General features: G+C 40.6%; 1 protein-coding gene and 1 long non-coding RNA gene across 2 annotated transcripts; one reads left to right on the top strand and one right to left on the bottom strand.

The window, feature by feature from the left end:
* Window positions 1-3789: 3789 nt before the first annotated feature.
* Window positions 3790-62012, bottom strand: LOC124789106 (putative sodium-coupled neutral amino acid transporter 10). Its single transcript, XM_047256394.1, has 11 exons — window positions 61708-62012; window positions 61508-61625; window positions 59695-59868; window positions 50286-50392; window positions 39801-39922; window positions 37076-37224; window positions 36318-36454; window positions 35114-35344; window positions 26808-26973; window positions 13395-13738; window positions 3790-4140 (listed from the first exon to the last, which is right to left on the bottom strand). The coding sequence occupies exons 1-11, from the start codon at window positions 61792-61794 to the stop codon at window positions 3790-3792; spliced, it is 1986 nt and encodes a 661-aa protein (XP_047112350.1). The 5' UTR covers window positions 61795-62012.
* A 375-nt stretch (window positions 62013-62387) lies between these two features.
* Window positions 62388-71379, top strand: LOC124789778. The gene is made up of 2 exons (XR_007016166.1): window positions 62388-62569; window positions 70844-71379. It is a non-coding gene; the product is annotated as an uncharacterized LOC124789778 (long non-coding RNA).
* Window positions 71380-124050: the final 52671 nt, after the last annotated feature.

The following is a 124050-nucleotide window of genomic DNA, read 5'->3' as shown; positions in this document are numbered from 1 at the left end:
AATTTATAAAAGGAATTCCTAATGAGGTAAGTTTTTTATTTCCTTCTGAATCAGTAGGGGTTAACAATTTCTTGTTCTGTGTTAGACAAGAACCTAATTAGTGCCTTTGCACTAGAGTAGAGAAGTCCACTCAGAAAATTAAACAATCACAAGTCTGGTTTTATTATCAATACAAAAATCCATCAACAAGCAATATTTAGGAAACACAACATCTTTAAAGAAGTTTCTGCATGATTTTCAGTTAGCTAATTTACAAAACATTCTTAATATTTGCTTCTACTGAATTGGCACTTTGTTTTAGATACACTGCCCCAAAAGATAATTTCATCAGGGAACAGGGAGCCTATACCTTCATATTTGGGTCAACTTCTAACAGCAAAACAGCCTGAAATGAACTTCTTGATTAGTTTATTTGTGTTGATTCTATTTTAACTTCTTCTCCAGCTGGGCTGCAGGTATTTGTAGGCACAGTGGCTCATTTAGTCTATGATCATTAACATTTACTTCCCAAGCTCGCACAACGTTTTTGCTGCTTTGAAATTGCTCGTCTTTGTGAGATTTAGACTTAAAGTGTTTCCTGTGATGCAATTATAAGCTTATTTAGCTATCCCCTGAGATGTGTCTGGTGAGGGCGAGTTTGGAACCTTGATTAGTATGCTTGTGTCATCAGTTTTTGAACTGTCATTTAAAGTCACTGGAAGATCATTTGTAAGTTAAGAACAAGACTGGACCCAATACTGATACCTGAGAGACCCTAAATGCTACACACCACCATTCTTAGAATGATAATTACATTCCTGTGATACAAATACTATCTATCAAGGTGGTTTTCAATATGAAGGTAAGACCCAATTCATGCATGAGCATGTAATTTATGCCATAAAACTTTAGTCTGACAAGTAGAATTTTGTGATCCAAACAATCAAAGTCTTTGCCAAGGACAGAGAATATTTCAACAGGACTTTTTTTTTCTCATTTAGTTCTACCACAACTTTATTTGTGGGGTCTCGTATGACCTTCTCTGCAAAGAAACTCCGTGTTCACTTATCGCCATCTCCATCATTTTCGCATCCCTGTAGGGATAAAAAATGGGACTGAAATACAGTGCAACAATACCGGAACACAGATTTCAGAATTTCAGGCATCATCATATTATGAATCTTGTACAATCAATGAGTGACTCAACACACAATTTCAACCTGTTAACTGATATTGCTTGTGATCAAATGAATAAAAAAAATTCTTCTTTCAAACTCACCGAATGATGATTACATAGTCAGCTTTAGATTGAAATTTCCTGGCAGATTAAAACAGTGCGCAGCACTTGGATTCATACCCATACCTTGTCTTTTTCAAATAATGCTGAGCTATCAATCAGCAGCATAATATCCCACACTCAAACTTTAAATATGCCTATTTCTCTCTCCTATTTCCCAAGCTTCTCAGAAATTCTTCTGTATAGCTAATGGAACTAGCACTCCTGGAAGAAATGAGAGCACAGAGAAACAGTTTAACTACAGCCTAAGGGGTTATTTCTAGAACGAATCTTTATCCTGCAATTGACTCTATGAGGAAAATTCAAATCTGTGCACTCAGAGCTGGGTCAAAAGTTTGTTCTGAATGCCTTTAGGTTAATTCTGATTAACACCTCCAATGTAGCACCTAGGGTTTGTGACATCAATATGAGATGTGCCAACAAAGTTATGAGACAGTGCAGCTCCTACTGCACACTCATAGAATGAAGTTGGAATTGGAATGCAGTTCACCTTGATACCACCAGAACTGCATCGCACTCTAGCATTGTCATCTTGGCTGACTTAAAAGTCAAGCAGGACATTGTAACCTCAAATCCCTTGAGCAATTAAGAAATAACAACTAACAATTTTTTTTAATGTTAATAAAGGTGCTTTTTAACAGTAGAAACAGAATGAGAGTTTCACTCTGCAGTGGAGTGCGCGCTGATATGAAACTTCCTGGCAGATTAAAACTGTGTGCCAGACCGAGACTCGAACTCGGGACCTTTGCCTTTTGTGGGCAAGTTCTCTGCCACCTGAGCTACCCAAGCATGACTCGCGCCCTGTCCTCACAGCTTTACTTCCCCCAGTACCTCGTCTCCTACTTTCCAAACTTCACAGAAGCTTTCCTGCGAACATTTCTGGAAACATCCCCCAGGCTGTGACTAAGCCATGTCTCTGCAATATCCTTTTTCTAGGAGTGCTAGTTCTGCAAGGTTCTCAGGTGAGCTTCTGTGAAGTTTGGAAAGTAGGGGACAAGGTACTGGCGGAAATTAAGCTGTGAGCATGGGTCATGAGTCATGCTTGGGTAGCTCAGGCTTGCATGTGAAAGGCAAAGGTCCCGAGTTCGAGTCTCGGTCCGGCGCACAGTTTTAATCTTCCAGGAAGTTTCATATCAGCGCACACTCTGCTGCAGAGTGAAAATCTCATTCTGCATATGAGGTGTGATCAAAAAGTAGAGGTAATTTTTAATTTTGTAGGCTTTATACAACTGATTTTCATTTTTTTTGTTTATGATGGTACACATGTTCCTGATTTAAGTTTGCATTTTCAGCTGTTTTGAATATTTAGTTTATTGTTAACAGTAGAAAGGGTTATACATGTTTTCAACTACTCAGCAAATTTTTACTTTCAAAAAAGGACCAAAGAATTTGCATTAAATTTCGCTTGAAAAAATGGAATAACGTGCAGAATAGCATTCGAAATAGACTGTGGCTTTTGGCAAATCTACTATGAGTAAGACAAGAGTTTATGAGTGGTATTAATGTTTTAAGGAGGGTTACAATGACACTGAAGATGATGACCACCCTGAACACCCTAGCACATCAATTACTGATGACAATGTGGAAAAAGTAAAGAAAATAGCTCTGGAAAATGACTGAATGAACATCAGAGAGGTTTCTGACTATGTCAGGATATCCTCTGGCTCATGCCAAGCAATTTGTTTCGCATGAAACATGTAGCATCAAAGTTTGATCTGAAAATGTTGAATTTTGACCAAAAACGACATGGAACAGACATCATTCAGGAATTTCTAAATGAAGATGACAAAATCAAGAACTCCTTTAGAAGGTTATAAGAGGTTACAAAACATGGTTATACAGGTATAACATTGAAACCAAGGCCCAATCATCCAAATGAAAACTGCTGAAGAGCCAAGATTGAAAAAAATAAAAAATTGACAAGTTAGATCACATGTGAAGGTTCTTCCCACTGTTTTCTTCAATTATAAAGGGATAGTGCATCATGAATCCCTGCCTTATGGTCATACAGCCAATAAGTAATAGTACCTGAAAGTTATGTGCCGTTTGCATGAAGCAGTCACAAGAAAACTACTAAAATTGTGTCAAAACAACTCATTGAAATTTCATCACTGGACATGCCACCCCCCCCCCCCCCCCCCCCCCCCCCGTGACTTCTTTCTATTCCCAAAACAAGACAACCATGAAAGGACATCGTTTTGCCACCACTGATGAGATAAATACAGAATCGCTGAAGGAGCTGAACACCTTAATGAAAAGTGAGTTCCACAAGTGCTTCCAAGATTAGAAAAAGTTCTGGCAGAAGTGTATTATAACTGAGGGGTTTATTTTGAAGGGGAGAAAACTGGTGTGATGCATAAATAAAGATTATTTAAGAGAAAAAAAAATTCCCCTTGCTTTCTCATCACACTTCACATGCAATAGTGTACAGATAGGAAAGAGAATATGTTGAAGGGGAAAAGAGTTAATTGTTACTTTGCTGGCAATAAATCACGCATCTGACACCAGTGTTACTACTTGATCGGCATGCCCCACACACAGCAGACACCACTGGTACGCACCGCGGCTTGCAGCTTCTCATGCTGCTGCTTCATCTCGTGCAGGATGTGCTTCTGCTCACGCAGCAGCTGCTCTTGTTCCTGCTTGTGGCGAGCCAATGTCTCCAGCAGCTCCGCCTCCTTCCGCTCCTTCTCCGAGTCAGCCTGCCTCTGCGCCTCCGCCAGCTCGCTGTCCTCCTTGCGGATGGCGTCCTCCGCCACTCGCTGCCGTTGTGGACTTTCCTCATGTTTATCCTGCACCTTGACTGCAGCTTCTGCCCGCACCTGCCCCTGTCCTGGGTCTCCAGCTACCGCTACTGCTTCTGCCTATAAATTGAAATTTGTTAACAAAAATGATTTACAATGAGAATCAAATACCAGCTCTTCAGAGCTAAGAAATGCCAAGACTTTACTACCTAGACTTTATGTTAATTTTTAAATGAAGACCACTATGGAGAAATGGGCATAAGTCCATGCAAATAAATTTTTCACTAGGTCTATTTCCGATAAATTTTGTCACAGAAATTAATACATCAATAACCTACTTTTAGTTTCGATAGTACACAGATATGTGAGTAATTGTACATCCTTTAGTTGTTATCTGAGCATTTTTATAATAAATATGAATCATGGTGGAAACTAGCTGAAATGATCCTATTCAGGAGCCAAAGAGGTAAAATCAAACTACATGAACAAAAACACATCTTCTTCATGATAGGGTATTAAATATTTATAAAAATATGAAAATAATTAATTTTCTTGCTTACCACAAATCGCTTAAAATTATTTAGTATTTTGAAAGTCTAGATGAGCTAAGTGTAGAGATGGTGAGGGCAGCAGGAAAGGTGGGGATACAATGGCTGTATCGAGTAATGAAAATTGTGTGGAGAGAGAAGATGATCGCACGAGACTGGAAGAAGGGAATAATTGTCCTGATCTTCAAGAAGGGAAATAGAAAAGAGTGAAAGAACTATCGGGGGATAACATTGATGAGTCATTGTGCAAAGATTTTTGAGAAAATTTTGGAAGCACGAATTCGGACAAAATTAGGAGGGATGAGAGAAGTGCAACATGGCTTCAGAACAGGAAGGTCCAAGGCAGATCTAATTTTTGCTGTAAGACAACTGCACGAACAGCCCTATGAATATGGAATAGATCCACTAATGAACTTCCTCGACATCGAAAAAGCATATGATAGTGTAGGTAGGATCAAAGTGTGGAGAGCCCTGGAGAACAGAGGAGTAGCAAAATAGATTATTTGGAGGATAAGGAAATGTACTATAGAAGTGTGAGCCATGTGAAAGTGGGAGGACAGAGATCAGCTTAGATTGAACAGAAGAATGGTTGCAGCAGGGAAGTGCATTTTCACCATTACTCTTCATTGTAGTGATGGATGATATAATGAGTACAGTAGCACAAGTAACTGGTGAAAGGAAGATGAAAGCTATGGTGTTTGCAGATGATCTGATGATTTGGGGGAATAAGGAGGAGGAAGTACAAGAGCAGTTGGACGTATAGGAATGAACAGTACAAGAATAACGGATGCAACAAGAACGAAGGAGAGAGGAACAACTGGAATAACAATTGGTGGGGAACGTTTGAGGAGAGTGGAGAGTTTCAAGTACTTAGGAAGCCTGATACAGGAGGATGGAAGAAACGACAGAGAAATAAATGAGCAGGTGAGAAAAGCAGAAGCATTTCGAAAGAGTGTCAGAAGCCTGATATGGAGCAAGGATGTACCCCAAATCAGTAAAACGGTATATACCGGTCATACTATGTCCCGATCCTGACGTATGCACCTGAAACCTGGGTTATGAAAGGAAGAAAGAAAAGCAAAGTACAAGCTAGTGAGATGAAATTCTTGAGGAACAGTATTGGATTGACAAAGATAGACAGGTTAAGAAATGAGAGGATCAGAGCGTTAATGAAGGTGGAACCATTACAGGAGGAGATAGAGAAATCTAGGCTGATACGGTATGGACATGTTAAGCAAATGGAGGAGGATACACAAGATGAAACTGGAAGGAAAGAGGCCAAAAGGAAGACCGAGAGACAGATGGCCGAAAGGAGTGGAGGAATGCGTCTAGAAGAAAAGAAAAGACTGGACTAAGATGAAGATGGAGAGATGGCGGCAAGACAGAAGACAATGGAAAGGCCTATGTTCCAAACAGACCTGGCCAGAGGCTGGAAATTGTCCAAGATGTTGAGTATTTTGAAAGTCACAATACATCATCATATAGTACTGAAGAGAATACATCATTTACATGGTGGTGGCACATAGTAGTTATGGGCTTTGGAGGGGCAAATCTGTAAGTCAATGAGCTTATCTTGAGAATCTGAATAATAAGCACTCTCTGTTGAGCCTAATAAAATGGCGGTAGCAATCAGAAAACACTGGAAGTGTATGATTCTTACTTTGGTATGCATTCTGAGGAAGTAACATTCTACTTTTTAGATTATTTCATCAGTTTATTCCTGAGACTTCTGATTTTTTGTTGTTATTAGAGAAGCTATCTGTGGTCCAAAACAAAATAACAAACACAAAGTAACTGAGCATATCATTTAAGATTACACAATGGAAACTCCAGGTTGGAATATCAACTATATCAGGAAAAGGGAAGATTGCTAGTCACCATAAGGATGACCCATTGAGTTCCAGACAGGCACAACGAAAAGACTGTTACACATTATAGCTTTCTTGGACACATGAGATGTGCTTGCTCATGTGAATGTGTGTGTGTGTGTGTGTGTGTGTGTGTGTGTGTGTGTGTGTGTGTGTTTTTTCTTTGTCAGGAAAGCATTGGCCAAAAGCTATACAGTGTAATAGTCTTTTTCACAGTGCCTCTATTGTGGCTAGCAACCTTATCCTTTTCCTACAATTGGGACAGAAATGAGAGTGAAACAGTTGCCTGTCTAACTATGTTCAGTTTGGCCAACTCAAATTAAAAAAGATTCCGCTGTTGGTATGATGCTCTGTCACAGTTATGAACGTATGTCTTTATTCTTCCGTTTTGCCAGCACACATGTATTAAAACAGTCATATTATCTGTTAGTTGACACTTTCATCGCTGAAGCATTTGTGCACTGTAATACACAGAACTTAAGCTCCACAAATGTAGCATAAAAAGAGTCTGACATATAAGTAGCCTCACCACCTTTTTCTCTCCTGGTCTTCACACAGCCTTCTCACTACTTAAAATTTTGTATATTCTTGTCTTTTTCTGTGATGTTAACATAGTTATGTTTCATATTATAACAGAGTGCACATGTGGAGAAGAGAAAAACATTCCCGGATTCTTCCGGGTTAAAAATATACTATATGCTGTGTGAAAGTACGTTTTTTTCCATGTTAAGTGACAATGTACTTTCCCTTGTAGCTGTAATACTTATCAATGCTAAAGGTTTGATACACCAGCACAGAACTTCTTGACACTTTAGGAAATTAAACCCATCAAAACCCAATGCAAACCCAGCAAAACCCAATGCATTTTGGAAAGATCATTGTTGTGCAGCAACATGTACACCACATATTTTTGTATCATGAAAGTCTACATACGAATTCCACCAAATACAGCATGGTAGCTTCAGAAGCACTGAAATCGAAATTGCACTGTGTGATGCACTTTTGTCAGCCAATTGTAGCTCAAGTCATGTGATCTTCCCAACCAATGACAGCACATATTCAGAATATAGGATGGTGCAGTCAGCCAACAGCAACATCACTGTTAAGTAGCGCGAACACACAAATAGGAAAAGTTAATGGTTTAAATGGTTTAAATTAATATACAAACAGTATAGCTACAAGAAAAGCTAAGCTTTTACATATAATATTGTTTTTTTTTTTTTTTTAGCATGTGTTACCCTTTAAGATATATCAAAAACAAATGTGCCTGTATAATAATGTGCACAATAGGGTCACTTGGCTATCTGGTGGGCTAACGGGCACCATGCCACATGGGCTGGCTTTGGAACAGCCTACTGTACATTATCTTCTTCATACACTTTCCTCGAACTATTCAAACAAACTGAAGTCCACAATTTACATTTTCTGCAATTCACTTGGTGTGTTCATTCGCAACATTACACACAGATAGTTACCTAATGTGACTGACTCATGCAGTATGTGATAAATATTATATTTGAACAATAAGGAATGTTTCTCCTACCCCATGATGAAAAGGAAAAAAGACAATGGCCATAAATATCAAGCTTACCTGGAAAGTAAAGATAAAAAGCACAGAAAATATTTCTGATGGATCATAGTTCCGCATTTATTTCATTTACGTGGTCAACTTAAAAAGCACTCAATCAGCACAGATGTCCATACATCCTGTAAGATTTTTTATGCCAACACCTTAAATGTGTCCTACTTGACTTCTCAACCAATTTTACAATCTTACCTCATGACCACCACCACCACCGTACGCAAAAGTTTTCCATCAACATCCTTCCTCAACATAAGAAAAGATGCAATCTATTTGGTGTGTTATTTGGATATCAGAATGGATGCACAAAATGTCCCACCCATACCATTGCAATTGATCCTAGGTGGCACTATGGAGACAAAGTAAATAAAATCACGGTGCACAATTCCAGTTGCCACAATCTGTCAGCAAAATGTCGCATTTTGGATTTTTTTGTGTAGAGCTCAAAGAACACTGTGGTCATTTTTCCTGTTGTTCAAAAATGCTCCTGCAATATTACTAAAAACATCGCCACATTCAATTCCATTTTTATGGATCCATATCTCAACTGGTAAAAACAGAACCCTTACAGGATCACTTTAAAAATCTATCCGCCTGCCCCCTTTACTGCCCCTTTTACTCAGGAACAGGTAGAGGTATCATTTGAAATTTATGTCGAATACCAAGGTCTAGGGTCATTTAGGGCGTAAAAAATTATGCTTCTATGTCAATGCAATTAAAAGATACGGCCATTTATGTCAATTATCTTGATACTAGCAAACCTACTCATAAAACAACTATACTTAAACTATCTAATACATAATTTAGTTTTTACGAAACCCCGAGTGAGTGTCCTACTTACACTTGTTCATTTCTATCTTTTCTTTTCTTTTTTCCAAAACATGTCATGATTACAGCTTTGAGGAAGTGTAGTTATTTCAAAGGATCACGACTCTTCCCTTTGTTTTATGTGTGTGAGATATACTCTAAGACAAAAGAGAATGACACACCATCAACGAATTATCCCAATGAGATGCAAACTGGTAGGACGTGATGTACATGCAGAAAGGCAAATTAATACAATTTCAGGAAAGTTTGACGATTTGAGCAAGTCAATAACACTTTAGTCTACCTCTGGCCCTTACGCAAGCAGTTATCGACCTGAGATTGATTGACATCATTTTTGGATGTCCTCCTGAGAGACATCGTGCCAAATTGTTCGACTGGTTCATTAGATCATCAAAATCATGAGCTGGTGGGAAGGTCATGCCCATAATGCTGCAAACGTTTTCAACTGAGGAGAGATCCAGTGGCCTTACTGGCCAAGGTAGGGTTTGGCAGGTACGTAGAGAAGCAGCAGAAACTCTCCCCATGTGCAGCCGGGTGTTATTTGCTGAAATGTAAGCCCAGGATGGCTTGTTATGAAGGGCAACAAAACAGGACACAGAATATTGTCAACATTCTGCTGTGCAGTAAGGGTGGCGTGGATGTCAGCCAAATTGGTCCTGCTATGAAAAGAAATGACACCCCCAGACCAACACTCCTGGCTGTCGGGCTGGCATCCCTCTGCTGTCCAAGATATCTCCAGACACACTTTCAGCCTGGAATCTCACCTGACTGGAGTACAATTGTGTTCAGTGATGAGCCCTGTTTAGACCTGAGCCCCAATGGCCAGCAAATACATTGCTCCATGTTCTGCCAATATAACACTGTCTTCAGTTCAACTTCAACACAACATTTTCTATATGATCGGTTCCATTTCTAATTGTACCTAACTGTAATCCCCAGACAGAATGTAAATAATTTAAGAGTACTTGTGCTTTTCTGAGCTACGCAAATGGGATATATCCTTGCTTCAACTTCTTGCTCACACTATGCTTGTTTGCCCTCTTCTATGACTGTTGCTGTGTAGTTCAAGTTCATTACCAGGTAGTACTGACAGAGGACATTCAAAAAGCTCAACAATGAGCAGTTCATTACACGCTATTAGTACAAAAGGGAGAGTGTGTCACGGATATGATAAGCATGTTGAGATGGTGTGACCTTTCTTTCTGCGTGCACCACTCGACTATAGCGTTGCACATGACGCATCATCATGTGTTGGGATAGTTGGGATCAGTGTAGGTTGCAGATGGGATGGTGTGCATATCACAAGATATGCTTACCCAAACACAGAGTTTACGTGTAAATTCTGGGACCACTTGACCTTTTGCCACCTCGAACACACGATATTTTAAAGATATGTGAGAGAGAAAGCCTATTTACCTGCACAAAACATGTCAGTGTGTGCAGGATTACCGTTTATCACGGGAAGGCAGGAGCTGCGTCAGACGAGCAGCACCGACAAGTGTTTGCCAGTCGCACCTTGGAAGTTGTATTAAAAGGACAAGAAGTGTCTGTGCATTATTCTGTGGTTTTTAGTACTGTGATTATTGTAAAAAAAGACAAACGAACAATTAACTGCTCAATGGAGTATGGCAGATGCCTAAAGTCATGTTCCCCTAATTCTTTTGAGCAATGTGTTGTAAAATTAGCACATCACCAAACCACAGGTTATCCATTTTCTTCCTTCTTCAGTTTACTGCAATTTAATAATTTCAGAAAGTCAACATTTTATTTTAGTGTCCAACTTGATTCCTTGAATCAGGTGTCCATTTTGCAGTGTATAATATACATTTTGTAATATTTTTTTTTTGTATTTAATTTAATTTTGATAGTATAGTCATGAGTTAAAAAGTTGTTTAGCAATTTATTTATTTATTTATTTATTTTCATGATTATTTTTGCAATGAATGTTTTTACTGATTTTTTTAAAAGTAATCATCAATAAGATGAGTAAGAATAGTTGTTTTTCACAGAGTCTTACGAAAGTCTGTTAAACTGAGTAGTTGTTCCGCACTAAGTTGTTTCTATAACAACTTCTACTTTTTTTTCAACTTTTTCCCATTTCTATAACAACCTTCCTGTCTTTTTTAAAAGTATTATTAACATCTTTAAATGAGGTAGGTTATGCATGAGTGGGATGAAGACAACACTTGCACAAAAGTTGCCCAGCGCAAATCCAATGTTTACTTCATCACTCATCACAACAAAACTACTGAATGCAAGCATAGCTGCGCGTGACAGCTAGTCTGTAATAAAACCACTTTGCAGTAATAAGTGGATATCACATTTTAAAAGAGATTAGTCACAAAAGTTTACAAAGATATAGCAATTCAAAATTATAGCAGAACTGATCTTCGAGTCAGTTGTGCTGGGACCACTGTAAGCATCAGACACAATAGAGTTGAAGGGTAGCCTACTTCAGAGTTGGATCAAATAACTGAAATGTTTAACTTCAGACAGTTCGGTCTTTAATACGTGTGCAAGTCCAGTGTAGGATCTTGTATGGATTTTGAGCACTGCAATGATGATGACGATTCTGGGTATTTTGTGATTTACCATGGATCAGTACAGGATGCAATGCAGAATAAAAATATTGTGCACACAAAAGTAATATATTATGCACTGTAAAAAAACTGCTTATCAGTCAAAGACATACATGAAAGTCATTGAGAACAACAACATGTCCCAGAACAACAAAACAGATGTCACACAGTAAGTGGCAAGAATAGGGTAACATGGCAGTTTCAGCAGAAAGTGTTAAGAAGTACATGCAATAACTGTGGTAGGTACCAGGAACATTAGATACGGCATACATTCTCCTCGAGGATCACACACGCGCAGTGATACCTGAACGCCGAGGTATTATAACGAGTGTACAGACCTCCAATTAGTCAGTCTGCATCAGTCTGCAGTAGTCTGTACCAGTCTGCAGTCAAGTTTCAGTCTGCGCCTAATAAGATTATCATATTCCTGTACATAGTCATGAAGATAAATGAATAGTCACTTTGTCAAGTATCAGAGATCTGTGAGAATAAGATTAACGTACCAAGACCAAAGGAACTTCAGACTGTCAATTGCAAACAGCATCCAGAACCAAGTTAATTTATTTCTATGCTTTTTATTATTTTAATAAATGTGTGTGAAAATTAATCAAGTTCTGCTTAAAGTTGGTCACCGTCAATCTGCTACTCTAAGCGTGCATGTGGCATTTCTATCGTCTGACCTAACGGCAGAAGATAAACACGCCACAATAAGACCACGAGACATATTACTGACACTCGCCTATTTCGCTAGAGCGACAACTCAAATAATCTGATGGTGTGTGTACTGAAGGTCTTACAGTACACACACTACACTATCGAAGACAGCTAGTTTTCACTGTGGTGAAACAATTGCATGAAATTCCAAGCCACAATTTTCTCCTCCCAGTATCAAAATACTTTGTTTCCTTCCATTTACAGATGGGGAAATGATAATCATGATAAAATAAGACAGATCAGTATTCACACAGAATGATTTGAGTTGTTCTTATTCCTACACATTATTCAAAAGTGGAACGGTAAAGATATAGTTTAAAAGCGGCTTTGTACATCCTCTGCCAAGCATTTAAGTGCTAACTGCAAACAAACATGCATACTAATAAGGAATGATGAAAATTAGCCAAGTCCTTCTCACAGGAACCAATCTGGCATTAGCCTAATGCAATTTAGGGAAACCACGGAAAACCTTACTGGATAACTAATGTCTTATGCCTGTGTCTTATGCCTGCCCAATAAAGCAAGAGCATTATTGGGAGGCATCAAAGATTACCTTGGTTTGCGCAAGGCAGACCTATATCAGGTTATTTGTCAATGTGAAAAGACACATTGGAGAAACAGTGTACACCATCGAAGACCTTTGTTGAGAACACCAGAGGCACACATGACTTACATATCTCCTGCCCAGACTTCCAAATACTGGGACAACGCCATTAGAGAGGCCACAGAAATTCCCACCAGGGTTGACCTCATCAACTGAAATTGCAGCTATAATCTTAGCAAGGCTTGGGATCCAGCAATGAGTTTAATTAAGAAGACTGCCGACAAACAAAATGATCTGGCGACTACGGCTGACAGAGCACCTGCATCAAAGCTACCACAGACACCAACACTACTGTGTCTGTGACTGCCGACACACAACTGTGGGCATGGACTGCAGTGAGAACGGTTCACGAGAGGGGGGGGGGGGGGGGGGGGGAGATATAAGTCGGTCGGTGCCCTCAGGAGCTCAAGGAGCTCAGTTCATCAGTGCACCTGACAATGGCGACAGTCTGATCCCCAAAATATTGTGCCTGTCGGACCCTGTGAATTGCCAGTACACCAGTGGACTGTTCGATCAGCAAATATGCAGGGAGAAACTGAAGAATCACATTTAAAATTTTGTTCTCTGAAATGTAAACTCAGTGTTTTACAACTGCATAACCTCACTCAGTGTAAATTTAAGGCATTTGGCTTATCCGACAGCACGCAATACCTTTGGCGGTTCCTCAACTGCTGCTGCTGGTGCCACATCCATGTGGACAGCTGCCACTGGCGCGGCTTCCTCTTTTGGCGCTCCAGCTGTCACTGCCTTCAGAGGCGCGGCAACCGGCACCTCTGCCGGTGCAGCAGGTGGCTCAACAGGCACCGGAGGCTCCTGGCGGGCTCCGGGCACTGGCGGCTCCCGGCGCACTTCAGCCGCTGGAGGTCCCACCTCGACAGCCGGCTGCTTCGCATCTGGAACCACCAGCTCCTCGGGAGGTTTCTTATTGTTGACAGCAGCTGCCGGATCCACAGCAGCCTGTGCCTTTGCCAGTGTGTCTGCCACCTCACCTGCAACTGATCAGAGTCATTGAAAATAACAAATATGTAACAGCCAATAGTACACAATTTTGTTAACCCTATACAGGAATCTATATTAAGTATTGATCAATTTGTTAGTGCTCCACTGCAAATTAACTTTGTGGTGATGGATTTCATACATTGCAGAGCTTTAGGAAGTAATAAAATTTAATTGCGAGTAGCGGTTAGTTTTCTTTCTTAGTTACCAAGCTCAGCATTAAATTTATGCTGTTTCTCTCTCTCTCTCTTTCTCAATGCAATGTCAGAAGACAGTGTTAATGATTGATGGTCACACATAATGCTATGATCTTGTCTTATTTACTGGCTATTAGAGTATGCTTGGAAGGAAAGTTTGTGGCTAAGTATTACATTTCTGGTTCAATCTGTCCTATAATTGTGCCTGTCTGCAACCTGACATGTCTTTTTTACTGTAAGTAGCAATCCTACATTGCAGACAGAGAAGTTTGTTATAGGTAATACAGACCACAAAGTTATTGCACGAGCTCTTCGAATGGCACTTCCATTGTATTATTAAACTGACTTGGAGACAAAAACACATCACGGGTGCCCATCCGGCCTGTCCCTTAAGTACAAGGGGGCTTGTGGGACCTCCCAGAACATCCCCATCTGTTGACTTTAACTGGCTGCCTGCCTGTCTGTCTGTCTTTCTGTCTTTGCTGGTGACCAAGGGCCCTCTTTTATATACACAATACAGGCCCTTAAATTGAAATGTATTACACATCATCAATTATTTTGCACCTTCCAAATCTGTGATATGTATAACACATACTTCATTATTTCTTGTATTCTTTCCAAACATGAGATGGCTTGCAAATTAATGAAATAATTTTCTGGAGTAGAGCAGACAAATATGACACTGAAATTTACAAAATTTCAAGCTTACAGAATAGAACATTTCTTCCTCTAGAGCTATGAGGCGAGATGAGAGGGATAATGTGTAAAATGTTGGAGAAAGATGCGAGAGACACAAAATTTGTGCAGAACTCTTATGTATTAGAGACATAAGTACAGTTTACAATGAAATGAAATCTGCCAATATCTCCCTCCACCGCCCCCTCCCCCTTTCCTCTTCTATTACCTATTAGTATATTGTCAGTAACAATGAGAATGGAAGATTGGTGTCCCATCAATGAGGATGTCATTTACAGACTGGGCAAAACACTAGACTGGGGAATGATGTGGAGGGCAACCAGTAGTGTATCTTTCAAAGGAACCATCCTGGCATTTGCTATATTCCGTTAATAGAAACCATGGAGAGCCAATATCTGGATGGCTGGGCAAGCCCTTGAAACACACTCGTCCCAACAAGAGTCCCACATCTTAACCATTGTGCCTCGTAACTTGGGCACCATCAGTTTATCGCAGTCTAATATTTGTATAAAATATTTCAGAGGCTAGACATGTTGAAATGCATCAGTCACTAAGAAAACGTGTATTACAAGAACACATACACTCTAATTATGCTGATAAATAATTTGCTAAACTACAGTAATCTTTTACTCATTGTGCAATTTCTTCTTTTGTAAAGTGGATTTCCTATCAAAAAATTTGGGTGTTTTTGGGTGTTTTATGTCGCTAATTATGTAGCTTAGTATTTTGTATCTGCTAGAGGATTTCCTTTCCATACCTCATAATTATCTGATCTCATCACATCATCTTTTCAATAGTTTTCGAAATGACTGAACATCGAAATTAATAATACACAGTTCAGAAATCAATTTTTATATAATCTTGTACTAGTCCTTATTCACAGTCTAGGAACATGTCCATGTACTTTAATCAGTGTAACTTGTTTTTACACCAAATATTGAAACAATTTTTTGTTAATTTTTTTTTCAGTGTTATTGAAAATGACTGATACATCAAAATTAGTTATGTCAGTGAATTATTTTATGCAAGCATTTGATTCCAATAAATCTTATTGTTAACCATGATATACAATCTTGTGTGTCCGCACTGTGCTTGAATCTGATCACTAACTTAATTTTCCTAATCCACATGCCTCTGGTCCCCCTATGCCTTAAGTTCACACATTCTGGCAAGAATGCTGCATCCCACGTTGTAGTTCTGTTCTCACACCTAAGGGGATGCTAAAAGATGCATTACACTTCTATAAGGACTTGCACAGCAAAATGGCAACAAATGCTTGCAGAAGATAAGAAAATATGAAAGGACCAGGACTGTTTAGCGATTAAGTGAGAAAGACATTAATTATACTGACACAGGTGATACAGCAGACTAATGGGTAAAGGGGGGGGGGGGGGGGGGATTTCCCTTTCATCCTCATTCACTGGTCCCACTTTTTCTCTTTTAACTTCACTCTCTGGATAACTTCCCAGCTTAAACCAACATGAGTCCCATTTCGAGAAAACTTCTTTTTCTTCTTCCATATGAAGGAACACTTGCTCCATAGTTTAATTTGAACTTAGTCACATCTGCTTAAGGTTGTCTACATTTTATTATGTGTGATTGTAATGTTGACAGTATGACATTTTCAAGTACAATCAATTTGTGCTGTTGCACAGTGTAACTTTATGAGTTACCGGTGGTACAAACTATAGCTTATTACATTATATTTTACAAAACAAGAAAAACTACTAATATTACAGATATAATAGTTCCACACATTGTTGCTTGCATGCTCTCTGCTGGTAAGTTGATGCATTTCCAGCATTACTTTAATTGTTGCTTTATTTTGGAGTTTCTTTACAGACATTAATCCAAATTATGACACCCATTATTAGTCATGATCATCAAGTGCACAGGATAGATTTCTGAGCAGTCCACCGCACATAGTAACAACTTCAGAGGAGTATTGTAGAAAAACAGCATAGATCAAGAAATGCTGAAAGCCTACAAAACAGGTGAGATGTTTATTAATCTGAAACCAACAATCACATCTCACTGAAACTCTTCAGGTGCATACTATTTGACATATGCAATCTAATCGTGGTGCACTGAAAGTAAACAAGCATGAGAGACACTAACAAAACCATAAGGTTTTAGACTGAAACGTCCCAGAGGGCTATGCGCTGATGACGCATCTATCCAGGCACGACTCACTAACTGCCCTCATAAATTCACTTCCATCAGTACATCTCTGCTACTTTCTAAACTTCACGGAAGCTCTCCTGCATTCCTTGCTGGACTAGCATTCCTGCAAGAAATGGCATTTTGGAGAAATACGTTGAGGGCCATCAGATCGCTGACTGGGGCAGACGCACGTTGTCAGCTACCTGCAAAGGGGTATTATTTTACTGCATAAAGCCTCATTCTGTAGCATGCACACAGCCTTTCTCACTGATAATGGCACATCATTAAACCTACATCTTTAGCATTGTTCCGCAATTTACATCTAAGTGGTTGGCAGAATGTTTAGAGAACCACTTTCAGACTATTTCTCGACCATTCCACTCTCAAACAATACGCGGAGAAAATGAACATCTGAATCTTTCTGTGAAAATTCCAATTTCTCTTATTTTATTACAATGGGCATTTCTGCCTACAACAAAATCTTTTCCCATTCACATTGTAGGACTGTCGGTATTTTTAAAAATATCAAGAATCCGATAAATCAATATGTAAAAAAATATTATTATCGTCAACCGATGTATCGAAAAAGGTATCAATATACTGACGGAAAAAATATCAACCTAATTGCCTACAGAAGTATAACCTGCACATCTAAATATACTGCTGGTTTTAGAGCTGTATATTTAATTACTGATTTATAATCAGATATTCTGTACATCAACAAGCTAGCAGCCTGTGTCTCCCTCTCAGGGCAAGAATTGAAAGGAAAACAATGCATGCCTACACTTGGCAATAACCACTTAGCCAACAATGGTAACTCCATGTACGTGGCACAGTAAAAGATGGGTCTGTCGTTAGGTTTTGTCACATATCGAAATTGTCCGGAACACTTCATGTCGACTTCCTTGTTTTTACATTTCTGCCATTGCCAATGACCTAGCTGTTGTAGCGTCAAAATTGTGTACTTAAGCTAAATGTTGCAGTTTCTGTTGGTAGTGGCGAGTGCCGATTACGTCAGCATTTTGCCTCACTCATCTCCACCCACCGTAAAGACCAGTCTTGTCATTTAGATTTGTGTCCATCTTTTCAGTAGCTGTTTTTGAAAAATGTTAATGTGAAGAAACATTAAAAGCAGCCTTTTTTTTTTTTAACTCACATGCCATCCCCCCCCTCCCCTCCCCTCCCCCCTGCCCCCCGCCAAGTGCAATTAGACTTACTACTTTTGTGCCACATATACTGCACAGTCAAAAAAGAAAGATTGGGTGTGATGGAAGCTCGAAAAATAGTACAAATTCTTTACACAGTAAAGTAAAATTATCTTCTATTTCAGCTTCAAATATTTATCACAAATTGTGAAAAAATATAATATAAAATAAAAATATCAGCACTCGATTTTTATCTAATTCTCAAGGTAAAGTTGGTGATTTTCATTTTGTGAAAAGATCTCATTGTAGTGAAAAATGCCTTCGTTTTAATAATTGTCACTTCAACTAGCATATCACATCTGTGACATTCTCTTCCCTACTTCAGAATAACAGAAAACAGGCTGCTCTTCTTTGAACTTTTCCAGTGTTCTTGGTCAGTTGTATACAGCAACGATCCCATACCATGCAGCAATACGCTAGCAGAGGAAGGGCAAGCAGTCTCTTTAGTAGATCTGTTGCAACTTCTAAGTGCACTGCAAACAAAAAAAAAAAGTCTTTGGTTCACTTTTCCCCACAACATTTTCTATTTGATGGTTGCAACTGAATTATTCGTAATTATAATCCCTGGGTATTTTGTTGAATCGACTACCTTTAAATTTGTATTATTTATTGTGTAACCAAAATTTAATAGGTTCTTTTTAGTACTCATATGGAGGACCTCAAACCTTTTATTGGTCAGTATCGATTGCCAGTTTTCACACCATGCAGATATCTAGTCTACATCATTTTGTAATTCGTACTGATCTTCTGATGCGTTTGCTACGCAGTAATGCACAGCAACATCTGAACACAATCTAAGAAGGCTGTTTACATTGTCTTTCAAATCATTTATAAAAATTAGAAACAGCAGACAGCCTATAAAGCTTTCTTAAAGAATGCCAGATATCACCTCTGTTTCACTTGATAACTTCCCATCAATTACTATGAATGGTGTCCTTTCTGATGGGAAACCATGATTCCAGTCACACAATACTCCACAGACACACAATTGGACAATAATTTAAAAATGACAGATCATGGGAAGAATCTACTGATTACTGCTGTAAGCAACAACACTGATGCATTCAAGACGAAATTACATCTATCTGAAAGGCAGCTTGGTACAGGAAACACATTCTTTCCCGAATGACCTTCATCTCTAGACATTCTGTGTCATTTATCAACAAAACATAGCAACTTTGCCAGAGTCTGAGACAGGTCAAGAACTGTGGTCTAGAAAACAAAATGAAATTATTGAGCACTATATTTTCAGTTAACCAGATGCTATATACAGTATTTGGAAAAGCAATTAGGAAGTGACAGATTTACAACACGTCACTCTGCTTAAGGACAGGTATTATGGCAGCACAAATCTGTTACAATGGTACTGTGATCTGCACTTAGAAGACTTTCCTAAGCTACACAAAAAAGTTGTTGATATGACGTCCATGTCTGTGTCAACATTTTGTTATGGGCAATGTTTCTTGATCAGGGAAAAAAACTGCAGGGAGGCCCCATCGTCACAACCCAATACTGGAGAGTATTCAGGATCTTGCAGCAATGTCAGTTGTAAATAGCAATAATTGTTTTATAATTGTATATTTACCCTTTTCTGTGCTCATAGGCAGCACACCGCGCCTGGTACACGTGGCGCTCGGGGCCACAGCACAGCTACGACACCTGAGGATGGGCTTGTAACAGTCCGAAACCGGTCGCATGAAAATAAAGTAATTTACAACTGAAGCGGTATTTTCAACCTCTGCTATAATGCTCAGTTGCAGATGTTCTGCCAACAGGATTGTTTGCAACGTTAACTCATTAGCCACTATAGCCATGTCAGAAGTGTGCCCAAAGGCACCCAACTGAGGCTTATAAACCTGCAGGCTTTGGTCCAACTGCCTCACCACCTAAGTATGACCTGTCTGCCCATCCCTGCCCACCTCTATCCAAATGCACTAGAGGCCTAGGGGCTTGTTAGCAGAATCAGTCTTTGACCTGGCAGTGGAGTGTACATAGTTACACGACATTAAGGATGTGTCCTACATGAGCAACAGTCCTACGTGAGCGACAGAAGCGAGAAAGCTTCAGGCAACAAAACACAACCGCAGATGTAGTTAAGGAAGTGTCCTACGTGAACGACATCTGTATCGCTGCCTGTTTCCAGCTGCAACTGACAACGTTTGAATTCAAATGTGTTTGAATCTTGCCGCTGCAGCATGTGCGACAGGAAGCGACAGCCACATGTCTTCTCGGCAAAGCAGTGGAGTGGATGCAACGGCAACTATGAATTACTTAACATCCGATTTTAAGAAAACTATTAGGTAAACAAATTTGATTCTTCCTCAACCTATAGCTTGATATCTTTAAAAGAAAATGGTCTGAATTTATTTTTGTTATTCGTCATAGTTACTGTGCTGTGTGAAGTTGAGTACATGGCTACACAAAATTTTTAAGAATTTGCAGAGGTAAAATCACACTGTGTAGACTTTCCATATACACTCCTGGAAATGGAAAAAAGAACACATTGACACCGGTGTGTCAGACCCACCATACTTGCTCCGGACACTGCGAGAGGGCTGTACAAGCAATGATCACACGCACGGCACAGCGGACACACCAGGAACCGCGGTGTTGGCCGTCGAATGGCGCTAGCTGCGCAGCATTTGTGCACCGCCACCGTCAGTGTCAGCCAGTTTGCCGTGGCATACGGAGCTCCATCGCAGTCTTTAACACTGGTAGCATGCCGCGACAGCGTGGACGTGAACCGTATGTGCAGTTGACGGACTTTGAGTGAGGGCGTATAGTGGGCACGCGGGAGGCCGGGTGGACGTACCGCCGAATTGCTCAACACGTGGGGGGTGAGGTCTCCACAGTACATCGATGTTGTCGCCAGTGGTCGGCGGAAGGTGCACGTGCCCGTCGACCTGGCACCGGACCGCAGCGATGCACGGATGCACGCCAAGACCGTAGGATCCCACGCAGTGCCGTAGGGGACCGCACCGCCACTTCCCAGCAAATTAGGGACACTGTTGCCCCTGGGGTATCGGCGAGGACCATTCGCAACCGTCTCCATGAAGCTGGGCTACGGTCCCGCACACCGTTAGGCCGTCTTCCGCTCACGCCCCAACATCGTGCAGCCCGCCTCCAGTGGTGTCGCGACAGGCGTGAATGGAGGGACGAATGGAGACGTGTCGTCTTCAGCAATGAGAGTCGCTTCTGCCTTGGTGCCAATGATGGTCGTATGCGTGTTTGGCGCCGTGCAGGTGAGCGCCACAATCAGGACTGCATACGACCGAGGCACACAGGGCCAACACCCGGCATCATGGTGTGGGGAGCGATCTCCTACACTGGCCGTACACCACTGGTGATCGTCGAGGGGACACTGAATAGTGCACGGTACATCCAAACCGTCATCGAACCCATCGTTCTACCATTCCTAGACCGGCAACTGGACAATGCACGTCCGCATGTATCCCGTGCCACCCAACGTGCTCTAGAAGGTGTAAGTCAACTACCCTGGCCAGCAAGATCTCCAGATCTGTCCCCCATTGAGCATGTTTGGGACTGGATGAAGTGTCGTCTCACGGGGTCTGCACGTCCAGCACGAACGCTGGTCCAACTGAGGCGCCAGGTGGAAATGGCATGGCAAGCCGTTCCACAGGACTACATCCAACATCTCTACGATCGTCTCCATGGGAGAATAGCAGCCTGCATTGCTGCGAAAGGTGGATATACACTGTACTAGTGCTGACATTGTGCATGCTCTGTGGCCTGTGTCTATGTGCCTGTGGTTCTGTCAGTGTGATCATGTGATGTATCTGACCCCAGGAATGTGTCAATAAAGTTTCCCCTTCCTGGGACAATGAATTCACGGTGTTCTTATTTCAATTTCCAGGAGTGTAGTTCATTTAAGGCCATACGTTATTGCATATGAAATGTAACCAATATATCTAAATTGTATTTAAAGTTTGAGACTGGAATGATATCTCTTTTAATTCTTGAGGTATTGGTTGTTATATCCGCGGATGGGTTGCTTGCGGTGCATCCAAACCTTTCCTGCGCTTCGGGAATCAAGGGTCGTAAAAATTGTCGTATCTCATGAAAGGTTCAAGATATCAAAACGATGAATTTTGGAAATGACAGCACGCAGAAAGGACTATTTTATCATATGATTAACACTTGATGTTGTTGTTGTTGTTGTGGTCTTCAGTCCTGAGACTGGTTTGATGCAGCTCTCCATGCTGCTCTATCCTGTGCAAGCTTCTTCATCTCCCAGTACGTACTGCAACCTACATCCTTCTGAATCTGCTTAGTGTATTCATCTCTTGGTCTCCCTCTATGATTTTTACCCTCCACGCTGCCCTCCAATACTAAATTGGTGATCCCTTGATGCCTCAGAACATGACCTACCAACCGATCCCTTCTTCTGGTCAAGTTGTGCCACAAACTTCTCTCCTCCCCAATCCTATTCAATACCTCCTCATTAGTTATGTGATCTACCCATCTAATCTCCAGCATTCTTCTGTAGCACCACATTTCGAAAGCTTCTATTCTCTTCTTGTCCAAACTATTTATCGTCCATGTTTCACTTCCATACATGGCTACACTCCATACGAATACTTTCAGAAATGACTTCCTGACACTTAAATCAATACTGGATGTTAAGAAATTTCTCTTCTTCAGAAACGCTTTCCTTGCCATTGCCAGCCTACATTTTATATCCTCTCTACTTCGACCATTATCAGTTATTTTGTTCCCCAAATAGCAAAACTCCTTTACTACTTTAAGTGCCTCATTTCCTAACCTAATTTACTCAGCATCACCCGACTTAATTAGACTACATTCCATTATCCTTGTTTTGCTTTTGTTGATGTTCATCTTATATCCTCCTTTCAAGACACTGTCCATTCCATTCAACTGCTCTTCCAAGTCCTTTGCTGTCTCTGACAGAATTACAATGTCATCGGCGAACCTCAAAGTTTTTATTTCTTCTCCATGAATTTTAATACCTACCCCGAATTTTTCTTTTGTTTCCTTTACTGCTTGCTCAATATACAGATTGAACAACATCGGGGAGAGGCTACAACCCTGTCTTACTCCCTTCCCAACCACTGCTTCCCTTTCTTGTCCCTCGACTCTTATAACTGCCATCTGGTTTCTGTACAAATTGTAAATAGCCTTTCGCTCCCTGTATTTTACCCCTGCCACCTTTAGAATTTGAAAGAGAGTATTCCAGTCAACATTGTCAAAAGCTTTCTCTAAGTCTACAAATGCTAGAAACGTAGGTTTGCCTTTCCTTAATCTTTCTTCTAAGATAAGTCGTAAGGTCAGTATTGCCTCACGTGTTCCAGTGTTTCTACGGAATCCAAACTGATCTTCCCCAAGGTTGGCTTCTACTAGTTTTTCCATTCGTCTGTAAAGAATTCGTGTTAGTATTTTGCAGCTGTGACTTATTAAGCTGATAGTTCGGTAATTTTCACATCTGTCAACACCTGCTTTCCTTGGGATTGGAATTATTATATTCTTCTTGAAGTCTGAGGGTATTTCGCCTGTTTCATACATCTTGCTCACCAGATGCTCTCCCTGAATCTCTGTACAACCTCTGGTTCTTTTAGTTTATCCAGGTCCCATACACTTGATACATTTTTGTAAACGCGTGAGCAGAGCGAAACAAGACTCCCTATAACTTACACCGTGAGGTTTTGTCCAAATTTTCATAGTCAAACAAAGGGAGAGAAACAGGTAAACGGGGTATCAAAGCGACCAGCTTGAGGTCTAGTTTGGCATGAAAATATTTAACTGCTTGAAAGTAATCAGGGTAATTAATGAAAACTTAATTAATAAGCTGAGGAAAAACTGAAATATTTCACGAAAAGCTGCTGCCAAGCTATGTAAATGAAGTGTCAAAAATTTCATCTGTTCAAGACCTACCTATTTTGCACATAAAAAGATACATTGGTGCGGTATTTAAATGTCAACAAGGCTTCCTTCAAATCAAGTACGTTAGGAAGGCAAACGAGGAGTCAGTAAGATCATGCTTTCTGAATAAAACTTGAAATTAAAAAATGAAAGAAGTCAGTCAAATATTTTATGAAATGATTTGTGTAAAAGAACTAAGTAGATCGGAGAAATGTTCTACATGCCTTTGAATGATGCTCAAAACATGAACAAAAAATGAGTTGCACCAAACTTACAGACTATTTAGAGTAATTGAAACGCTTAGCCTCAACACTGACTGCTGATGAATTACGTTCGCAACATCAAATATCTGTAAAATTTCATGGTTCATTGTAATTTATTAAGAATTAAATGTGTGTGATATACTGGGATTGGTGTGAAGATCAAGTTCTTTGGCAAGACCTTAAAAATTTACTTAGTGATGCAGCGTAAACAGTATACATAAAACTTAGTATACAGAATTGTAACTGAGTCAGTAAAAAAGTAAGAATGACCCGGAATCGAACCCAGATGCTTTTCCCAACACTTCTCATGAACTGCATACATTACCCCTACACAACAGCTAGCTTTTGTTCATTGGTAACAATCTGTGTACCTATATTTGTATTTAGCATAGTTAGCCATGTAGTAGTCATTCCTCCGCATTTATTGGCTGTTAAAAGTTCTTGCTCATGTAAAAAAAAAAAAAATTTGTATTTAATGTATTGATGAGATAGTCGAATGCTCCTCTGTTCATCCACGTGTATTCGAAGATTCTTCCCTTTGTAAATTTCATGCACAGCATTCCTTTTCACTTTATTTTCTTAAGTAAACCTAATTCTGTAGCCTTACTCTCCAGCTACAGTATTCTACAGGTTAGGGACGCTAATTTATAGTAACAGCTGGTTTGCTCTAAGCAGCCATCTTGTAGCACGACACGGTCACTCACACGCAGTACGCCCAAGCTTTTCACCCGATGCTGCTGCTTGTCGCTGGAGTGTCATGTGTCCAGAAGTTGCTCACTTCTGTTGCTCACGTAGGACACAGCCTAAGACTCTGCCTCAACCAGCGATTTCTAGTAGTGGTGACAGAAAAATCTGTTGCAGAAAATCTGGAAGCTAAACCCACAGTGATAAATAAGTCATTAAATTAAATGAATTTCCCAACAGATATCATTGAAACTTCTTGTGTGATCACTCTTTTGCTTTGAGTGAGAAGTAAACAACACAATCATCATTATTGGGTTCATCCAACAAAAAATCAAAGATTGTTGAAAATGCAGACCTACTCTAAAAGAAACTCATTCATGAAACAATGTGTGTGCAACCACAGAATAAGTCATGCTCAAAGGCTGCTGGAATGTACTTTTGACATTTTGGCCAATAACTGGCACACCTTTCACCATCCAAACAAAGTTAGCAGACGACACTACAAAATCATGTTGTGTAGTTCATAACTTTGTCAGAAGAAAAGATGTGAGTGTCTGCTGGAAGGAGTCTCTTGTCTTGGTTACGGGCTGACTTTTCAGGTACTGAAGTGAGAGACTATTTTGCAAATTACTTCAGTTCACCTACGGCTTGGCACTACAACAGCCTCTAACCAGTGGGACATGAATTCATTCATTAGTTAACAAATATAAAATAACAATGCTCTTAATATCAACATATGAATTATTGTAACTATACATGTCTTCTTTATTTTGGGTTGCAATATTTTTTATAACAACAAATTTGTTTATTTATTTAAACTTACCCTTAGTTTTCTTATCTTTTGTTGTCAGTTCATTTCTGTTTTGAATCATTTGTGTACAACCTTCAGCCCACAGTTCATTCTTGAAATTAGTATCATTAAATTATTTAATTGTTTGTTGTAAAGATCTGGTCTCTTCTTAGCTTTAATAAGTAACTCCGTAGCAGTCACTGTTAATATACGTTCATCACATCCAGTAGATTCCTTGTCAGACATTTTAAAAAAGCAAAAATAGCGGAAAAATCAGGAAAGATGATGAACAAAACAGTACAAGCCAGCTTCAAGACACGACTAAATTATCACAAGTGGGTGATTGTCTGTGCCTGATCATGCGACTCATTCAGCAAAGTGATAGTCACATTGCAGCTAAAACAGGACATGTTGTAACTTTTTAATCACTAAGATTGCTTAGCTGCAAGTGTGTGCACTTGCACTGGAAACAAAGACTTACATTATTATGACTGAAAAATTACACAACTAGAAATTGCTAGTGGAGAGCAAACCTAATTCTTGAAAAGATATGTGAAAAATTGATGTTTCTGATCGTAATACAAGTTTCTAACAAAGTAGAGTACTTATTTCCACAGACCTGTAACCACTTTCAACCTGCACTGCATAACTGATATAATCAAAGACAACATGCAGGTCCCAGTTCCAGAAGAAACTTGACAAAAGGAAGGGATCAGTTGATAGGACACATTCAGGGACATCAAAAACTTGTCAATTTAATAATGTAGGGGGGGGGAGGGAGGGAGGGAGGGAGGGAGGGAGGGAGGGAGGGAGGGAGAGTAGTAGTAGTAGTAGTAGTAGTAGTAGTAGTAGTAGTAGTAGGGGGGGGGGGGGGACAGGAAGACAAACTGTACAGAGATATCAAGGTACAAATACAGTAAAGAGGTTCAAATGGATGCAGGATACGTAAGTTATTCAAAGGTGAGAGATTTGCACATAGTGTAGTAGTGAGGAGAGCTATATCAAACCAGTCTTTAGACTGAACATCTCAGCAGCAGCAGCAGCAGCAGCAGCAGCAAGGTTAGCAGCAGCCATTATTAGTAAAAATCTTAGTGAGTTTCAGGAAAGATTAAAAATATAAATAAGTCATGTAAATTAGTATTAAAATAATAAAAACACAGAAATAAACTCACTATTTTTGTCAAGAAGCTTATTTTTGATAACTCCAGATTGTCCTTTATGAAGAAGTTTCCCTGACTCCAGTGGCACATCCAACTTGGTCGAAGCTGCCTCTGATGCTGAATACAATGTAGCATAGGTACCAAGGAAGAGAATAAGCACCCCTGTAAACAGTACTGCCTGAAAACCACAGCATTCACAATTAAAATCTGTAAAAGGCAAATCAGTCAAACATGTACCATCATCAAGTAATCTGCTCTCCCTTTACAATACGAAATCCAACAAAAGCTGAAATTGTTCAAGTAGGCATAGTTTTAGGATTCTGTTAAAATTTTTACAACTACTCAAGCGACCTTATTCGTGGAAACAGTGAGAGCAATGCTAACTAGCTGCTGTTATAGAAAGGGTGAATAACAGAATCACATTTGATCATTAAGGATTCAGTCAAAACCCTATGACTGGTGTTTACTGATAACCAGAATTTCCAGTAATGATATTTTTGCTTTTATTTAAGGAGACCACCACTTTTAATATGAGAAAAATGCCATTCATTCGAAGTAACAGTAGCCAGTTACCACTGTTCTCACAATAAGATGACACGCTTGTTGTAAATTATTTAATTGTTTCCCATACATCACACTGCATTCCCACCTTCCTCCCCTTTGTCTCCATCCCTTATTCCTGGTCACTTTATGCACTTTTTTTCACTTTTATATTAATGTATTTTTAATCTTTAAATACAATTTAATATAAAAAACTTTAACTAATATCTGATTATATTGTGTAGCACAATATGTTTAGGTCAGTCAAACAGTGGGATTAAGGAGTTATACCCATGTGTTTACAGTCTAAAACATTCAGTATATCATTACATACCATTTCTTCTTTTCTAACCATACAACATTGAAGTATCACAATTATGTGTTCCTCTTATGAATAAATAATCTTCAAATCATCCTATACCTTTGCAAATAATAGCCATCGTGCAACTACAGGCTCTCATTGGTGTGTGGACTGTCTAGTCAGTCTTAAGTTGTCTGATAATGTCCAAGAAAGCTGAAATATACCTCACAATAAAATATAAATAGCTATTGTGGAACATCAATATCATGCATTTCAGTTTTTAATATAGCTAAGTAATAATGGCATATTCTATTTGGAAACCAAAGTTAGTCTCCCTGAAATTGGCATGCAGATTCTTTTCTCTTATACTCAGTAATTCAAAATTGATACCTCCATTTATGAAGATGATTATGTCATAACATATACTCAATGGCTGCTTTTACTGTAGTTCAAGCATTGCTGTTTTATATATTTAGATTTTCTTTTTCTGTTTTATGAATGACACATAAACATGGTGGCATTACAAATGTAAGTTAAATTACAGCTGTGATGCAGCTTTAGTAGTCACCAGTAACAGTACAGCTATAAGAGAAAGGACACGTGGGAGACACATGACACTACACGCAAAAACAAGCGAGAAACTACACAAGAATCAAATGTGGTCAGTTGCTCAATACAAACAGAGAAATGTCCAAATTGACGGCCTCACAAAAAGCATAAACACTACTGCTTGTTTTTTGTTTGTAATAAACATAAGGAAGTTCCTGTGGTGAATGTTGAGCACCAAATATAATGAATGCTAAGTAGCAGTATAAATACCTTAGGCTTCACTCAATGTTGCTACACAAAGAGGCTAAGCAGCTGACAGGTCTGTGACAACATGCAAAAGTACGTACAATTTCACATTTCGGCACAATGGGCTGGAAAAAGTGCCAGCTGTGCGAATAAGAGTTCATTACAGAAGAGAGTCTGGCAGCTGTGTATCATCCTTCATCTTGTGGGCTCTTATCGATGCTCCTAGAAGCTTCTCTAAGATTAAGGAACACATGTGAAAGTGAGACTGCCTTCAAATAGCAACTGAGTTTGTTTTCAACTAGGGAGGAGGAAATGGAATATAAAATAAGTGCTTTCATGCATAGTACCAATAAGGATACCAGAACAAGAGTAGTAGCAACAGCTAGTCGTCAGCAGTGAACAACAGTCATCATCAGAAGCCATTGCCACCATCGCAAAATGAAGTTTTGATTGCTAACAAGTAACAACAGATTAAGTTCAGTCCATAGTGCTTGATAATGCTTGATATCCATCTATCCACAAGAGGAGGTGGAGATTCCCACTTGCCTCTAAATATTATTTAGAATTACAAGGCTGAGTACATGGGTGCAAACATTATCTATAACATCACCATTTGATTAAAATAAGTGGAAAAGTTAACCTCATGACACTTGTTTCCAGAGAAGTCACAGAACTGTAAATCAGTTGCAAAAACAATAAATAGATTGCAGTTCTTAGCTGAACCGTGACTTGTGCATTCTATGAGCAATCAACCAGAGAAGAGTATACGTAAGGCAGAACAGAGCACTCAACAATATGCATTCAGGAATCATGGCAGGCAAGGGAACAGATAGCAACTCCCTTCTGATTAATTATGAAATTGCTTTTGTTACCCAACATTTTCATTCTTAAGTCTTTCTTAACCTTGTCATCAACAGTAGATGAGAAAACTTTCTCCTTCTCATTCATTACACTCTGCTTTGGTAGTTAAATCAGCCTAAAGCTGCTCAATCTTGACCTATATCAAGATGCAGTTATGGATGATCACTACACCCCATAGGCAATACCAGTTGTTATGAATGTTTCTCTACTACAACAACTAATAATAATGAAATGAAATGAGCGTATGGCATTGTTGACCAGGAGGCCCCATGCGGAGGAGTTCGGCTGCCGTATTGCAAGTCCTTGTTTTAGTTGATGCCACTTTGGCAACTTGCGGGTCAATGACGATGAAATGATGATGAAGGACAAACAACACCCAGTCCCTTGCCGGGAATCAAACCCAGGCCCCTGTGTGGACACTAATAATAATGATTTGGTGTGGCTCTACGGCCTGGAGCAAATCTTTCTATTGGACACCACTTCGGTGTCTTGCATGTCCTTAATCTATTCCGGTTATCCAACCAGGAAAAGAGGATCTACAGTTCAACATGGAATTCGAACCATATGTCATTTCTGGAGACTCTTCACATCATGGAGAGATGAAGGTTACGTTAAAACACAGACCAAAAAAATCTGTTGTCTGATCAGGATTCAATCCCATGACCTCTCGGTTTGCAAACAAGCACCTCATCACTAGATTACCAGGTCAGACATTTCACTTGCTGTTCTGCACACCGAACAGTGAACAAGACGAATTAGTTATCACAGAGAACTGTCATCAAGGGACTGTGACATAGAACGGAGGTCACTGAATCCATGCTAGGAGGAGACTATAATGTTATGGTCAGATAGGAATGTCTTCCAGACTCTTTAGACTGTCAACTGTTTATAATTGTCATTAATAGACAAATAGTGTATTTACAATTGAGAAAAATAAGCCTCATATCTGTCCGAGTGTGTGGTTTGGTATTTGAGATGTTTGTTTCCTAGATCTGTATATTCCATGTTAGAAAATTAATGTTGAGAATTACATGCCTATGGCAGAAACACTGAATTCAGCCTATTGGCAGCAAACAAGACAATATGTATGTGGACTTCACACACAATGCTGCATTACCCCATTTAGCCTAACTGAGCACCTGAAATAAGTCAAGACAGCCCTGCAAGAAGGTTTTTTTTTTAGGCCCACTGGATTTTTCCCTTTCAGAATACCTTTTGCAAAAATAATACTCCACAAAACATCATTTGAATCCACTGGCATCCAAGATTATGAAGGATTGATAGCAAGTCTTCGAATGAAGCACTTGTGAAACTGAATTCTCAACATCCAGTGACATATGGCACTGTACAACACTATCATTTATTTTGAGAGATGCATATGGGGCCTGAAGATGGCGTAGTGGAATGCCGAAACTGGTAGTTGACAAAATTAAATAAAACAACATCTCAGTTACACGGCTATTGCAGAATTTCACTGATATTGACAATTAATCGTAGCTCGTGTCATGAGGTCTCCCCAGCCAGTGACAGCAGATATCACTGTTAAGTAGTGCGAACACACAAATAGGAAAAGTTAATGGTTTAAATTAATATGCAAATAGTATGGCTACAAGCAAAGCTAAGATTTCACAAATAATATTGGTCCTTTTTACATGTGTTACCCTTTAGGATATATCAAACACAAATATGCTAGTAAAATTTTACATAATGACAGAAATGGCTGGTCTCCTGGGCCCAAAATTTTTCTAAGTGGTTGAGCCTCAAAGTGTTAAGTTTTGAATGCGAGGCAAACAATCTGCTATTTAAGAAAGTCATCGGACCTTCTCACACATAATGTAATTCACCTTGTGTAAAAGGAAATTTACTTTGAAAGTAACACTTCTCAAACCATCATTTGCAATACTTCCCAACGACCTGTTAGAAACAAGTCCATTTGAACAGTTATCAGGGTGACAGAAAACAGGTGTTACTGTGCAAGCATAACTACGGTAATGTAGGAAGCCCGTGCTTGGTGTTTTCTCCGTTCATATGCCTTTCGTCGCATTTTCGTTCGGAACTTTGTGTGTAGTGAGGCATCACGTGACCATGTGCAGCACTGCAGCATGTTGTTTGGAGGGGATTTACAGAGTTAGTGCACTTAGGGCAATTATTTTATCATATCCTATATGGATAAAGAGTGCAGTCCTTAAATAATATTCATTTTGAAAATAGACTATACACCTCAAGGTACCTTAATATTTTCCCTTGTGGTGGCTTTAATATAGATCTTTTTTCATTCATGCTCTGCAGTACTGTTTTCTAACATTTCCTATCAGGTTTACATCCACACAGCACTGCAAAAAGCTAGTAAGCACGAATACAAATTTCTTACAAAAAAAAAAAATAAAACTGTTGTTTGTATATGCCAGAACTAAGGGAATTAAAAATATAAGTTTTTCGCGACTTTTTCAAATGGTATAAAAAATCAACAAGGTTTCTGTGAAGCCAAGAAACTGTATAACTGGCAGTTTATATTCTAATCCAGGGTAAATATAAAGCCTTGTGGGGAGTTACAATGATACAACACAGTGTGCCGCCAGTCTGTAATTTAACGAAGAATGACACATTGTAAATTTAAGACTAAACAACACAAATTCAGAAATAACGTCAAGCCTACAGGAGATAGCAGAGAAGTTTTGAATTATGTCTTGTGATAAAAAAACATTGTGTTTCATGAAAGGTAGATTCGTAATACCAGAACTGTATTATCTCAGGCTTAGTTTCCTATTATGGCAGTATGCCATACATGCCACAAGATGAAAATGTGCACTTGAAATTCTACCAACAATTGAAACATGCCAGTAGGTGGAATGAAACACTTCGTTTCAAATAAATTGACTGTCTGTGCAGAAAGGATTAATAAAAACCACGTTTCTTCAGCAAGCCAACAAAACTAACTTCATTGTTCTGCACGATGATTAGCTTCAGTGCCAAAAATTTGGAAATAAAATAAAATCGTAAGACTGAAACTAACAACATATTTTAGTCCTCTGTAGTTAACAGCCACATTTCAAGTAGCCAGAAGTGGGAGAAGGCACTGCTCTCACGTGACTTCAGCTCTGCACTTTCTGTGAGCCCACTGACAACTGATCAAACAAAACTAATGTAAACACCTATGATATCACGCTGATCAAAAGCAGTTTGTTGTTACGAAGCACTGCATAGTTTTCGTCCTAAAGCCTCTGACACATTTTGCTGTAGGCAGATGCTCGAGTGTGCACTGTGTTTTGTTGTTGTAAATGACACACTTTCTTTGCAATTTAAGTTTTATTTTGGTGTTTTTCTCTTGTTTATGTTTTATTGTGACAATATTATTCTGGAGTAGTGGGCTTCTATAAAATTCTTTGTTAAAATATCAGTTTTTACCAGTCAACATTAAAAAAATTTAACTGTAAACTGAAACAATGAAAAATTCTCCTGGATGAAAAAGTTCCCAGGTTTTCTCCCAGATTTCCCGAAGCATACACACCTGTCAATCCAGTCACAAATTTCACTTGGATACACGATATGATTGTATAAGGGCCGTTCAAAACGAGCCAGAGGCATAATTACAGAAACCAGTACCTGTACGTTAGAAGTGTTGACACTGGCTGTTGAGACAACTGTCCCACTGTGACACAAGGTGGTGAATGGTTGTCTCATAAAATTCCCAGGGCTGCGATGTTAACCAGTTCCGCATGCACAGCTGGACGTAGTCATCCGAGGTGAATCATTTACCCCTCAAAGCCTTTTTAAGGGAACCAAAAATGACATAATCACAGGGAGAGAGGTCTGGACTGTACAGAGGGTGGCTGAGAACCACCCATTTGAATTTCTGCAGGAGCGCCACGACTGTGTTGGCCGTACGAGGCTTTGCATTGTCATGGAGCAGAATGACCCCACAGGTGAGATTGCCCAGTCGTTTTGATTTGATCGCTTGGTGAAGGGTGGTCAAGGTTTGCATGTAACGCTGGGCATTCACTGTTGTCCTGAGCTGCAGTAAGAGAATCACAAGGGGGCCAACTTGGTCAAAGAAGAACATCAGCATAACCTTTCCTGCAGTCGTGTGGATGGCCTTGGCTTTTGTTGGTGGTGGTGACCCTGGATGCTTCCACTGGAGACTTTGTCGATTTTATTCTGGTTCGAAGTGATGACACCATGACTCATCTCCAGCCAGCCCTTCTTGAGCTTTGTCTTTAAATATGTCTGCTTGTGTCTGTATATGTGTGGATGGATATGTGTGTGTGTGTGTGCGCGAGTGTATACCTGTCCTTTTTTCCCCCTAAGGTAAGTCTTTCCGCTCCCGGGATTGGAATGACTCCTTACCCTCTCCCTTAAAACCCACATCCTTTCGTCTTTCCCTCTCCTTCCCTCTTTCCTGATGAGGCAACAGTTTGTTGCGAAAGCTTGAATTTTGTGTGTATGTTTGTGTTTGTTTGTGTGTCTATCGACCTGCCAGCGCTTTCGTTTGGTAAGTCACATCATCTTTGTTTTTAGATATATTTTTCCCACGTGGAATGTTTCCCTCAATTATATTAAAATTATTAGTTTGGTTAGTCAATCATGATAAATGATATATCTAAAAAAAAAGATTAATCATCAACATTAAAGAGCAACACAAATGAAGAAAAGAAGAAGAATAACACAAGAAAAAATAAATGTGTGCCCCCTAGTGAAATGTACTCACAATTAGAGAATTAAAATTTTACATCTGTACCACTGATCAGTCTCAGTGTGGTTTCCATACAGATCTTCACAACTATTTATAGAAATATTTCCTATTCACAAAGTTACACATAGAAGCACAATATCTCCCCTTGCCATACAGCTAATTACTACAGATTAATCCACTTGTACATGCAACATAGGATTGAGTTTTGGAGTGGAGCATCTGCAGTTTAGGCTGATACAATATACAGGCTCCAGAAGAGGGAAGTTAAGAGTAAATGCCACTGTATGTGAATATCAATTCTGTAGGGACTATTTTACTGGTTATAATTCACTAACTGTGAACACTGTGCATGTTTGTAAAATAATTATGTTCATAAAAGAGAAAATAGCATAATGCACCATATAGCGGAGACACTGAGTTGCAGATACGCATAACAAAATGACTGTCACAAATACAGCTTTCAGGTCTTCGTCAAAAATAGACCACACACACACACACACGCACGCACGCACGCACACACGCACACACACACACACACGCACGCACGCACACACGCACACACGCACACACACACAAGACTGCCACACTGTGGCAGTGCGGCTTCAGTTGCATGACTGCAGTCACGTGAGTGTGGGTTGTGTATGCGTGAGTGTTTGCATGTGTGCACACACGCACTTGCGTGTGTGTGTGTCTTCTGTTTTTGATGAAGGCCTTATAGGCTGAAAGCTTTATTTATGACAGTCTTTTTGTTGTGCCTATCTGCGACTCAGCATCTCCGCTAGATGGTGAGTGGCAACTTTCCTTTTCATAATATTGTTTGAAAATAGCATAACAGACATATTCATCATTATGAGACATAAAGCAGTGATAATTATCACATGAGGGAAAAAAAGAAATAAGAAACTTTTTAGTGGAAGTAGGTTACTACAGGTTTCCGAATACTGTAAAGCGCTATATGGAAATATTTTTTTGGCTTTCATGGGCAAATGTTTTAACATCTGAGCCATTCAGGCATGGCTCACAACCCACCCTTACAGCTTCACTTCTGCCATTATTATTCTGAAGACAAGTGGTAATATGTAAGTAATAGCATTTTGTGTGCATAATCAAATTTTGTTGGTATTAACATACCTGTGCTGCAAGTCTTTCACTGGAAGCCTTTGGTGAAACTCTGATGAAGGCAGCAGCAGGAAAGATCACACAGATGAGAACACCTATTGTTGATCCAACAAGTCCCAACACAAGTTCTATGTTAGGGATAAGAAGTCCAACACCAAGTGACGCACCGACTAGAAAAATTGTGATCCATTTGAATCGATTTTCTGGAATATGACTGCTAGCACCCTCATGGTATACTATGGCCTACAAAATAGTGAAATTACAAGAGTGTTACACAATATGAAAGAGCATAATTAAGTGAAAATAACATTACTTTGTTTCCTCCACACTTAAAATAGCCAATATCAACAATTAATAGTGATATAACAGTAACTATACACTTGCCCCATAGTTTCCATAAGTTTCATAATACTATAAACAACACATACAAGAACAGAAGAGGAATGAACAAATATCTTGTAAAACATGAGAAGAAAAACTTTAAAGAAATGTTGTATACCTGTGGTGAGTTGCAAACAGATATACGAATGTCAAAGGGAGGAATGTTAAGAGCTCACCCTCCTATTGATATCATGGCTTTTACAGATGACTGCACTAGCAAAGTGGAATAAAGATAGGAAAGGAAATCAGCTATAAATCATTTAAGGGAACCAATCCCACATTCCTATGAGGTGATTAAGAGAAATCATGAAAAACATAAATCTGAATGCATTGTGCAAATATTAAAAGTTTCCTTCAACGTGTATCAATACTTTAAATCCTAATCAAAGACAATGTCTGGCACATTTTAAAGTGTAATTTCAATCAGTAGCAATAGCTGGCTATTTTATAGATATATTCTACACCATACCTCCTAAATATATATGCAAACTATCAATTCTTGTTTAAGATGTACATTAATTTAAGTGTGATGCTTATTACATATTCAAAATATGCTGATGATTTCATTAAACATACCCTTTCATTCAGTAACATGTAGATGGTATACATTACACAGGAGGTTTCTCAAAACAATTCAATATTTAGAATTTGAAAAAAGGACTACAGAGTGGTGGAAAGAGGAGAGGGAGGAAAAGGGAGGGAGGAAGGAAGAAAGAGGGGTAGGGGGAAGGCTATATGGTTATCACATATTGCAGATTACGAGAAGCTACTGTAATGTTACTGCACAGTATTGAAAAACATCTGATTTTCATTCATTAATTATACAAATACTAACCCTGCGAAACAGTAAAGAGTAGAGGCTGGCACGGCAAGGGAAGATGACAAGTGGGAAGCTTACAGCCACTGACAGGACAAATCCCAATTTGAAAATCTCACTTGAAGTCGTAGGCGCAAAACTCATAAGTATGTTACCTGTAAGAAAAGGATAAAAAAATCTTAAATGTACGTATCTTATGAAAAATAACATTAAAGCTAGGACCTTCATTCAGTTAAAATGCGCATTTTAAATGTTTTAAGGTTTTGAAATTAAGTGCACATGAGTAGAAAACATTACAAACAGAATTCCTTTGTAAACAGTCTTTTGGTTCTAAATATTTATAATATGGATAGAGAAAAACCTATTCATGAACTGATAGCAGATTAAAACACGTAGAGAGGCATAAAACTCTAGCTTTTGCGATCAGCAGCTCCTTTATCTGGCCAAAGAGACGAAAAATGTTTCTCTCCTATCCTCTGTGGTAATCCTCCTCCGACTCGGGGTCATGGGTGACTAAATCCTGTGACATTTCTTATATCCTTAAGCCTCACCAGTCTTTCTTCCTCTAAATCCTTCTTCTCTATTGCTAAAATAATAGTTTCCTGATTCCAAAAGATAGCAACTTCATGCCTTTCTGTAAGTTTCAAACTGCTGCCACTTGGTGAGTAGCTTTGTCTCTTTCCACATCATAAACATTCACAATGTCTTTAATACTCAGCAGAACCACAAATTTACAAATGGTCAAAAAAATAAAAAAAATAATCTCACACACTCACCTGTAAAATTCTGGGTACAAAATGCAACATATCCAAAGAAGCCAACACAAATGTAAACTCCGGTGCACATATTGATGGCAGCCTTTATAACATCATTCATGCGGTCCAGTGAAGCATTATAAAGAGATTCATAAATTTCAAATAGTTGCCTGCAAGTGAAAGGCAAATATTTCTTTAGTGAGTAGTTGAGTGATGTATAACAAAATAAACAAACAACTCTGAGGTAAACTTAAGTTATTTTGCAGAAACCACGTGAAAATGTTATTTAAGGCTTTTAAAATGTTTCATCTATGTTAAGTAGGGGAATTACGCATCCTTATTGATAGTTTGAAACACTACGAGTGCATCCTATATACTATCTCCACATCAGATTTATGATACAAATACTGCCTTGTCTGCTATTTTTATTGTTGTTTCACTTATTTAATCAATACTTGACTGCATGAAAGAGGACAACTTAGAAAGAAATACATATAACATTAAAAACAAACTTCCAAAAACCATGCTACAAGTATGAAACACTGGACTTTAAAGCAGGAACATGAAGTAGCTTTTGGTTCATGGTAAGAACTTGTATAAAAGTCAGATAAAGGAATGAAGCAAGAGTCATTAAAGTAGTTAGAAAGTAATTCCTAAAAATTAGCTGACTAACCAGACAGGAATAGAAATAAAGGAAGGAGTAATGGTAACCATTCATCATATGGTTGAGGCAACGAGCTGTCGACATGCCCACAACCATGATTTAAATTGTCACTAAGTTTTCAGACAGTGTCGTCCTTTAGAGCTAACAAACTAACAAAAATACAGCTACACGGTCTCAGCACTGCAGAAGGTGCTCATCAGACTCTAGTGACAGATGCTATGAGGTTGGTGTTGTGCATCAGGGAGAGATTTATTGTTAAAAGTTGAAGAATGTACACACCAAAAAGATCAAGCAACATGCTACTTTCCCCTACAGACACATAATGGTCATGATGGTACAATCAGAGATGCCTGAGTTCACATGGATTTTTATCTGACGATTAATCTTCATGCAGACCATTTGTGAACATAAGACGAGAGGAAGTAAATGACAGTATACAGTAAGTAGTATCTGTCACATATCATAAGGCAAAACTACGTAACAGAGATGTAAAGGTAGATCCTATTTTCTCAATCATGTCAGCTGGGAACTCCCCATTTGCACCCCCCTCAGATTTAGTGGTAAGATGGCCCTGTGCACTTAAGAAGTGCAATATCGACAGAAATTGAACATCAGTTGTGCCTTGGTTAAGTGGTTATGATGTTGGACTGTAAACTGGACGAGTTGTTTTCAAAACTCGCTCGTGGTTTTTATTCATTAATTTTTTTTTTAATTTTTTTTTTTTTTTCCTCATAACATTACGAACTGTCTGTCCGGTCCCTGAAACATTTGTTCCCTTTCTGTAGCCTTGGCAGTGTTATACTGTACACTGATATATGAGCCATATGGTAAGAATAGGTTACCATAACAAGTAAATGTGAAAAATAGGGAGAGCAGGTGAGATACCACCTAGACATGTCACAGAAATGAAAAACACAAATACATGGGTGTGAACTCCATTACAACAAAGGAAATCAAGAGTCAAAACTTCCAAAATGGAATGCACCTTCAAAAACGTTAAAAACATATGTTTTGACACAGAAACTGTGTGACTGTGAAACTGTTGCATTCATTTGTTCCAGCTTATGTGGGTGTGATCACATTCATACAAACACCTAAATTGGGCAAGAAGTCATATCTCACTCACTTACCAGTCATACAAATTAGATGCAGTGATACGAGATTCCTATCATACGACTCACAGACTGTCACTAATGCCATGTATGACACACCAGATGCGTTTTCCAGAGAAGGGTTTGGTTGGCTTGTCGCCTAGCGTCATCAAATGTTTGTGGTTCCCATTTGAAAGCCACTTCCTTTCGGCTGTGATAGGGTAGTTGTGCAGAATCAACTGTCATTATAGGTTCCTATCTTACACCTCACTGTTGCAAACTGATGTTGCACTATGACACAGACACCAATTTCAATACAGCAAAAAAATGGCACGAGGGAGATCTGAACACAGCTAATCAAAAATCTGAAAACAGAAAACAGTGGAGAAAAAAGAAGAAAGAACTGGCAAGAGGGAGGTTTGAACATGGCTCGCCGCTTCGCAGTCCAACGCCGTGACCACTTAACCAAGACGCCATTGCTGTTTCAGGCTGCTCTACAGTGCACTTGTAGTTCTTGGATAGTTCACTGTTTCTATTTTGCTTTTTTGTTCACAGTCCAGTACACCTTCTTCCTGTATCCATGCTTGATCTGAGTTCAGTTTTTGGCAGGCTGTCCACTGGGCTCTCTTGGCACTAAATCCCACAGAGGTCAACAGGGAGTTTCCCTTGTGAGAATAGACTGCAGATGTGGCTGTTACACTGGTAGGCACATTATATTAATAGGAATCCCAGAAGATGGTCCAGAGCTGAGGTATAAACTTAACTGTACACAACCTCCCCACTCCATCCTTTCAACAAAAGAACACTTAAGATAATATTAATTGAGGAATTTCAAATTTAATTCAGGACTTCAAGAATTCTACAAGTTTTTCATAAAATATTTTTGAAGCTTTTATAAGAACACAATATGCGTAGCTGTTTGACTGCAAATGATCTAAGAAATAGAACACAGCAAGATTTTTAAATATGGATACAAAGTGAACTCACTCACGTTTGGCAAGACAGTGCCATGGAGAATATAGGAATGCACTGCATGATCCCAGATGGCCGCCAGAGATGGACTTTCTCCATCCAGTCCCCAGCCAACAATTGAGGCAGTGCTTCAACAACAACCTATAGTAACAATTAAGTGGTTAAGTAATAGGTAACTACAGGTAGTAAAAACTGAGCATAAGTTACAGTAATTGCATACATAATATAATGGAAGGGCAAATTTGACAGACCCATAGGAAAATATGGTTCTCTGAAAGACTCAGCAAGGATTCATTTCACACCACTTCTTCCACATATCCTATCTAGCAAACAACAGGCTTAGGTGTACACCTTTATTCAGTCCTTGAGGGAATTCCGAAAGGCATCTCACACAATACCATACTGTTGGCTGATAAAAAAGACGTGAACATCTAAAGTAACACAGTAGATACATAAATAGCTTGAAAACCTCAAGACTAACTGAATGCAGTAGTTTCTGCTACACTGCCTGACAGAGAAAGTGAAGCAACAAGAAGACATCATCTGATGTCACTGTAACTTCATACACATATGCACCATCGGTCGGTGAGTAAATGATTTGCAGTCCACCAGGACTGGCAGACAAGCACAAGAATTCATTAGTGTTTTTTGTGTCTAATGTTGTTACCAGGCCTGGAGGGGTTTATAAGTGGCACGAACAGCGTCAGATATTCAGTGATCACTGTGAAGGACACGGAAATGCCACATACTCGTGTGAGACAGCACTTCTTAGCAACTGACACAAGTTTGAAAGAGGCCTCATTGTGGGTCTCCATTTGGCTGGCTTGTTGAATCATGCAATATTCAATATTCAGATTTGGAAAGTGTTTGGATGTAACAGTGGCTAATGGCAACATGAGGGCAGGCACACTTCTCATCTACGTTCCGGTCAACCACGTCTGACCACCATAAGGGAGGATAGCCACACTGTGCACCGAGCACATTGTAACCACTTCACATCTGCACCTGCTATTGGATTCCTTGATACAATCTGTGTCATTCTGCACCATTGGTTGGACACAAGAAACAGTCAGACTAAGAAATTACTGAAACTTCCTGGCAGATTAAAACTGTGTGCCCGACCGAGACTCGAACTCGGAACCTTTGCCTTCCGCTGCAGAGTGAAAATCTCATTCTAAGAAATTACTGTCCCATGCATAGGCTGCCATTAACACTGCAACACACCAGCTGCATTTGGAGCAGTGCTGTGACCAGGAAGCACAGACTGCTTATTAATAGCGTCACACTGTTTTCAATTAATTGCAGTTCTGTACTATCCTGGATGACCATCGTCAGCAGGTGTGGCAGCAACCTGGGGAGATGTCTCACTCTTCCAACATTTAGGAGGGACACCACAATTTTACTCCTGGTGTCATGGTATGGGGAGTCACTGGGTTTAACTTCATAGCGGGTAGTGTCACAGGGAACTCTGATAGTACAATGGCAAGTAATGGACATCCTAATATGCTGTCTTTCATGGTGCCATTTTTTGAATTGTCTTCATGATGTTGAGGTGATCCCATGGCTAGCACAATCCCCATATCTGTCCCCAACAGAATATGCGTGGGACCAGCTTGTGTATAACTCTGCTGCAGCGTCAGTATCCAGGATGTCAACAACCGGTTACAGTTGTGGTCAAGCTTGCCTCCGAAGAGGAAACAACAGCTTTATGAGATGCTTCCTAAACAAATCAGTTGATGCATCCAGGCCAGAGGGGGTGCAACATCATACTAGTAAGTGGGCCAAGTTCTTTGTTGATTTGACCCGATTTTGTAATCACTGAAATAATGTCACATACTCTCTTAAACTGTGAAATTCCTTTTGTTTTCTCCTCCCCTTCTGGGTGCTTCACTTTTTTGTCAGGCAGTGTAGATGGCCAACAATCAAAGGGACTAAAAATAGAATTAAAAAGCAAGGATGGAGTTTAACATCGTGTTGACAATGAGGTTTTTTGAGTACAAGCTCGGATTAGGAAAGGAAACTGACCATGCACTTTTAACGGGACCATTCGATATTTGCCTTAAGCAATCTAGGGAAACTGGAGAATACCAAACCAGAGTGGCTGGATGGGGATTTTAACTGCCATCCTCTCAAATACATGTCCTATATCTTCTCACTGCATCATCTCCAGCAGTAACCTAAGTGAGCACTACTTAAGTGTAAAAAGTCCAGTAATGCACTGAATCTCAACACATGGTTTATAAGACAGTGGCAGTTGTACTCACAGATTTTTCAGTAATGATGCTGCTTTCTACTGCAGAGTGTCATCACTGGATGACTATACAGAACAACATAAACAGCTTTTTTACTTCATATTAAACAGCAGCTGTTTTTAATGTGGAAAAATGCAAGTTATGGTCCATAAACAATAGAACAAACTTGATAGTAACCAACTGCTAAATTAGTGGTAAATTTCGGAAATCTATCACATTGTTTAAACATTTTGAAATGATTAAATGAAGTGGTACGAAGCAGAAAGAACATGTAAAATCAGTAGTAGGTAAAGCAAACAGAAGACATAGATTTGAAGGAGGCCTCCTGGGAAAACAAGCCACATCTGTAAACAAAACTTCATACATGACATTAGTGCGGAAAATTACAGAGCACTGCTCTAGCCTTTCTAGTCCGCAGCAAACAGGTATGACAGCATATGAACAAATGCAAGATCAAACACATCAGCAATATAGAGGTGTAACAGAGATGGTCAGAGAACTTAAACAGAAATTTTTAAACACTTCCACACAAACCAAATGAGTAAATTTACAAAACAGTGACAGTGATACAAGATAAACAGTGCAACAAATTTTCTATTTGCATAAAATGTCACACAAAGGAACCTTCTTACTACGTAATCATTACCTGAATGCAGTATATAGATATTTTTCCCTTGCTAAAACTACATACAGGACAGAGCAGAGAGTGGCTACTCTTGGTATGATGTACCTTCCTCCATGTACAGCACAGCAGTTAGCTACATAAATCCTCAGCAAGTCATTGTACAGTTCATACTGGAAGCATGAGAAAACTTTGTTACAAAGCATCATGTTGTAGCTGTTCTGTTTCAATGTACATGTCAACACATTCACTTCTGTGTGACACCACTCTTTGTTTGCAGCCCCCTCCAGGTAGTTTGGTGAGATTTACAATGAATGTGAGCCCCTGAATCATTCACATACAGACAGGAATGTGATTCATCTTAGCAGATAACACTTGGGGTGCCCTTCATGGGCTGCTGTTGGTGGCTTTTCATCCTCTGCAAACTTTCTGTGGGAAGGAGGAAACACGGATCTCTCCATCGCATATGAAACAAATTCCTCCACAGTATTCATTGAGAAATAGGATGGGAGGCATCAGTGCTGAAGCCTACAGGCATTTTTAACTCAAAGGGACAACAGTTTTCAGTGCTCTCTCAAATTCTGTATCATATCTTCCATATCATCTTCACCCACTTCCTCTCCCATTCTACACTCCTGGAAATTGAAATAAGAACACCGTGAATTCATTGTCCCAGGAAGGGGAAACTTTATTGACACATTCCTGGGGTCAGATACATCACATGATCACACTGACAGAACCACAGGCACATAGACACAGGCCACAGAGCATGCACAATGTCAGCACTAGTACAGTGTATATCCACCTTTCGCAGCAATGCAGGCTGCTATTCTCCCATGGAGACGATCGTAGAGATGCCGGATGTAGTCCTGTGGAACGGCTTGCCATGCCATTTCCACCTGGCGCCTCAGTTGGACCAGCGTTCGTGCTGGACGTGCAGACCGCGTGAGACGACGCTTCATCCAGTCCCAAACATGCTCAATGGGGGACATATCCGGAGATCTTGCTGGCCAGGGTAGTTGACTTACACCTTCTAGAGCACGTTGGGTGGCACGGGATACATGCGGACGTGAATTGTCCTGTTGGAACAGCAAGTTCCCTTGCCGGTCTAGGAATGGTAGAACGATGGGTTCGATGACGGTTTGGATGTACCGTGCACTATTCAGTGTCCCCTCGACGATCACCAGTGGTGTACGGCCAGTGTAGGAGATCGCTCCCCACACCATGATGCCGGGTGTTGGCCCTGTGTGCCTCGGTCGTATGCAGTCCTGATTGTGGCGCTCACCTGCACGGCGCCAAACACGCATACGACCATCATTGGCACCAAGACAGAAGCGACTCTCATCGCTGAAGACGACACGTCTTCATTCGTCCCTCCATTCACGCCTGTCGCGACACCACTGGAGGCGGGCTGGACGATGTTGGGGCGTGAGCGGAAGACGGCCTAACGGTGTGCGGGACCGTAGCCCAGCTTCATGGAGACGGTTGCGAATGGTCCTCGCCGATACCCCAGGAGCAACAGTGTCCCTAATTTGCTGGGAAGTGGCGGTGCGGTCCCCTACGGCACTGCGTAGGATCCTACGGTCTTGGCGTGCATCCGTGCGTCGCTGCGGTCCGGTCCCAGGTTGACGGGCACGTGCACCTTCCGCCGACCACTGGCGACAACTTCGATGTACTGTGGAGACCTCACGCCCCACGTATTGAGCAATTCGGCGGTTCGTCCACCCGGCCTCCCGCATGCCCACTATACGCCCTCGCTCAAAGTTCGTCAACTGCACATATGGTTCACGTCCACGCTGTCGCGGCATGCTACCAGTGTTAAAGACTGCGATGGAGCTCCGTATGCCACGGCAAACTGGCTGACACTGACGGCGGCGGTGCACAAATGCTGCGCAGCTAGCGCCATTCGACGGCCAACACCGCGGTTCCTGGTGTGTCCGCTGTGCCGTGCGTGTGATCATTGCTTGTACAGCCCTCTCGCAGTGTCCGGAGCAAGTATGGTGGGTCTGACACACCGGTGTCAATGTGTTCTTTTTTCCATTTCCAGGAGTGTATAATACTGCCTTCAACTTCATTTCCCTTATATTGCCCTTCTATAAATTCCTTCCACATTTCAGCTTTCCCTTCTTTGCTCAGTACTGGTTTGCCATCTGAGCTCTTGATATTACTTAAGCTGCTGCTCTTTTCTCCACAGGCTTCTCCAGTGTTCCTATAGGCGTTGTCTACCTTTACTCTAGTTATGAATACTTTTACAGCCTTGGATTCTCCTCTAGCGATTCCCGTTTAGCATTTTTGCTCTTTCATCAATCTCGTTTTTTAGACATCTGTATTCCCTTTCACCTGCTTCACTTGCTACATTTTCATACTATCTCCTTTCATCAAATACATTCATTATCTCCTGTATTATGCGACGATTTCTACTATGTCTTGTGTGGTTACGCATTTGTTCCACTGCTGCCTTCATATATGATTTCTCAACTTTACCCATTCATATTCTGCTAGATTTTCTTCTGTTTCAGTCAAATGTCGCCTAGTGCTCCCTCTGAAACTCTCAATAACCTCTGTTCTTTTAACTTATCCAGGTCTGATTTCATTTATTTCCTACCTTTCTGCAATTTCTTAAGTTTTAACTTATATTTCAAAACCAATAATTTATGGTCAGAGTCCGCGTCTGTTCCTGGAAATGTCTTACAGTTTAAAATCTGGTTTCAAAATCTCTGCCTTACCACTGTAAAATCAATCTGAAACCTTCCAATGTCTTTATATCTCTTCCGCATGTGCGACCTTCTTACATGATTCTTGAACCCAGTGTTATCAATGATTAAATTATGTTCTGTGCAAAATTCTAACCCATGGGTTCCACTTTCATTCCTTTCCCCTGTCCATATTCACCTAAAGCTTTCCTTCTCTTCCTTTTCCTACTATCAAATTCCAGTCCCCCATCATGATTACATTTTCGTCTCCCTTAACTATCTGTATAATTTCCTTCATCTCGTCACACATTCTTTCAATTTCTTGATCACCCACACATATAGTTGGCATATAAACTTGCACTACTGTGGTTGGTGTTGGCTTCATGTCTATCTTGGCTACAATAAAGTGTTCACTATGCTGTTCAGAGTAGCTTATTCGCACTCCTTTTTTCTAATTCATTATCAGACCTGCTACTGTGTTACCCCTGCACCAGAAGCCCGGTCCCCATGCCACCACTATTCTCACTATACCTAACTTCCACTTATCCACTTCCCTTATTATTGAGTCTTCTAGCTAGTCTACCCAATTAAGAAATCTACCATTACACGCAGGAGGCTACTTTTGTTTTTCCTGATGACAACTGCGAATGCCATCAATGTCATCATCTTTTAAACATGCAGTACAGCAGTATGTCCTCAGGAAAAAACAATATCTGCAGTTTCCCCTTGCTTTCAGACCTTCACAATACCAACATAGCAAGGCCTTGTTAGCTGATGTTACAAGACCACATCAGTCAGTCATCTAGTCTGTTGCCTCTGTAGCTGCTGAACAGGCCGCTGACCCTCTACAAGAACAATGGATTAGCCAGGCATCTCCACAAGTACTCCTTTGTTGTGGATGCACCTACGATATGGTTATCTGTACAGATGAGGCACATAAGTCCCACCCCTCAGCAATGTCCATGGTTCATGGAGGATACAGCAATACAACATCCAAAATCCATTACTTAATTCACTAGAAGAGCTTCAGTATAATGGAAGTAATAGTTCTATTTTGTCACACTATTAGTTTACACTGCCAAAAAGCATACAATACAGGGAATGGACAATGGTCTAGACTTCCTGTACAGTTGCCTCTCTCCACCCCATTCCAGGCAAAAAAACAAGAACAAGAAGTTCAGCTTTGAAAAGCCAAGCAATTATGTTTTTTCTTCACACAGCTGAAATCCTCTGCAGCAATATTGTAAACAGTGCTGTAATTCAAAAGCTCACCAAGACTCACCTCAGCACTTAAGGGTCTTCTTGAAGTCACATGCCAAGTCATTTTCAATACAAACCTGCTTTCCTCTCCACCTACCAACACATAAAGCTGCTCTGCACACAGCATGGTTGGTTGAAGCATAGGATTACTGCCTACATCTTATTAGAACATTCTATGGATAACTGCCCCAACCCTCACTCCATGAACTATGGACCTTGGCATTGGTGGGGAAGCTTGCGTGCCCCAGCGATATAGATAGCCATACCGTAGGTACAACCACAACTGAGGGGTATCTGTTGAGAGGCCAGACAAACGTGTGGTTCCTGAAGATAGGTAGCAGTTTTTTCAGTAGTTGCAGGGGCAACGGTCTGTACGACTAATTGAACTGGCCTTGTAACATCAACCAAAACAGCACTACTGTGCTGGTACTGCAAATGGCTCAAAGCAAGGGGAAACTACAGCTGTAATTTCTCCTGAGGGCATGCAGCTTTACTGTATGGTTAAATGATGATAGTGTCCTCTTGAGTAAAATATTCCCAAGGTAAAATAGTCCCCCAATCAGATCTCCAGCCAGGGGCTGCTCAGCAGGGCATCAGGAGAAACAAACTGGTGTTCTACAGATTGGAGTGTGGAATGTCAGATTCCTTAATCAAGCAGGTAGATTAGAAAATTTAAAAAGGGAAATGGATAGGTGAAAGCTAGATATAGTGGGAATTAGTGAAGTTTGGTGGCAGGAGGAACAAGACTTCCAGTCAGATGAATACAGGGTTATAAACACAAAATCAAATAAGGGTAATTCAGGAGTAGGTTTAATAATGAATAAAAAAAATAGGAACACAGATAAGCTACTGCAAACAGAATGGTGAACGCATTACTGTAGCCAAAACAGACACAAAGCTGATGCCTACCACAGTAGTACAAGTTTATATTCCAATTAGCTCTGCAGATGATGAAGAGACCGAAGAAATGTATGGTGAGATAAAAGAAATTATTCTGATAGTTAAGGCACACAAAAATTTAACAGTAATGGGGACTGGAATTCGATTGCAGGAAAAGGAAGAGAAGGAAAAGTAGTAGGTGAATATGGACTGGGGGTAATGAATGAAAGAGGAAGCCACCTGGTAGAATTTTGCACAGAGCATAACTTCATCATAGCTAACACTTGGTTTAAGAATCGTGAAGGAAGGCTGTATACATGGAAGAGACCTGGAGACACCGGAAGGTTTCAGACTGGTTATATACTGGTAAGACAGAGATTTAGGAACCAGGTTTTAAATTGTAAGACATTTCCAGGGCCAGAAGTGGACTCTGACCTCAATTTATTGGTTATGAACTGTAGATTAAAACTGAAGAAACTGCAAAAAGATAGGAAGGAATTTAAGGAGATGGAACCTGGATAAACTGAAAGAACCAGAGGTTGTAGAGAGTTTCAGAGGGAGCATTAGGGAACAATTGACAAGAAAACGGAAAAGGAATACAGTAGAAGAAGAACAGGTAGCTTTGAGAGATGAAACAGTAAAGACAGCATAGGATCAAGTAGGTAAAAGGATGAGGGCTAGTGGAAATCCCTGGGCAACACAAAAGATATTGAATTTTATTGATGAACAGAGAAAATATAAAAATGTAGTAAATGAAGCAGGTGAAAAGGAATACAAATGTCTCAAAAATGAGTTCGACAGGAAGTGCAAAATGGCTACGGTAAGCTGGAATGGCTAGAGGAAAAATGTAAGGATGTAGAATCATATATCACAAGGGGTAAGACAGATGCTGCCTATAGTATAATTAAAGAGACCTTTGGAGAAAAGATAATCACCTGAATGAATATCAAGAGCTCAGATGGAAAACCAGCCCTAAGCAAAGATGGGAAAGGTCAAAAATGGAAAGGGTCTACAGAAGGGCAAGGTACTTGAGGGCAATATTATCCAAATGGAAGAGGTTGTAGATGAAGATGAAATAGGAGATATGACATTGCATGAAGAATTTGACAGAGCACTGAAAGACCTAAGTCGAAACAAGGCCCCAGGAGTAGACAACATTCCATTAGAACTACTGATAGCCTAAAACTCTTCAATCTTGTGAACAAGATTTATGAGACGGACAAAACAACCTTAGACTTCAAGAAGAATGTAATAATTCCAAAGAAAGCAGGTGCTGACAAGTGTGAAAATTACAGAACTATCAGTTTCATAATTAATGGTTGAAAAATACTAACATAAATTCTTTACAGACGAATGGAAAAACTGGTAGAAGCCGACTTTAGGGAAGATCAGTTTGTATTCCGTAGAAATATAGGAACACGTGAGGCAATACTGACGTATGACTTATTGTAGAAGATAGGTTAAGGGAAGGTTTATATATATATATATATATATATATATATATATATATATATATATATATATATATATATATATATATATATATATATATGTTTCTAGCATTTGTAGACTTAGAGAAGTCTTTTGACAACGTTGACAGGAATACTTTCTTTCATATTCTGAAGGTGGCAGGTGCGAAACACTGAAAGTGCAGGCTTATTTACAATTTATACAGAAATCAGATGGCTGTTATAAAAGTCGATGGACACAAAAGGGAAGTAGTAGTTGAGGAGGGATTGAGACAGGGTTGAAGCCTATCCCCATTGTTATTCGATTTGTATAATGAGCAAGCAGTGAAGGTAATAAAATAAACTTTGGAGTAGTGATTAAAATCCAGGGAGAAGAAATAAAAACATTGAGGTTTGCTGATAACACTGTCAGAGACAGCAAAGGACTTGGAAGAGCAGCTGAACAGAATGGGCAGTGTCTTGAAAGAAGGATATAAGATGAACACCAATAAAAGCAAAACAAGGACAATGGAATGTATTTGAATTAAATCAGGTGGTGCTGAGGACATCTGACTAGGAAACGAGACACTTAACGTAGTATATGAGTTTTGCTATTTGGGCAGCACAATAACTGGTGTTGCAAAAAGTAGAGATAATATAAACTGTAGATTGACAATGGCAAGATGGGTGTTTCCTTAGAAAAGAAATTTATTAACAACAAGTATAGATTTAATTGTTAGGAAGTTTTTTCTGAAGGTATTTGTCTGAAGTGTAGCAGTCTGAAATATGGACGATAAAGTGTTTAGACAAGAAGAGAACAGAAGTTTTTGAAGTGTGGTGCTACAGAAGAATGCTGAAGATTAGATCGGTAGATCATGCAATGAATGAGGAGGTACTGAAGAGAGCTGTGGAGAAAAGAAATTTATGGCACAACTGGACTGAAAGATGGGTGATAGGACGCATCAAGGGATCACCAACTTGATATTGGAGGGAAGTGTAGGGGGTAAAAACTGCAGAGGGCGAGCAAGAGATGAATACAGTAAGCAGATTCAGAAGGATGGAAGTTGCAGTAGTTACTTGGAGACAAAGAGGCTTGCACAGGATAGAGTAGCGTGGAGAACTGCATCAAACCAGTGCTTGGACTGAAGGCCACCAACACAACAACAACAACAACAACCTGGATAACTGAATTAAGCATAGTAAAAGGAGGATGTACCTTACTGTTTATTCAATGAGGCTATTCAGTTAACACATTAAGATAAATTACTTGGATGAAATTTCAAGACGGTAAAACATATGTGATTTGATCATTACTTAACATTAACATACCTTATTGTGCATGTCACTCACCTTCAAAACCAAACATACATAAAACCCAATTGTTGCCATGGAAATAGCTGAAAGACTGTCAACGTTTCTTAGCAGTCCAAGAGGCAGTACCACAAAGAGAGCCAGACCTGGGCACAGAAGCATAAAGATACAAACTGTTTTCAGTAGATTGAGCTGATGACAGCTTGCTTGACTGTAAAGTGGAGTACCTGAATCATAAATATGATAACATGCACCAACATACTATATATTACTAACTAACTAATAATGTATGGAAAGTTCTGGTTGAGAATTATGAATTATTGAATAATAAAGGAGACAACTCACCGAAAGGCAGAAGCACTGTGTCGCTGATAGGTACACAAACAAAAGGTACAGAGCTTTTCTACATTTTGGAATGACCTTCCTTTTTCAAGCTTGTAGGGAAAACACACACACACGTCTCCCTACATTGAGCTCAGTCAGCTGCCAGCTCTTTCCTAGCCCATGAGGAGTGTACTGGCATGAGGTGGGGGTGCAGGGTGGGGTGGGGTGTGGGATGGAGAGAGGCAGGGAGGGGGTAAGGGGGGGGGGGAGGAGTACCTAGCAGCTTGGGGGAATTGGGGAGCTGTCTGTGGGCTAGCTAGGGATGCAGGTAGAGGGGGTAGATAGCAAGTTACCTTAGGTTTAGGCCAGGGAGGTTACGGCAGCGAAAGATATGGTGTGATGATAGCTCCCATCTGCGCAGACCAGAAAAGCTGGTGGTGGTCGGGAGGATCAAGATGGCATGGGTTGTGAAGCAGCCATTGAAATCTCACATGTTGTGCTCTGCTGCATGTTGGGCCACCAGATGATCCACCTAGTTCTTGGCAACAGTTTAGCAGTGGCCATTCATTCTAGTTGACAGCTGGTTGGTTGTCATACCAATGTAAAACAATGTCCAGTAGTTGCAGCAGAGCTGGTATATAACATGGCTGCTTTCACAGGTGGCCTGGGGTCTGGTGGGGCAGGATAAGGTTGTGACATAACTGGAGTAGATGGTACTGGGTGGGTGGATTGGACAGGTCTTGCATCTGGATCTTCCAGAAGGCTATGATCGCTGTGGCATGGGACTTGGAGTGGGAATGGCAAAGGGGTGGATTAGGGTGTTGTGGGGTTTGTGTGGGTGGCAGAACACCACTCTGCACGGGGCTAGAAGTAACTTGGGTAGGATGTCTATCATTTCAGGGCATGGTGATAGATAGTCAAAGCCCTGATGAAGGATGTGGTTCAGTCTTTCCACTCCCAGGTTGTATTGGGTGACAAGGGGGAGGCACTTCTTTGTGGTTGGTTCTTGGGATGGATGTGAAGATCAGGTGTGTGGGGATATGGCATGGGAAATATGTTTGTATATTAGGTCTGGAGGGTATTGCCTGTCTGCAAAGGCCTTTGTGAGGCTTTCAGCATACTGGCCGAGGGAGCTCTCATCACTGCAGATGTGTCTTCCACAGGTGGCCAGACTGTACAGGAGGGGGTTGAAGCGGTGGCAGTTATCAAAGTGCAGGTACTGTTGGTGATTGGTGGGTTTGATGTGGACCGAAATGTGGATGGAGCCATGTGAGAGTAGATCGACACCTAGGAAGGTGGCACGATAGGTGGATGAGGACCAGGTGAAATGAATGGGAGAGAAAGTGTTGAGATTGTGGAGGAATCAGGATAAGATGTTCTGGCCTTGGGTCCAGATTATGAAGATGTCATCAATAAACCTGAACCAGACCAGGGGTTTGGAGTTTTGGGAAGCTAGGAATGTTTTCTTCACGTGGCCCATGAAGAGGTTGGCGTAGGAGGGTGCCATGTGGGCGGCCATGGCTGTGTCACGAGCTTGTTTGTATACCTTCGCTTCAGAGTTGAAGTAGTTATGGGTTAGGATGTAGTTGGTTAGGTGCATGAGGAATGAAGTGGTGCGTTTGGAATCTGCAGGGCGTTGGGAGAGGTAGTGTTCAATCACAGCAAGGTCATGGGCATGAGGGATGTTGGTGTATAAGGAGGTTGCATGAAGAGTGATGTGTAGGAACCGAGGAGGTAAGGTTGTGGCGATGTTGGGGAGCCAGTGCAGGTGGTTGGTATCTTTAATGGCGGAGGCAAGGTTTGGACAATTGATTGCAGATGTTGGTCAACAAGGAACGAAATTCTTTCAATGCGGGCACAGTAACCAGCCACGATGGGGCATCCAGGATCGTTAGGTTTGTGGATTTTGGGGAGTATGTAGAAAATGGGTGTGTGGGCTGTTGTTGGGGTGAGTAGGGAGGCTCTGGGAAGGACCTAACGATTTCAGCAGGTATTGGAGGTTATGTTGGACTCCTGGGAGGGGGTCACTTTGGCAGAGGTGTCGAACAACCCCTCAGCCGGGTAATCCCTCCAGTTCATTACAACAGTGGTGGAACCTTTGTCTGCCGGGAGGATATTAAGGTCAGGATCCATTTTTACGTTGCGTAAGGCAGTCCTTTCTTCTGCTGAAAGGTTGTTGTTGTTGGGGAGAGACCTGGGGAAGGATGGTGAGGCCAGGTTGGAAATCAGGAATTCCTGGAAGGTGAGCAGGGGATGGTTCTGAAGAAGCATGGGAGGGTCACAGTTGGATGGTAGTAAGAGTTCGGACAGGAAGAGTTCAGTGTTAGGATTAGATAGGCTTTAGTTGGAGGGGTTTGTGGTAAAGAGTTGTAGATCTTTCATTAAGTCCAGCATGGTTAAATCTGCGAGTAGGGCTAAATGTGCAGCCTTTGGATAGAAATGAAACTGTCGTGGGGCTGAAGATTTTGGTGGAGAGGTTAACAGCAATGTTCTGGGATTGTTTGGGTTCTGGATTTTGCGGAGTGTTGGTAGATGGCTTTGGAGGATGTGGTAAGTTGAAAAGGTCAGCTAGGCACGGTCTCGGTGCTGTGAGGGGTTGATGAGGAGGAACACCTGGGGTTGGATGATGGTGTCCCAAGGTGGGAGTAGGATTTCAACAGAGTGAATAACATGTGGAGGTGGTGTTTAGAATGTTCTTCTAGATGTTGGAGTGTCAGGATTTCAATTTGGGTGATGAAGTATAGGCAGTGGGGATTGCATGGTAACAATATTTTGCGGATGGAGTGGAGGTGGTTCAGGGATGGCTGTGCTATGGAGATGTGTTTTTGTAGAATCAGGTTTTTGAGGGAATGGGACTGGCGGAACCTAAAAAGCTGAAGGTCATAGTGGAAGGAGAGGTGCAATCCAGAATTAGGGATTTTTATGGTTAGGCAATTACCGGGGGGGGATTGCATGACTCAGGCAGCAATTGGCTCTGAGCACTATGGGACTTAACATCTATGGTCATCAGTCCCCTAGAACTTAGAACTACTTAAACCTAACTAACCTAAGGACAGCACACAACACCCAGTCATCACGAGGCAGAGAAACAGGCAGCATTTAAGGAACAGGATATTGGACAGGGTTTTGGCTAGGGGTAGGGAAACTTTTCTGAACTGATGCAGATAAATAGAGCAGGGGTCCACTGCATTGGGGGAGAGGAGAGGGGGGGGGGGATGGCACTGGGGAAGGAAATGGTGCTGAAGTGGTGGGTAAAGGTTTCAAGCCATTGCAGGGGGAGCTGAATAACGTTGACAGGTGTAAGGAGTGAAAGAAATTGTGTTGGGGGCACAGGTCAGTATTGTGACAGGTATATCTGGCCACACATGATATATTGTCATGTGCGCAAAATAAATTCAATAGCACATGATTTATCGTCACGCATAAGAGATAAAAAGAAAACAAGAACAGGCAGATTGGGAGCGATATGTGAGAGAGGGAAGGATTTTGTGTTGCTAGAACTGTGTGATGCTGTTATCGGGAGTCACATGGCACGTGGAGTTGTGTGCGTGGCTGTCGTAATGGGTTGTGTGCATGGCTGTCATAATGGACGCAACCGTAACTGCAGGGTGTAACGAAAGTCATGTGCAACCACTTGTATTGTGGCAGTTACAGAGTGTGTCATAATGACAAGAGCAAAGAAATGTAAGAGAAAGAAATGGACAGACAATAGAAGGCACCGAAATAAAGGAGACAGTAACGAAGGATGGACAACATGAGATTTGGATGGAAGTGAGCCACTAGGTGGTATAATAATGCACAGAAAGTGCTGGTTGAGAATTATGAATTATTTAAAAATAAAAGAGACGACTCACAGAAAGACACTAGTGTTGCATTGCCGGTATGTAGACAAACAAAAAGTACTGAGCATTGCTAACTTTCAGAATGAAACACACTTAGATGCACATACTTGTTTCCCCACATTGTGCTCAGTCAACTGCTAGCTCTTTCTTGGCCCACCATCAGTTTTTCTGAGCTGCACAGATGGGACCTATCCTTACAGCACAGCCTTCACTCCCATAACCTCCCTGACCTAAACCTATGATAACACGCTGCTTCTCCCCCCCCCCCCCCCCAAATACAGAGTGTGTGTGTGTGTGTGTGTGGGGGGGGGGGGGGGGGGTGGGCCCGTCCTCTGCCCCAGTATCCCTGCCCAATTCATGTCAGCTGTGTGCTGCTACCTTAGTCTGTGAAATCGCATGCCCAGCTGTCTGCCACCTGCCCCCTCTACCTGCAGCTCTAGCTAGCCCACAGACAGCTCCCCACTCTCCCTGGAGCTGCTAGACACTTCCCCCCCCCCCTACCCCTTCCTTGCCTCCTGCCTCTCTCCATCCATCGCCCCACCCCAGCCTGCACCCCCACTACACTCACTGTGGGCCAGGAAAGAGCTGGCAGTTGACTGAGCACAATACAGGGAGACGTGTGTGTGTGGGGGGGGGGGGGGGGGGGGGCGCGTGCGTGCGTGCTTTTCCTACAAGTTTGAAAACAGGAAGTTCATTCCGAAAGCCTCCTTTATTCTTAAATAATTCCTAACTAACTAACTAACACATTAATGCCCAAATAATCTTCCATCAACAACATGGATAACTACTTGACGAAACATTACGTCTAGAATTTTCAATAAATAAACTGTAGATTTTAAGAACATATAGTAAAATTAGTCACTGCTGTTAGTTTGGTAGTATCATTTCAGGACTCTGTTTCTGGTTTGTTTTCTTGCTAATTTGTCTTCTTGCATCTTTTCAACAACCGCTTGCCTCGATTCATCTCACCATCATCAAGGCTGCTTCGAGGCATGATGAAGATACTACAAACACTCTAGAATTCACAAAGTGACAAGCTGTAGGTAATCTACAGTTATCTCCCACAAATAGTTTCCCAGTGACTTGGATTACAATAGCATACCATAATTATTTGTGAGTTTCATGAACAACAACTCTGACCTCTGGCTATGATGCGGAACATGTCATTTAATTTACAAATGTAATGCACTTTCTCGGTGAAAAACATGGCAACATGTTGATCACCCAATGTTTCTCAGAGTGTTCCAAACATTTGGAAACAGCTCAAGGTAAAGATAAAGTGTGTATGGTGGGTATATATGACCCTCAAACACCAGGTCTGAAAGTGTTGCACCAGCCATATGCGGCCATGCATTATTATTCTGTAAAAGAACACCTGCAGACCACAATCCATGTTGTTTCAATATGACTGCAAGTCGAATTGTTTCAATGTGACTACATGTCGAACTCCTAGTTGACACCTTTTCCTCCCTAAAGACAGTCAGCTCACCTGTCTTCACAAATTTAAATAGTTGTGTTAACTAAATGACAATGAGAAACTGAGTCAAAGGCTTTGCAGAATTCAAGAAACTAGTGTCAGCCTGTCTGTCAGTCTCAGTGTTATAACTTCAAGTTGAACAAATATATTTCAAGGAAGACGCAATACATGAAAGCCACAGATCAAGTAAACAGAGTGTACACTTTAACAGTCAAATCATAACTGAGTCCAAGTCTAGCAGTCGCTGGCTGGCTGGCTGCTTAGGTGGCGCTGCTGCTGCATGGCTGGCAGACAGCACCGCATGTAGAGGACGCGCGTAACTGCGCGGCGGCACTTTGAAAGATCGGCGAGTCACAACACTCAGCCACCTACTAGACACTTCGAATGGAGGAAACTGCTCTGCATTACCACTGCTTACAGAATCAAAGCTGGTGCTTAAAAGGAGGTGCATAATCTCAAACGGAGTGCTGATACAGTCCCAATCACAGTTTATCATAGTTTTCAAGGTTTGCTATGTTATAATCATTCCACTTCTGGATCCAGCAATATGCTGGAATTTCCTATAAGATTTGATACATCAAGTGCACCATTCCGCAAAGCAGGAGGTAAGCTTGACTCAATGGAAGTCATGTTCCAGATTTAGCGCAGCCAGTACAAAGCAAACAAGATAAGGCTGAAGCATGGAGGACAGATAAACAGAGGAACGACACTTTATGATAACATTATGGAAAGAGAAAATGAAACGCATGGGAGAATTTCACAAAACAATAAATGGTGTAAGTTGAACCTGGAGAAGACATTATTCCTTCAGAATTATTATGATCCTTTGGACAATCAAACACTGCAAAACTCTTCCACCCAGTATGCAAGCTATATGTGAAATGAAACGCAAAACATCCTCCAATTACAAGAAGAATGTCGTAACCCCAATACCAAAAAAGGCAGGTACAGCAGGTATATTAACAAACCTTTAGTTTAGTAATTCATGGGTGTAAAATGGTAAACTGAATTATCTACAGAGGAAAAACAAGGGAAGATCAGCCTCAGCTCCAGGGAAATGTAAGAATATATGTAGCAATATCACTTACATTGAAATATAGGCGGAGAAAAAGTTAAACCCACAATTATAGCATTTGTAGATTATGTTAAAGATTTTGGCATTGTTAACTGGAATACACTCTTTGGGTTACAATACTACCAAGAATAAAATACAGGCAGCAAAAGATTATTTACAATTTGTACAAAAATCAAACTGTATTTGTATGAGTCAAAGGACATGAAAAAGTGGTAGTGCTTGAGTATGGAGTGATAGAGTTGTAGCCCAAACCCATGTCACCTAACATATACAATGAGAAAGCAGTAAAGGGATTAAAGAATAAATTTCAAAAACAAATTCAAGTTCATGGAGAAAAAATAATTCTGTCAGAGACGGCAACAAATTTGGAGATCCATTGAATGAAATGAATGGCATTTTGAAGAAAGAATGTGTGTGTGTGTGTGTGTGTGTGTGTGTGTGTGTGTGTGTGTGTGTGTGTGAGAGAGAGAGAGAGAGAGAGAGAGAGAGAGAGAGAGAGAGAGAGCTCTGCATGAAAGGGGCTGCAGTGACCAAAATTAAAGTTCCTGTTTCAATTCTAAATCATATTTCTCCACTTAAGAGCCATTCATTCTTATGGTGCTCTTGTTGAAAACAACTCAATCAGTTTACTGGAGTAGGTAGTATACAGCACACCTGGTTAGTGCCAGTTTGGTGAAATCTCTTTGTGTCAGGGGCTGCTCAGTTTCACCAGGAATCATAAGCAAATATTTTGTCATGTTCCCCATGACACGATCTATCACTCCTTGATGTTTCATGCAAAGACTTTGAAACATGTTGTACATACTCATATATTAGGAAACATCTACACCTATACTCTGCAAACCACCATGAGGGGCATGGCAGAAGATACAGCCCATTGTACCAGTTACTAGGATTTCTTCCTGTTCCATTCACATAGGGAGCACGGGAAAAATGATTCGATTGAATGCCTGTGTGTGTGTGTGTGTGTGTGTGTGTGTGTGTGTGTGTGTGCAGTAATTATTCTTATCTTACCTTCATGATCGCTTTGTGAGCAATACGAAGGAGGTTGTATGTATTCCTACAGTAATCATTTAAAGCCAGTTCTTAAAACTTTGAACATTAACAGACTTTCTTGGGATAGTTTATGTCTGCCTTAAAGAGTCTTCCAGTTCAATTCCTCCAGTATCTCTGTGGCACATTCCCATGGATTAAACCAGTCTGTGACCATTTGTGCTGCCCTTCTTTTTCCATATTCAAAGAACTGGGCATGGTTTTTGTTTGAGGGATCTATGATAGATTATAGTTAGAAGAGGGGCTAACTCAGCTGCAAATTCAGTAAAGAATCTGACAGAGATTACATTGGGGCCTGGAACTTTGTTCAGTTTTAATGATTTCAGCTGTTTCTCAACACCGCTGACACTAACACTTACTTCAATCATCTTTTCAGCAGTATGGGGATTAAATTGTGGCAATTCTCCTGCCTTTTCCTTCGTAAAGGAACATTGAAACAGAGTTAAACATTTCATCTTTTGCACTGCTACCTTCAGTTTCAGTTTCTGTCTCATTCATTAGGGACTGGAAACTAATTTTGGTGCCGCTAACAGTCTTTATATAAGACCAGAGTTTCTTTGGTTTCTGTGAAAGGTCACTTGACAACATTGTGCTACAGTAGTCATTGAAGGCATCACGCATCACTCTCTTGACAGCAAAATGTGTTTCATTCGGCATCTTTCTATCTATAGCTGTGGACTTTGTTTTACACCTATTATGCAGTAGTCTCTGTTTCTTTGGAAGTTTCATGTACATTTTAGTTTGGTGTGGTGATCACCATCAAACCTGTCTTAAAAATGATGACAACCTACACATTTTTATGGTTGAATCACAACCACAACCACCACTAGGTGGGAAGCATCTTTAACATAGGTGTTTCTAGTAGCATGTGTCAGCAATTATTTGCAGCGGCTTGTGAGGAAACCTAAAGGTTAGGGTGCAACTCACAAATGCAAGAACAGCCATATGCTGCATTCTGACGTGGAAAATCATATGTTGTTCTCACTCTACAGCAGTCAAACAATATTGTGCTCATGATGCATAGAAGCAGAGTAAAAACTTTGTGACTGACACACACACACACACACACACACACACACACACACACACACACACACACACACACACACGCACTTTAATTGACAGTTTTAGTTCTCAAAGCTCAGTCCATAATGGACCCAGTGGGACTGAAGGAAGACATCAAGGCAATCCAGAGGCAGGCTGCTAGATTTGTTACTGATATGTTCAAACGACATCTAAGTGTTACAGAGATGTTTCGAGAATTCAAATGGGAATCCCTGGAGGGAAGGCGATGTTGTTTTCAAGAAACATATGTCACGCATAAAGACCACAAAGATAAGATAACAAGAAATTTTGGCTTATACAGAGGCATGCAGGCAGTCATTTTTCTCCTGCTCTATTTGTGTGTGGAACAGGAAAGAAATGACAAATAGCGGTACAGGGTATCCTCTGCCACACACCATATGGGGCTTGCGGAGTAACTATGTAGATGTAGAATAGTTAAGTGCGTAAAGTGAAGCAAATCATCACACTGAAGCAAAGTTATGCCATCTGAACAGACAAACAAAAGAAATTTTCTCGTATATAATGCAGAATTGTTCAGGATTGTGGGCTGTAAGCTATGCTACGACACAAAGTAATTAATGTTAACTTGTCTTTTGAGGTGTGATTACTTACCAACAAGAACAGAGGATCTCAGTCTGGATGAGTCATCAACTCCTAGTGTCTTTGCAACAATTGCAGGTCCCAAGTCACCAACCACCACAAAGAAAGCAATACATGTGCCCATCAGAAAACCTATAATGCAAAGCTCAACCAAAAATTTTCCTGTGGGTCCATATGCGTGGAAGGCTGAAAAAAGTCAATCTCAAAGAACAGATATATTTTGGCGACGTAGAAAAAATAGCGCAGAAACACAATGTCATAACATACGTAAAACTAGTTTATTATTTACTGATAAAACCGTAGCTACCACTGACTTTTATCCCCCAAGCAAAAATTAAAGAAACTCAGATAATAGAACATATATCATATCATATTCACTCTGGTTCATTTATATACGGGGTTATTAAAAAAAGACAGCGCAAAAGTAAGCTGATTTAATTTGTACATGACATAAAAAGTATACTTGATAGAAGACCTTCATGAGTTTGTCATATGTGTAAAGTGTAATAACTGATGAAACAATCAACCAGATATAGAGGTGCCACATAGGATCACACAGCAGATGTCTGCATGGTAATTTACTTCTTACTGGATGTGTCCCATCACACTGTAAGCACACCACATACACTCACACTTAACTGTAGCAGGCTGATGTACCTTTTCTTTCTCCAATGGCAGCTGCTCAGCTGATGCGAGTCTTGGACATTGATGTTTTGTGGAATGACAACACAAGCTTTGGAGTTCAGCACATATTAGCATTGTAAGAGGAGAGTCAGCACTGTGCATATCGTGTTAAATATGTGATACTCGTATCACTAGAGTAGTAAGTGTCACACAATATTTCCGTTTTGGTGAAGATTAATTCCCTACTAATATATTGTGAAGTGTAAAGTATTGCAACTGCATAAAGGAGAGAGATTTTATTGGAATTATTTTACTATTTTGTTGAAATACATGTAGCAAATGATATTAAAGCAGGTTGTTGAGCATAGAACATTGTGACCATGACAAATTTCATATCAATTAATCTGAAATAGCAGCTACACTGACACATTTGCATACTACCAGTAATGGAGTAAACTGATGTGAAAGACAGAGATGTCGTTTTAAAACAAAGTGTGTGACATTTTTCGGAAAAAGTAAAATTGTTTTTTGTACAATGAACCTGGAATAATCAAATTTAGCTTACACGCTTTCTTTCATTTCAGTCTTCTAGTAATTTAGTCCAATGTTTTATTCTGGGGTTTTAAGCATAATCCTGTTTGTCTATGGCACATGATACTTTGTTAGACATTATTACCCATAACGGATGTAAGCTCTCTTTATCAACAAATAACCCAACTCGTAATTTTTGATAAACAGTATGTCATTTCTGGGATGGGGCTTACAATATCACCAGTTATCTCCTCCATTTTGCATGAGAAACAATTTTTCAATATATCTATTGCTTGTAGTAAAGACAAAACAAACAGTATCACTGACAGCTCCTAACAAAAAGAAATTGCTTGGTGTTCAATCAGATAATGGTACAAGTCAGAACAGCACTGGGGCATCCACCATTGCTGACAGGGGTAATCCACTGCTCTAGAAGGCATGAATTCAGGCTTCATGAACCTTAAATAAGCAAATGGATAAGCTTACACGGAATGACTTGAGGAATAAACGCTGTCACAGAAAGGGATGAAGATTACAGTTTACAATCTAGTATATGATGAGACCATTATATTTATTGTGTTTCACTTAGGAGACACGAAACTAGCAGTCAACTAGCAATCAACACGATATATTAATTTAAGGTATGCATGGAACATATAGGCCTACTTACCTAAAAATTCGAAGTTCCTCCTCCTGGCCATTATTGCTGCTTTAAGGAGGTAGTGACAAGCGTAACGTGACAGCATACTACTTAGCAGAAGCATAACTATTGACAAAATTATTCCGCACTGGAAAGAAAAGAATTGCCATTTTATTTCATTTTTCATTTTGGGCGGTAATAGTTTTCCACAAACTGATTAAATATCTCACCTGTTTGAAACAGAAAGGCATTGCTAGGACACTAACGCCAATAATACTGTTGGCTAGCGTCATCGTTATGCCCATACTGGAAGTCATTTTTAATATTTTTTTGAGAATCCCACAACTACTTAATACAACTTCAACAATTAACTTCCTCGTAGATGCGCACAAGCAAGATTTTTGACAGCTTGGGGGTTGTGTGTACAGTTCTCATTCAAACTTCTATTTGCAATATCACAGTTACAATGACCAGCCGGCCTCACTTATGGTTTCACATAATGCACTGGGAAAAAAGTATACAAAAATGTTGCCACATCACAAATTGCAAGCAATACAATACGAAGAAGGTCACAACACGTTCTGCTACTCTGTCATTTCGTTGTGTTGTGGTCGGAGTACCAACAAATGCATAAACAAATATACTTTAACTGGCATCTTACTACTCTTAATCCGAGCTCCACTTCACCCCGTCTCGCGTTAACCCCATCCGTTGCCATGACAATTTCATTAGGCTGTCTGCAACAAGTTACCATTCGTATTTTGTTTCAACCGATGAGCGGCTTGAATTTGGTGCGTATTGTGTCTACAGTGTTGGCTGCCGTGAGTATGTCCGGGAGTTGCAGTCATTTGCACAATTTAAAGCGATAAACAAAAAACGTACCGATTTAGCTTTAATCGGTAGGTGTGAAACGGTTTATATTATCATTATCGTACATATTAACTTACAAATCTTGTCAGTAATGACAACTGCGTTGTTATTGCGCGTATTTTTTTATTTATGATTTGAGTCAATAAAATTCGGCGAAAATTCAATGTATCTACAGATTATGTGTACATCACTTTTGACAATGGAAACACACCAACAGTTCAGGTAATATACCGAACGTGTATATATTGTCGCTTATTCGCTTTGTAGAATATTGATCAGTAAATGTTTTCTTGAATCAACTAGTTATTAGCTGATTTATTTGATTATACGGACGTAATTTGCACCCCCCGCCCCCCGTGTTATGCGTATTGCAATATTTATACAAATTGTAATTTTCACTTGTACCAAATTCATATGTAACAACACACAACGGAATTTCTGGGATTAATTAAATTCACATCAAATCAGAATACTTGCTTATGCCAAAATGTAACAGGGCACACACTTTTTTTTTTTAACTTTGCTGTGACCAGAGATGATTTAGAATTTTTGAAGGTTTAAGTTGGATTAAAGTACTATTGTTACTGTATTGACGGAAGATATATTTTGCTGTCATTTACCAACCAGTAGTTTTCGCATTAGGTCTGTGTACTTATACCAAATTGTTATACAATCTTTTTGACGTAAACCTGAGAAATGTCTGCTGTATATGCAGATTAGATTACTGGTAGATTCAGTAAAAGGCTCGAGAAAATTATTTGTTACCTTGGTAAGCCATCCACCATGCTAGTAAAAACACTGTAACCAGTTCTTACCCTAGTCACCTGCAGATTTTAATCCTGAATACTCAATGCCTTAGAAATCACTAGAATGTGAGGTAGCAATGAATGGTGCAAACATTGATTGCATGTACATCACGGAGCATTGGTGCAGAAGTTTCGAACTAAGTATCATTAACTTTCATCCATATATATTAGCAAGTCAGTATTGTAGAAAAAATGCCAAAAACGGAGGTGTATGTATCTTCATCAAATTAAGTATCAGGTACAAAAGAGTGGGTGAAGCTGAATCATTGAGTGTGGAAAATCATTTTGAAGCAGTAGCTATACAGTTGTATGACATACAGGGTAAAGTCATAGTCATAGCAATATACAGTCTACCTAATGGGGATACAGCCTTATTCATTGATCTATTAGAAACACTGCTTAACATTCTTTATTTTAAAAGAGCCACTGTAGTTGTCTGGGGATTTCAGCATAAATCTTATGAATGAAAGTAGGCTAAAATCAGTTCCTAAATCTATTATGTAGGCCTAGTTTCAATCTGTTTCCACACATATACAAACCCACAAGAATAACCTATAATACACACAGTCTTATCGGTAATATATTTTCAAATGTACGATCCACAGAATTAGAAGTAACAAATACTGATTTGGGATTATCAGACCATAATGTTCTTATCCTCATAATTCCTTCAGTGCCACTGCAAGGGAAAAAAGTGTACTTCATGTATAAAAGAAAATTTTCCTCTGAAAACTGTGTAGAATTTACAAATATCCTAACTAGTGAGTCCTGGGGGGAAGTGCTATCCCTAACAAATACGAATGATGCATATTACACTTTTTCTTCAATTTTCATGGGATATTTTGAAATGTTCATTCCAAAGAATCTGTCAAGAATCACGTCACAATAAAAAGCCAAGTGCTTGGATCACAGCTGGAATCAAAACTTCTTGTGGAACTCTAAAGTAAATTAAAAATTGAATACATCTACAGATCCACAGTTCATAGAAAATGTTAAGAATTACAAGAGGGTATATTGAAAAGTAGTTGCCAAGGCAAAATTTATAAGTAATGACAACTTAATAAGACAGTCTTATAACAAACCGAAAGCCATATGGGGTATTGTGAAGACTGAAACAGGAAAGAGATGTGAAGACCAGGATATCATTCTCAGAAACACAGAAAATGTCAATATTAGAAAACAAGATTTGCCAAATTACATCAACAATTATTTCATAAATGCAACAACTTCATTAAGGTTGGGGGGGGAAAGAAAGCTCACTTTCCAAAAGCTGCTCGTAGCATGAGGATAGATCCAATAGATAAACATGAAGTGTTCAAAGTAATAAAAAGCTTGAAACCTAAAATGTCAGCAGGAGTAGATGAGGTGCCTGTTTATATCATAACAGTGACAACTGCACAAATCACAAGGGCCGTGGCATACAAAGCTATCTTATCATTTAGTGAAGGAGTGTTTCTGGAAAGGGAGAAAGGATGAAAATGTCAAAGGTGAAACCATTATTCAAAAATGGCAACAAGCATAAGTTAGAAAACTATCGGCCAATATCCCTCCTCCCAGCATTTTCCAAAATAATAGAAAGTTAATGAAACACAGAATCAACAAATATCTAAATGACCATAAGTTACTAAATAGAAATCAGCATGGCTTCCAGGCAGGTAAAAATACAGAAACAGTACTAATGTGCTACACTGAAGAAATAATCAAAAATCTAGAAAAATACAAGTGCACAGTAGGAATAAATTTAGATCCCTCCAAAGCACTGTCAATCATGGCATTCTTTTAGAAAAACTGGAAGCATTAGGTATTCTTGGGGCAGGGAAAAAGTGGTTTAAAGCATACCTACAAAACAGAACACAGATTGTAGGACTGATGTCAGATTACTCCAAACACAAAATAAATTTAGTATCAGATGCAAAAAAAAAGTGGAAATAGGAGTGCCACAAGGCAGTATTCTAGGTCCCCTATTGATCCTTATAAATGACTTTCACACCTCAGATGGACCAGCAAAGGCCATACTGTTCACAGATGACACTAGCCTGATAAGAGGTGCACCAAAGCAAATGCTGCAAACAACTACTGATCAAGTAATAATGAATGTCCACACTTGGTTCAGTGCAAACCTGTTGACATTAAATGCAAATAAAACAAATTATATGCAGTTTGGGAAAAAATATGTCAAAATGTAAATCTTAATCTGTTGTTGGGTGACAAGGCTATAGACAGAGTGGCATCAACAAAATTTCTGGGGATTCATGTCGATGAAAATCTTAATTTTAATGACCATGTAATGAAACTTATGCACAAACTTAACTCAGCCTGTTCTGCTCTTAAAATTATTGCAAATGTTTGTACTGCAGAGGATGCCAGGATGGCATATTTTGGCTATCTTCAGTCTCTTGCAACCTACTGAATAATATTTTGGGGTTCCACCACTTGCCATCTAAAACAAATCTTTCTGTTACAGAAGAGGGCTGTACAAATAATAACACACAGTCATCCACAGAAACAATGCAAACCCTTATTCAACAAGTTTAACATTTTAAAAATACCATAAACGTGTTTCATTTGTTAGGGCCCACCTTGCAGATTTTCAGACAAATGTCAACTTGCATAACTACAATACTCGAAATAGAACAGCACTCCATACTCAGCGAACAAAAAGCACACGCACACACAAAGGCATGTGAACCACATTGGTACAAAACTCTACAACTTACTGCCAGCCAACATCATAAAGCTAGAAGATGAAAACAAATTTAAAGTAGAATATAAAGAATTTCTACTTGAACAGTGTTTTTACTCAGTAAATGACTATTTAGACCAATAAATAATTTCGATAATGTTAAGGCAAACTTGAAAACACTGTCTTTCATCCCTCAAAGTTTCTGTTAATTTTACATATCTTATGGACAGCTGCTGAGTGTGGTAAAATCTGTATTGAAATGTTGTAGTGAATATAAGGGCTTCCTGTTTAGGGAAGACAAAAGTAAAGCCTTAATGTAAACAGACTATGCAGTTACAATACTTTTAGTATACATGTATAAAAAGTTGTATTACTGTGTCTTGTATGAGGGTAATCTCAAAAGTAAGGTCTCCTATTTTTTATAAGTACGGGACACTGTTTGTGTGGCAGTTGGTCACACTGTTATGAAGAGTGCTTCACGCACTGTATGTAAATATGTGCACGCTGCGCTGAGGTGCTCAGCCTTGGCTTGGTAGCTGTTGAGAATGGAGCTCCTGTTGGATGTTACCGCCAAGTGCGAATTGCGTGCAGTTATTCGGTTTTTGAACGCAAAGGGTACTGGGACCACAATTAATGCTGACAGGTACTGTGAGGCTCTGAAAAAACTCAAACGGACAATTCAGAACCAGAGAAGAGGAATGTTGAGCAAGGGCGTACACATCCTCCATGACAACGCTCGCCCACACATTGCTCGGCAAACCGTTGATCTCCTGCAACAGTTTCAGTGGAACATAATCACCCCCACCCCTCCCCGCCCTATAGTCCTGACTTGGCGCCCAGTGACTATCGCCTGTTCCCTAAGTTAAAAGAACATTTGGCCAGAAAGCAATTCAGCTCTGACAACGAGGTGAAAGAAGAGGTTCACGACTTTCTCTACAGCATGGCATACAAAAACTGCCACAGCATGTACAAAAATGCATCGACAGAAATGGTTATTATGTCGAAAAATAGCTAAATGTTCAAGCTGTAAACTAATGTAAACCATTGTAGAAATAAACAGGTCTATGTACTTATAAAAAAAATAGGAGACGTTACTTTTGGGATTACCTTTGTATGGCCAAGTATTATTCTTTGTACATTTTTTTGTACAATTTTGTATGTATTATTCTTTGTACTACTTAATGTAAAAAATTGTATGCTCCTTTTGCTCAAATTGTTTCCCATAAATTTACATGAACTTTTGGACAACACCCATACAATATTTATTGTCTACAGATGGATAAATAAATAAATAAAATATTTAACCACCCACCCCCTTTGCATGGTTCAATGTGGCGTGGTTTATTAGTAGTAGTGTCACTACTGAAGTTTGGCAAGAGGCACCCGACCATTTGAGTAAATGACTTCTTGATGAACGCCTACACAATCAGAAACATGTTTAATGATCAAACTGTAGAACCTTGGTGAATCTATAGTTTTTTATTGTTTATTTAGTTTTTGTATAGATGTAATTTTTGTGAAGAAAACTATGTCTTGATAGGGGTATGAGAGGGGAGGAAGGTTAACAGAATTTTTTTGCTGAATACACATTAGTCATTGCAAACACAGTTTTTGAGAAGGAAAGTACATGGAAGATGCTATGGGATGTGGCAAGATATGAGATGTCATTTTGATAAAATAAAGATTTAGAAATGAAGTTCAACATTGCAAGAGCTAACTGGGTGTTGACATTGATAGCAACCCTAAATTAGTAATAATGAAGTTCCAGTTGAAGTTAAAGACAAAGCAGCTGAAATGTTCGAAACTATACAAGTTGGAAAGAAGCATAAATTCACCCTATTTTGGAAGCATATGTCACAAAAGATAGAGTGATGTTGCAAGGAATTATTGGTGTTGAGGATCAATGGAAAAGTCTTGTGAGAGCTATTGTAAATGCTGCTGAAAAAGTAAGCTTACTAATATTAAAGCACAAAATTTGCATCACAATTTTACAATAAACTGATGCCAATGGAATACTCCTGTAGTTTGATACATGAGTCATATGACATTTATTGATAATGATGTGGTATACTTTTAATTCCATGCAGTGTTTTGCTGCTTTATTTGTTCCTGCTTACCAGCAGAATGTTGAGCAATGTTGGTTCTCTCGCACACATTAAAAACTTGGTTTTAATCTCTCTAGTTTCTTAGCAGCTTTAGAAACCTGTTTGTGTAGTTTAATGTGCAGCATCAGCTTGCCAGACAGGGAGGTGAACCAATCCTGCATTGAGAACGTGCAGCAGATTGATGGCGGCTAGTATTGACCACTGACCGGCTGGAATGTGGCTTCTAGGCAGTTTTGTATGCATGTTTAGGCAAATGCTGAGCTGGTCCTACATCCCTGCTACAGAAAATACAGTAAACAACCAGTTAAAAATATCACAAAACAAAGTTTACATGATTCACAGACTGATGGTGCACAGGACCTCCTGTCCTTAGTTTAAGTGAAGGCTGTGATGACAAGCCACAAAGTTAAATTAAATAAATATTCCCAATCAAGAAAACTTTTGACCAGGTGTGACAGAATAAATGCTAGGACAGGGAGAGCAACTGTAGAATTTAATGCAAACAGGTTTATTAATGCTGAATGCAATTTAACAGAGAATTCATCAGATCTGCTGTGGCACACTGTATCTGTGGGCTTTAACGCGTATCAGTTTCAAACATTTGTATCTCATCTCATAGGAAACAGAAGTACAACTGTAATTAGCAGATGAATTATGAAAATCTGAATTCAGAACTCCCAACAGCTGAACAGATTATTTTGCTCCTTTGGCTGATCACGTACACAACCACAATTTCATTGAATGTTACCAAGTGGGGCAATGGGTGACATTATGGGTTCACATTTGGGAAGAGCAGTGGTCAAATCCCTATCTAGCCATCCAGATTTAGAGTTCCCCTGGTTTACCTAAGCCCTACAACACAATCTGGGATGGATCTGTCTGAATGGCTGTGGAAGGTTTGTTGCCTCATCATTGTTGAATCTGAACTTGTGCTCAACCTCTAATGTCCTCCTTACCAAACTTGACTTTAAGCAGTAATCTTCTTTACTTCCCTAATTGAGTTGGTGATCCCTGTGTAGCGAAGAGGTTCTTCCACAGCATATTGGCCAAGTTAAAGCAGGCCATGGTTCAGACATTGAACTAGTATCTGAAAGGTGCACAGCTAATCACACCGTCCAGCCATCACAATGTAGGTTTACCATTGTTGCCCTGGCCAACAGCCTTGCCGCAGTGGTAACCCCAGTTCCCATCAGATCACACGAAGTTAAATGCTGTCAGACCGAGCTTGCTTTTCTGTGGGTGGCCACCTCGGTCTGTCGAGCGCTGTTAAGTGGTGTGCACCCAGACCACGTGAGGCCAATTGAGGAACTACTTGATTGAGAAGTAGCAGCTCTAGTCACAAAGACTGACAACAGCCGGAAGAGCAGTGTGCTGGCATGCCCCTCCATATCTTCTTCGAGGGAGAGAGAGAGAGAGAGAGAGAGAGAGAGAGAGAGAGAGAGAGAGATGGAACAAGGAGGGAGGAAGAGGGAGAGATTATTGTCCTAAATCTTCATTGGTAAATTATTTTGGAATTGGCGCTTTATCAAGAGTTTCCACAAGCTTGCCAGTTTTATATATATATATATATATATATATATATATATATATATATATATATATATATATATATATATATATATGTGTGTGTGTGTGTGTGTGTGTGTAAAGCCAAAACTGATTACTTTCAGGTAGACTTCAAGGTGCCCAAGCCTGTGAATTCTACAGTTTCTTTAGATGATAGCGTTACCATTCTCCTCCTAAGGTCAAAGCGGCCTCATGATCTGTGACTCACTTAATTTTGACATGATTAATTCCTTTTTGAGAAGAAGAGGAATACAGATGAAGGGAAATTGCAGAAACATTTCATTCTCAGTTTAAATATGTTTTCACTGATTTAATTGTTTCTGACAGGACTTCAATTTTTATCAGTCATTACATTTTGAGAAAAGAAAAAAAAACTGTACTGATACAGAATGTAGTCAGATTCTTTTTTGGCTGAAAATCTTGCCAGGTTCTAGCTTCACATTAACAAACAAGTTATTAAACTATTAGAACTCGTGGCATTTCACCTTCACTGGTGTGTTATAAAATCATGATTTTTAAAGCCATTTGAAAATTCTGTACTGGTCACATATGTAAGACCCATACCAAATAGGACTATCAGGGGATGTAGAATGTATAAAAAGAACAACAACACATACAGTCACAGGTTTGTTTGACCCATGTGAGAATGTCACTGAGATTTTTGAAAAACTTGAACTGGTAGACGCAAAGCCTCCTTAAAGTGTTTCAAGGACCACCATTAAATGAAGAGTCTAGAAATATATCGTAACCTACTATGGATCACTCCTGTGAGGGCTGTGAAAACTGCACTAGACTACTTGCAACATGCACAATGACATCATTTAAGTTGTCATTCTTCCTGCTCTCCACATATGAATGGAATGGGAAGAAGCACTGCCCATTGTGCATTTCACAGTGGTTTACAGAGTATAGGTGTAGTTATAGATGCAAGACTCTGAATTAGATTGTTGTTATTGTTATTATTATTATTATTATTATTATTATTGCTACTGCTATTATTTTATACTTGGATTTATTTTAAAATTCAAATAATCGTCATGATACAGTAAACTCTGTGCATGTGAATTCAAGATACAGGAAACAGTTTTTGCGTGAAAAATCCCAAAGTATTTGGGAAATTTTTAAATGTTTCTCACTTAAAGCAATGAATCAATGTGTTTTCTAATTTTGTTGTTGAATTTAGTTGTCTTACTTTCCCTAGCACCATCATTATGTTGCTCCTGATTCAGTTTCTATAATGTGCATTCCAATCTCTTACCTTTTTATATGTACATTTTACAAAATTCACAACCATGTATTTATCTGCACTAATTTTTTGCATGTTTTTCTGTTGCAGACATTTTTCCCAGTAGATGGCCTCATCCTGTTTTGTAATACATAGAATGGTAGCATTTGCAAATGCCTCTGTGTATTAATTATGTGGGTTTGCCTGGATATTTCTTAATGCCAGTGGTAGGCACAGTAATATAAGTGTGGCAGACTCCATAATTTATTTCCTGTAGATTTACTATACAAATGCCTTCATACTCAGAGGCTCTTATTAAGGTAAATGAGCACAGGAAATGCTGTACTGCTTCAACAGGAAACTGAAGTTAAATGGCTCCATTTGGTGATGGCGCCATTTGGTGATGAAGGAAGTGCTGCTTCAGCATGATTTCATGCCAGTACAGTCATTTGGAGGTGTTGCATTATGAACTGCTGTTGCTACCCCCTATTCCCCTGACCTTGAAATTTGATTGATTACAAACATTAAAAATGTGGTCATTGTCAAAACATAAGTCTATTCTAGAGCCCTTGACATTTCCTGTTTCTTTAAGGGAACGAGGTTAAAAGTGATCGAGGTTTGGGAAAATATATATCTGTAAAATGGGACTGTGTTGAAAAATAATTTATTTATGAAGGAAATTGCATCTTCATTCCTAACACAGATACTTACTGAACCACCCTCATGTATCATCCATGGCATACTTCTATTCTCTGATACCTTTTGGAAACATCAAACCACATTTAGTCTATTTGATGCACATATTGTATTATGTAGCATGCATCATACCCCCATTTTTTTTAGTTGACTGCATTTACAACATAAATTCAATATATGTTTCCAAACATTGTAGATAAATTTGATTTCTTTTAAAATAATTTATTTATTGCAGTAATGAATACTGGTACATATTTTTTATCTGTATCTTAACATCCGAGGTTTACAGAAATTAATCTAACAGTTGTGATAGAGAAGGCAAATCATTCTCCATTTGCAGCTATCACTCTCTTCCTTATCATAGTCAGTTGATTTTTAGAAATATTATTGTGCCAAAGAAAATATTAACGATCTCTGTAATTGCGGTGCACACAAATTACGAATTGTGTATTACGAATTGTCTTTTTAGACTCTTTCCATGACACTGTTGATGGTGTTGATGTTGGGAAGTTATTTAGAGGGACACTCCAAAGACCATATTAACTTACAAATTACAATATGACATTTAATTCTAGAAATAACTCATTTTCTCATCATTTGCATAGCTTGTACGTCCACATCCATACAGCTTGCATGTAAACACCAACACCATCCTAGAAACAGGAAATTAAAAAAAGAGTTCTGCTGCCATTACAAGTTGAATTACGCCCACACTGCCCACATTGTTGCATGTTACAGTCCTTTACCAGTTTGTACATAGTTGAAACCTCGATCCTTGCACCTAATGCTTATTGCAGAAACCTGTAGGTATCACAGTATAAATAGTTTATGAGTAAAATTCACAACTCACATGATACAAAAAGTGTTCAAAAAGTTTTGTACAGTTGTCTCTAATTTTTTATTTTTTGCAGAAGGAGTATGAAATTTTTTGTGAACTTACTTGGAACATTTAACTATACATTGAGCCTACTCAATGTAGCCTCCATCAGCTGTTATGCATCTGGCCCAATGTTCTTTCCATGATGTAAATGCACTTTGGTAAAATCCTGGGGATTGGCTCTTACAGTATCGCTTGACACAGGAAATAAGGTCTTTCTCACAATCAAATATTTTACCACACAGGTGGGCCTTCAGACGACCAAAGAGGCACAGGTGGGCCTTCAGACGACCAAAGAGGTAAAAATCAGAGGGGATGGGGTTTGGCATTGTCACGGTGCAGTCTGATGAGCTGACCCTGAAGCTGTGGTCTGTGGGTCTTAATGGCACGTCGCAATTTGTCTAGTGACAAACAGTAATGGTCCTGGTTAATTGTGGAGCCAGATTCCAAAAAGTCAATGAAAATGACACCACACCGATCCTAGAAGGAGGAGGCCATCACCTTTCGGCTTGCTGTTCATGAAAGTCTTCATTTCTTCTTCCGAGGGGAACCTGGATGACGCCACTCCATGGATTGGGTTTTGCTCTCAGGTTTGGACAAAAACAACCATGTTTCATCCTGGGTAATGATGCCATCAAAACATCGCCAGTCTTGAAGAGGAACTTCATCATTGACCATTGTCACAACCTGACATCCACTTCATGGCCCATTGTGGCTCACCTGTAAATAAAAGAAAATACTTTTGTATACCAACTTATAGCTAAATGTTCCAAGTATGTTCACAAAAAATTTCATTCTCCTGCTGCAAAAAATAAAAAAATTAGAGACAACTGTGCAAAACTTTTTGAATGTCCTTTGTACTAGAGGCACTGAGTCATCAATTGGAACTTAAACAAGATGGAAAACTCAGATACCTTTGAGACGAAATTTTGTTTAAGTTGGGGGGGGGGGGGGGGGGGGGGGGAGGAGAGATCCTCCATCCCTGCTCTACATGTAATTTGACATGATCACAAATAATCTGTCGGTATTGAATTACTCGTGAATAAAGTAGCAAGGGCACAGAGTCATCTGAACTGGAATCAGTAGCCATGATGTGCACTGTTTGTTATGCTTGCTTAGTTTGTCACTAATAAATCAAGTCTTGTCATTGGTTAACATGGAATGAGTGAAGCACAGTTCACAGGGTAAACATCCCTGTCTGATATTAAAATACATGTCTGGTGAATATATAAGCAAGTTAAGTGCCCTACTGTTTCTTCCTTTGTCCATTTTATGAGAAAGAACATTTCAAAGACTGGAAGCTGACAAACATTGTATCTCCCATCTTACAGTCACTTGGATGAATAGTGAGGGCCAGCTCTTGGTGTTATTCAAATTGTCATGATTTGGGATCTGAATCCCTTGTAAAAATCCTTACATTTTTCTATTCTATTAATAAATCTTAACTTCACAGTGTTTTGAATAAAAATAAAGATATCTTACACTGAAGCACCAAAGAAACTGGTATAGGCAAGAATACTCAAATACACAGATATGTAAAAGGGCAGAATATGACGCTGTGGTCGGTAACTCCTGTATAAGACAAGTGCTGCTGCAATGGCAGGTTATCAAGATTTAAGTGAGTTTGAACGTGGTGTTATAGTCGGCACATGAGCGATGGGACACACTATTCCCAAGGTAGTGATCAAGTGGGGATTTTCCCGTACAACCATTCCACAAGTGTATCGTGAATATCAGGAATCCAGTAAAGCATCAAATCTCCGACATCGCTGTGGCCAGAAAAAGATCCTGCAAGAATGGGTCCAATGACGACTGAAGAGAATTGTTCAATGTGACAGAAGTGTAACCCTTCCACAAATTGCTGCAGATATCAGTGCTGGACCATCAACAAGTGTCAGTGTGCGAACCATTCAACGAAACATCATCAATATGGGCTTTCAGAATCAAAGGCCCTACATGTACCCTTGATGACTGCATGACACAAAGCTTTGCATCTTGCCTGGGCCTGTCAACACTGACACTGGACTGTTGATGACTGGAAATATGTTGCCTGATTGTACAAGTATTGTTTCAAATTGTATCAAGAATTGCTATAGAATGTCTCCAGGAACGTTCTTCTGAGTGCAAACAGTTCCACTGTCCACCAAAATCCCCAGACATGAACAGTATTAAGCATATTGGGTTGCTTTCCAATTTGCTGTTCAGAAGAGATCTCCACCTTCTCGTACTCTTACAGATTTATGGACAGCCCTACAGGATTCACGGTGTCAATTCCCTCCAGCACTACTTCAGACATTAGCAGAGTCCATGCCATGTTGTGTTGTGGCACTTCTGCATCCTCGCAGGGGCCCTACACAGTATTAGGCAGCTGTACCAGTTTCTTTGGCTCTTCAGTGTATATTGGGTTAATAAACTAATGCAAGCCTGTTCAACACAGTAAGTAATGTAAAAGATGGAACTAAAATTTGAATCCACAGTGCAAATAAAACATATTACACCCTGCCAAAAATCTTTAAAAGCAGAAATACCTATCAGCAAACCCAAATGTGCACCTATGTTACTTAAACAACCAGTTCTAACACATACGTGTGAAAACTGGACTCGACAAAAAGATGAGGTCTTTGGGATGTTAGAAAGGGAAATGATCTACAACATATGTAAGTAGTTAAATGCTGTGTCAGTGTAGAATGGTGAAACTGGAAGGAAAAAAAGAACCTAACATTGTAGCAAAGCAATTAAGTACATCCTACCCTACCTTCACCTAATCGTATCCTATTTTGTATATGTATATGTACGATGTCTGTTCGAAACATTCCAGAACATTCATAATTTTGTGCCAATGGTGTGTTGGAGCAAAATGTGGTTGGCATCCCTGCACACACCTGTGTTTAATGTGTAACTACTGTAAGTTTCATTGTTGTATGCCTGCTAGTTACTGTTCAGTGCTGTTTTGAGTAGAATATTGTATCACACAGTTCACGAATTTTGAGATTGCAGAGTTAAGAGGAGCAATGTATCTGCATTAAATTTTGCATGAAACTCAAGGAAACCTGTACAGACACACACCAAATGATGCAGGAAGCCGACGGTGTTGAGTGCTTATACCATACTCGATGTTACGAATGGTTCATATGGTTTAAAAATGGCCGGACAAAAGCTAAAGATTATTCTTCAGGATGCCCTTCAACATGTACCGACAATGCTTGTAACAGGAACATCAATGAAATTGCGTGTGCCAATTGAAGATCGACTGTCTGAGATATTGCAGGAGAATGTAACATTTCAGTTGCGTTATGTCATGAAATCCTGACACAGCATCTTCAAGACCAGAAAGACCTTTGCCTTGCAGTCTGTGAAGAGCTTTTGGATCCCACAAATGAGAACGAGATGTTCCTTAAGAGAATCATAACTGGTGATGAGACATGGGTCTTCAGTTATGGTGGTGAAACCAAGGTTCAGCATTCACAATGGGTTGGGAAAGGTTTTCCAAGACCAAGAAAAGCTTGTCACATCAGGTCAAATGTCAAAGCCATGCTGATAATTTTCTTTGGCTTTGAAGAATTTGTTCATCATGAATTCATACCACAGGGACAAACTGGTAATTGCTGGTACTATTGGGTCGTGTTGCAGTGCCAGCAACAAAATATGAGAAGGAAACAGCCTGAAATGTGACAAGACAATTCACGGCTCTTGCATCACAATAACGCACCCACACATTGGTGCGCGACTGTTGCACAAAAAACAAAATCACTGTGTGCCTCATCCTCCGTACTCTCCAGACCTGGCCTGTGCGGAACTCTTTTTTATTTCTAAAGTTGAAAGTTCCTTTGAAAGGACAAAGATTTGCAACGATAAACGGGATAAAAGAAAATCCGCACATGCCGCTTCACATGCTCCAGCAAGAGCAGGCCAAGATTACTTCAGGAAGTGGAAACAGCATTGGGCGCAGTGTGTCATTTGTGGAGGAGAGTATTTCGAAGGAGACCATGTTCAACGAATAAAAGGTAAGCCTCGGAAAATGTTGTGTGCGAAGTTCTGAAATTTTTTGAACAGACCTCGCATGCATCTGCTATTTCTGTTATGTATTAAATGTGTGCTATATTGTTGTGCCAAATGGTTGAACGACAAATAAATAAATAAAATAAACAGATTCATCAAGACAGTGCTAGAAGAATACTCACCACAGGTAGGCCAAGAATAAGAAGAAGTTTAGATAATGTGGACGAGAACAAAAATATTTGAAAGTTACTTTTTAGGAAGGCTATTGTAATAATATTCAACTTGTGCTAAAATATTGTTAAGGCAGCAGCAAATAGCTTACAAGTCTTATGTGTTTTATAATAGAAATGGCAATAAAGTTAAGAAGTGGAAGAGTTCTGAGATAAAACAGTTCCAGGAAGGTAGCGAAGAAAATGGTCAGCAGAAGAGAGGAGACAAAAAAGTGAACAGATATAATGGAATATAGGAGAAGGCATAAAGATAACTTACCAGCTTACAGGTGGCCCTTGGCTTGTCTGTAACAAAAAATAGCAAAACAAGAATAAGAATGTACGGAAAATAATATAATGTGATTGCGACACAAAATCTTGCATGAATGGAATGTGACTGTAAAATTCCAATGAATACTTTCCTCAGTTTGCTTCAATTATTCCAATGGAAATAGTATTTTAGTCCAAGTTCATTGTCATTCACAGCAAAAAAAAAAAAAAAAAAAAAAAAAAAAAAAAAAAAAAAAAAAAAAAAAAAAAAAAAAAATGAACTGTGCCCACACCACCATTTGCATCTTTTAGAACATAAGAACTGTACAATCATCTGATGAGGATTGGCTTTTGGCGGAAGCCACTCCCATTGAGTTTCTAGACTACAGTCAGTTTTAACGTGCTTACCAACACACGTGTCACTGTTTGGTCTCTAGCTAAAGCAGTTTCGTAATGTAGAAATGTGTTTATGTGTTATGTCTGGTGCTGGTTTTTGTTTAGAAGCATGTTAGACACTTTTAATGCCAAAAGAATGCTTTTCTTGTAGCATAAAAATGTTGTCCCAAGCTAACTTAAAACTAGAGATCTCAGCAGGATATCACAGCTACAGCTGTAATTTGCAAATCTCTGTCAGAAACTACTGCATTGTGTTTGTACAAAATGGTGCTGTATCTTCATGAAATAACTGAAATACTTAAAAGATTGTAGAAAAACTTTTTTCAGATAATATTACCTCATCCAGTCTCCCCTGTGAAACTGAAAACTTAATTTCAGCATGAATTTGTAGTGACACATGAACATTTATGCCAGACCAGGATATTGTGTCTTCATTGGTTTCATCTTCATTCATTTTATCGCAGTGCATTTAATTCATTTCATGAATTTTGCAGTTTGTTTGTACCAATGCTGATCAGCACTTTAAATATGGTTGTGATTTTGAATGCACCAAATTTGGTGTATTTAAGTATATGAGGTATGTTAAGAAAGTAAGTATACTGTGACCATAATGGGATGTGGTTTCTCTAGCGTTAGAGGCGGTTTCTATGACCTGAGCAAACAGTACAGGAGCAATAGTAAGTAAACTCATGTTGGGTCCAGTTGTGTGAAAGATGTCAGTGAGAAATCTTGTGATGTGTGAGCCACATGCTGTGATGCACTTCCTTCCTGTGTAAGGAGTAACGCTTGCCAACATTGTTTCATGAATCAAAAAAGTTTACAGTGAATGTGCTACAAACAGAATGACTGTGTTTAAGTGGTGTATCGAGTTTAGTGGAGGCAGAACAAATGTTCATGATGAAGAGAGGAGTGAAAGACGTTCCATTTTGACTGATGTGGGAAAAAAAAAGGGAAACTGTTTGTGAAGATTGTTGTTTAACATTGGATGAAATTTCTGCGATGTTTACACAATTCTCCAGAACTCTTTTGTATGAGACACTAACAGAAATGCTGTTTAACTGGAAACTATGCACAAGATGGGTCCCGAAACAGCTGACAGAGCAGCACATGAAAACTCAAGTCGGTAGTGCCAGTGCATTTCCTGAGCGACTTGAATTGGAAAGTGAGGATTTTCTGAACTGTGTTGTGACTGGAGATGAAATGTCAGCAGCTCATTACACAGCCGAAGCAATAAAACAGCCATCATACCAGTTCCCCACCTGCTAAAAAATTCAAAACCACAGATTCGGACAAAAAAATCAGGGCCACAGTGGTTTGTGATCAAAAAGACATCAGTTTGCTCGAATTTCTGCCTCAGGGGCAGACCATCAATGCACAGTGATGTTGTGAGACCCTAAAAAAACTCAAAAGCAGCATTCAAAACGAAAGGATGGGAATACTGATGAGGGGAGTGTGCTTAGTGGACAACAACGACTGTCATCACACAGCATTAGCTACCAAGTTGCTCTTGGAATCATTTGGGTGGGATGTTTTGATCCACCCCCATATTCCCATGACTTTGCACCTTCAGATTATCATCTTTTCACCTTCCTGAAGGCGTACAAATGAAATTAAATTTTCAGCCAACAAGCAGGTGCTGAAGGAGGTTCGAAAATGGAGGAAGCAGCTGCCAGGAGAGTTCATTGAGGAGGGCATAAAGAAGCGATAACACTATTACTGGCGTTCACTTGCATGTGCTACACTGTTTCCAAACAACGGAACTTACAAGCTTGTCACAAGGGAGCCAAGTATAACACTACCACTGCAATTTGCCTAAATACGACTTACACGCTCAGTATGTATTACCCTCTGGAAGGAATTTTAAAAGTTTGACCGTGTGTTACCTAACAGACAGAGGGAATCGAACATGAAGTTCGTAATAGTAGCAGTTGGTAGACAACAGAAAGACTAAAATTTTGTAAGTTTTGCAGTAACAGAATTCCGGTAAATAAATATAAAATGGTCGCCAGTCTAATTATGCATAATAGTGTGGAAACATCATTTTTAATGAAAGGAGTAAATTCATGGTTCGAACACAAAGTTCAGCAGTATTTGAATTATTATTGCAAATTAAATCTCACAAACACTCTGGTTCATACTGTTACATACAGTTCTAACCTCTCGAATCTGATGAAGTGGTGGCGAGCACGTGCGGCTACCTAGTCTCTCCTTTGGCAGTAATATGCTCTCTTTAGTTCTTCTGGGTGATGTGAATATCATTTTTATAGAGCCATTTCCAATGCGAGAGCACCATTTTACAGCAACAATTACACCCACAGGCCATTCCATCTCAAATTAGATACTCAACGCCTCGCTCGACACCTGCGCTGTTGACTGATCATCTGCTGGCTACTGACTGCCTACTGTGCTCTCTCGCTTACCACCCCTTTGGCAGTAATATGCTCTCTAGTTCTTCTTGGTGATGTGAATATCATTTTTAGATGCAAGAGCACCATTTTACAGCCACAATTACACCTGAAGCCATTCCATCTCAAATTAGATACTGAACGCCTCACTCGGCACCTGTGCTCTTGACTGATCAGCTGCTGGCTACTGACTGCCTACTGTGCTCTCTCGCTTACCACCCAGATTGAGCGCCATTTCCACCTTCTAGCTCGCACCACACCTCTTTTGTAGCAGAGGGGAATCACTAAGTCTTTTATATTATACAATACAAAATCCCTAAGTATGAACCAGTTATTACATTGCAGATTTTCATACACAAACAAACATATTTAATAAAATTCCATTATTTAAGCACACAGTTATAATTCTACAAAACATATTTCACTAAACTCCACTTCCTTACAGTAATGCAAAGACATTAAGCAGTAAAGAGTAAACACTTTACACTTCACATAATAAATTACACTGTATAAACTACTCACTATCGATTATGGTGTTACAAAGCTTATGGCACAGCTTACTATATGCATTGAATGGCATTGTGATTATGTGGAAAATAGTCAACAGGTGTATCTACATCTCCATGTACATCTATATAGGTACTCTGCAAGTCACCATACAGCGCATGGTAGAGGGTACCCTGTACCACTACTAGTCATTTTCTTTCGTGTTCCACTTGCAGGTAGGACAAGGGAAATAATTTCTCATATCTTATCTTCTTGGCACTTTCACGCAACGTATGTTGTCGGCAGTAGAATCGTTTGGCAGTCAGTTTCAAAACCGGAATCTCTAAATTTTCTCAATAGTGTTTCCAGAAAAACATTGCCTTCCCTTCAGGATTCGCATTTGATTACTTGAAGCATCTCTGTAACACTTACGTGTTGTTTAAATGTATCAGTAACAAATATAGCAGCCCACCTCTGAATTGCTTCAATGTCTTCCTGCAATCTGACCTGGTAAGGATCTCAAACACTCGAGCAGTACTCAAGAATAGGTCGCACCAGCTTCCTATATGTGGTCTCCTTTACAGGTGAACCGCTCTTTCCTAAAATTCTTTCCAATAAACTGAAGTCCAACATTCGCCTTCCCTACGACAGTACTCACATGCTTGTTCCATTTCGTATCACTTTGAAACATTACACTCAGATATTTAAATGACTTGACTGTGTCAAGCAGGACAGTAGTAATGCTATATCCAAACATTACAGTTTGTTCTTCGTACTCTTCCGCATTAACTCAGGTTTTTCCACATTTAGAGCTAGCTGATATTCATCATAACAACTGGAAATTTTGTCTTAAGTTGTCATGTATTTTCCTACAGTCACTCAACTTTGACATCTTACTATACATCACATCATGAGCAAACAACCGTAGATTGCTGCCCATCCTGTCTGCAAAATCATTTATGTACATACAGAACAACAGCAGTCATATTGCACTTCCCTGGGGCACTTCTGATGATACCCTTGTCTCTGATGAACACTCGCCATTGAGAACAACATACTGGGTTCTATTGCTTAAGAAGTCTTTGAGCCACTCACATATCTGTGAACTTATTCTATGTGTAAATCTAGAAATATTGAAATCTGTCTGTTGCCCTTCACTCATATTTGGCTTACTTCCACATTGGTTTTCTTTCGATGTTGAATAATAAAGCTATGGAAGTATTCTTGTTATACTCTTGTGGCATTTTCTGAGATATTTTGGTTTTGGTTCACATGCTAAACCCCTAATGCTACATAAACTTGTAGCACCAACCAACTCCGCACTTGAAGCCCATTAAGTTCCATAGAAGCACTAACTTCTGAGCATGTATTTGAATCATTTTTGTATTAATTCCAGTGCAATTTTTATGGTGACCTTTAATCTATGTTAATACATCATCTTCTAGTTTTGGCTATTTTGCATTCTGTCCTCTATTTGCACATTTAGTCTTCCTCAGTTTTTTTCAGTTCTTTACCAGCCCGCCAATCACAAATGGTTTTTTCTGTTGGTGGAGGACCAAAATGCTGCTCAGCTGCTCTGGTTTCATGGTCTTATGCTTGTGCTATTACTTTCAGTTTATAGCCTGCAATGTATAAATACCTTTTATTTTTTCCATTACAAAACTAGTTACTAACAAAAATATTGTACTGTTCTGGATAACACAAATCAGTTTCAATTCAAGTTCATTGGCGCCGTAGACTGCAGTGACACATCATGGGCTGCACAGTGTTCTGGGCTTGTGATGGTGGGGCAGGAGGGAGACAGTGTTAGCAAGCTTGTGAATCCCAACAATTCATGTTCATCAATTGATGCACTGCTGCTGCTACTTGAATCCAGTGTTGCGAGACAGAGGAATATTTCCCTTGGCAACGAATAAATGGTCTTAAGACTGGCAGGATCAGACAGTGGACATTTTTATATTAATTTGAGTATAAGAGACACCTGAATTTTGGAGGCAATTTTTCAAAGAAAAAAGTGCATCTTACTGTCCGTAAAATATGATAACAATTTTCTTTGTAAATCTTTATTGGTGAAGCTTTTATAGAACTGCTATGCTTTGTTAAATATCAGTGTGGTGCTATTAACATTAAGAAAGATGTAGTAAACAAACAGTATGTACTCAGTATAAATAAGGGAGCACCAGCTCCCCCTTCCCCTCCACCCCCTTTCCCTTCCATTCCCTTCTTGGTAATTTTGGTCACTCTTTATGTGATACATGTAACCACAACAAAATTATAATAACTTAATTATAATACCTTAGTACATAATTAGTTTTTATTTTTCTTATTCCACAGCCATGAAAGCTTTTCTTCACGATGGACTCTAAAGATCATGTAGACTCATGCATGATTGAAATACACACACTTATCTAGTTGCATGTAGCACCCGTTTTTCCTTATTCTGACATCAACATATTGTTGCATGGTAATCACTAGACATGACAGCACCAAGGTATCTATACATTCATGTATGCTCGAGTGGCAGCCACAGATTGCGGGGAATGGTCAGAGCTGGTATCTCATTCTGTGGGTTCTGAGACATTCTTAGTGTGATTAAGATCAAGTGACCTGGGGGATCACACTGGCACCATGTCATCTGTGGATTGCTCTTTGAATTACTCTGACACAATTCAGCTGTGATGGGGTGGTGCGTTCCCTGCAGGGTGCTGTAGAGAAGTAAATAGGTACATTTAATTTGACAGTAGCTGAATGGGTATTTCACCAGTGAGACATGATGACAGATGTAGCAGCAATCCCAATTCCTCTTGTGCAGTGCCGCCCCCGCCCCCCCATACACACATGAAAATACCTCCACCACAGTGTTTCTCAGCCTTTCTGAACCATAACCTCTGAAGAAAGTTAGATTTCAGTGAAGGCCCTGTAAGGAGTTTTTACCACGTAACACTGGAAGAAAGTAAATAACCGATCTAATTTTAAAATTGTGAAATATAAAGATAAAAAGTTAATGTTTAAATAGATCAAACTCACATGTGTTTGTGAGTGTTTTATTAAATAAAGAAGCAACCATTACGTGAGACAGTTGGTACGGCTGATTTCTAACACTTTATTTATGTTCAATTTGGTCTCGGCTAATGCATATCATACAAAAATCTACTTTCACATCTTGAAGTTGTGATAAGTGGTTTTACTGATAATAGTGATACATTGAACACAAATGTTTTGTCAAATTGATGCTATTTCTGTGTCATAAAATCATTTTTTAGTGTATTGACATGACAGAATCCAAATAATGTACTTTGGTTTGAAATTTACTACCTGAAAATATTTCTTTATTCATTGAAAATTGTCTTAGAGCCTAGGCATTCATTTGTCCATTTTCCAAAACAGAAAGATTGTTGATAATGCAATTTATTGTTGACAACAAGTGCTAGTATTTTTCATATGTGCTGGCATTGTCAGTTCTGAGAACATGGAAGTATTCTCAGGTTCATTCCTTCATAGATAATCCTCCAGTTTGCAAAGAAAACTGGCAGCCTCCATTTCTGCTGTTGAAATAACATATTTCCTCTGAAACTAATCAAATATATCCGTAAGGTTTGTCTATTTTGGAATAAATACAGCGTATTTCAAAAATACATTCACAAGACTGTTTCTTCTACCCTGAAGATGAAAACGTAGTGACAAATTTTAACTCACACATAGAACTACAAAGTTTTCATCATCAAAAGAAGTATCTGATTTTACAGGGGTAAATCTTTTACATGTGGCATGCATTACAGTCCTAATAAGCTGCAGATAGCAATATAAAATTTTGGTATCAGTAGTAGATGTTTAGGCAATAAGAAACATATGTTAGGTACAACAGCATGTTTAAAATAGGTAACAAAATTTCCCAACAATTCTCTATAACTAAGAGACTAAGACAAGGGTGTTCATTAGCTCTGACTTTAAATAAAGTATACTTAGAAGTGTCTTCCACGCGTTTTCACTTCCAAAGCATGGGGTCCTGGGTTCGATTCCTAGTGGGGTCAGGGATTTTCACCTCCGTAGATGGTTGGGTGTTGTGTCTTCATCATTCATCCCCATTACGGTCGGAGGAAGGCAACGGCAAACCACCTCCATTAGGATCTTGCCTAGTACGGCGGTGCGGGTCTCCCGCATCGTTCCCCTACGCTCTGTCAAGAAGCATGGGACTTCGTTTCCATTCCATACTTAGAAGTACTGTAGTTTTGCAAAATTTGTTTTACTGTACACGTCAGTCATAGAAACGTGGCACTGAAATGTGGGAGCTAACCAAACAGGAGAATTCCCTTGGGATGGATTTTTTGATGACGTCACATCTCCAGACCAAAACATGTTGGAAATGAAAGAATATGGAACATTATAGGAGAAATAGACAATATTTTTATGCCATAGATTGCAAAATATTAATTTGCTATGGTTACCCCCAACTAATGGTTGATAATTGATGACCAAAAAGAATCTAAATGGACACCATGTGAGGGAAGGAAAGACGGAAAACAAACTAGAAGATGGATGCAACTTGAAAATGACGTGACTCTTCTGTGTACTTTCAAGAGCGGGTAAGATTATGAAATTGCTGTTTTTAATGTAACTGATTATGTAAGTTTGAGAATGTGTGTTGTCCTATGAACTAATTTAACATGAGGTATGCAGTACTTACTGAATGACACATTTGATAATTAAACAATGAAAACTGGAGGTTGGAATATCAACAATATTAGCAAAAGGATAGATAGCTACTCACCAGAAAGATGATCACTTGTGTTACAGACAGGTGCAATGGAAAGACTTCTCGGTATGGATTTTTTGTCCAATTAAAAGCTCTCCCCATACGTAGTTCAGTGTTGCACCACCCATCTAACACTGAGATACCGTGCTCCGGCACCCATTCTCCTCGCTCTATTTCCACCGCAATGTGGGATTTAGTTCGTGAGTGTTCTGCCCTTGTGAACAAGATTGTGAACTGCGGCACTAACCTACTTTCAGAAATCGACTCAGCGGTGCACCTCCACCAGGAGAACGATGAGCTGAAATGACGCATTGCTTACACTTACAATGAGCTCGCTGCGGCCCGCACCTCACTGTTGAAACTGCAATCTGCAGTTCCTTCACCAGATTGAACTTCATCGCCAAGCATCATTTCGAACACTCATGAGGTTAGTTCAAAAACATGCATTGCGTGTGACGATTCGCGTTCAGTGACCTCCACACTACCCAAGCGCCCACTATGCGCAGTGCCTCGTGTTTCAATCACTGTCTCTAATAACAGTCGGACGCTGATGACCGCGCAGTTGAGCGCCCCACAAACTGAACATCATCATCTAATAACAGTCGCTCGCACAGCACGACCACGCCCACTACACAGGTAGCCACCCCGCTTGATAAACATCCCCCTCTCCCGTACACCAGCCAAGCAACTCGGCGGCCATCGATGTCCCAAGGCAAAGTTAACAACAGACAGTTGCTGCGCGTTCCACTTCGCTCCGTGCTGCACGTGCAGCCGACTTCTACAAACAAGCGCACACCACATTCGCGTAATAGGCATGTAACTTTCATACTGCCTTTTCCGTTTCATGCTAACGCTTACACCTCATCGCGCCCCACTCATCCCAAAACTCCACATCAGAACGTTACTCAGCCTTGTGTGCAGTTCTCAGTCTCTTCCGTCACTGACGGAATGACACACAAGATAATTACCACTGCCAACACAAGGTTAGACGCCTCAACCCCATTAAGTTGCGCGCGACCTGGCAGCAAATTAACGAACTTCTGGAGGCAGTCATCCTACAGCAATTGGTCTTCATCGATTCACCTCGTCACCAAACACGACACTTCTTTTTGAATGTGTCGTGATTACAGACGTTTAAATGCTTGCACTGTCATGGACAATTGCCCTGTGCCAAACATAAGCGGTTTCACTCATATGTTATTGGGCGCTACAATCTTCAGTATGATTTATTGCAAACATGCTTATTACCAGAGTCCTGTAGAGCCGGAAGACATTCCAAAGACTGCAATCATCACGCCGCTCGGTTTGCTCCATTACAACTTCATGCCATTCGGTTTAAAGAACGTGGCACAAACATGGCAATGTTTCATTGACTCAGTCTTACGACTATTCGAGTTCTGCTTCGCATACCTGGATGACTTACTCATTTTCAGAAAATCAACTGAAGATCATTTATCCCAACGGTGTTGAGTTCAACAAAGAAAAATTCCAATTGCGTCAGTCTTCTGTGACATTTCTGGGTTACACTGTCTCCACAGATGGAATACAGCCTCCCAAATCCCGCTTACAGGCTATCACGTCATTGCCACCCCAGCTACGTACAAAGAACTCAGACATTTATCCCAACGGTGTTGAGTTCAACAAAGAAAAATTCCAATTGCGTCAGTCTTCTGTGACATTTCTGGGTTACACTGTCTCCACAGATGGAATACAGCCTCCCAAATCCCGCTTACAGGCTATCACGTCATTGCCACCCCAGCTACGTACAAAGAACTCAGACATTTCCTAGGTAATATAAATTACTACCGCCGCCGTCTACCTTCTGCCACCACTGTGCAGGCCCCGCTGACGGACTCGATCTCTGGCAAACAAATTTTGGGCGCTAAACCAGTCTGTTGGACTGAACCCATGCTAGAGGCTTTCAGGGCACTTAAAACAGCTTTAGCTCACGCAGTCGTACTCGCCCACCCTGATCTGTCTGCCGATTTGTTCATCACTACGGATGCCAGCAACATCGTGGTCAGGGTAGTATTACAACAGAGCAAAGGTGACACAGTTTCATCACTTCATTTCTTCTCTAAAAGACTGTCTACAGCACAGAAGAAATATTATGCTTTTGATAGAGAGCTTCTGGCGGTGTACGAGGCCATCAAACATTTACGTACTGACATCAAGGGCCATCCTTTCTTCATTCTTACTAATCACAAACAGCTGGCAGACGCCTTCTGCAACCCACCAGAGGATCCATCCCCCCCCCCCACACGCTTTCATCACTTCGATTTGGTCTCTCAATTTACTACAGACGTATGCTACATCAAAGGCATGGAGAAAATCCCTGCTGATTTCCAGTCGTGGATCAGTGCTGTTTCAAGTATTGTCGATTTATCTGACCTCGCCACTCTACAGGCTTCAGACGAGGACACTCAGGATCTGCTCACGGACCCACAGTCTTCGCTCGTGTTTATCCTGGATTTTGGACGAAGTGTGGTGCAACTCTTCTACGGGCATTCTGCGGCTTTGCTCCTGCTCACACTGCGCCAACAGGTATTCAACGCCTTGCTTAATCTCGCCCACCCAGCGTCCGAGCCGGTACTCCCCTCGTCACTGAGCGTTTTGTGTGTGAAACGGGACTATCAAACATTGGGACGCAGCTGCATTTCTTGTCAATGAAACAAAATAGGACGTCACACCTCTTCACCACTTGGCAGGTTTGACATCCCTAAGGGATGTTTCTGTCACGTACATATCGACCTTATCGGTCCCCTGCCTCTGTCGGAGGGCCACAGGTATATCCTGTCCACAATAGACCGAATGTTTGTTGGGTGGAAGCTGTCCCCTAACTCACCATCACAGCTGAAATGTGGCCAAAGGATTCGTTTCTTCTTGGATCACTAGGTTCGGCTGCCCGTCTACCATCACAACCGACCAGGGTCGACAGTTCAAATCTGCACTTTTTACGATTCTCTGTAATCTCTGCCGGTATTAAAAAGATCCATACGACTGCCTACCACCCACAAAGTAATGGGTTGGTGGAACAATGGCACCACACCCTTAAAATTGCACTCAGGTGCCACGACTGTCTCTGGTCCGAGGCGCTTCCTTGGGTGTTGCTGGGCCTACATTCTACATTTAAACCAGATTTACATGGGACGATTTCCGAATTCGTTTTCAGCGAAAACCACATTTTACCTGGGGAACTAATTCTCCCCCAAGATCCCCGGGATTCCCCCTCCTTCCCAGACTTTATTGGAAGGATGCATGCACCCTTTAGAAACACCCGGCTGCACCCACCTGTCAGCCATTCCCCACCTGACACTTATGTGCCAACCGCACTCAGCACTTGCTCACACGTCATGCTCAGGGATGACTCTGTCAGACAACCCTTACAACCCCCTTACCATGGCCCCTTCGAAGTATTCTGGAGGGGCGAAATGACGTTCAGCATTATGATAAAAGATCACCCACAAACCGTTTCTCTACACAGGCTCAAGCCTGCCTTCGTAGACTCCAAAACCTCTCTGCTGTCCCAGTCGAACTGCCCAAGCACATGTTCTTTTGACAAACCCACTACCGAGTCCGTTCAACCTACAGTTGGGTTTCCTCTGTCCAGTGAGTCACCACCGCAGTTCGTGGGTGCCTCAGGTTTTGAAGACGTTTCAGGTACCAGAGATGCGGATGCCCCATCCTTTGTTTTGAGTTGCAACGTACCACCTGAACGCATCGATGACATGTCGATTATGCTGTTAGACAAGGGCTGGGCAGGAATCCTGCACGTGTGTGGTGCACTTGCACGTGTGCAGTTAACAGGTCTTCTGCGTGCACACAGGGGCAAACTGGCCACCCACTTCTCTCCTCTCCCCACCATACCGTCTCTCCACTCCATTCTCTGTAATTCGTTTTGTTTCCTAGCTTGCCTTATTGAATGAAGGAATAAGGTTAGTAGGAGTGCTTGAAAGAAATCATGGTTTGAAAGAGTACCTATTGCCTAGAATACGTTTTATTTAATTATCACAGGTGGAGTTTACAATATGTTTCATGTCTGGAACAAAATTTCTACATACAAACGCAAACAGTTACGTAAATTTTCATCACTGATGTTTGCTCTTAACCGAGACTTATTAATTTTCATAACAGAACAAAATCTCTCACATACCTACGTCGAGCCAAACATTGACATTATCTTCGTGGCTTCGCGATGGAGATGAGGAAACTCTTGCTATCGAAAGTCATGATAAAAGTCTATTACACATCTTCCCAAAAGGAACTTATCTCTCAGACGAGAATTACACTGTAGATCTATTAATTCAATTTGCAAATTGGGATGAATATCATCTACAGAAACAGAAAATGGTCTCAAGAACCATTCAAAAGCTTGAGATAAATGTGATATATCCCCAAATCGCTTGAGGAATTCCTCTTTTATTGCACTAAGTACGGAAACATATTCTTTGCAGTTCTGTTCTCGCACAGTAGACAGAATAGGGACATGCACTGCGTTCCCTAACGAGAGCTGTCATTCCCACAGCTTGCTAGTGAAAGCTTTCACCTTTTCAGCCATTTCACAAATTAGCTGATTTTCTCCTTGCAAACTTGTGTTCCATGCATTCATGTGTCCAGTAACGTCCACTCAAAATGCAAGGTCAGCAACCAACTCTGGATCTTCTAACTTGGGGTCGTACCCTCCTTTGTCCTTTAAAAACTGATTTATTGGTATTCTCAGATTGAAAAATCTTTTGAGTACATTACCGTGGCTAAGCCAGCGGCCTTCACTGTGGTATGATATGTCTCCATACTCTTCCCCAATTTCAGTTAAATAGGTGTGAAACTGTCTATGTGCAAGCCCGTGGGATCTCAAATAATTAACTGTCTGAATAACCACTTGCATGACGTCCCCCAGTTTTGCTGCTTTTGCACAGAGTACTTCTTGGTGCAAAATGCAGTGGATGCTGTACAATGATTCTTCTGTACGCTTAGTAATGCAACAAATCCCATTTTTCCTCTTTCATTGCAGGTGCTCCGTCTGTTGTCACTGAGTCCAAATGTTCCCATTTTAAGCCAGCTGAATCGACAGCTTCTTCAACGGCTTTTAGGATGTCCACACCGGTGGTCGTGCTTCTTAAAGATATCATATCTAAAAAAAATCCTGAGTTATGTGCAGAGCAGTGTCCACACCGTGAACATAAATCACTAATTGCACGGTATCTGAAATATATGTGGAGTCATCAAGTGCGATGGAAAATGCAATAAAGTCCTGCACTGCACTCCTTAATTGACAATAAACGTCACCTATCATGGCAGTTATACGACAACTTACAGTCCGCCGAGAAAGAATGATAGCTCGAAACTGATTTGCATTCAGTGAGCAAAGTAAATCAGTAGCATCATTGATGTACTCCTTTATAAACTCACCTTCAGCAAAAGATTTTCCAGCTCTCACTATATTAAGCACAGTCATATAACTTGCACGTACCGCTGGGCTATCATTGCTGTCATCCTGAATAATTGAAAACAGTGCTCCCCAAAATGTTAAATCAGTTGGATGAGAGACATGACGGAAGAAACTCACAGATCTCTCGTGACAACAGTGACTTACATCAGATTCATCTAGGATCGTGAGATCCCTCTTCTTAAGCTCACTCAATTTCCCCATCCGCTCAGAATCCGACAGTAAATTGTACTCGTCCTTATGAAACTTATTATAATGGCGTTCAATAATAAACTTCCGCTGACCAGCGAGAATACTGCCACATATTAAACATTTCGAATTTTCACGTTTTTGCACAAAGAAAAAATGATTCTCCCATTCCTTTTTAAAAGATAGGAAATCTCCACTTCTCTGTTTCCTTGATTCACTCTGCATTTTCCGGTTCTTGAAATACAACGTTCACTACATAGTGGTCACTTCGCATCAACGTCCGTATCTTAGCCTGGTATTGCACTGCCACAACCTGCCGGCTGTCGCCACTGCCCCAGTCGACGATTGCACATGAGCAGCACACGTGCAGCGCTGTGTGCTCATGAGCCGCGTGCAATGTTTGCCCGCCCCTGGTGTTAAATAATCATGTGTGTGTACTGTTCACCGACAGTACAGACCCAATCCTCACCGAGGAACTCAACGTCAAGATAGTGCACAGCTTGTCCCTCCCACAAGAGTGCGATCTGTAATGTGTTCGAGCTTTCATTTCTTTGGATGGCTCAGTATGCATCGGGGAAGGCATGCTCACACGCTGTCTCCTCTCCCATACTGCTGCTTCTGAGTTGGCCGACGCATCATTCCCCCCCGCTGGTTTTCGGATTACTAGTTGGGCCGGCGGCCACCCGCCGCACATTCACATGCTGACCCGACGGAGATGGAGCTTCCGGTCGTCCATCTGTTACCTCACACCACTCACGCCGACACTGACACCCACACGCCCCCCCCCCCCTCAGGGCTCATAGGCTGTACTGCAGGGAGGGGGGTGTCTGTGTGGCGTCGATAGGTCACATCGACCACACAAATTACAATCTTCGGAACATTAACTGCTCTGACAATCCGCCATGTTTAATTCAGTCTGTCTTTGTACTTCATGCAGTGTTCATGTGTTTCAGTCTTTATGGTAAAATATATTTGTATATAGAAAACTTGGGAACTGTTTATTACGTATATTATGATCTGTATCCAGAATCCTATAGATTGTTACATATTATAGTTTTCAGCGAAAGCCTTCTTCAGCAAAGAAAAACCCAACGTTCACACAAGCAAGAAGCACACCTCACATACCCATGACCTCGATCATTGACATATCTGGAATCCAGTTGCAGCTGTTTGTGGTAGCAGTCTTGTTCATTTGAGGTGTGCTTGTTTGTGTAAATATGAATGTGTGTATTTTCTTGGCTGAAGAAGGCTTTGGCCAAAGCTATAATGTGTAACAGTCTTTTCATTGTGCCTGTCTGCAACTCAACAGGTCACCTTTCCAGTGAGTAGCAAACTGTCCTTTTCCTAATTTTGTGAACATTTGATAATTAGCCACTTAATGTATTTGTGGAGGTAGATTACTTTGACACCTGAAAGGTAGACATATATTTATAATACATCATTTGATACTATAAATAGGGATGCCACCTTTTTTGCTTAGTCATCTGCAGTTACATCCTCATATGATTCAATAACCCATATCCAACAAATTAGGAAATGTTGAGAAACACCATTTTTATTGACATGCCAATAATGTTGGGGTTGATACTAAAAATTAAAAATCAAAAGTAGAAAAAAAATCAGATCCATTAAAGAAATCCTATTGTTATGAATAAAAGTAGTCAGAAAAACTGCCACCAACTGATGGATCTCAAAGTAGAGGAACAGAAAGTTGAATAAAATGTGTTTTGAAAGCTACATTTTTGAGTTCTTTGGGTACAGTGTGCTACAAGTAGATGAACTGAGAGAAACTTCCTAAAGCAACCCTAAGATTGGACTGAATCAAGACAGTCTTCATATCTTAGTTTGATACTGCAAACTATACTGCATACTGAGCTGCAGGCAGTTATGTATGGTGAGCAGTGTGCACACACTGCCAGGGGAACAGAGTGCTGTGCTGGTGTCTCCGGCGTGGAAGGAAAGCTGAGGTAGCTGGTTGCAGTCAAGGGTGATCACCACGTCTTCTGTACTGCAAAAGGTCGCAGCATCCAAGCAGCATGGCAACGGCATTGCCCCGAGTTGAAGGCTGGACCCTGGGCCAACACTGAAGAGTAGGGACTGGCAGCTGGACGGGAGTTGGCTGCCTGGGCTGGGCAGACAGGCAGTGGTCCTTCATTTGCAATGCAGCGGTGTCAGAGTTTATGGTGAAGACTCCCAGCTGACAGGGCAGGTGCTGTACATGGCCGTGCCATGCCAAACATGACAAACTCGGCTAGGCTAGCATTTAAATTCTGGTTCTTGGTACTGAATTCATGAGGGGCTGCATTTGTTAGCCAGTGCAAACAATCTGGAACAGGAAGATGGCTGGTGTCTGGCAGAATTAGTGCGCACTGACAACACTGCTTCTCGGAGGCTGGTCACAGTGCATTGACACCTGGAATGGTGTCATCAGAGTTGTGCTGCTGCTGAGAGGTGCTGATCAAGCATGGGTGACTGCTGACTGCAGCCAATGTCTGTGACTTGTGACCTGATTTCAGCACTTGTAGTCTGACAACACAAGAGCTGATCCCACAGTTCAGTGACCAGCACCTGGCGTCAGGCTGCGCCATTGTTGCAGTTCTGATCTCTGACTTAAGGTTCCAATTTCACTGGAACACACATTGGTTTATATACAATTATTTACAGCTTATATTTCCACTTCCACTCGCAGTGTTACATTATTTGTCTGGGTTCATGTATCTACATTTTCTCTCTGTCACTGAGTCCATATGTTCTCATATGCACACTTTTTACGTTTGGTCCCTCTTAACCTGTTGACAGCTAAATCACCTCATATCATTGGTAGGGAATGGGGTTCAGGAAAGATATCCTGCCTGCATAAGCTCATTTGTCTTTCCACTTAATATTTTCACACTAAAATCCCCACATCCTACTATGATGTACATTGCATACGTCTAGTCATGGACAACTGCAGGTTATTATATCAGTAGGAGCAAAACATTTAGACATGATAATTGTTTTTACAATCCCAGACTTTACTTTTTCCCACCATTTATGTTTTTTCTGTTGGTCCCATCATAAGCCCTATACTGTCAATCAATTTTTTCTTGCCATTAAAAAGTGTTTGATCGCATGAAAATAAATTTTTAATGTTTGTTTTGCATAATATTCACTGCAATTGGATTTAAATTCACAGTTAGGAGAAAAACAGGGTATTACACTCAATTCTGTAAACTTTGTTAAATTTAGTATAGTTGCAGTGAAAGCTTCGTGGAACACACTTAACAATGCTATTCTACAATTACGTTGTGTAGTAAGTGTGAATGATTGTTTCAAGTGACATTACACTACTTTGGAGTATGCATGTACCAAGTGTTCCTGCACTGATTCAGACAAGGCACAAAAACTGCAAAGGCTACACAACACAGTCTTCCAGCGAGCATTACTCACTTTGTACTTCATTAGGGTTGCTAAGTTGCACCATGAACCATTCATCCCACCCTTCCTCTAGGGATACAAGATGGTGGCAGCCAGTTATTATCTTTCCTGTGGTACATCTCGAAATGGATCGTCAGGACGTATTAAAGGAACAAAGCCTGGAAACACGAGTGGCCCCGTGTGGCTGGTAAGGGATTGAGATCACTCATTTCCAAGTCATTGCCATTTCAACTTATCACATTCAAGTTGTCAGTATTTCAATAATTATTAGTAACTTATCAATTATCTCAATAATTATTATAGTTATTAGTAACTTATCAATTACCATCATGCCATTTTGTCAATGCCTGGATAGTTAACCCCATGACTTGGTGTGTAATATTGAAGTAAATGCTAACTGGCAATATGCATGTGACGTTCATGAAGATATGTGAACCTAGTGATGTTGGAATTGGAGGATCACTTTAGTTCCCTTGCAAGTAAATATTTCTGAGATGGAACTCTCACCATGGATATCCTTAATGGTACCAAGTACATATGTAGTAGTTTCATCACATAGTCAACTGGCAGCTTCATTTCATTTTATTACAGTTTGTTAGTAACATGTGGAGGTTGTTGAGATGTAATCTTTCTTTCTTTATGAGCTATGCAGTGCTCACAAGTAATAAGAGCCCGAATATTTGCTGTAGGAAAGTAAATTTAGTTTTGCATTTTTGTTATGCCGATATCTCATGATGATTAATTTTTCAAGGGTGATGCCATTTTTAAGACTTTACTCCAGTTTCCATTTTTATGTTTAATGCTCATGTATGACACAACAAGACAATCTTTTAATGTTGGCGGAATGCACAATACATGTCCTTCTAACAAGAATTCAGTAATGTTGCTCAAGAATGTAATTGCACATTGAAAATACACTGGTGTGCAAAACTTAAGAACAAAAGTAACTTTCATATTATGTGCCTGTGCGAAGTAAAATAGCTCAATGTAACATGGACCAAACATAGAAAAAATTGCTACAGGATAGCACAGAAGGTAGCTGAAACAAAATACACAATGGGATGAACAAAAATGACAGTTTTATTCACAGATAGTAATTACACTGAAATCATTGCGATATGTGATGGTCTCCTGGACATTACTGACGTCAGGGTATGGTTCTTAATAAGGTGTGGGATCATCATGGATGGCAATGCATGTTCTGCAACATGACCTGTGCTTTCCAGAAGGTTGGTATGGAGTCTTTGTAGTAAGGCATTCCATTCCCTCTGTAGTGTAGTTGACAACTGCTGGATGGTCTTCAGAACATGTGGAAGCGCTGCAGTACATCTCCCCAATGCATCCTACACTTGTTCAACTTGATTTAAGTCAAAGGAACAATAAGGCCAATCCATTCAATGAATATGCTCTCATTGTGAGAGCTGCTCCACCTGCACTCTTTGTCGTGGTCATGCATTGTCATCCACAAAAAATGTTCGTGACTGAGTACACCCCTGAAAAGACACACATGGGGAAGGAGTACAGTATCACAAGAATGTTGAGTAGTGAATGTGCTCTGTTCAAAGATTTGAAGGTCAGTGAGCCAATGAACTTAATACTTTCCCACACCATAACACCAGGACCACCAAAGCGATCATGTCTGACAATGCTGGTTGGACCTTCATATGGCTGTTCAACGGCACATTTGGCCCTAGCCTTATTTTTATGGATGACAGTGCTCAACAGCATCGAACAGAGCAGGAGGAGTAGTACTTGGAAAAAAAGAATATTCTGCGAATGGACTGGTGTGCATATTCTCCTGACTTAAATCTAATCGCGCATGTGTGGGATGCACTGGGAAGAGGTATAGCAGCACACCCACGCGCACCAACTGTTGTCTGGACATAAATACACTCATCGGTACAATGGTGGTTCTTTACTTTGCTCCAGGAGGAGACCAATTGGGTACTATAACATACAACATATTAGTTCACTTTATTATAACATAGACAAGAAAAATTACTTAACTTTGCACAATCCATTTCCACAGGAATGTCATATGGGTATTTACAGCTGTCTCTGAACATTAATGTATCATGTGATACAGATAAAAAAACTGTAACATAGAGTTCTGCCTAATACATTGATCACACAGCTGGCCTACTAGATGATGACGCTGTCATCTTAGTCAGTGATCAAGGGCTATGGCTGGGTGGTACTGTGCTTGGCCATACGTAGAAGAGCGGTTGCAGTGGTGTAGCAAAACGTTTCTTGGTGTGGGTACGCCGTTGTAGCTCATTCGTCGACGCGGCTGACAGGGACTGTATTTTCTTGTGGTTATGTTCTGAGGAAACAATCTTGCTGTGGCACCTCGCTTTTGGAACGACACCACACTAACGACCATCTACCAGTTGAGATGGCAGTAGTGGAGGAATGGAACGACCTTTCATAAGAACTCGTTACCAACTATGTGACCAGCGTGGGAGTATGTTGCATTGCTGTCCATGGTGATAACAAAACCCTAAGATCCATGTCCCACCTTTTGTAATGTCAAAGGGATTGATCAATGGAACACGTAACCAGCTAACCAACTATCATGTATCTTGGTGACCTAGGTGTAATTATTATCTTTGAAAAAAGCGGCATTCTTGTTCGTCTCATTGCGTATTTCTTTCCCTTAGCTTCTGTACTACACTTTAACAGTTCTTTCTACATATTGTTGGCGACGCAAGGTAGCCGCGCGGTCTATGGCGTTGTGCCACAGTTTGTGCGGCTTCCCCTGTCAGAGGTTAGAGTCCTCCCTCGGGCATGGGTGTCTGTGTGTTGTCCTTGGCGTAAGTTAGATTAAGTAGTGTGTAAACCTAGGGACCAATGACCTCAGCAGTTTGGTCCCATAGGAACTTACCACCGCTTTTTGAATGATCCAAATTTCATCAAGCTACGTTACTTGTCAGTGACACATCATGTGTGCGTTACTTTCGTCCTTAATTTTCACACTCCATTGTAAGGTGATGGTTAATCCGTTTCTCATAGTTTTTGCGTTACTTACTATTGGTAACTATTACCAGGAACGGGTATTGAACCAAAAAGTCGATGGTTTCTATCGATATTGTGCGAAACATAATAACCATTTGTGAAATATCAATAATCACGTGTCAGTTTTTAGATTCTCCTTTGTAACTAATGGAAAATATTAAAAGTGCGCCAGCCACGGTGGTCTAGCGGTTCTAGGCGCTCAGTCCAGAGCCGCGCAACTGCTACGGTCGCAGGTTCAAATCCTGCCTCGGGCATGGATGTGTGTGATGTCTTTAGGTTGGTTAGGTTTAAGTAGTTCTAAGGTCTAGGGGACTGATGACCATAGATGTTAAGTCCCATAGTGCTCAGAGCCATTAAAAGTGCACGCTCCGGTTGTGTCAGCAAATGTTGAGGGATTTTCTAACTACAATTACGTTTCCTCACTTTCGAGAACGTCTGCATTCTGACAGTCATACACTGCAATAGCTGTGCGAGGGTTGTACAATTTTCGTATATCTTCAACAAATGATTTGTTAAACATAGCAATTTCAAATTAGAATTATCTTTTTAGTAACATCAATTCCAACATCCTATAATGTTTTTCATAGCCTACACTAGTTCGCTATGTAAGTTATCTCACTTAAAGCTGGGTTCACACAGGCAACAAAAGTATCGCCACTGCTAATGGCTAACTGCAGTTGCTTTGTAGTTGCATGTGTGAACGCGTAGTTTTCGGTGGCGCCATTTAAGAAGCGCAACTATTGTCGCGCCACAAAAAGTTGAACTTGGTTCTACTTTGTTGCGCCATTTTGCCTTCTCCACAATCGAATAAGGTCATTCGATTGCTACCTCGCAGCTGGATTCAAACCTTTCTAGTGTGTATTCGTTCGCAGATAGAGCTTTTGTTTGTGCGTTTGCTATTAATATGTCGAAAACGTGGTCAACAGCGACAATTATGAGATTCTTGGAGGTATATAAAGAACGAGAATGCTTTTGGAACCGCAAAAGCGAATCATACAAAGACAGAAATTTGAGAGATGCTACATTAATTGAAATAGTAAACAGTATGCGTAAATATGTACCTGGAATTGATGTAGCTACAACAAAATTAAAAATTCGAAGCATTCGAAATGCTTACATGAATGAATATAAAAAAAGTACTGAAATCACTTAAGAGTGGTGCGTCTACAGATGGTATTTATAAACCCAGCCTTGCTTGGTTTGAAGCTGCAGACTGGTTCTTAAAACATGTAGTCGAGACAAGAGAGACAAGAAACACTTTGGTAAGTAATATTTTACATTTATTATGTTTCCAAAACATCTTATTTAGTAATATGTACAGCCGTTTAATCAGCTGAGACAGGTGACGCCATTTTGCAAACTGCGCAATTACGAAGAATTTGTGGCGTCCTGTGTGAACGGTAGCTCACAGCGCCACTCCAGAATGACTTGACTTGTGGCGATACTTTCGTTGCGTGTGTGAACCCGGCTTACATATATTTGTACATCTTTTTATCGATATTTTCAGGTCGCTTTAGTGATGATTTTCAAAGGATTTTAGATCATGCTGCCGTTGCAGGTCCTTTTTCATATCCATAAACTAATGTAGTTCTCATTATGGGCAAATGCACACTGCCCCTCCCTTCCCCCCCTCCCTCCCTCTGTGGGCATGTAACTAATAAAGATTAATCCGAAAAAATTCTCTTATATCATGTTCAGATATATCCTACATTTACAAAGCAGTATTATACAGTTTCCAGTGTTGACACCAAAAAGAAACCAGGCAATCTTTTATGTTAATCTGTATGTTTACCACCTTGTTATCATTATGATCTAAATAAGTTATGAAAATTTTCTACAAAATAAAGTGGTCTTTGATAGCATATCCATTATCGTCTTCTTAATCATATTAACTAAATAAATGAAATTTTGGTGATCCAGAAGAAAGCAATCAGAGTAATGGCAAAGATAAATAATTGGACACATTGTAAACCATTGATTATTCAATATGGAATACTAACAGTTATTAATCTATATATTCTTGATAGTGTTAACCATATATTGCTGAACTCACATATTTCGGTGTAACAGTTAAAGGCACGACTACAACGCAAGAATCTGCACTTCTCTGATCTTACCACTTAAAATAGATCAGCAATAGATCAGAGTAATGGCAAAGATAAATAATTGGACACATTGTAAACCATTGATTATTCAATATGGAATATAAACAGTTATTAATCTATATATTCTTGATAGTGTTAACCATATATTGCTGAACTCACATATTTCGGTGTAACAGTTCGACTACAACGCAAGAATCTACACTTCTCTGATCTTACCACTTAAAATAGATCAGCAAAAACTAACAATACCGGTAGTCATAAGTACATGGCAATTAAAATATATAACAAATTGCCTAAACATGCCTCAAGAATGGCAATCAAAGAATTTACGGAAAAGTTAAACAACTTGTTGTTAACTAACCCTTTCTATTCATTAGAAGAGTTTTGAGAAATGCCTAATGTCAACTTAAATACGTAAAAATGTATTTTGTAAACCTAATAAGTTAAGTGAACTGACGAAACTTGTAATAATGCTGAGTGATGAATAAAGAATCTGAATCTAATTGCGCAGAACTCTAAAACGAACACAATTCTCAAACTTCATTCTCATAACACATCAACAAACGTACATATTACTTCATCATAGTGATAATTTTAACTTCTCTCTTCACTATAAATCCCCAATACTTCATAGTAAACCTCGATATCTCCACAAACAGAAACCTCTGACTATATGAGAAAACAAGTAGTCCAGTGCTCCACTTCATTGAGTTCTCCGACTCAATGGACTTACTTCCTGGGTCACAGTCGCTTCCCAGCTATCTACCTGAGCCGATAATACATACTGACCTCTCACCCTGAGAAACTTGCCAGTCATGTTTCTCACGTAATAACGAATTATTGCCGATATAGTTGGCAGATTTGCTGCTATTGTCTGCATTGTGTCTCAGCAGACCTGGATCGGTTTAATGGACGACGGCAGGGCCTGGTGACTCGTCCCGCAGCTGTGTGGTGCTTCAGCATAAAACCTAGTTTACATGACGACATTGGGTTGCGCCACTCGTTGAGTGAAATGAGTTGCACGCAAATGATTTCATATATGACTGTAGACATGACGACCCCAGTATACACTTTCGTCGTTTTGTGGGTCCTTGAGTCATGTTGAGATGAAAGTTTTGGCAGCTGCACGTCGCACGAGTTGTAATGGAGTTAAAGCTTGTTGCGTGGAATCGCTGCAAAATAAAAAATAAGAAATGTGTTTCAATTCGTGACTAGATGAAGAAAAGACGTCAGCTCGGTTGCTCATCATACTTGCTGAAATAATTTATACCGAAAGATCCAAGAAGTTCTTTTAATTATCTTAGAATGTCTCCAGAACTGTTCACATTTCTTCTAAATAGAGTTACTTATGCGATAAGGAATAAAGGTAATGTAATGCATGAAGCACTGTCGCTAGAACTGAAATTACATATCACATTGTGTGCATTACACTCGAGAACACTCGGCATGCATTAGATAAGGTTGGAGTTGGTGATGACACTATTTCATTAACAGCAATAATTATTAACATTGACAGTAATTATTATTAACATTAGCAACAATAATTATTCGAAGCAGGCCGCATTAAAAAGAGAATGGTTTGCAAACTACTCTCTTGAAGATAGATCTGTACAATGGCAATATTACAAAATTCTAACATACGTGAATGGGTAGCACTGCAGCGACATTTTAAACAGATGAATATTGAATAAAGAATGCAACTTCTTGAATTTGTATAGCCTTGCCTCATGTCAACAATATTCCGTATCAAAGAGTTGTCCAACTCTAATGATGGGATTTTAGTCTTGTAGACGAGAGCATTGCCACAGCTGGAATTACACTTGCTTGTATTTGTCTTAATTCAGTTGTGTATGTGCTCCTAACTCAACAAATTTTGCCCTGCAGCTAAGATATTGTCAAACCATCTATATTATGATCGCACATGACAGTCTCAGCGGCAGCAGTATGTTGCTTATTTTTGTAATCAGCATCACTGAAATCCTACAAACACCTATGCAAAGCATAGGTATCCAAAAAGCTATCATTTTTCTCCGTTCCCCACTTTGTATTTCAGTTTGTCTACATTCTACGAACACACATAACCTCAAAACTCATGCAACTAGTGTCGCCAAAGTTGGAACACGCCGAAAGTGTTTAGTTTCACCAACGAGTTACGCAAACGCGCGGCGCGCATGCACAGTGGCCGGTAGCACAATTGCCTGCAACCTAGTGTCGTTGTGTAAACTAGGTTTAACGTAAAGACAAAAAAATCTTAACCAACTGATTCTGTTGCGACTCTCAAACCATACTGTACTTTGTCAGCGCTTGTTAACTCTACATTATTATTAGGCACGCTAGGTTTCAACTACAAATATTCCACGCAACCTGAGTCTAGTCTAAAAGTATTTCTAATCCTGTAACTTAAACTTTAACTATTCACAGGTATCATTCTACTCTATAAAAGCAATACTTATAGTTACTTTGGACTATTAAGTCTTCTTGGACTCGTCTAAGCCAAGCACACTCCCAGCACTGGCTTGTATAATGACCTTTTCAGTGGCAGACCCAACATGCTACAGGATGTGACTCAGTGCACGGAGTGGAGTGCCTAAGTAAACTGCACTGGGTGCATATTACTGGAGTTAACGGTTAGGCCCTCGTTCCCTTAATCCAAACCAGAGTGCTATCCAACCTCGACATAACAGAAACAAATTAGGCAAGTTCAAACCAGATGTTATAGAGAAATGCATGAGTGAAAATATAAAAGTTTTTACTTATGGACCGTCTGACAGCAACTGAATAAAACACAATTTTAGTGCCATTCGCGTGTTTTATTCAGTTGCTGTCAGACGGTCCATAAGTAAAAATTATTAATATACCGTAATATTACACGCAACTGAGGAAGACAGGACTATAAAAGTTGAAGATGAAAATACAAAAAGTTTGTGCTACTACTTACATATCTAGCTGTCCCTATTGAATCACAGCTGGTGGTCTTCTGCCATCAGCATTCTGTGTATTTTCTTGGATCAACGACAACCATTGGTCTCCAAACCATCTCAGTTCTGACACCAAATACACTCCTGGAAATGGAAAAAAGAACACATTGACACCGGTGCGTCAGACCCACCACACTTGCTCCGGACACTGCGAGAGGGCTGTACACGCACGGCACAGCGGACACACCAGGAAGCGCGGTGTTGGCCGTCGAATGGCGCTAGCTGCGCAGCATTTGTGCACCGCCGCCGTCAGTGTCAGCCAGTTTGCCGTGGCATACGGAGCTCCATCGCAGTCTTTAACACTGGTAGCATGCCGCGACAGCGTGGACGTGAACCGTATGTGCAGTTGACGGACTTTGAGCGAGGGCGTATAGTGGGCATGCGGGAGGCCGGGTGGACGTACCGCCGAATTTCTCAACACGTGGGGCGTGAGGTCTCCACAGTACATCGATGTTGTCGCCAGTGGTCGGCGGAAGGTGCACGTGCCCGTCGACCTGGGACCGGACCGCAGCGACGCACGGATGCACGCCAAGACCGTAGGATCCTACGCAGTGCCGTAGAGGACCGCACCGCCACTTCCCAGCAAATTAGGGACACTGTTGCTCCTGGGGTATCGGCGAGGACCATTCGCAACCGTCTCCATGAAGCTGGGCTACGGTCCCGCACACCGTTAGGCCGTCTTCCGCTCACGCCCCAACATCGTGCAGCCCGCCTCCAGTGGTGTCGCGACAGGCGTGAATGGAGGGACGAATGGAGACGTGTCGTCTTCAGCGATGAGAATCGCTTCTGCCTTGGTGCCAATGATGGTCGTATGCGTGTTTGGCGCCGTGCAGGTGAGCGCCACAATCAGGACTGCATACGACCGAGGCACACAGGGCCAACACCCGGCATCATGGTGTGGGGAGCGATCTCCTACACTGGCCGTACACCACTGGTGATCGTCGAGGGGACACTGAATAGTGCACGGTACATCCAAACCGTCATCGAACCCATCGTTCTACCATTCCTAGACCGGCAAGGGAACTTGCTGTTCCAACAGGACAATGCACGTCCGCATGTATCCCGTGCCACCCAACGTGCTCTAGAAGGTGTAAGTCAACTACCCTGGCCAGCAAGATCTCCGGATCTGTCCTCCATTGAGCATGTTTGGGACTGGATGAAGCGTCGTCTCACGCGGTCTGCACGTCCAGCACGAACGCTGGTCCAACTGAGGCGCCAGGTGGAAATTGAATGGCAAGCCGTTCCACAGGACTACATCCAGCATCTCTACGATCGTCTCCATGGGAGAATAGCAGCCTGCATTGCTGCGAAAGGTGGATATACACTGTACTAGTGCCGACATTGTGCATGCTCTGTTGCCTGTGTCTATGTGCCTGTGGTTCTGTCAGTGTGATCATGTGCTGTATCTGCCCCCAGGAATGTGTCAATAAAGTTTCCCCTTCCTGGGACAATGAATTCACGGTGTTCTTATTTCAATTTCCAGGAGTGTATAATAGGTGAATCCACCTTCAAAACACAGGTTGTTTTAGTGACTTGCCCTACACTGACTCCCTAGGTAGGGTCCCTCGTCGGGACACTTTGAGATTGGGTTGTAGAAATGAAGTAAAAAATTATTTAATAAAATTAGTTTTTATTTAGAACACAGGTACAAGGAACTTGTTGCAGCAGAAGTAGTTGGTATGCATATTTTTCAGAAGATTTCTCCTTCTTCAGCAAGTCTTTTTTCCCTTTTACGTACTAATAAAACTCCATGCAGGTCAGCTTGTAGATAAACTAGCACTGTAAGATTGATTCCACAGTCTATGATTCCAGTGGATTTCTTTCATCTGTCCACTGGGCCGACATCAGCGAAAATACTCTTTTCACAGCGGCATTGTGTGCAATGATAGAAAACAGGTACTCGCATAATTTTAGTAGTTGGCATTTGCGTTCAAGATTTTCGGTTTCCTTAAGAAAGTAAATCCATCTTTCTTCTGAGGTCTATTTAGACTTCTATTCTTCCGAGTCACGCTTAGTTTCTAAGAAGCTCACCAGCTACATATTTCTGCAAACAATTACTGCCTGAAATCTTCACACCATTTTAGGTCAGGTATATAATATTGTTTCCAACCATCAACCAATCTGGGGTTTCATATACCATACTCTAATGAAATACTTGATATTTATTAAGAAAAATAATCCAATTCTCAGAGTAATCAAATGCTGTAGTATAGAAAGCCATTGTCTCTGCCTCAAATTTCGAAATTAAATTAATTATTTCATGGTTGCGATTCTCATTCTTTAATTTGTTCAAGTTTATCTTGGTTTTTGTACGCCAGTAACTCAAGAAATATTCCTTTCATTCAGACATCTTTGAATGTCGATTAGTATATTTCGTGTTTCAGTTATCGAGATTTTATTCGTCTCCACGCTTTTTAAATTTTTTTCAAGCAGAACCAAGTTTGGCTGCAGAAATATGAAGTAAATTTCATTGATAGGACTACTGAAAAAAATCTGAAATTATTTTAGGTGGCCAGTCTTCGGCGTCAAAAAATTGTTTTAATGGAATCCAAAGCTTAAGAATTCTCTCAGCTGCGAGCCATAATGACAGCCAGATTGTTTATGAGCGCGATAGAAGAGTATGATTGACTTCAATGTGTAAGCAGAGCTCTTTCAGTTTCTCCGTCCTTATCTTGTATATTGAAAAATAATTAAAATTTTCATGACGATTATTTAAATGTTGACAGTTAAGACTCCCCCAGCGCTTGCTATAGTACTGTGGAGAGTACGAGCACGGCACCAAATTCCTTCTATATGTTTTCCTAGTTCTTTCATTCTCGCCGATGAAGCCTTCCGAAGATGGTATTGGTATTGTCTCCATAAAGAGCGATTAATTTATCTAACGGAATTCGCAGTTGTCTCTGATGTTTCTTCACTCGCGAATCAAACTTCAACAATTTCTCTTGGATTCCGTCAGTTTCAGTAAAGTATTGAACCACTGGAGGAAACATCCTGTCAGCCTTGTGGTTTGATGCGTCGGAGCCTATGCCGTAAAACGAAACTTCTCGCATTTGTTTATGCATTCGGATACGGAGTATGGTGCGAGAATATTTTTAACAATCGCTGTAGCTTTGGTCCTGGCTGTAGACTCGTTTGCGGCGACTTGGGAGTCAGGATACTTGAAGCTTTCATTGTTACGGTACAGTCAAGAAAACTGAAGGATTGATGCTGCTTGGGATGGTTGTGTTTGGCGGTCCAACAACGAAGGTAAGGCACGTGTCGCGCTGGAGCGTGCGTGTTCAGTACGGACTAGGCATCAGTGCAGGTTGTTTACGAGTAGTGCACACTTTGTATCTGCATTCAGAAGCCTAGGTCGACGTACTATGAAAGACCTAACACAGTTAGAAAGAGGGAAGATTGTGAAGGCCCAATTAGCTGGAGCATCATTGACCAAGACAGTCACCTAATTGAATGTTTCAAGAGCCACTGTTTCAACAGTCATGACAGCATACACAAAACATGGAAATACATCATCGTGAAACATAATAGTGGGCGCAAATCAAAACTAAATGACAGAGATCGTCGTACGCTAAAAAGAATTGTGTCAAAACAACACAATAGTATGACGGCTGAAGTGACGGTAGAGCTCAATAGCCATCTCAGAGACCCCGTATCCATCGACCCTCCACCGAGAACTGCATAAGCGTATATTCATGGACGAGCTGCTATACCAGAACCATTAGTGACGACAACCAACCCAAAGAAGCCTAAAACATGGTGTCAGGAGCATAAATCCTGGACGGCTGATCAGTGGAAACATATGGTCCGACGAGTCAACGTTTTTGTTATTTCCAAAATCGGACCGGGTTTACATCTGGAGAACGCCAAAAGAAGCCTACAATCCCGATTGCTTGATTCCGACGGTTAAGCATGAAGATGGAAATGTGATGGTGTGGGTAGCCATATCTTGGTATCCTGCTGGTCCCATCATTACCCTCAAAGGCCGTGTAACAGACAACGATTATGTGAACATTTTAGGCGATCAGGTGCACCCCATGATTCAGATGTTGTTCCCAATAATGATGTCATATTTCAGGACGATAATGCATCCATTCACACAGCCAGGACAGTACTATCATGGTATGAGGAGCATGCAACTGAACTGCAGTGTCTTCCCTGGCCAGCACATCTCTGGACGTGAACATTATCGAATCCTTGTGGGCGGTGTTGGAGCAGACTCTGGAGTAGATTCCAGCATCCTTCGTCACTACAGAAGTTAAAAGAGGTCCTGATCGAAGAGTGGCATAACATTTTACGGGAGATTATACACTCATTATATGCCAGTATTCCAAGAAGAATTGCAGCTGTATTACAGGCAGATGGGGGTCCAGCCTCTTATTTAAAACCATACCCAAGTACGTACAGGTGTTCTCATTATTTTGCCTAATCCTGTATTTGTAAGTTTCTTCGTAGAAATGTAATGCCCCACATCTGGCTTAACTCCGTGAGTTACTGAGATGAAACGGTTACAAGCCTCACACAACGTTTCCTGATCCGTACGTCCATTTTTGACAATAGACCACTCCCTTATATAATCATTCGAAAAGCGACTCTCTTTCCATTCTTGGGCGTTTTCCTAAGCTATGATAACTTTATTAGATGGTAAACAGTCGACAATAATACTTTAGTCATCGAAGCACACGTCACGCCCTATATGCCCGCTTATCAGATCGTTATTCAAACGGGAACTGCCCGATTCTTCCGTGTGGTGCTAATTAAGTAGTTCCAGCCCCGTACTACTGGCGAAGTCTGGTATTTTCTCGAATGATGGCAATAGTACCAGAAGATGCTTGCATCTTCGATACGGGATACGCAACGTGCAACGCCATCTGTGAGACGACCCTGCCAACATAATCTTGTTGACATAAATTAACTGAGGCTGCATTTACATGTTACACTAACACCTGGCGTTACTTCAGTGCTTGAGCCAAGCTCATAACAGTATTTTGAAAAATCGGGCCAAAATTGGGACATGCCGGGACATAACGGTGACGGTCCTGATATACAAGGTGAAACGAATTTCGCGCACTCTGTCTTCGCAGCGCAACTCCTCACATGCCAGCGATAAAAAAATGTCTGTCACAAAATTTCGTCTGGCGAGTAGCCTACATCCGGCAGAAAAAGGACGTTCAAGAGTGGTAATCTGGCAAAACTGTAACCACATCTATAGTATCTAGCTCTGTCAATACATCGTAGTTGTGCTGTACAATTGGTGCAGTGTCTAGAGTTTAGGTTTAGCATACAGGAGGTCGAGGGTTCGATCCTGGGTTCAAGCATGTGATCTTTATTTTGTAAATGTAGTCCAAGTGGTACGGTATCGTCAACAGCGATTGCAGCGGGTCTTCTGGAAAAAATTTGCACGTACATACGACAGTCGTAGAAATGTAACATTGGTCAGCTTTGAAAGATGCCCTTTCCACGTCATGAGCTCAGCTCGAATTTATTCGCACCACCTCCATTACTAGAAGCGAAATCTGTTTTCTTTGTACCCTCCTCTAATGGTCACATAGATTAGTACCAACTATTATTCTTGCCTCGTTCAGGTCCATTACATTTCGTTAGGGCCTTACATTACCAGTAGGCCTAGCAATGTGCTTTGCAAATAATTTCCAAACTCGGTTACTATTTGTATGTGTTATTACCATGGTCCCATTAATTGTTTCGACTGTCTATTTCTTATTTGTCTAACCGCATATTTGTTTTGTGCAGTTACAAAATGTTGTAAATTTAGGGTACATGTGACATAAGAAAGGGTGTATATTACAGTATGAAATTAGCAAACTAAAAAAATGCACCCCAACCCAGGATAGATGCTGTACCCGCGAAGATGCTGTCGAGACATCTTCGCGGGTACCGGGCGCGGTTGGGCCACCCTCTTCCCAAGGGGAGTGGCTGGTTCAGCGCCATTCGCAGCGTACGAGGCGGAGGGTCAGTGTGGAGGCTGGCCGTGTGGCATCCCCCGCTCTGCCTGTGAGTGGACATGTGGCCGCTCTTTCAGCAAGGTCCGAGCAAGCACACGGGGGGAGGGGTTTATTAGTTATTGGGAGCTCCAACGTTAGGCGGGTGATGGAGCCCCTTAGGGAAATAGCGGAAAGGTCGGGGAAGAAGGCCAGTGTTCACTCTGTCTGCTTGCCAGGGGGTGTCATCCAAAATGTGGAGGAGGCCCTGCCGGCGGCTATAGAGAGCACTGGGTGCACCCGACTGCAAATTGTTGCTCTTGTCGGCACCAATGATTCCTGCCGTTTGGGTTCAGAGGTCATCCTCAGTTCGCCAGAACCGATCGCGGTCCTCTGGTTTGGAGCAGAGTGGAAGGCTTGAACCAGAGGCTCAGACGATTCTGCGGAGATCTGGGGTGCAAATTTCTCGACCTCCGCTATCGGGTGGAGAAATGTAGGGTCCCCCTGAATAGGTCAGGCGTGCACTACACGCCGGAAGCGGCTACAAGGGTAGCGGAGTACGTGTGGAGTGCACATGTGGGTTTTTTAGGTTAGAGAATTCCCTCCATAGGCCCGACAAGACGCCTCCTGAGACGCGGCAAGGTAGGAGAGGCAAAATGCAACAGGGAATAACAATATTAATGTGCTAATAGTAAACTGCAGGAGCGTCTATAGAAAGGTCCCAGAACTGCTCTCATTAATAAACAGTCACAATGCCCATATAGTACTAGGGACAGAAAGTTGGCTGAAACCAGATGTAAACAGTAATGAAATCCTAAACTCAGATTGGAATGTATACCGCAGAGACAGGCTGGACAGTGAATGGGGAGGCGTGTTTATAGCGATAAGAAGTGCAATAGTATCGAAGGAAATTGACGGAGATCCGAAATGTGAAATAATTTGGGTGAAGGTCACGGTTAAAGCAGGCTCAGACATGGTAATTGGATGTCTCTATAGGCCCCCTGGCTCAGCAGCTGTTGTGGCTGAGCACCTGAAGGATAATTTGGATAATATTTCTAGTAGATTTCCCCATAATGTTATAGTTCTGGATTGAGATTTTAAGTTGCCCGATATAGACTGGGAGACTCAAACGTTCATAACGGATGGCAGGGACAAAGAATCCGTCCGCAGCTCGTGGTCGTGCGGTAGCGTTCTCGCTTCCCACGCCCGGGTTCCCGGGTTCGATTCCCAGCGGGGTCAGGGATTTTCTCTGCCTCGTGATGACTGGGTGTTGTGTGATGTCCTTAGGTTAGTTAGGTTTAAGTAGTTCTAAGTTCTAGGGGACTGATGACCATAGATGTTAAGTCCCATAGTGCTCAGAGCCATTTGAACCATTTTGACAAAGAATCCAGTGAAATTTTTTTAAGTGCTTTATCTAAAAACTACCTTGAGCAGTTAAACTGAGAACCAACTCGTGGCGATAACATATGAGACCTTCTGGTGACAAAAAGACCCGAACTATTTGAAACAGTTGACGCAGAACAGGGAATCAGCGATCATAAAGTGTTTACTGCATCGATGATTTCAGCCGTAAACAGAAATATTAAAAAAGGTAGGAAAATTTTTCTCTTTAGCTAAAGTGACAAAAAGCAGATTACATAGTACCTGATGGCTCAACACAAAAGTTTTGTCTCAAGTACAGATAGTGTTGAGGATCAGTGGACAAAGTTCAAAACCATCGTACAATATGCGTTAGATGAGTATGTGCCAAGCAAGATCGTAAGAGATGCAAAAGAGCCACCGTGGTACAACAACTGAATTAGATAACTGCTGCGGAAGCAAAGGGAACTTCACAGCAAACATAAACATAGCCAAAGCTTTGCAGACAAACAAAAATTACGTGAAGCGAAATGTAGTGTGAGGAGGGCTATGCGGGAGGCGTTCAATGAATTCGAAAGTAAAGTTCTATGTACTGAATTGGCAGAAAATCTTAAGAAATTTTGGTCTCATGTCAAAGCGGTAGGTGGGTCAAAGCAAAGTGTCCAGACACTCTGTGACCAAAATGGTACTGAAACAGAGGATGACAGACTAAAGGCCGAAATACTAAATGTCTTTTTCCAAAGCTGTTTCACAGAGGAAGACTGCACTGTAGTTCCTTCTCTAGATTGTCGCACAGATGACAAAAAGATAGATATCGAAATAGACGACAGAGGGATAGAGAAACAATTAAAATCGCTCAAAAGAGGAAAGGCCACTGGACCTGATGGGATACCAGTTCGATTTTACACAGAGTACGCAAAGAAACTTGCCCCCCTTCTTGCAGCGGTGTACCGTAGGCCTCTAGAAGAGCGTAGCGTTCCAAAGGATTGGAAAAGGGCACAGGTCATCCCCGTTTTCAAGAAGGGACGTCGAACAGATGTGCAGAACTATAGACCTATATCTTTCTAACGTCAATCAGTTGTAGGATTTTGGGACACGTATTATGTTCGAGTATAATGACTTTTCTGGAGACTAGAAATCTACTCTGTAGGAATCAGCACGGGTTTCGAAAAAGACGGTCGTGTGAAACCCAGCTCGCGCTATTCGTCCACGAGACTCAGAGGGCCATAGACACGGGTTCACAGGTAGATGCCGTGTTTCTTGACTTCCACAAGGCGTTTGATACACTTCCCCACAGTCGTTTAATGAACAAAGTAAGAGCATATGGACTATCAGACCAATTGTGTGATTGGATTGAAGAGTTCCTACATAACAGGACGCAGCATGTCATTATCAATGGAGAGAAGTCTTCCGAAGTAAGAGTGATTTCAGGTGTACCGCAGGGGAGTGCCATAGGACCGTTACTATTCACAATATACATAAATGACCTTGTGGATAACATCGGAAGTTCACTGAGGCTTTTTGCAGATGATGCTGTGGTGTATCGAGAGGTTGTAACAAAGGAAAATTGTACCGAAATGCAGGAGGATCTGCAGTGAATTGACGCATGGTGCAGGGAATGGCAATTGAATCTCAATGTAGACAAGTGTAATGTGCTGCGAATACATAGGAAGATAGATCCCTTATCATTTAGCTACAAAATAGCAGGTCAGCCACTGGAAGCAGTTAATTCCATAAATTATCTGGGAGTACGCATTAGGAGTGATTTAAAATGGAATGATCATATAAAGTTGATCGTCGGTAAAGCAGATGCCAGACTGAGATTCATTGGAAGAATCCTAAGGAAATGCAATCCGAAAACAAAGGAGGTAGGGTACAGTACGCTTGTTCGCCCTCTGCTTGAATACTGCTCAGCAGTGTGGGATCCGTATCAGATACGGTTGATAGAAGAGATAGAGAAGATCCAACGGAGAGCAGCGCGCTTCGTTACAGGATCATTTAGTAATCGCGAAAGCGTTACGGAGATGATAGATAAACCCCAGTGGAAGACTCTGCAGGAGAGACGCTCAGTAGCTCGGTACGGGCTTTTGTTAAAGTTTCGAGAACATACCTTCACCGAAGAGTCAAGCAGTATATTGCTCCCTCCTACATATATCTCGCGAAGGGACCATGAGGATAAAATCAGAGAGATTAGAGCCCACACAGAAGCATACCAACAATCCTTCTTTCCACGAACAATACGAGACTGGAATAGAAGGGAGAACCGATAGAGGTACTCAGGGTACCCTCCGCCACACACCGTCAGGTAGCTTGCGGAGTATGGATGTAGATGTAGATGTAGATAGAACCCTCGACCTCTTCATGCTAACCCAAAACTCTATCCACTGCGCCAACTGTGCAGCGGTATTAAAATGTCCTGTCAGATGTAGTTACAGTATGTGTTGTTACAGTGTTGCCAGATTGCCACTCTTTAACGTCCTTTTTATGCCAGGTACACTCGCTAGACGAAATTTTGGGAGAGTCATATTTTTTATCACTGTCATGTGAGGAGTCGCGCTGCGAAGCCTGAGTGCGCGAATTTCGCTTCACCCTGTATCTGAACAGAGGACAACCCTAGCCCTGGAAAATATGACAGCAGTATCTGCAGCTACTAGCGCCAGGAACACTGGCCAGCATAGCTGGGAAACATTAATAAAAAAATTAACTTCGCTAATCGTTATTCCGCTACCAGAAAAGGTGAATGTTATAGCGTTACTTTACAGGAGATCTGTCAGAAGTTACCGTTAATCGTTAAACTATAACAGTAAACTTTACGTTGTCGGTGTTTTGAAACGAGCAAGTGAATCAAACATAGTACAGTTGCTTAAGTAAAAATGTTTTGGTTGAGGGGAAATTTAGGGACACAAGATAAATAAAAAAGACACTAAGTGTGAGCTCTAATTGTTTTGCTGATTTTGTACTCAAGCACAGCTTTCAATCTAAAAGTATTTGCCTCCCGATCTGGATACAAAATTAACGTAAATCACTTAAATGCACCCACGGATTTTCATCAGTTGTAGGGATAGAATTTGATTCTGTGATTTAGTTTGCGCATTCAATCTACTAACAAAAGTGGTAATTAATCCGAAATCAGTAAAGCCGACCGCTGTGACCGAGAGGTTCTAGGCGCTTCAGTCTGGAACCGCGCGACCGCTACGGTCGTAGGTTGGAATCCTGCCTTGGGCACGGATGTGTGTGATGTCCTTAGGTTGGTTAGGTTTAAGTAGTTCTAAGTTCTAGGGGACTGATGACCTCAGATGTTAAGTCCCATAGTGCTCAGAGCCATTTGAACCATTTTTTCGAAATCAGTAAACAAACAACGGTAACAACAACAAAAAGCCAACGCCTGTAAATAATATTAACAATCACTACTCATAACGCTACGCAAGGATCAACACTATATTCACAATGGCTGCTTATTGTTACAGGGCACAGTACTGTGGTGCGGCTGGTTGGAATTAATTGCTGTTAATAATAAATGTTTTGTTTTTCCTGGCCGATTAGCAACATACGTGGGGCGGCTGGTTGAAATTAATACTTGTTAATAATATGTAGAATGTTATGTAATGTAGAAAAGATGCAATTCCCTACCGTTTAACCATATGTGGGGCGGCGGGTGGAATTAATTGTTATATAAACTTTCCTATTATTTATGCTGTCTTTTGCCGTTCTCAACACTGGCTCTCTAACTACAATATTGGCAACCAGAAAGTGATTAGCAATACGTGAAGCCTGTAATTAGAATTCCTAGTGCCCACTTCATCTGAGAAATACACTTATAGCTACAGCTTATAGCTCTGAGGAATTAGGAGATTGTCTGGTATTCATAATCAATAACGATCCTGTAAAAACGTTCGCTATATTCTGAAAGTCACAGATAAAAAAAAAGAATCCACACAATCCAACTACCAGAGCAGTTCAGAGTCTAATGCGCTGATGCAACTATAACAGTCCAAATTAAATGTTTAAGTGAATGCGCGCCATAATTTGATGATAATGTTCATCAAACGCCACGCTAAATAATGGTAGAATGTCTGTCCCGCGGCGGCACGTGAAAATAAGACATACGCAAACTGAAGATAGATCATTAAAGTCATCCCAGAATTAACACTTCACTCGAAAATTATTTCATGGTTACACGTATCCCGAGTAACTTAGTACGGCATCCGATAAAAGTCTGACGTGGCTAAGTCAAATATTTTGGACGAGAGAATTAATTTAATTACACTACACGCAGTAAACGCGCTCTGAACTTGCCCTTCGGAGATACGCTATCGCTATAGTTATATAGTTGTTCAATTGAAATTTCTCACATCTTTATGATTATAGCGGATCTCCATTCTACTTTAAATTTCCTAGCCTTATTTATTAGCCTACTTAATCTATCTTGCTTCCTTAATTTTTAAGACAAAAACCAGAAAATCATGAATTTCAACTAAACTCTTAATTTGTGAGATCCAGAAGACTGTTCCTACTAAATTATTATGAAAAAGGAATCTAAATATAAATTTTCAAGTCTCTAGCTCTTTTCTGTTGCGCCAATGATTTTTACAGAAAAACATCCAAATTTTGAAAATGGTTAAAGTTATTGAACTGATATTTAACACATATTGATTATGTATTACTCCTGACATGCTAGAAACGTTTCAGGTTATTTACTTGATTTTTAAAGTATTGCGCAACATTTATGACGTCAGAGCTAGTTACAGCGGACTAGGCTGGCACACAATGGAAAGACTGATGAGAATTTTATAAGGCGTGAGTAGGCTGCTTCCCTACAATACCGTTACGTGTTAACACTAGTAACAAGGGTAAACATTCCGCAGCGGCACATACTAAGCTGACTTCCACTGGTCACACGGGGGCCAAGTAAACGTCTGCAACCCGTAGTTATTCTCGCTCGGACCCCATGGTTTACATCGATCACGCACACCACAGCTTAGCCGTCCACCCACATGACCCGAACTTGTCAGAACATGATATCCACCGGTGGTGGGGCGTGATATGTTAAAGAGTCTATTAACGATTTGTAATTAACTTAAAAGATAATGCAGTTCTTGGAAAATTAAACTTCATTAATTAACGATTAGCGGACTAACGGTCTTGTGACCAGACTGCCACCACGACAAACAATGACTTTATAAACGTCACGAACAGGTATTTGCCCAACTAAATTTAGTGAAACAGACTTAGCAACGCATCTCGGTATTGTGGGCGGCCATGGAGGGACCCAGCTCTTAAATCCAGACAAAATGCAGAACAACGCATAGTCCGCAAGCCACTTGGCAATGGGTACAAAGGTAGGGTGACCAAACGTCCCGGAAAACCGGGATTGTCCCGGTTTTCATCCCTGTGTTCCGGTGTCCCGAAAATTTGTTTCGGGACGCTCAAAAGTCCCGGAATTCAGTTTTTAAATACAATTCGTGAAGCTTTCTCAAATTTTTGGGATTTCGCTATATTAAAGGAAATACAACACAAGAAATTAATATATTTTAGCTTATTTGTCTAATATCTCCATTGTCCCATACTAGTAATCACAGTATCAGTATTGATACACTCAGGCAATAATTTACTTTGTGCAGTACTTTGGCCAACAAGTAGTAAGTTGTATTATTGTAACAGAACTATGCAACCGTCCGATTGTCGCGCCACTTACTCACACACTCATTGTCAGAACAGTGCAGTAGTTGATGTTTTGTCAGACAAACTGCAATAGTTTTTTCTCATATTAGTGGTATTATTGCTGCAGTACTGTGAAACGCAATGCCGAAACGTGCCTGGAAGTTCAGTGACTGTTATTCCAAGGAATGGAATTTCATTAAGAAAGGTCGTTTTGATTACGAAGCAGAGTGTTCCGTATGTAACTGTTTTATTAGATACAGTGCACTGAGCTGCAGTAAAACTCTACAAAATTATTTTGTGAAACATCAGTCAAGTGAAGAGACGAAAGTTCGAGCAGCCGAGCTTACACTAGCCTACCATATGATAAAACATCACCAAACTTATAGATCTAGTGATTGTACTAATAAGCTTAACAGCATTATGTTTGATGATTCTTCCATTGCAAAAAAGTTTAGTTCAGCAAGAACTAAAGTGTCAGCCTTAGTGAAAGGAGTTATTGCTCCCCAGAGTGTAAAGGAAAGCCTTGAATACACAAAAAAATCTTCTTTCTACGGAATATCCACTGATGCCAGCAATCATAAGGCCACTAAAATATTCCCTACCTAATGAAACATCTGACGAAATTTCAAGATTTTGTATGAATACTATCGAAATGTTTTTCTTGAGAAAAATAAATGTGTGGCATTTTGTGGAGACAACACCAACACAAACTTTGGTGGTTTAAAAAGACAAGGCAAATGCAACGTATTTACCAAATTAAAGGCAACATTGCATGAAAACATTGAAGGCATAGGGTGCCCTGCACATGTTTTACGCAATAGCGTGCAGACATCTGCTGACAGTTTAAGCTGTGATGTTGAAACTATCGTCATGAAGGTATACTCACACTTTTACATATATACTGTTAGAACAGAGAGGCTTAAGGAGTTCTGTGATTATGTGGGAACTGAATATATGAATGTAATGTGTCACTCGAAAACTCGATGGTTATCACTGTTTCCAGCAGTTGAAAGAGTAATCCGCCTGTTTGAACCGTTAAAAGATTTTTTCCTAAATGAAGACAAAGCCCCCAAAATATTGGTTCAGTTTTTCAGTAACCCTTTAAGTGAAGCCTACTTATGGTTCATTCACAGTCAGCTTAGCACTTTGCAGCATGGAATAAAGGAAATTGAGGGAAGCACGAAAAGTGTAATACAGGTAAATGACGTTTTGAAAAATTCTCTGGAAACTGTTACTAAGAGGACAGAACAGCAGTTCATTTCTTTTAATGTTAAATCTGTCCTTAAAAGAGCAGAAGTATCAGAAGCGGCGGAAAGGAGTTTTAGAGAAGAAGTTAACAAGTTTTATGACACTTGTGTAGAATATCTCAGCAAGTGGAGCGCCTCATATTTACCCTCATCGCCGGTGTTTGATTGGATGTTACTGAAGAGAGTGCCAAAATGGGAAAGTGTTGAGAGACAGTTTTTTATTTGAAGAGTGAAGAGATGGAAATCGATGATTCCATTTTCTTTGATCAGTTCGGCATACTGACAAATTTTGTTGAAGAAAGTCTTCACAAGTCGAATGATGAAAAAAAAACACCATTGGAATGTCATTAGAAGTGGGTTAGTTTTTTTAAAAGCTGTGACTGTCTTCAGCATTACTCTGAGTTAGTAATAATTGCAAGGTATTTATTTGCAATCCCAGCCCATAATGCCAATGTGGAAAGAATATTTTCGTTCATGAATATCCAGTGAACTGATGAAAGAAACAGAATGAAGGTGGACTCTCTTGAAGCAATCCTGCAGATCCTGTACAACTACAAAATGGATTGTGCCGAGTCTTATCACTGTGTCTCAAAGAACAAAGACATGATCAAGAAGGCTGGAGGCAGTGAAAAATACATTTTTCTCCAAGGACAGTCAATTCCATCTACAAGTGCTCAGTAATATTAAGGCTCATGTTGATATTAATTGATTGAAAGTTGAATGGCCGTAAAATTTTGTAAAATCGTAATACATTTCTTTATTACTGTATACATTTATTAAATGTCATTAATTATACAGATAATCTAGATTATATCAATCTTTTGAATCCTCTTATTAGTTATAATAATCGGGTTAACAAAATATATCAACAAAACATTAATATTTAAAATTAAGAAACCAGGGTACATGTGGAATGAGGTGTCCATTGGCACCCGGGTGAATGTGTCCCGGTTTTCACCGAAAATAATTTGGTCACCCTATACAAAGGGTACTTCTTGTGTCAGTGTCAATCCTCCCTTTTCCTGTTCCAGAAAGATTAACGGTAAGTCTCCTTGTGGGCACAATTTTCTCTAATTTTATCTTCATGGTCTTTCTGCGAGACATATGTAGGAGGAAGAAGTGTGTTGGTTGACTCTTCCAGGAAGGCACATTCTCAGAACTTTAACACAATACCACACTGTGATGCATAATGCCTCTCTTGCAGCATATATCACTAGAAACTTCCTGGCAGATTAAAACTGTGTGCCCGACCGTGACTCGAATTCGGGACCTTTGCCTTTCGCGGGCAAGTGCTCTACTATCTGAGCTACCGAAGCACGACTCACGTCCGGTACTCACAGCTTTACTTCAGCCAGTACCTCGTCTCCTACCTTCCAAACTTTACAGAAGCTCTCCTGCGAACCTTGCAGAACTAGCACTCCTGAAAGAAAGGATATTGCGGAGACATGGCTTAGCCACAGCCTGGGGGGTGTTTCCAGAATGAGATTTTCACTCTGCAGCGGAGTGTGCGCAGATATGAAACTTCCTGGCAGATTAAAACTGTGTGCCCGACCGAGACTCGAACTCGGGACCTTTGCCTTTCGCGGGCAAGTGCTCTACCATCTGAGCTACCGAAGCACGACTCACGCCCGCTACTCACAGCTTTACTTCTGCCAGTACCTTTCTTTCAGGAGTGCTAGTTCTGCAAGGTTCGCAGGAGAGCTTCTGTAAAGTTTGGAAGGTAGGAGATGAGGTACTGGCAGAAGTAAAGCTGTGAGTACCGGGCGTGAGTCGTGCTTCGGTAACTCAGATGGTAGAGCACTTGCCCGCGAAAGGCAAAGGTCCCAAGTTCGAGTCTCGGTCGGGCTTTTAATCTGCCAGGAAGTTTCATACCAGCGCACACTCCGCTGCAGAGTGAAATCTCATTCTGGATCTATCACTAGAGTTGGTTGAACACCTCTCTGACGATCTGCCTCACATCATGAAACTGTAACGAAATTTGCTGCTCTTCTTTGGATTTTTCTATTTGTGCTCTCAGTCCTATCTGGTACGGATCTCACGCTGACGAGCAATATCCAAGTATTGGTCGTAGGAGTATTTTGTAAGATACCTCCTTTGTTGATGAACTACATTTCCTGAGGATTGTCCCAATGAATCTGTCTTACCCACCATTATTTTCGTGTGGTTGTTCCACTTCAAATCGCACTATGTGCATAGTCTTTGATAGTGTGAACAGAGACAAGTTTCGCTGCTGGTGCATCACGCATGGCTAAAGCAGCCAACGGGCTTCAGATTCTCTACCCCAGTATGGTGTATGTCAGCTGCCGTGCATATGCGTTATGCAGAGCTGCAGAAGAGTTGCGATCAAATTATCCTAATTTGGGCAAATTAATTTTCTGTGGCAATAAAGTCTATGTGGGAGCTCCGCTACAGGTGGAGAAATTCGAGGAACACGCACCTTCACTGCCTCCTCCCCGAAGTCTGTTCTTGTACGATGGAGTTCTTGGCTTAATGCTGTCGAGTATTATTGCACCAGCTACACCAAAATAAAGACAATCTTTTGTGAGATTGATACCAATGAATCATGTGCTTTACAGATATCTTGTATGGAACTTGACATACATCAGTGCCAACTTTTCAGTGTTATCAAAAGCCATCACACGACTGGAAGCTACTGGTACTCAGCAGCGTGATGCCCTGGACTATTACGTAACATGTGTAGAGTGAGTTGGGTCGCGTTGTTGACAAAGTCAACAACAAACTGCAAAGCGGAGTACTGGATATTCTACAATGTGCAAAATTAGTAACAGTCCTGCGAGTGCCGCATTCAGATACGCTACTGTGACACCCTAAATGTGGAGCGGAACTTTTCCAGGTATCAAACTCTCCCCAGCGACAGTGTAAATCTTTGGAAGCGGAAAACTTGGAAATGGACCTTGTAGTCCAGTGCAACTCTACAGAAACTGAAGATCGACGGGACACGTTAACTAATTGGGAATATTTTAAAAACTGGAGTGCAGTGGTAAAAACGTTGTTTTATTGTTTGGATAGGTGTTATTGTTTTACTGTCTTTCGTTTTTTTTTTTAAATAAGTGCTAGTTAGTTTCAAAAACTGCAAAGAGTAAGTACTATACTCACCATTTGTTCAGAAGTGAATTTTGTATTACATGCTGTACAAAAAAAGAAACCAACGAGAGTGATTTTATATCAACTTATATAAAGTCATATTTTTAGGCTCATATATAAGTTTTAATTCATAAATGGTTGCATATTTGGCTGTTTTGAAGGTCGATAAAATCCAGGCCATAGTCTTGTCGTGGCTTAAGGTACGTATGTACGTGCAATGTGCAAGACTTGGCCCCACCTGGTCTATACGTTAGTTTCTGGCTGTCGTCGCCGGACGTCTGTTGTGTTGTAGAAGGGCACCAACCCTTGTTTGGGAATATATTTAAGAAGTGACCTAGCATAGGAGTACAATGCTACATTTGCTTTAAAAGACTGAAGATTTATCTACCATTTCTACGAAATTATAAAAGAGTGAGGAAATTATGGAAACAGTAATAAATTAAAAACGTGACAACAATTTATCCATAGTATACAAAGAAAATACTGTAGAATGTAGCTGTTCTGTCGCCTATTTCTACATTATATGCGATTATCTTCTTGAAGACCTTGGAAATAGACAAAGAATACAACAGGCGAAAATTGCATTTAATCTGAGGAGGAACTTGCTCACCAGCAAGAACATCAGTCTGAAAATAAGAAAACGTATCATGAAAACTTTCGTTTGGAGTGTGGCCCTATACGGATGTGAAACATGGGCAATGGCAAGAGAAGAGAGAAGACGGTTAGAGGCCCCGGAGATGTGGTGCTATAGAAGGATGATGAAGATCAGCTGGAGAGACAAAGTAACAAATGAGGAGGTGCTTAGAAGAGTACATGAAACCAGATCTATGTAGAGGCACAACCAAACAAGAAGAGACCAACTTGTAGGGCACATCCTAAAACACATAATCACTGGAATCATAGCAGAAGGAATCGGTAGCGGCGACCAAGGATATCATACATGCAACGTATCATGAATGACCTTGGATCATGAATGACCTTGGATCATGAATGACCTTGGATGTAACGCGTACATGGAAATGAAGAGGAAGGCAAACAGAATAGGGGAATGGCGCTCTGCTGCAAACCAATCTCAGGGTTGAACACTAAAAGCAGAAGAAGAACACAAAGAAAAGAGTTATTCGACCTCCATTTTCGCCCTTCAGCATTGGCTGTTAATAATGCCCAAACATCGGTATGATCCCCGATTACAACCTGATTTTTGAGCAGAATTTTTAAAAATTAGAATCGATAGTATTCAATCACTTTCACTTTTCGAAAAAAGCAGCGAACGGTGGACGGACTAAGTTTTCTTTTACTTTCCTATTTAATTTAATATTTTGATTCTTTGTATCTTGATATTGAGCGAGTCAAAATTTTTCAAACTGTGTTCGATATCTACGCTTAATGCGGAAATAACTGGAAAAAAACAAGAATCGGTTGTATCAGAAACCGGTTGTTTTAATGGTTTTAATAGTGAGGTTTAACTCGTGTCGAAAAAAACGATATAACCGAAAACCGGTTGTTTCAGCGATAACCGCCATCCCTACATTCCCTGCACCCCTGTCGGCGCGCCTCTCTCTGCTGCCGCCTCAATGGTAGTCACAACAATGACACCGTGGAGTCAGTCTCCGCCGACCGGGTTTGGCCGAGCGGTTCTAGGCGCTTCAGTCTGGAACCGCGCGACCGCTACGGTCGCAGGTTCGAATCCTGCCTCGGGCATGGATGTGTGTGATGTCCTTAGGTTAGTTAGGTTTAAGTAGTTCTAGGTTCTAGGGGACTGATGACCTCAGATGTTAAGTCCCATAGCGCTCAGAGCCATTTGAACCATTTGAGTCAGTTTGTGGTGCTGCAGACGTGACCCATACACACAAAAGGAGGATAACGGAATGCAGACGAATTAAATGAAACTATGCTAAGGGAGTTAGGTTAGAAAATGAGACATTAAAAGTTGGTGATGAGCGTAACTACAAGGGAGGATCGAAAAGTTTCCGCTTGGCGGCGTTGCTGCAGCGTATGCAACGTAGCGCGGTTCTGATGCTGGTACATATGCGCCGACGTGTAGGCAAGGGATTATTGCGGCATTAGTGTCTTTCCGATGTGGGTGTGGTAAATGCTGCAACATGAACTATGGCGACGTTATTACCAAGTGCATCGAAACGGGATCAACGTACTGTTATTTTTTTTCTTGGTTGCCAGAAGGACAAACACCGTTACACAGCCATCGGAGAACGAAGAAAATGTATGGGGATGGCATGTCTGTCAGAAATCACCGTAGTGGAATGGTACGACAAGGGGTGCTGCTTCGTGACAAGGCACGCAAATGTACAATGCTACACTGCAGACGTATATCTTCAGAAAAGACTCTTTAGCAAGTAAATTAATTTTTGATCTTAACATACTTACCATTTTCAGAAATTTTTCCTTGCTACCGCCAGTCTGCATTTTGCATTCTCTCTACGTGTGTCATCATCATTTATTTTGCTGGCCGTTCGAAAGCCGTACTATCCAGAATCCGTATGACAGTCAGACCAAATCGCTGTGAGCGAAAGGCAATCACCTCACCGACGCCCACTGAGTTACAGACCCATATCACTGACCTCACTTTGCAGTAGGATTTTGGAGCATATATTGTACTCGAACATTATGAATCACCTTGAAGAAAATGACTTATTGATACATAACTAACACGGATTCAGAAAATATCGTTCTTGTGCAACGCACCTAACTCTTTATTCCCATGAAGTAATGAGTGCTGTCGACAAGGGATATCGGATCGATTCCATATTCCTAGGTTTCCAGAAGGCTTTTGATGCCGTTCCTCAGAAGCGACTATTAATCAAATTGCGTGAATATGGTGTATCGTCCCAGTTGTGTGACTGGATTCGTGATTTCCTCTGAGAGATGTCACAATTCGTAGCGATGGACGGTAAATCATCGAGTAGAACAGAAGTGATATCTGGCGTTCCACAAGGTAGTGTCATAGGCCCTCTGCTGTTCATGATTTACATAAATGATCTAGGTGATGATCTAAGCAGCCCTTTAGATTGTTTGCAGATGATGCTGTAATTTACCGTCTAGTAAAATCATCAGACGATCAATTCCAATTACAAAATGATCGAGAGAGAATTTCTGTATGGTGTGAAAAGTGGCAATTGGCACTAAACAAAGAAAAGTGCGAGGTCATCCACATGGGTACTAAAAGAAATCCGATAAATTTTGGGTATACGATGAATCGCATAAATCTAAGGGCTGTCAATTCTACTAAATACCTGGGAATTACAATTACGAGCAACTTAAATTGGAAAGCCCACATAGATAATATTGTGGGGAAGGCGAAACAAAGACTGCGCTTTGTTGGCAGAATGCTTAGAAGATGCGACAAACCCACTAAAGAGACAGCCTACATTACACTTGTCCGTCCTCTGCTGGAATATTGCTGCGCGGTGCGGGATCTTTACCAGGTAGGATTCTCGGAGGACATCGGAAAAGTGCAAAGAAGGGCAGCTCGTTTCTTGTTATCGCGCAATAGGGGTGAGAGTGTCTCTGATATGATACGCGAGTTGGGGTGGCAGTAACTGAAACAAATTCGGTCTTCTTTGCGGCGAGATCTATTACGAAATTTCAATCACCAACTTTCTCTTCCGAATGCGAAAGTATTTTGTTGACACCCACCTACGTAGGGAGAAATGATCATCATAATAAAATAAGAGAAATGAGAGCTCGAACGGAAAGATTTAGGTGTTCCTTTTTCCTACGCGCCATTCGAGAGTGGAATAGTAGAGAACTAGTACGAAAATGGTTCGATGAACCCTCTGGCAGACACTTAAGTGTGGATTGCAGAGTAACCATGTAGATGTAGATGTAGATAAGACGCACCAGGTTGAAGATAACCATTTGGTAGAACAGCGTGCCCTGCTGCTGCGTGAAGAAGTCCGTAACTGCCTGTCGCACATCCTCGTACGACGGGAATTGTCGACTCTTCAAGGTCTTTTTTAAGGGGCCAAAGGGGTGATAATTGTTTGGAGAGAGATGAAGACTATAGGGGGAGGGGGAGGGGGCTGCCCAGTGTCTCCCACTCGAGTTGGCGTAACATCTGCGTTCAGACCTGTTTTGCCGAGGAATCTCATTGACTTGAGTAGAACTGTCTTCAGTGATAAGTTCCGCTTCGAACTGAGCACCCAAGGAGCAGCGAAGAAATGTTTGGAGATTCCCCGGACCAACCTAACAGACGCCCGCCATACTACCCAAACACCGCGAGTGATGGTCTGAGGTGCCATTTCTTTCCAAAGTAGGACCCCTTTGGTTGTCATCCGCGGTACCCTTACAGTATAGCGGTACGTCGACGACATTCTACGACCCGTTTGTTGCCCTTCATGGCAAGCCAACCTGGGCTTACTTTTCAGTAAGATAATGCCTGCCCACACATGATGAGAGTTCCAACTGCTTTTCTTCATGCTTGCCAAACCCCTCCTTCGCCAACAGGGTAGCCGCATCTCTCCCCAATTGAGATCGTTCGAGCATTACGGGCAGCATCCTCCAAGCATCACGAGTTTTTGACGATATAAAACGCCAATTGGACAGAATTTTGCACGATATCCCTCTTGAGGACATCAACAATTCTATTTATTAATGCCAAGCCGAATAACTGCTTGTATAAAAGCAGGAGGTGGACCAATGTGTTATTGATTTGCTCAGTTTGTGAAGCTTTTCTCTTGAATAAATCATCGAATTTTTCTGAAACGGTGATCATTTGAATGTCTGTACATGAATATCACATCAACTGATTT

The sequence above is a fragment of the Schistocerca piceifrons genome, chromosome 3, assembly GCF_021461385.2.
Source record: "Schistocerca piceifrons isolate TAMUIC-IGC-003096 chromosome 3, iqSchPice1.1, whole genome shotgun sequence".
In the NCBI taxonomy this organism is placed as follows: Eukaryota; Metazoa; Arthropoda; class Insecta; order Orthoptera; family Acrididae; genus Schistocerca; species Schistocerca piceifrons.
This window is presented reverse-complemented; position numbering and strand designations above follow the sequence as displayed.

Bases quoted from the DNA above. Each gene is read 5' to 3' on its own strand.
- LOC124789106 (XM_047256394.1), bottom strand. From the start codon at position 61,794: ATGACTTCCAGTATGGGCATAACGATGACGCTAGCCAACAGTATTATT. The intron at 61,626-61,707 runs GTGAGATATTTA...TTTTCTTTCCAG, and splicing joins TGCCTTTCTGTTTCAAACAG to TGCGGAATAATTTTGTCAAT. The intron at 37,225-39,800 runs GTGAGTGAGTTC...TTTCACTTGCAG, and splicing joins ATGGCACTGTCTTGCCAAAC to GCAACTATTTGAAATTTATG.